Source organism: Saccostrea echinata, unplaced genomic scaffold, assembly GCF_033153115.1.
Source record: "Saccostrea echinata isolate AGI-Se365-2 ecotype Australia unplaced genomic scaffold, CSIRO_AGI_Sech_v1 ptg000028l, whole genome shotgun sequence".
NCBI classification, from domain to species: domain Eukaryota; kingdom Metazoa; phylum Mollusca; class Bivalvia; order Ostreida; family Ostreidae; genus Saccostrea; species Saccostrea echinata.
Window position 1 is genome coordinate 9,394,913 of NW_026889777.1, and position 144,179 is coordinate 9,539,091.

General features: G+C 33.0%; 3 protein-coding genes and 1 long non-coding RNA gene across 10 annotated transcripts; 3 read left to right on the top strand and 1 right to left on the bottom strand.

Moving 5' to 3' along the window:
* The first annotated feature begins 1,687 nt into the window (after positions 1–1,687).
* LOC133194103 (tyrosine-protein phosphatase non-receptor type 4-like) lies at positions 1,688–80,063 on the top strand. Of its 4 annotated transcripts, none has more exons than XM_061330073.1 (26): positions 1,688–1,830; positions 19,006–19,157; positions 19,470–19,622; positions 22,163–22,205; positions 23,438–23,513; positions 23,791–23,888; positions 25,068–25,188; positions 26,596–26,683; positions 27,115–27,156; positions 29,138–29,226; positions 29,640–29,703; positions 29,998–30,158; positions 31,651–31,719; positions 36,288–36,563; positions 60,374–60,515; positions 71,613–71,702; positions 72,085–72,228; positions 72,414–72,483; positions 72,614–72,777; positions 74,120–74,210; positions 74,958–75,031; positions 75,633–75,908; positions 76,428–76,576; positions 76,858–76,993; positions 77,371–77,416; positions 77,832–80,063. In XM_061330073.1, exons 2-26 carry the CDS (start codon positions 19,017–19,019, stop codon positions 77,867–77,869), a joined length of 2,841 nt encoding a protein of 946 aa, XP_061186057.1. In that variant the 5' UTR covers positions 1,688–1,830; positions 19,006–19,016; the 3' UTR covers positions 77,870–80,063. The 4 variants fall into 4 exon arrangements, with proteins under 4 accessions (XP_061186057.1, XP_061186056.1, XP_061186059.1 ...); XM_061330072.1 differs by lacking the exon at positions 27,115–27,156 and adding an exon at positions 28,017–28,061; XM_061330075.1 differs by lacking the exons at positions 27,115–27,156; positions 31,651–31,719 and adding an exon at positions 28,017–28,061.
* Positions 80,064–84,803: 4,740 nt separating this feature from the next.
* Positions 84,804–94,743, bottom strand: LOC133193722 (isopentenyl-diphosphate Delta-isomerase 1-like). 3 transcript variants are annotated; one of them, XM_061329669.1, is made up of 6 exons: positions 94,685–94,743; positions 92,027–92,196; positions 91,574–91,666; positions 90,780–90,910; positions 86,116–86,308; positions 84,804–85,021 (listed from the first exon to the last, which is right to left on the bottom strand). In XM_061329669.1, the coding sequence occupies exons 2-6, from the start codon at positions 92,118–92,120 to the stop codon at positions 84,882–84,884; spliced, it is 651 nt and encodes a 216-aa protein (XP_061185653.1). In that variant the 5' UTR covers positions 92,121–92,196; positions 94,685–94,743; the 3' UTR covers positions 84,804–84,881. The 3 variants fall into 3 exon arrangements, with proteins under 3 accessions (XP_061185653.1, XP_061185651.1, XP_061185652.1); XM_061329667.1 differs by lacking the exon at positions 94,685–94,743 and adding an exon at positions 93,398–93,458; XM_061329668.1 differs by lacking the exons at positions 91,574–91,666; positions 94,685–94,743 and adding an exon at positions 93,398–93,458.
* A 32,508-nt stretch (positions 94,744–127,251) lies between these two features.
* Positions 127,252–130,064, top strand: LOC133193987 (scavenger receptor class F member 1-like). Its single transcript, XM_061329898.1, has 7 exons — positions 127,252–127,358; positions 128,207–128,256; positions 128,855–128,980; positions 129,149–129,247; positions 129,488–129,613; positions 129,765–129,842; positions 130,030–130,064. Exons 1-7 carry the CDS (start codon positions 127,252–127,254, stop codon positions 130,062–130,064), a joined length of 621 nt encoding a protein of 206 aa, XP_061185882.1.
* Positions 130,065–131,876: 1,812 nt separating this feature from the next.
* Positions 131,877–134,160, top strand: LOC133193724 (uncharacterized). 2 transcript variants are annotated; one of them, XR_009721984.1, is made up of 4 exons: positions 131,877–132,072; positions 132,464–132,558; positions 132,848–132,939; positions 133,301–134,160. It is a non-coding gene; the product is annotated as an uncharacterized LOC133193724 (long non-coding RNA). The 2 variants fall into 2 exon arrangements; XR_009721985.1 differs by lacking the exon at positions 132,848–132,939 and having other exon boundaries at positions 131,899–132,072.
* Positions 134,161–144,179: the final 10,019 nt, after the last annotated feature.

Sequence of the window (144,179 nt, forward strand, 5' to 3'; positions counted from 1 at the left end):
ATATTTCATCGTGGCATTTTATTAAAAAAGAATGATAAGAGTCGTGTTCAGAAATGCTAATAATTAGAATGTGAGGTTTAAATTCTGTTGTAAGGGGATGGAGTGGGTGAGTTCTATTTAAAGTCATTCTCATTACGTTTTTATGAAATTCTTCTGCCCGTAACGTCTGATTGTTTGGAGCTAGGGCTTCCATATTTCAGATGTGATTTTCTTGTGACAAAAACTCTCTTTGGGTACCAACATATTTGATCTCTTGACCTTTCAGTTTGACCTACTTTAGCAAAATTTTGCCAAACTTTAAACACATAAGCCATAACTTTTAACGGAAAAGTGCTAGGGCTTTCATATTTCACATATGTGTCTTCCGTATGTCAAAACTTTCCCTTGGGTACCAACAATTTTGGCTTTTGGTCTTGACCCTGAAATTTAAACTATCGTGAGATGTTGAAAATCTTGAACCTTGGCCATGTTGGCCATAACTCAGTTTCGAACAGTGGCTGTTAGGACTTTCATATTTTACATTTATATTTCTTGTTACAAGACAATGCCGGCAATGAGCTGTCATGCGGGGGCATCAGTGATTCACCAACACACATTTTAATTATAATTCATCCACAAAATTTGTGTCTTACATGTACATTGGCGGATCCAGAGGGGGGTGGGGGGTCCGGAGGTTGGAACCCTCCCTTATTTTTTCAGACAAAGAGGGTGAGAGATGTTTGTTCCGTAATAGATAGTTTTACGTCAAATACATTTGTACGTTTGAATAAGACAATTAAGTATAGTTCTCTGTCCTTTTTGCTCATTAGATAGAGCATCGCATATTTACTTTTCTCCTTGTACCTTCACTACCCCAGTCCAGGGTTCCAACCACTCACACCCTAAAGCTTAAAATGGACAAGATCAGAGACGGCCAAGCAGCCAAATTCGGCGCCTACGAAAATTTAAGCATTTGAACGTAAAAATGTACCGAAAAGTTAAAGGAAGACCCAATCCCCTCCCACCACGAAATATGATTTTAGCTTCCCTTCGAAAACCGTTGCTTAGGGGCCTGAAGTGTCTGTGGTGTTCTTCTATGTATAAGGGGGAACCGACCTAGCTGGAACCCCCCTTTCAAAAATTGATGGATCCGCCCCTGATGTAATATTCGAATTAAGTGAACGGTTCCCTGCTACTCCCCTCCCCCACGGGCCGTGATATATATGTTTAAAAAGAAATACAGGAGATTCTTTTACATTACATACCAAATATAGAATGAACACATGTAATATCCAATGTCCACACTCATAATATATTAATGAAAACATTTATGAATTAAAATTTAAAAAGGATATAATCTACATGTAAAATTCATTTGTTAAAAAAATAAATGTACCAGTCTTTCGAATCTTTTGTTGTCTGTAAAATCTATGAATTCTCTCTTTTTACAGTTCAATAAAACATGATAAAATGTAATAATTCAATAAAAAGAAACCTTACTGAAATTAATGATATAATACTACTCTGCTTTTCAGCTTCGACTTTTGTGTAACAAAATACAACAGAGATAAAATCCTCAGTTATGAAAATATATTTGATCTATTTGAAGTATTTGAGACCACATTCTTTTTACAGGTGCGTGGTCATGCCATCTAGTGGATAACAATTGGAAATGAAGTCACGTGACTTTGTTATTAATAATCAATCCGCCATCTTGGATAGAACGGAGAAATGAACTTCCGATTCAGACCGAAAATCATGTTTAAAAAATTGCAACCAAGTTAGAAAAGATGGATTGACTAGCACGAGGGAGACTTGTTGATAGACAGCAGCAAGTCATACCACACAAAGGTTTGTTTTGATATAAAATTATGTCGGAAGTGCAACGGGCACCTGTGACGGGGGGACACTTTGTCGAGTGTTCAATAAACACTGTGCATACCTTTAGACACACGTGTAAAATTTTGTGCATTTATTACGAATATAAAATTTGTCGATTTTGTAAAGGGAATCAAAGAACATTTAGAAAAACGACTCTTATTAAGAAGTAGAACCTTAAATTTACAAATTTAAGGACAGAAAAGTGTCCCATTGGCAAAGCATCATAATTCCACATGAAAATTTATATTATATTCTTAAATATGACATTAACTTGATTAAACATATGTTATCAAGTAAATCTAAGATACAGTGGGTTAATTTCTCAACCTTAAAATTATTTATTTAACGATCTAAGTGTCCAGAATCGTACAAGCTAATCTGGTCACCTCCAGATGCATTTGTAGTGAGTCATATTTCCCAGGTATGAATTTCCTCCCTTTTGAATGAATGTAAACAATAAAAGATGGCATGTTGACAAATAGTTCCTGATGGAACATAATAATAAAGGCATGTTTGGTGGAAAATGGATTTAAATATATTGCCACTGAATTTGTAGAGAGAGATTGATAGTGATTGAAGTGTATAGCTTGTATGTGTTCTTGACTGACAGCAAGTCTGTTAGTGTAAATGCACCAAATCCCATAGAACCTCTAGGTATGACTATGGATTTAGGGGTCTCAAAATTATTTTTGATAATAGATTCCTTGGTGAATTTAGCTAACAAACTTGTAAAATATTAATGTTTTGATAATTAGTTCATTGTTGACCATATCAGATGACAAGCATTGAGAGATCTTGCTTGTTTTAAAACCCTGGCTCTGTCCCCATTGGTTTGGGCCATCAGGTGTTGGACTAAGTGAACAAGTATTGTGACAAAGAATAAGGTTTGGGGAGGGGGGGGGGGGGGGATAAAATGAAAGAACTCTTTTAGAAAATGGATGAAATGGAGAATTTTCAACACCCAAAATTGATATAGTCTTAATTGTAGAATCCCATTTCTAGCAAATTTCTAATTTTAACAAAATTTCTGAAAAAAGGTAGTTGATTTAAGCATAAAACCATACACAGTTCACTGGTATAAGATCAATATGTTAGGTTGATTTGGTACACATGGTGTTAGCTTGACTATAATTAGGACTGACTTGAAACTTTCTATGTGGAAATTGATACACAAAGGTGCACTGATGCGAATTATTGTTTTCCAATATAATTTCCCCAAGTTTTTGTCCACCACTCGTTAGAGCTCGTGTGTTTCATCCATTGGATCTAATAATGGTCTAGACTATTAGTTTTTTTTCCAAGCTTTGCTCATTTTGTTAATGTGTGGGTCTATGCAATTACTAATACTGACATGACGCAAGTGCATAGCACATGCACAGTCATAATATCCCAGTGCATATGACCATACAGTATAATTATTTATATTCACAGTATGATATGGACCACATTTTGATGAGTGTATATCTTAATGTATGGTGCTGATTACATAGGAACAACTGATTTGACGTTTATATGTATTTGATTATGCAGTATATATTGCAGGGGTTGAAATTTTCCTGGAAATCCCACTAGCCCAGGGGCTACCGATCAGTAAAAATTTACTAGCCCAAACCTCAAACTAACTAGCCAGGGCTCGACATTAACTTTTTTTCCTACTTGTCCATTCAGACAAGTGACCAAGACATTTACTTGTCCGAACTTCAACTTCGCTTGTCAGAAAATGTTTCAATAAAGATCTAATACCGTCAACTTCAAAACTAAAATAAAGTCCATTACACATGACATGTGCTTGATTGATTCATGATGTTATTGATAAATACAACAAACACATAAAACGAAATTTTATCTAGGCTTTCTGTTCTGACAACAACAAAAATGTCCACAAGTGAACCTGTTAACATCAAACAGAATCCAAACTTCATTAAGTTCGTAAGTTCCATGCCTTTTCAGTAGTATGCAATTAGCGAACTTCGATCCCGATCGAATGTGAACTCAATTAATAGCGATCCCTATCGGGATCGAGGTCCGGTTTTTATGTACAGCTTCCTGAAACTACTGATTAACTTTCAACAGTCGTTCTTTTTATTATTTAGAGACTCCATTACATTAAAATGCACTTGTCCAATATTCACTTGTCCGTAATTTTTTTTCAGTGGTAGCGGACAAGCGTTAATGTTGAGCCCTGCTAGCCCAACAATTTTTTTTAATGCAAAATGAAAACATAACAAGTTAAAGTTTCAAACGCTTTGGTGACAGAAACAAATTAAACTAGTTCTCGAAACCAGTCTACATAGAAAAGAGAAAGTGAACTGATGAGAATTTTTTTTATTCTGCTAGTCCGACGGACTATCGTTACATTTAAATTAGCTAGCCCGAGTCTTAAAATGACTAGGCCCGGGCATCGGGCTACCGTATATTTCAACCCCTGTATTGATGTGACATTTTGCTGATGCAAAGGATAATTATATTTAATTCTACACTAGAGGACATGAATTATAAGGAACTGTTCAATAGTTCAAAGAACTTCAAAATATCAGCTATTATTATTTAATGATAACTGTCTGGCTTTTTAAACAACATCTATAATATGAAATAGATGAAAATACCAAACAGTGATCAACCACAAAAAAAAAAAACAAAATAAAAAAACAAAAAAAGTATACAAATGATCTGTGATCAGGGTATATTTAAGACACGGACCCCTGGAAATTTCCAGAGGTGGGATCAGGTGCTTAGGAGGAGTAAGCATCACTTGTTGACTGGACACACACCATTAGCCCTATGTATTGATCGGGTAGACAGAGTAATATGTAGTCAAATTAAGTATAAAAACAAAGGCCTTGCAATTGGTATGATATATGTCATTCAAATTAATCAAAATACAAACCAGTGATAGGTTGTGTTTGCTAAGAAGGTCAGTAGAACAGGGGGCATCGCTCATAGAATTTGCGAAATGCTGACTTTAAAAGAGGCCATTGAAATCCCTTTAATATAAACTTATATGTCAGTAGCCTGCTTCAGTTTACTGTAAACCAACTATTTTTCGTGTCATCTTTTATTCGCAATTCGTAAGTTTAAATCAATCCCCGACAATTAATTTTCATGATTGAGGAAACATTCTCTACAAATACAAGCAAAATAAATGGTTCACGGCGATTAATATCTGCAAGTTAAAGAAGGCCGCGAAACTCATGGATATTTCTCACACACCAATAAAAGTTGGTTTACAGTAAATACTGACTGTCATTTCTTGATTCTTCACTAATGAAACCTTACAAATAATTAACATCATTATAAAATATAACTAAATAAAATTTTTATTTATTTAATTGATTTCCCCTTGAATGAATTGACGAAAATAAAAAAAAAATTGATCATACTCGGAGCATGCTCTTGAGTATCAAATAAGTTTGGAGACATTTACACAATTATGTAGGTGATATTGGAAAATAACTACATAAATAAAGTAAGTTGACAATGGAAAAGCAGAAGTCATCTCTTTTGTCATACAATTTAGTTGTTAAATTGCCTTTATCATCTATAGTCAGTAAAATATCCATCTATCTGACAGTGTATGTTTTTAGGATTTTGATTAATATCTGTATTGTTTATATACACTGTAGTACATTAATTTATTCGTCTTTTCTATCTTAATTTGCCCATGATTAGATTTTTCAGTTACAGATAGTTTTTTCATTAAATTTTTGTGTTCTGAGTAGTGTTGTGAAATTGGACGATTTTCAGTAACCGGTTACTCGCTTACTTTTCCGATCGAGTAACCGGTTACTCGGATGGTATTTCTTTAGATCTCAAATCATCATTTTTCGTGGTATATATGTTCAGTGGTAACTGAAATACATTTTGTATATGTAATGTTGTTAACATTTCTATATAAATCTTAATATCATTTGTATACCGGTATACTAGATAAAATACAACTGCACTGCTTATGAACTTTATTCTTAATTACAAACTCACATCATTAAATATCTTCTAAATATTTTTTTCTCGAACACCCGTAATAGTTTGCTGTTTTGTGGGATGTCCTTTATAATATATCGCTTGTTTCAGAGTTAAATTTCAATCTTAGGTGGTTTAGCATATGTGTTGTCCCACCCATATATGTTAAATCCATTTCAAATATTTTACACCTTACGGATTTAAATTCAGTCAAATTTAAAATTATTTGATGCATATGGTGGTGTCCTCTTTAATCTTGTACTACACACTAGCGCATATTTGTGTGAAGTAATTATAATTAACACAAGGCTTTAAAATTTGAAAGCCACCAATAAGATAAACTGTGAAATACTTATCAAAACAAATTGATCGTATTTGTAAAACGCTAGGTCGAGCCTATCGTTAAATATTGGTAAATAAAATAAGGAAATTTAAAAACAAAATAACATTTTTCCTGCTTATTTAAAAATGTAAAATTTTATATATCTGAGTAGCAGTTTTACTAACCGATACTCGCATCGTTCGATGGTTACCCGGTTAACCGGGTACTTGTTGACAACACTAGTTCTGAGAGATTGTGACAAATGAATAATGACTTACAGTACTGTAGATCACCATTTTTTCGTGAGATGGTCATTTGGTATTTATATGTGATACGTAATTTTTTCAAAATTCGGATAATGGTCTTGTATAATCTTTAGTAAATACAAATAAATGTGAAAAATTAAATTTTCACGAGCAGGCAGTCTCGCGTAATTACCCAGAAATTTAAAGTAAAATGTATTGACTCTCTATATTTACTGCAATGGTTGGAAAAGACATTGAGAAAATGACCATTGCATTATTTGTGCTAAAACATGTATATTTTTTTCGTGAAGTAATGTACATTCTAGTAGATATGTACTTACTGACTCTATACAATGATTAGCCGTACAGTCATTAGTACTTATTACTGGAGATTAATGCAGAAATAGGTGTGGTAGATAACTTTCGTCTTATGAGACAATTATCTTTGTTTATATAGAGGTTGTTTATATAGAGGTTTAGTGGTGCAGGGTTTGTACAGTACATATTTTTCATTACACAAGAATTAAGGCAAGGATAAAAATACAGCTGAGAGGAAAAGGATGTTGCAGTTAATCCGCCACATGTGGGCCAGAATTTCAGGTTATTTATACATTACTGTGTCAAAATACACATTGAATTTTATCAAATTTAATTAAAATACAATTGAATTAGAATACAATTGCTGAGTTTGTTCATAAAGAAAAAAATATTTAATTGCCATGATTTGGGATCATAATGATGAAAGAGAGTCAGAAAATTTGGGCTGTAATCTTCTGTTTTAAGATGCTGTGAGTTAAAATAAATTACCGATAAATGATGGATCCCGATGTTCAATACCATAGCCTAAGTTCCACCGAGAAGTGAGCTTTATTGTCAGAGTTATTTCCCTTTTGTAGACTGATCTGTTCAGACTAAGATGTTAAAACAGAGTCCATAATTTGAAGTGAGAGGTGATAGATAATAACCAAAGATTTATGAAGCTATTTTTGGCCTGCTATTTTTGTTGCTTGTGTGGAAACACCATATTATATCTATGCAGATAGATTTATTTAGGGGTTGGGGAGGGGTGCATTTTTTTGGGGGGGGGATATTTGGGGGTTGGGGAGGGGTGCATCTCCTGAATATGATAACTTGGTAAACTTTATGGCCCATAAACCTTTGCTTCAATATCAAGGATATGCTGGTCCAAAGCTTTGATTCTCAGGTTTGATGAAGGGGTAGATGGCAGTACTAATTAGGAGCAAAAAAATGTATTAAACCAACTGCTGAAGTCAGTAAGATTACATCCCCAGTGTAACCAAGAATTTTAAATTAAGAAACAAGGGTTCATATTTTTTGTTTAGAGCTACAAGGTACATATTGTAAATGAGACCAAAACAATATTTTTTATGTAAAAAGAGGAAAATATTGAATTTTCTTGGAGCAGGAAATGTTACTCCTACATCAACATTATAATACATTAAGACATGCTTATAGTAAAGTGCCAGGGAGGAACAGGTTTACTTCATTATAAATATATTAAAATCCTTTTTTATAAACTTAATTTGTTATATTCGTTAATTTCACAATGTGTTTTAAATCCTCAGGGAATGAAAAATCACTTCACTGTATGTGTGAATTTGTTTCAAGTGTGTTCATTATAAGCATTTTTTACTGTAACTCCAGGTCTATGTTCCAAGCAGATAATGTTTACTATGTAAAATAAAATGTTGCATTTAGGGGCATCAAAACCCTCAACAATTGATTTCGGATATTTTTTGAAGTTTGAGCTTCTTTTTAAAAGCAAATGCTGCAATAGTATGCTATCTTTATATAACCATTAAGTCTTTAAAGTGCACAAAAAATATCTCCCCCATAAATATATATGGGTGTTTCCTGATCTTGGTCGCTGATGGTTATCCGAGAGAAGATAATCCTGGTTGATGAACATCACGTAACATTAGTGATGACAGGTGTGACCCCGTTACCACAGAAACAGGGTTAGCCTAAAGGGGAGATAACTCCCTAATGTGAAGTTTGATGAATGATGGAGTAGAACAAATGTAGCAGTGTCCTCAGGAAAATAGGGCAGTGACTTGGGGTTTTTGTTTATTTTACAAAAAAAATGTGTGAATGGAAAGATGTGTTGTTTGTGATATTTTATATTCCTGGTGTTGGGAGTTGCTGAATTCAAGGTTTTGGCCTCACTTAGATGAATAGTGAACAATTCTTGAATATACATGTACATGGATTTGAAATGTGTGATGTTTTAAATACTGATCGATTCATGTCTTTTGTTGGATATCTAGTACTGATTCAAAAAAAATTGATTGCGTCTTTTTTTTTAAAAAATGATAGCTGCAGCTTAAAAAAGATTTTGAGATAAAATACGTGTGGGAGTCAGATTTTGAATGAAAATCCTGTAGTATATAGAAACAGGAGATGCCTGAAATCAGTGAAACATGGGGGAAAGTATAAGTTGACCTTAAGGCAGAACTTAAAACATCTCTGGCAAAATTCCTTGATTTGGTACAGAAGGATTGGGTAGTGGAGACACCGTGAATTGAAATGATTTTGGCAGATTAATGACAGAGATAAGCAAGGCCTGATGGATGTTACTAGTGATCATACAGATTGAAGAATAAAGATTTCCTCAGTCAGACATTGGGATTTTCACTTCATTGATGTTGCCTGGCATTGTCTGATGAGGGATAGGATAACCTTATTGTTTGTCATTGCGGCAGTGGCTGTCATCAAATTAAGTCTCGAAAAGAAGAGAGAGAATTAAAGTTTTTCTTTTTTTGTCATCTTTCGTGTTTGTCATATGGTAGTTGTAATCATCAAAAAGTAAAGTTTTTAAATGTTTTTTTTTTCTTTAAATCACATTTTGTCACAACCAATCATTCTATGGCATACATTCTGCATTGTATTATGACCTGTGAACTGTAAATGTTAACATTGGAGTGCAGCAAAATTTGTTAACACTGACAATGTGCAAGATTTACTTGTCATAAGTTGAGAGAAAAGGTTTGTTTCTGAAGTTAATGAAAACCTTCTGTTTGTCTCTTTGAAGCAGAGATGGTGTTTATTGGGAGATGTTTTGTGGTTGATGATGCTAGATGATGTACTTCTTTATTTCAAGACAGTGTATGCATCCACCAATTACATTACATGTTAGAGTGCGTCTTGACCACATGTAGATTGATTTACCAATATGATTGCGATTGTTGAAGAGGAAGGAATTGTTTGTGAAAAATAAGATTTTATTTTCGGATTGCACTTAGTGCTCCTTACTGTTTTTTGATGTTTTTGGATTTTTTTTTATTGTGCATATGTATTCATTTCAAGGATATTTGTGCCTATAAAGTTTGGGAAAATTGATGAGTTATGCAGATGTATGTTGAAGATAAGTAATTTTTTTATTTGGCAAAGTTAGTACAGCGCAAAAGCAGATGGCAGATATGTTTTCTGTTTTGTAACAGTTCGCGGATTTATTATCACACGTTTATCAGAATTTTGGGTGATTAGCAGGTCACTATACTTTCACATTTACAATATTTTATTAGTCTTGGAACAAGATTTTACTTTTTTGAGTGCTCTGTGACATTGAAGTCCATCCAGGATTTTATGAGTTGTGTGTTAATTTGTGCTAATTGGAATTAAACCAAAATGAGATTGAAGTAGCAGTGGTATATTTGGAAGGTGTTTATATTGTGACAGAATATGAACACTTTGGATAAATCAAACTTTTGAAACTCTGTGAGCACCAGGAACACTTGGAGTGATTATGTTGGTTTATAATTTTTATTTACCCCCCAAAAATCAGATTCGAGATTGTAATTGAAAAATTCAGGAACATTGTGTTGTTGTGAGCAATTTACCCAATTTGAATGGTTGGGTTGATGAAAATAGGAAGTGAAAAATTGTCAAATCAATTGGTTAAGACCGGCACAAATTATGGCCACTTGGTCGACTTCCCCGTCATCATGGAGGGAATTATGGGATAGATTTGTTGCCCACTTGGATAAAAAATTAGAATCTCTCCGAGAAGCAAGATGGAATCCCCCAAGACTCTCCGTGAGGTTTCCAGGTAACTTGCAGCTTATTGATAGGTGCAATACTAAATTTAGATAATATCTTCACGAAGTCAGCAGTATGCTTAATATGCTTAACTTTAATCTCATTTCTATCATTACTGATTAATATTAATATACATGTCTGGTGTTGTAAGATGGATCTATTTCCTTGGGTAGCAGCCTTAGACTGCTGTGATAACTCAGATTCTACTGTGTACTATATTTTTGGGTCTCATAGACCCTGGACTCACAGACACCATGGACATAGTGAATTACTCTGAAGCTGTGTTTTCCTATTGCAGTTTTCCTTACATCTAAATATTTTCATTAATTCTTTGAAAGAGCACAAAACCTTGCCTACATGTAAGGAGCTATTAGTTAATATATTTGGTTATCCAAAGCAGTTTTCTAGTTTTGAGCACTTGCTAAGATGCTTTACACCATTATAACCCCTTACGACCACTAGTTCCCCCTACAAACCACTACTGTAGATCCCTGTATACACCACTCTAGTTCCCCATATCCACCATTTTAGTTCCTCCTATCCACCACTGTAGTTCCCCACATCAACCATGGTAGTTCCCCTATCAACCACTGTACGTTCCCTGTATCCACCACTCTAGTTCACCATACTCCCCATGATAGTTCCCCTATCCACAATGGTAGTTCCCCTATCTACCTCTGTAGTTCCCCTATCCACCACTGTAGTTCCTCCCTTCACTCTCCTATGTATCCCCCATGCCCAACACTAGTTCCCCCTACCCACTGCTGTAGTTCTCCCCTTTATTTATTTCCGTATCCCCCCTATACCCCTTCTATATCCCACCACTAGTTCTTATTACCAACCAATCTTATTCTCCTACTCGCCATTTTAGTTCCCCCCCCCCTCCACCCCCACCATCCACTTTAGTTCCCCCTTCCACGAATTTTAGTCCTTCCTACCCAACTCTCCAATTTCACCTTCCAACCACTTTAGTTCAATTTCATGAGTGTTAACTCAAACCAATTATCTTTGCACAGATTTAACATCAATTAAGTCATTTGAAAGAAGAATTTTCTATCACTGTCCTTGCTACTCTTAAGGCCCATATTCTATGGAAATCTGTCCCCTGACTTTCTGTCAATCTCTCAATCAAGTGCATAAAGCGTGCTTCTGAATAATGGTGTGTTGCTGACATCCATTGTAGGAGATGGCAGACTGCTGACATTTAAAACTAGAACATGCCACAATGTAAACTCTGTGCTTTGATTAATTCTGAAAATGATGTAATGTTTCACTTTGAATGGTTACATTGTATTTGGACTCCAAAAGACCTTATAGAAATGTTTCTCCCAAATGGTTTGAAAAATGAAGAGATATGAAATGTTTCAGATCAGACATTGATTATTTCTTCATTTAATGTATTTTTTTTTTTAAATTTTCAATATAGAAATGATTTTCAAGGCATAGAGACCTAGGCAGAATGATGGGATGTTTACTGGGTCTGTATTAATATTTACAGGACAAAGGTCAAGGTCATACCTAAATTTAATGAGAATTGACTAGTATAACAGTTTAAGGATACAATTCTTCCTAATTAATGCATTTATATTGTACATTCTAATTGTAAAGGTTATTTATTTAAAAAAATAAATAAAAATAATAATTGAATATATAAATAAAATAAATTGGTCTGCATGGAGAAAGAATGTCAAGCTCACGTATTTCTGAAATATTTTAGAATGTACATACTTTCTAGATTTTCCATATGTGTACTTATAGTGACATTCAACCACTATATGTAATCCTAAATGTTGAAGCATTATTTCGTATTGTATTAATTTAACATGTTTAATTAAATATGAATGTTAAAATGAAATATTTTCATTATCATATGATGAACCTTTTTTAACTTTTGTTCTTAATTATTTTATTCCCCCCTCCCCCCCATAAGATTACACAACTGCCAAAAAACAAGACGAAGTTTGTTAATAGCATTGATTCAATGAAAAACATGTGAAAATGCTTTAGCCTGGAAAGATATATTGTTTACGTTAAAAAAAAAAAGTTCAGAATTGTTCAGAGTGTAAAAGCGAGAGTTTTAATTGAATCTATTAGCTGGCATAGGTAACTAACTGTACAGAGCTAGCGCTGGAGTTGAGGCTGTAAGCATTGAAGGGAAGGCAGTGAAGAAATGTTATTCAGTTAGTGGAATATTTCAGATGTTAAATTTGTGCATCTGATTTCTATGTGAAGAAGGGCATTAAGGAATTGCAATTCATTTAGCAGCAGATTTTGAATGTTCAATTTGTGCATCTGAATTCTGCATGAAAAATGGAGTTTAATTCTGAGATGGACTGGAATTTTATTCTTATACTGTAAGTAAATGGGTAGAAAACTAAGCTTACATTAAAGAGGAAGTTGATTTTACTTAAGGAGAAAAAAAATCACTATCTCGTTCAGTTTAGAAATTTAAAGAATTGACATTGGTTCTGTAATGTGATTGCAATATCAAATTGAGAATATCTCGAGTATTTTCAAAAAAAAAAAAACACTAGAACGGAAACATGACATGAATCATCTTAATTGTTTTCTTAATTATTGTTGTGAAGCTTGCACATCTACATACTGCGCAATATATCTTTGATAGGCTGTAAATATCCTGGTGTCCTACAAATGCTGTTAATGAAATCTGAACATATATATATTAAACTGTTTTCCATTATGTGTCTGTTCTATTAAATGTAGAGCCCAATGTCCGTCGGTGTAGCCTGCTTGGTATGGACATATAATATTTCATTTTATTCCAATGAACTACTTTTTTTTCCTCCATTCTGGAGGTATTAATTGTTGTGAACTGTCATTGGGGATCTTTTCCAAGGAAGTTCTGCTGCTACTGCTAAGTTCAAAGCCATTGATGTTGTTTTTTTTCAGGAGAAATCAATTTTTTAAAGAGAGATTTCATAGCCATGCAATCTCGCATGATAAAGATGAAATCGAGCTGAATTGAGAGAAGGGAATTGAAAGGACATTTGAAAATTTTTTGGTCCATTCTGCGTTAAGGATGATAATAGAGGAATTTTTCTCTTTGCTGACGTATGATTTGGATCTATTTATCGTACAATATTTTTAATACTTGGAGTACAATATCTGTGAGTTTCCTTGGAATTTAAGTCATTTTTTTGCAAGTAGGTGTTTGCTTTCTGGTGGGATATGATTTGAATATCAGCAGAGAAGCCAGAATTCCTAAATGAGATTCCTTTGTGTTTTTCTTTTACATACAATGCTTTTGACCATAATTAGACATGTAAACATGATTCTTATTGGGGAAGGAAACGCTGTTCAGTCTATGGAGGCTCAATTTACATTCTAATTCTAGGATTAATTTAAAGTTAAGGGGGAGATGAATGGCGGAAGCTCAGACTATCTGTATGAACAATCACAGGAAGCGGTCCTCGAGGAGGAAGAAGATGGTATGTCTGAGAGAAGTTCTAGGTCATGGAATTTATACTGGAGTCCAGTTATGTCAATTGATGTTACAAATTCTAAGTAGACATGACTCCCAACTGCCTGTAAATGATTTTATGTTTCATTTATATATATCTTAATTCTGTGGTCTGTAGAAACAATCTTATAGGTAAAAATATCCATGGATATTGGAATTCAACTCTGCCAACTCAAAAGGATGAAACACAGATAAAAAAAAAAAAATGGAAATGGGGGAGAACAAAGGAAGTTTGGGGAATATACATTCGGATGACACGTTCCTCAGTAAGATATAATTTTTTCTCAAGAAATTTGTTGAAGAATTGCTACAAGAAGGTTCTTCACAAAAATGGTTCAGAAATGGTCCAAAATAAGGTACATAACCAGATATTGGTGCAAAATACCAGATGATGTTGTTTCTTATATAATCCTATTGGAAATCACGTAAAATGCTAATATCTCATTTTTATTACTGTATATTTTTTTCTAAGCACTTTTACAACAGTTTAGAATTTACAAGAATGAAGATAATTCTAGAAATTTTTGGTATGTTACAAAAAGATACAAAAACAGATATTTGAGGAACATGTTGTCAAACCTTTAACAGTACTTCCAGTTGACATTGGAAGTAAGTATATCGTTCAACAAAAAATGATGTCAGACATCTTTAGTGAAGATGATTATTCAAATTCGTGCTGATATCTGCAGAAATGAGTACTTCTGGTTAAAGTTTAGAGTCTATGATACAGGTGAAGAGAGGAATAAATGGATGGGGGTTGGTAGGATTAACATAGCTTTGTAATTGTTTAGATTGTTCAGGGCATGCAATAACTGTTTACTCTTGACACCTGGGGATAAGATATTCACAGAATGTTTTGCATTTTTTGACTCATTTGAAGAATTTCTCTGTAGTTCTTTTCTCTTATGATGGTACCAATAACCTCGGCTCTTATTGTAATGGGGAACACACTGACACCACACAAATGAAGTGGAATCAAAAGAATCAGACTAAATTATCTCCCTCTGTTGGGAAATTACTCCCAAGATCTTTGTAATTTCTCTAAAGCACTGGAAATTACACAAAAGTGTTGTACACTTCTATAAACATTGTACATGTTGTGTAAGTAATTCAGATGTTAGGCGAACTCTGTTGTACACTTCTATGACTTTTGTAATGTAAATAATTCAGGTGTTCCAAACTCTGTTTAGAATTGGAGCAGTCAGACATTACATGCAAGTCATTCTTTTCTTAGAATTTTAAAGTAGCTCATTGTGGCCCCACCTCAGATAAAGGGGCCATATTTTCACGGGGATACCCGTATTATCAATATAGTACAAGATTATCTAAATCCACTTCTCTTTTTCTCCTTCGTGCTTTATGCTTTTGAGAACATTTTCTTAAATGTATGGATTTCTTTGTAAACACAAGTTTTTGAAACAGATAACGGGAAACCTGATTTTATAGTTAAAGCTCAGAAGGTAAAAGCATGATGGTAAAAATACCCAGTAGTGCAGTAGTTGAGAATGCTGCTATGACTTTTTGTGATTTCTTCTGTTTTCTTTTAAGAAGAATGAGTGAATGAACATTGCTTTTGTAAGATAAACCCTACAAGCTGAACTATATGTCTCAGCCATCAAATTAGCTTGCTGTAGGGTAGGAGGTGCTAGGCCGATTAATTAAGAACCAATTATAATTCTGGCACCGAATCAGCATTCTGATCTGTGAGACCATGCCCCAGCAAGTTTTTTTTGGCCATTGATAAATAGGGGAAAATTTTACCTTCCCGTCAAAATATCATACAAACAGCAAGTGTCTGCAAACAGTTTATTTTAATTAGGTACAGCATGTGCAGGTGGAAGACTATTACAGACTGAATATAATCAATAGATCTTTTGTTTATCCATCTGCTTTTCCTGGAGATGTAGACGAAATGCAGTTCAGTAAATTTCCTTGCATCATGCGTGTTAGAGATGCACAGATAATCAATTGTCAACGTATAAGTAAATGGTTGATACTATATATACATATATTACATAGACTTCTACAGGAAATTGGACAATTTTTTTCTTGGGTAGTTTATTTTGTTGTTTTTTTTTAGAAAAGTCAATGAACCTACTTGCTTTGCTAAATCTCCGACGAAAAAAAAATTTCTTTAGTTGTACTGACTTGAATAATGATTTCAGTTTTGTGTTTTCCGTGTCTGTCAATCTTGTAAATTTAACTGAGGAAATTTGAACACTTCAACAGCAATAGTTCTCTGCTGTTAGGAATTGACTCTATGATAATAATTTAACAAAAGAAATAACTTCTCTTTGTTGACTCATATTGATTACATCCATCTGAACTTGCAATAAGACCATTCCCTACTGCATTTTAAGCTTATTTCAGCAGGAAGCTCCTGTATACTGTATATAAGGATATACATGTACTGTATATCTACGCGGTATTTTTTCTCGGTTTGATACACGGTCCAAAATCTCCACTTTATGTTCAGTTCATTTTTCGGTCGGGATCGTTATTCAGTCAGGTTTAGCATAGGTAAAAACATGTTACTCGGCATAATTAAGTATCAAAAACATAAATTTGTGAGGACTGATAGTTTGTAAAATAATCTTTAACAGTCAAATCATTCTAATCAATTTTTTCTAGTCAATTTGCATGTAAATTAAGTGACTAGATTTAGTAAAAGAAACGTAAAACTACGTTGAATTTGTTTGTTTTATCAAAATGAATTGTATCGAAAATAACTGTACCGAGACAAAATTATACGGTACGTACCGTACCGTGAAGGAGGCATATCGTTTCACCCCTACTGTATATAGGGAAATTTTAGCCCCAATTTTATTTTTGCACCATCAGTGGGTGAAATCAAAACAAGCAAATGTACAAGAAAAGGTTATTTCTGGTTTCTTTTAACACAATTGTGTCTAGATGGCTTTGCAAATTTATTAAATAATCCCCCCCCCCCCCCCAACAATTGGTCAAAAATAACACAGTGCAAAAATAATCCTGTATAGTATTAGAGTATTATTGTCAACATTGCTAAAATTTTAGGACCTTGACCTTTTTCTTTTGACCTTGACCTTGATTTTTTAAATTTTCCGTAGACATGATGTAGCAAATTTTATGCAACTTGGCTAATGCAGATTCATATTTTTCATATGTTGATTAAAATTGTTGCTTTAGGAACTGTTCCATTGTAATGGGATTCACAGCAACATACAGACCTGACTAGACACTACAAGATTTTGATAAATGCCTTCCAGAGTATTTTGGTTGCAAGAGAATCTCTATATGATGTATTACTAAAAAGTCTAGTGGATATGGTGTTTTCTGAAATAATAGCTGCTGGGACTAAACTGGGCGATTAATGTGTTAGGGGACTGAAGCATGGCAGATGAGAAGCCAGCATTGATTTCTGTGTATTTTATGACACTATTGAATTTTCTTACATTAGCCACAGAAACACATTATATAACAGTGCTTTGGCATCAGTTAATTTACAGGGGCTGCATTTAAAGAGGACATTATAATGTACAGGGTTGACACTTTATTGTTGGGCTGTGCAGTGGAGGAAACATATTATCAGGATTTAGGGGAGCCCTAGTAATTTTGCTTTTTGGGAGAAAGTGATATTTTATATGCTTAGCTCTGAAGGGAAAAAAACATTTGTGGAGCAAAAGCTTATCTCCCCCCAACCACCCTAATCCTGTGTAGAAGAGCAAAAACCTAGTTTGCTAGTTCATCGATTAATTTCTTGAAAATTTGACAATTCTTTCATGCAATAATAGCCCCCCCTTCTCACCCTCATCAATAGTAACCATGGTAACAGTGCTAAACCTTAGGCTTTAAATAAGTCCACTTTTATATTATACCAGGTTTGTTGTTTTAAAGTGAAAAGCCGAAGTATAAATGAAACAAGCTAGTATACATGTACATGTAGACTTTTCAGTCAAAGAATTCTTAAGAAATTAATGGTTAAAACTCTCGGTCTTTTTTCCATTTGGGAGGGGTGGAATCCCTAATTTCAGAGATTTCACTCGAATAATCTTTTGAATACCTAATATAAGATGCTTTTCCTGAATACTGGCATGTCCTCATTTCAATGCATAGCTTCAATATAAATTGAAATATTAATTATGACTACAGCTTGCAAGTATTACCCATAAGCACATAGGTGAAGGGTTCAAGAAATGAAACCTCAGTCAAGACAGCTTCCTTGAAGATTCAAGGAGCCATTGTAAAACAGCAGATTTCCTGAATGTGTCCTTATTGAAGTCCCTTGTTAAGCATCCAGTTTGTGGTTATGAAGTAAGAATGATTGGCATTTCCTAATGGCCTCTTGTTACAACTTCTTGTGCCATTGAGGTGAAACTTATGATAAGATGTCTGTTCAGCGTTGGATCTTTGATGGAATTTAAGGGTTGGAGAAAATTACCCAAATGATTGAAAAAATAGTTTATTGCTCACAGGGGTTAATGATAGGAGTTGATCTTGTCTGTTTGTTTGTCTATCTTATGTTATAGAAAAACTTTATTTTTTGTCAAGGTCAAAGTTACTGCTGCCTTATAAGGTCAAAGTTGTAAGGTCAAGTAAGAATTTGCTGTCACCAGAGACAAAATCCGCAAACCTACCCTGTTTATTAGGCTTGTAGGGGAAGCGGAAGAAGCCAATAGATGACAAGATTAAAAATACAAAAAAAATGGGAGAAATTAATTTTAGGCAAAATGGGATAAAAATATTGATGATTACACATGTATTTGTTTCATTGAATTTGATAAGTTTGACTAGAAATCAAACTAAACATTAATCATATTATTAGGTGGAACATATGCACAGTTTATTTATGTTTACCATACACATGATACTTGTGGAAAGATAGTTTTGTTTATGAAATGAACATTAGAATCAGAAGTGTATATGATAAGCCAGCTGCTAGGTTGAAGAATGAATATAAACTCATCTTAAAACTCATTAAATTAAAAAAAATATTCTGTAACCATGTCAATGATTAAACTTTTTTTTATCTTGCACAGCTTTTCTAATAGTACACTTGAGTAACGAGTCCTCTAATGAAAAGAATTTATTTTTTGTAGAGCTGCACAGCATGTCCATGAGGCTTGTGTCCGGTGGAACGTATAATGTCCGAGCCTCGGAAATGTCCTCTCATCTGCAGGATAGACAGCCCAAGATGGTCACCTGTATCGTCCACTTCCTTGACGACAGCCAACAAGACTTTGAAGTTGATGTAAGGAAAACTTCTGATTGGTCAATAATTAAACTGACAAACCATTTGCATGATTACATGTACATTGATAATTGAACAGTAAGTCCCTACAGAAATATAATGCCCCCCCCCCCCTTCAAGCCTGGAATGAATAATTTAGATTTGTGATGAGGCGATCTTCTATTGAACATGCAGTTAACCTTTCAATGGTATTTCCTGTTTTCCTTTACTCCCTTACATTTAACTGTGACACTTTGGAGAACAAAATGTCCTCCTTACTTAATGAGTTCTTAGACAGATGTGTGGTATGGAACCTATGTTTCACTTTTACAGAAGAAGGCCAAGTCCCAGGTGTTGCTAGACAAGGTATTTGGTCACTTGGAGCTAGTGGAGAAGGATTATTTTGGGTTACAGTTTGTGGACCTCTCCCCTGCCCCCGATGGAATGGTCAGTCATGCTCACCTCCCAGTTGGACCCTACGCAATGGTACGTGGTATAGTACAACCAACAGAAGTGGTGCTAACTTACACATGTATACAGTATAACACGCCTATAGCGAACATGGTTAAAATGAATTGATGCATACAGCGAATTGATTTTCATGCCCCATGGTTTTAAAGTATACTGTGGAATCATTTTAATTCGTGGGTGTCAATGTTCGTGGGGAAGCAAAATTTTAGTTGTTCATGGGGACGAAATTTCGTGGGTTACTTATCTATATGGTAGATTCAGTGAATCAATATGTTAACAAAATAAAAGCTCGTGGGGATGTTAATTCGTGGGTCGGGGCGACCCATGAAATCCATACTTGCCAACCTCCAACATGTAAAAATCTGGTCATGACCAGATTTGGAAAGTAAAAAATCTGGTCATAACGCGTAACGACGTTCACGACATATTTACCTTGATTAAATTATATATATGTAAGTACTTGTGTATTGAGAATTCTTTTATTAAAAAAAGGCTTTAACTTACAATGACAAAAAATTAATATATATTGATTAAATTTACATGAAAAAAAGAGCATTGAAGGTTTCTTTATTCAGTATTGACCTGAATTAAGAGTGCATTTTCTTTTTTAAAAAGAAAGCCTTTTCAGTTTTTGCTAAATTTGAAAGTATTTCAATTTTGGTTTTGAAATTATTTTTCCTCTCTCTTAATTAATTTAATTAACAAGTGCAATATGTATTAAATGTACAGTTAGGCCTACACTATCTTCGATCAATTTATTTTATCTAATGAAAGTTGTTTTCCAAGATTCCTTGATATGTACATGATGTTTCACTTTTTCTCGTTGTTCCTGTTGGCCCTGATAACGATCTAGTTCTATTGGAAGCCATTTTAAATTGACTTCAAACTTTGATTTGTCAAAACAACTCCTAGGTAATTGTTTACACCTGCACTGATAATTTACTGGTACACAGCCTACTGGACATAGCCATGGGCATTGTTTACGTAGATCCAAGCTTGGGTTGTAACTGGAAGTTAAAAGTGCAACCTAATTTACGAACCAAATCCGGAAATTGGGAGATTTTCGAGTTGTTCGGCAAAAATCGGGTGAAAAGCATGACCCGCTGTGTCATAAAAAATAATCGGGTTAAGGGTAAAAAAATCAGGTGTAATCCGACGAAAGCGGGTGAGTTGGCAACTATGATGAAATCCACGAACATTGGTCCCCCACGAACAATGATGATTCCACAGTATTATGAACTTAATGTATATAACAAAGTACATTTATAATCATGATAATGAAGCAAAATCTTTATTCCTGGCACTTTGTTATAAGCGTGTTTAACTGTGTATACATGTTCTGATAAGTCGTACGTGTACTACCAACACAGTCTATAAAGGTAAAATGGTGCAACCTACACATGTATGTATGGTACTTAATATAATGGTAAGTGCCACTAAGTGGTATGACCTACATTAAGTTTGAATGGTACTAACTACATGTATACTGATAAATGGTATGAACTACACAAGTGTATGTGGTACTTTAATAGTGAGCAGGGGTCTATCGACAACTTGTACAAATGGAGGAAATCTGGGTTGAAATCCACGCGTTAATGTTCAATGAAATTTTAATGGGAATGCGGGAAAATTCTAAATTCCTAGTAATTCTTTGTGGTGCATAGCAACTTTAAGGTTTAAGGATTGCAACAACTTTCTTGAAAAAAAAATGCAAACAAAGATTTATTGCAATTTCCATGCCACAGAACTATCTTTTGGATCTCACTAAACATGACTTTGAATCTGACATCATATTTTCAATGCTTAAATGGCTCAGGTATTTTCTATTTTGTCGGAAAAATCCAAGAGGTTCGGAATCTCGATCCTGATGCATAAGAAGTTTACAAAGTTTGAGAATATTTCTATTTGTCATAAATATCGTTTGAATAAAAAAGGATTGTACAATACGCAGTAAACATAGGCTAAAAGAGTTTACTAAAAATTGATCGTCATAAGCAGAATGCAAAACAGCATTTGAGAGGTGTATAGAGTTGTAGAATAATTCTTATAAAAATGAAAATACGCTCACCCTAATGGTTTCACAGTCAGACATATTAAGTTGTATGAGCTAATGCTGTGTTTATTATAATGGCAAATTGATCTACCTACCTATTTTTTGCTTCTTTAAAGCACTCTGCAAGAACTAAATCTTCACAATAACTGCAAGCCTGTTATATTTGCCATTATCCCATGGCATTGTGGGAGCATAAGAATTCTGGGAAGGTTTCACACAAAAATTTGCTTAATGAATATATACATTTCAGATTGAATTTCCTCTGGTCTTACATGTTAGTCTATAGAGCTCACTTTCCAAATGTCATGAAGCGCTGCTATATGTGTTGCTAGCTGCACTCACTATTAAGTCAAACTACAGAAAAAACTCTAAGCAACTTATATGTCAAAAACATTATGCAGTGTTAAACCACATTGCATATTTAGTTATACATTACATATACTTGATTGGGATGTTGGTATCTTTTAGGAGCTTTCTGTTTAATTCTGATTTTTTCTTACAGAGATGGCTTGATCCTCTAAAGACAATAAAGAAGCAGTGTAGAGGTAGGTACTGTATTTAATCAGTAGTTCACTTGAGTGAAAGGCTCAGGTGAGCTTTACTGAACTGAGGGTTTCTTCTAGTCTGTCTGTAATCTGTTTAAACGTCAATTTGTTAGCGCATCTGAGCTGAAAGGCTCAAGTGAGCTTTTCTGATCATATTTTTTCTGGCATCTGTCAGTTTGTCGGTCGTAAATTTTTACACTTTGATCTTGTTCTCCAGACCCAATTCAAGTTTGTTCAAATCATGACCCCTGGGGGTTGGGTCGGGCCACATTATGCAATCAAAGTTTTACATAGGAATATTTAAGGAAAAATCAGTAAAAATCTTCTCAAGAACAGCAAAGCCATCATTAGCAAACTTGTTCAAATCCTCACCCTGGGGGTGGGTGGGGACCATTTATACATTTAATCTTTTCAGTACTTATCAGATTTCTGCTTTTTTGCTAACTGAAGTGCTCAGATGAGCAATGTTGCCCATGGGCTTCTAGTTAAGAAAAGTTCATTTAAATGATAGTAAACATTGCATGTAAAAATATCTTTATCTAGTTAAGAAAAGTTCATTTAAATGATAGTAAACATTGCATGTAAAAATATCTTTATATCATCCTGATATTTTTTAAAAAAAAATCTTGATATACATCCCAATTCAAAAGTGTTTGCAATACCGATCCATAATATATATAGGAAAAAGATTTTAAAATCTGAAAGGTTGATATTTATGTGAAAGCTTTCTAATAATTAAAATTTGATTCTAAATTGTTCAAGTCATGGCTCCGGGGATATTGTGGATCTGTAGTAGGGGTAGTTTTACAATGGAATATGTAAGAAAACATTCTAAAAATTAATTCATGAATACAGGAAAAAATTTTCTTCTCCATTATTAAAAGGCCATGTTAGTCATATTCATATTGAAGAATTCCCATATTGTGTGGAATCAAAGACCCCTTAGAAAGTAGGGTCATATTATGGGGTCATTAAAATCATTATAATCTTGAGAACAGCAGGGCTTAAGTTATTCAGGTGAGCATTGTGGCCGATGGGCCTCTTGTTAATTTCAACTTTTATGAGAAATACTTGAGATTGCCTGTGTTTAAGTGATTTGAGAAACTTTCCAAATATTTAATCCATAAATTACAGAAATTCAAACAACCACTGGTTGAAATTGAAATGGAACATTTTACAGTGTTTTATAAAAATGGAATGTATATTTAATGTTGTGTACCCTTACTTTGCAGGTCCTCCATATGAGTTTTATTTTAGAGTGAAGTTTTATGTTTCTGATCCCAGTAAATTAGAAGAGGAATACACAAGGTAAAGCTGCTGGCAAGATGTGTTATTTTCTGTGGGGAAGTTTATTATAATTATAAGCCAAAGGTGAAATACTAATTCATGTCAAAAGTTGTATAACTGTGGGGTAATAATAGAATTATTAAGGTATCAAAATGTACATTTCAAATGTCATGCTTTATAAAGTTATATAAAATATGCCCCATTTGCTGTGAATTAATCAGTAAATTATCTTTCAAAAAATTTTTATTTGACATTCAGTGACTCCCAGACTTGTGATTATGTGGTCCATTTTTTTCAGGTATCACTTCTTTCTGCAAGTGAAAAGAGACATCTTAGAAGGTCGACTAGTCACTCCGCCCAGTACTTCTGCCCTACTGGCCAGTTTTGCCATACAATGTAAGAAAGACCACTTTGTACTTTAAAGATCTATAAAAAAGAAAAAATACGTTTTTATAACCAGACGTGATATTTTGAGCAAGAGAGTTAATATTTGAATTAAAAGGACATTTTTAAATATCATGCCCTATTGGCTAGTTTTGCCATGTAGTGTTAGGGAGGCTACTCAGTACTTCTTAGATCTAAAGAAATATAATAAAAACATTGAGGTGATATTTCCAGAAAAAAAAAAAACAACTAATTTTTGATTTAAAAGGACATTTTTGAAATGTCCTGCCTTATTGTCCAGTTCAGTGCATTGTTAGGGATGTGCGATTTTATTGGTGTACCGGTATATCATAATTTTTAATTGCATGATATGTATCATGATACGGGGTCGGAAATACCAGTATTTAGGTACATAATTATAAATTCCGGAAATTATTCATTTCAAATTACAATTACAGAAAGTGTAAAAAGTGCTGAAAACGGTAAAAGAACGGCATCCAAGCATCCAAACATATTTGATATTATGTAAATAAAAAATTGAAAAAAAAGTGAAGTTATGTTTTTCCAGCATATTTTTAGGAAAAATTATGAATATTCATTTAAAATCATTATAAAAATTGCTTGTGAAAAATATGATATTATCATGATATTTGGAAAAAAATCGTGATATATCGAAATACAAAATATTTTTTGGCGATACTCATCCCTAGTGCATGGAACACCAGTGTGTTAGTTCATGTTATGAAAGGGAAGATGATATTTCCAGCAAGAACGCTAACAATTAAAAGAAGACAATTCTGAAATGTTAAATTTTCTGTAACACCCACAGTTTTTGCATATAGTTTGGGATACTGAATACAGGGAAATATTTGCCCTCATTTTTGCTCATTTCACCCTTCATTCAAAAATGGGGCTGTTCAGTAGAGGCAGATTGAACACAACTATGTCTTGTTTGCAATTGTTGCAAAGTCATTTGCAAGTGTGATAGGGTGAAAATAACATGGTACATAAATAACCCTGCATTCATATTTATTATCTTTCTGTCCATCATTTTTCTTGTTATTACATCCCTCTTGTGTTTAATGGTAACCCATATATTTCTTGACCTTTGCTGTATATTTATGTAATATGAATACAACGATAGTAAATTAAAACATCAACATAACTTCATTGTTTGAATAATTTTGACAGCTGAACTTGGAGACTATAACCCAGACGAACACAAGGGGAATTATATATCGGACTACAGGTTCATACCTCACCAAACAGAAGATTTTGAGAAACAAGTCTCCGAACTTCATAAACAACACAGGTTTGCAAGAGAGAGAGAGGGAGAGAGAGAGATAAAATATGGTGAATTGATTGCTGTTATAAATGCCCAATTTTAAGTAAAGAGATATAAGTTCAGACTTCAATTAAAACCTCTTAGCACTTAGTTTAGTTTTTAGCTCACCTGAGCTGAAAGCTCAAGTGAGCTTTTCTGATCACCTGTTGTCCGTCATCCGTTCGTCTGTCTGTCTAGCTGTCTGTCTGTTCATCTGTAAACTTTTCACATTTTCAACTTCTTCTCAAGAACCACTGGGCAAATTTTACCCAAAGTTGCTACAGAGCATCCTTGGGTGAAGGGGAGTTTAAATTGTTGAAATGAAGGGCCAAACCCCCTCACAAGGGGAGATAATCAAGAAAAGACAAAAATAGGGTAGGTTGTTAAAAAATCTTTTTCTCAAGAACCACTGGGCTGGAAGAGCTGAAACTGAAGTGGAAGCTTTCTGGGGTAGTGTAGATTCTAAATTGTTCAAATCATTTGCCCCAGGGGTAGGGTGGGGCCACAATAGGGAATCAAAGTTTTACATTGAAATATATAGAAAAAATCTTTTTAAAATCTTCTTCTCAAGAACCACAAGATCAGAAAAGCTGAAACTTACGTGGAAGCTTCCTGGGGTAGTGTAGATTCTAAATTGTTCAAATCACAACCCCTGGGGGTAGGGTGGGGCACAATAGAAAATCAAAGTTTTACATTGAAATATATATATGAAAAATCTTTAAAAATCTTCTCAAGAACCACTGGATCAAAAAAGCTGAAACTTATGGGGAAGCTTCCTGGGGTAGTGTAGATTCTAAATTGTTCAAATCACAACCCTCGGGGGTATGGTGGGGCACAATAGAAAATCAAAGTTTTACATTGAAATATATAGGAAAAATCTTTAAAAATCTTCTTCTCAAGAACCACTAGGCCAGAAAAGCTGAAACTTATATGGAAGCATCCTGGGGTAGTGTAGAATCTAAATTGTTCAAATCATTTGCCCCAGGGGTAGGGTGGGGCCACAATAGGGAATCAAATTTTTATGAAATATATGGAAAAAATCTTTAAAAATCTTCTTCTCAAAAACCACTGGGGCCAGAAAAGCTGAAACTTATGTGGAAGCATCCTGGCATAGTTTAGATTCTAATTTGTTCAAATCATGGCCCCCATAGGTAGGGTTGGGCCACAGTAAGTTTTACAAGGGGGGGGGGGGATCTGGTGAAGAACAGCAGGTCCAAAGTAAATCAGATTAGTGTTGTGGCCCATGGGCCTCTTGTTTGCTGATTCACATCATGTGAAGTATAAGTGATATATATATTTAAGTATATTAGAAACAGAACTTTAAATATTTTATTGCATGTGTCTGGAAAAGTTTTTGAGGGTCTGATGTTACAGAACGTTGTGTTATAATTCCAGGGGACAGACACCTGCTGATGCTGAGTACCATTATCTAGACAAGGCCAAGCGGTTAGAAATGTACGGGGTGGATCTCCATAATGCTAGGGTAAGGGCAGTAACTCCAGCACCTTTCTTACCAGTACTTATATATACACTAGAAAGCTACTGGTGGTATATTTCTTTGCAAAATCATCCTGTGGAATTTTTCTGTAAAAGTTTTTATATTTGGGCACATTTCATTTTCCATGTCCCCCTTCCAATGTCTTATTTGACTTTGTTTCACTTAAGTTTTCTGTTTTTTTGTCACTGAACTTATTAAATATACAGTTTTCTCTCTGCAAGCAGAAAAAATATTTATACCTCCAAAAAATATTACTTTGTAAAACATTTTTATTTCTCAATAGATTTGCTTAGACAATGAATTATTTTAAAGAAGCAATTTATAGGGGGACAAATTTCATGATGAATTATGTGTTTTTACTGGTGTTTTGGTGGAGGATTGAGCACGATTTTTGAGTCAGCGTGATATCTTTCTAGGTGTCCTATGATCGAGAGATCCCTGTTAGCTCCCCTTTCTATGTAAGTTATGAACACTGAATAGGGTGCTGCTATTTACCAGGTTCGACCTGTACTTGGCTTCCATTGCATTGATTTCATCTTGATTTGTTTTAAAAAAAACTTTTTTTTAAAAAAAAAAAAAAATAACAGGAATGAATTGCATTTTCTCCAGTAAAATTTCTTTTATTTTTGACACTTTCTCTTTAAAGTAAACATTTTTTTTTAAAGAGAAAAAAGTAAAGTACATGCATTTGCTAGACTTTTGATGACTGTTTTTAGTCTCTCTTTATAATTTTAAATTTTTTAAACTGGAAATTGCAGTTTAAAGTTTTATAAGCTTCGGAATGCTGTGATTTCTTTTTTCTGTTGTCAATAATGTCAAGTTCACTATCACTGCTCTGTGAACATATTAACTTTATTGGGTTTTTTTAATATTAACACTGAATGATGTCTTGACCACAGATACTTGTTAGAAGAATGCATTTTGAAGTTGAATTGTTGATATTTACTTAAAGGAACTGAGGTTTTTTCTTCTATTGAAGTTACCGTTAAAGTTATTTTCTGCAAGAGTTGTTTTCCCCCCTAGCTTAACATTATGCTTGCCTTTAAGCCTAGTTTAGATTCTGAAAGCCTTTGCAGTCTATAAGAAGATATTATATAACCATGTTACTCTCTGTGTAAGAGCTTTCCCATGCTTGTTTACCCTAAGTAAGTATTGCAAAGTGTTCAATACTGGTCAGTATGCAATATATATATTTCATCAAGAGCTGAAACCATGTTGAGTTTTTTTGGAAATGAACGAAAAAGTGTTTATGCATATATTTCCGTAAACCATTGATCCATGTTAGAAAACTGATACTCAAGGACCTATGTTTTTGTAGGGCATGTTTATTGATGCAAACGAACAGGGACTGTGCAATATACTAGTTAGTATGTTTTCTCTCATGTTAACACTGGTAGAGGGGTCTTCATCAACAGTTGATCATTTGTATTAACCCCTAACAAATGTATAACCAATCACAAAGCACAAAACCTCAAAACAGCAGCCAACCACAGACTGTGGAGAGATCTGATTGGTTGATGATTTTAGTGATATCTGATTGGTCAGAATCTGATGTTACTTATGTAGCCAATGTTTGCTGTCATTACTAGACACTCTTAAACTTCTGTTATGTCCCAAAGATTGATTGGGATTTTAGAAAAATTTCCAAGTCAGTGGTTACATGATATTTAGTTTTTGAAAAGATTTTCAAGGAAAATTTGATGTTTCAAAATTCCCAACCTCAGAAATTTTCTCATTGATATAAAGTATGTAGTATTGAAAGGAAAGTCATTTACAAAGAAGCAAAATGCATTTTCTTTTGCATTCAACTCCTGCATTTATTTTTATTTTCTCAGATTACTTATAAACTCATACTTTAGTCTTGATAAAAGCCCCTCCCCCAAAATATGGGAGTTCCATTAAACATTTAACTTATTAACTGAGATTTTAACACCAGTTTGCACAATGTTTTTAGGAATGGTGCATGTCAAATATTTATGAAATTGCATTTTGAGTAATACAAAAATAAAAAAAAGAATCTTAGGTGAGATTGCTACATGTGTCTGATCCAGAGTGTTTTTCAGGCTTGAGAACATTGAGCAAGTTAAAATATGTACACTGCATCAAGGTGTTAGTGGTTTTATAGTAGTTATCTCCCTTTGACTTTATGTAATCAATTTTTTTTCTTACCCTTTACTAACAAATCTGAATTTTTTTTGTTTTCTTTTTTACTTTTCTGAATTTATCTGTTGGAAAGTAAGAAAAAAAAATTCATTCATTGTTAAAAAAATGAGATGTTTGAGTGAAATTTGATTTACCTCATAAGAGCAAAAAAGAGATTTGTTTTTTTTAAATAATAAATGTTTTGTAAATGACATAGAAAGTTTAAAAGTAATATTGACAGAGTGGAACAAAATAACAGATCTGAAGTTAACACGATTATTTTATTTTTTTTTGTAGGATCAGAATAATATAGATATCCAGCTAGGCGTCACGTCTGTGGGGCTCGTAGTCTTTCAAAACAATGTCAAAATTAATACATTCCCATGGTAAGTAGGAAAATGTAAATGAGGAATTCATGGAGGTGACTTTCTTATTTCTTTTCTATATAAATATTGAAAAGAATATATGTCCTCGGCTTCCTGTCTCTATTTGAATGCATGAGACAGTGCTTCAAACACAAGTTTATATACTGTATATCAGGAAATTTTCGTGACAGCTTATTTTCGCAAAATAGGAAATTGAAATTTTTAAGCGAGACAAAATTTTCATGAATGCTAGTTATTACTATATATATCTTACGCTAAAAAATATATGGGAGAATGAAATATTTGCGAGCTGATCGTCTTGCGTAATTATGCGAAAATAAAGTTATCGCAAATAAAAAGTAATTAACAGTACTTTCAGTTCCTGTCAATTCATTAAACATCTGTAATTGTTGATTATGTATTTATTTCTTCAGGGCAAAGATTGTAAAAATCTCATTTAAAAGGAAGCAGTTCTTCATTCAGCTGCGAAGAGAAGTGGTGAGTATACAGTGTTATTTTTTAGTCATTTTTTACGTATTTTAAATTTTTTTAATTTTTACGTTTAATTCAGATAGAGTTTCTCATTATTGTTCAACCACTCAAACATAAAATCTTTTAATGTCCTAGGATTTGAGGGGAAATTTTTTTTTTATCCAAACAATCATTAATGATTAATGACAAGATCAAATCTTCTGAGCTCTTTATTTTAAATTCATTACTAAAAAGAAAGACGAGAAAAAAGAGTTCTGGTCACTCATACTCTTTACACAATGCAAGTTTTCCCTGTTTCAGAATGATTCTGTAGAGAACCTGATTGGGTTTAACATGATCAGCTACCGATCTTGTAAGAATCTCTGGAAATCCTGCGTGGAACATCACACCTTTTTCCGTCTGTACGTTCCTAATCCACCCTCCAAGAAAATCTTCTCAATGGGCTCCAAGTTCCGTTACAGGTAAGCTAGTTTTCAGTCGTACATAATGTGGACAGGTGTAAGGTATGGTGTTGTGTGCATTTATAGATTGTAAATAAGTCTCAGAAATATTCTTTCTTTCCTTCTTGTTTTAAAAAATTGGATTCCATTACAATTAAAAACATCATTTTTCATAGTCTAGAAGAACATTTGCCCCACCTATCTCAAGCTCTTTTGTGAATTTTCAATTGTCTTATTATCAATTAAATAACTTCTCATTATAGAAAATATGAACTGGATAATTGATAGAAATTTTTAATTGAAAGAGAAGAGGGATGTATTTTATTTTTACTGATATGGGATGATGGTTATATCTTCACAGTTAACATAATTATTAATGCTAGTAACTAAATATTAATGGACATAGGTTATGATTTTTCCCACTAATATTATTGGTAATGAGTACTAAATGGGAGATGGACTAGATATTGTAAGAAGAGATTGCTATAAAATTGTACCTCTGTTAATTTAGTGTTCAAAATAGTGAAGCTTCAGTCGTCTTTGAGCTGGTTTCGGAGTTATGTCCCTTTGCCCATTTTACTGATGACAAGAAGACTAACAAATGACTTACGAATATACCTCACATCTCCACCTTCACATCATATTCTGAAAAATATTTTCAGCTTCTTTGTGAATTTTTTATTACTGTTAATTTTTTTCCTTACGAAAATTAATATTCCTGAAAAAATTCTTTTACCAAACTGGTTTGATTTGTAGTGTCGAACATATGCATGACTTATGTCCTATTGTTTCGAACATTTCATGGATTTTTGTTTTTCCTTAATCATGGTTGCCACACCTGAGTTGTTTTTTATCCCATACTATGTAATATCACACATAACCTCACAGTAATAGACTTCAGATGAAGAAAGAATGTCGAATTTTGAAATTGCAGTAATCAAGATAAAACTGATTAATTTCTACTCAGTCAAAGTATGTAGAGCTAGAGGAGTGATTTTCTTTTAGGATTTCCTTCTTTTTCTCTGGAAAATAGAAGCTTAGAGACCCTCCAGGCATCTATATGATCTTGATTGTCTCCATAAACATTAGACATAAATCAGTGTTTCTGATCAAAGATTTGTCTGTCGCTGTTTGAGGTGCTTAGTCTTTTCCCTTTCATTTGAGTGGAAACATGAAATGGCAGTCAAGTCCTGAATATTTATATATAATGCAGCACAGGATTAACACAGAAAGTCACCAATTTGTTCAGTTTGAAACAAATTCGCCATCATGGATATTCAGGGGACTTATAACTTTTAAAGAAGACATCACAAATTGTACATGTACAATATATGTGCACATTACATATAGTTGTATATAACATTTCATTATTTCACACACATTAAACATTCTAGTAGGCTAGTCCTAGCAGGCGGTTGTAGAATTTTGTAAATTATTATAAAACTAGATACACTAATACATTAAGTAGACATACCACTGATTGTAGTTACAGTAGTTGCTATTGTAATTACAGTGGTAGAACTGAATTCCAAACTTTGGAAGAGAACAAGAGGCGAGCTAAAATTGAGCGGACATTTTCCAGGTGAGCTACTCCTTTGTCTTCAAGGAACGTCCTATTGTGACAATTCTACAGCATTTTTTTTTCTAAAACTAGATCTTACATGTAAGCAATTAGAAGCTCTCAACCCACTGCAGATTCTTGAATGCTTAGGGGTTTTTTTTTTTTCAATGATGAAAAATGCAGAAAAGTACACTGGGACATTTCCTTGTACTTGCCATACGAGAATTATGTGACTAGCATTCCTGAATCTGCCTTAAAATCATGCATTTTGTGTATAATTTTTTTTGTCGCACTAATCCATAGAAAGCCTGTTTATTTTTTTTTAGTTTTCCTTAACATGGTTTTTGCATGCCTACCTCCCCTCCCATTCTCCCCATTATTTTAGTTTTTCCCTGTACATTTACTTATGGATGCCTGGGCTAAACCTTTTTTTCAACTTAAATCTTCACTGCTTTCTTACACCTCTATACTAACAAGCACTTAATGGCTGATGATGACGTCATTGATTTATTCTGCTAGAATCTATTAATGAGGAGCTTTATTTATATTAGTATTTGAAAAACGTTGTGTCAACCACTTCAACTGAAAAAAGCTGGGACTGCATAAAAAAATATGTTGAAAGAAAGGGTTCATGATATCCAAAGCAGAAACTCAACTACTGTGGAATCGTCATTGTTTGTGGGGAACCAAAGTCTATATGAGTTATCCATGAATTTGCATCCTAGTATATTTGTTAAAGCCAGGATCTTCAAATCACTTCAACATGTCCATCGTTTTTCTATAGATCAGTGTTTGAGATATACTCTGCTCTGCAGAGGATTTGTCTTTTGACCAGTCAAAAGTTGTAATTCAAATGGAAATGAATTCTGACCAATCAAAAGTTATAATTCTAATGGAAATGAATTCTGAACAATTTATTCTAACCTGTGATCTGTCTGTTTAAAACATTTGTTTATTTTTCCATATGAAAATATTTTTTGATTTTTTTTTTTGAAAATATTAAATTTTTTATTTAAAGGTACTGTGATTATAATGAAAATGCCCTATAGATATTTATTCTTGTTTTAATCAGCCTATACAAAATACTTAATATTACATATTTTGTATTACATAAAAACAGAATGATGTATTATATGCTACCAACATTGTAAAGTATTTTTACCCTTTGACATCTAGGAACTTTTTCTTTTCTTTACAACTTTGTCCTGGATTAAGATGGAAAAAGCAACTTTCAGGCATATCAATTCATCAATCTGTATCATATAGAAAAAGATCAAATGCCAAAGCAGATTTTATTACCACTAGGGGGCATTGTGTTTCACAAACTTGTTTTATTTACAGGTTATGGATATTTTCCAGCTACTTTTGAAATATTGTATGGAACTAGTTGAATGTTTGTCTTCATAGTTTAAACTGCTAGTTTTCCACAGCATTTGAAACAAGTTATTTATTTATAACACATATTTGACAGCATGTATGATGCTGAAGGATTGTGATTAGATAAAGCATAAGTCCATGGAAAATCTCAAACTGTGACCTGTTATTCAAGTTTCACCATCATGGGCTTTTAAGAAATTAAAGCTGAAATGTTAAAATCTTAAAAATTATATCATAAAATGGTGTTATATTTACTGTAACCCAACTTTTATTTGCATGCGAGAAAAATCCGCAAGTTTCGCGACCTACTTTAACTCATGAATAATAATCACCACAAACCACTTATTTTGCTTTGTACAGAATGTTTCCTCAGTCATGAAAATTAACCATCCCGGATTGATTTTTAAACTGTTGAATCGCGAATAAAAGATGACGGGAATAATAGTTGGTTTACAGTAATTCTTCTTTATTTTATCATTGCAAACCATGGTTTTGAGTCCACAAGCTCTCAAAGAGAGAATGAGTACAGTCCCTGAAACGTTCTACTTTCCCACTTGAACGGTGAACGAACGCTGAACGAACGCAGAGCGAACGGTGAGTGAACGATGTCTGAACGCAACTTGATGAACGATGTGTGAACGGTGAGCGAACGCAGAACGCGAACGGAGCGCAAACGCGAACGCAAAGTGAACGGTGAACGAACGGTGAACGCAAGATGAACGATATATTCGGAATGCCTCTGATCTTTTCCTTGCATTGAAACTATTTTATTGTTTTATAATGTCAGGTGCCAAAATAAATAAATAAATATATAAATCAATAATAAATAAGTAAACCAATAAATGAATGAATAAATTAGTCAATAAAATACCGGTAATTTCTCCAAAATTGTCCTGAGAAAGACGATGCATGCAAGTTTTTAATCACATGATTTTTATCGCATTAAAACATTGCAATTGTTGCCGAACGCTGAAGTATAAGAGATATTTTTTTTAGTTGGAAAATAAAAATGTTTATTCTTATTTGATAACAAATCAGAGAAAACTTCTGACTTACAGAATGAAATAAAGTGGTTGTAACATCCATTCATATATCTCCGTGTTAAGGCGATTTCGTGTAAAGTAATGAAAAAAAAATTAATTACAAATGTCAGTGGACGTTTTGCATTTATACGCTCGTATTTTAAATTTTTAATACAATAATATATTATGTGTCATTTCTATTTTTCATGATGATTTATTCAGGCCCGTAGGAAGCAAATTCGGTTGGGGGGGAGGGCACAGCCATACATTTTCAGTTGATAGTTGAGGGGGCACTACCAAAAATTTCCTGACAAGCAAAAAAAGAAAAAAAAAGGTCATCAGACTTTTAATTGCGGGGGGCACAAGCATATAGTATCTATGTTTACTATAGTAATCTATATTATTGGGGGGGGGGGGGCACAGCCCCCTCTTGCCCCCCCCGGTTCCTACGGCCATGTTTACTGAGCAGACTTCTACATTTATCTGTAGATGGCCGTGATTATACTCGGACAAGATAATACAAAGATACACATTCATATTACTTGTTATAATTTCAATTTTCAGAACTTGATATTCAAGTAATATGCTGTTATAGTTTTTATTAAACAGACAAATGAGAGAGAGAGAGAGAGAGAGAGAGAGATATTCCATTTTAGCCCCCCCCCCCCATTTCAGGCTTCACTAAATGTTTGTACCTATATCAAACAAAAACTCTGATTTTTTTTCTAAATATATCGGACAGTGAAAGTAACTTTTTTGTTATCAACAAATCATATCCATTTGTTTGACAGTCATACTCGTTTTTATTTTCCTGCTTCAAGTTCACACAAAGTCCACGTGCTTGTCCTGTCAATCAAAATCATTCGACACTGTGCAGGTGTGAAACTTTCGTCACATCGAAGACGAAGTGCGAGTATTTCCAACAAGTTATAACATTTATTTTTATCATTTCTAGATTTGATTCCAACATTTGAATAATAATTGAATAAAATACATTGGGCATTAACACTTGAATTTGAAACATAATCTCTGCCAATTCCAAATACCACCGCCAACACGTGTACATTTTGAACTACTATTGTTTTGTGACTTTTGAGATGCATGTTTGTTTTGAGACTGAAATTTTTGTTCTAAAAAAGACCTTAACTTTTTTTTAAAATGTTAATTAAAATATTCTGGAAATACAATACTGGTTACGTAACCGATTTAGGGGGGGGTATTAATCATATCGAATGGCAAACATATAAAGTTACGGTGAAGAAAGTTTTTTTTTCTCTATAACTATAGACTTTACATATTATAGTAGAGAAAATTCTTTAGTGCATTATATTTTAAATAAATATTTCCTTTAACCACACTACCAATTTAATTCGGTCCAAAGATAATAAATTAACACGATATCCGCAGTACTATGTATAACTCTCAGAACTACATTTGTAGTTCTATCATATTTTCTGTAGTAATTGAAAAAAAACGTGTTAGAAATAAATATTTTCGTAATTTTGCTGCGTAATTATTTGACTTGGATAATTATATCTCCACTAACGATTTGTCGTCTTTAACAAAACAACAAAATGTCGCAGTGCTTGAAGTATTTGCACATTGCCCTTAGTTGAAGTTAATATTTCAGCATTGTTCTACATAGGTACAGAATGTGCTTATAACGACATTTATTTTCCAAAGTAATTTAATAAATAACCTAACAGCTAAGTTAGAATAATAAAAATATATATCGTAGATATTTTTCCCAATGAAATAATGATTCTTCAAACACGATATGTTAGTTATTAAATTAAAAAACCTGTAACTCCTGATCTACAAAAAGATAAGTCCTTTCACTTCGGAGTTCCGAATGACAATGAAAACTGAACGATAGGTGAACGCTGAACGCAAGGTGAACACTTTGTGAACACAACGAAGAGCCAACGCTGAACGCTATGTGAACGGTGAACGCGAGCGCACGGTGAACGGTGAACGCAAAACTGTGAATGGAGAGCGAACGGTGAACGCACGGTGAACGAACGGTGGACGCACGCTGAACGAACGGTGAACGAACGGTGAGCGAACGGAAAAATGGGAAAGTAGAACGATTCAGGGACTGTATGAATCACCTGTGGGTTACCAATGGTGTTTTTACTGAAAAATTAAAATTAGCAAGATTAGAGAAGTTCAATTAATTTCTATTTTTAGGTCACCCAGTAAAAAATTTGCCCGTCGGACGGTCAGTGGCCACACTCGGGATCAGATTATCCAAGAACGCAACTTCATCGATGGTCATCGCAATCTTCCCAAGTCTCATACTTTTGGAGGAACCCCTTCAACCGCTAGACCAAAGAGCAGTAACTGTGTCAATCACTCGTTTAATCGCTATGAGAGCGTCAGTAATCAGAAACGAGCTACGCTTCCTCATGACTACAAGATCGGATCTCCTGCTCGCTCGTCCATACATTCTTCCAAGTCTGATGAGTAAGTTCTGAGCTGTGTTTCTGTGCATTGTATTTCAGGGACCATCTTCTTAAAAAAATAAGCATATACTGTAAAAAGGGAAATTTTTTTCCACTATTTAATTTCGGCATTATAATTGACAGCCTCGGCAATGCTAAAAAAAATTCAAGGTTGCTTATAATAAAATTACAAATATTGTCTAAGAAAATAAATTGAGTTATTCTTGAAAATCACTAAAAATTAATTTAAATCATAATAAATGCTCACTTTTAGGATAAATTGCTTAATTTGCCTGTCACTAAGTAACCTGTAGTATGGTATATTGTACAACTAAAGCACAAATAAAGCACTTTGTACCTAAGTGCTATTGACATAGTAAATTGAGTAAGCACAGTTTCTTAGATCTATGTATTAGATTTAATTTTTAATGATGTGGTGAGTCTTAACCAGAGAATAGCAACAGAGTTTGAAGGTTGAAGTTTTCAATAATGACCTGATCTATTGTGAATATTGATCAGGTTTGTTGTTACAAACTTAAAAGTTACTGTTAGTACAGGATGATTGTATTGAATTACTTTATTGAAACTCACTTTAATTGATAGCCATCCAAGCATACTTTGATTCCTCCACTACAATGAAGTCTCTAATCTAGGACCACAACTACTCAAATTATCTGAAATTACAGTATATCATGTTCAGTGTCAATTGAGAAATACTGTAGGTCTATATCATTGTAGGGTTTAATCAGAACATGTCAACATTGATGTTTTTGTTTTATTCCTAGCTGAATTTCATCTTTTAAGTCAGAAAAGAGCAATATTGACTTGAGACATTAATATTGAACTGATAACTATTTTGTCATATCTACCCAGGGCTGAGCACTGGAAAAATGGTATATTTAAATGTCCTCTAGGATCTCGATGTTTGTCCTGTGGTTAAGTAAAATGACAGTTATTCGTCAAGTGCTTTTATCACAAAGTTTCGTCTTTATCACACATATATGTAAACAAGACCTGAAGAGAGCTTGTCTAAATCCTGATAAGAATGTCCATTTCGTGTCCATTATGCCGATTGTGAATTATCTCCCCTTTGAAGTTTACGTCCCAGTTCAGGTTCTATTTGAATATTAGCGTATGAATATAATTTAATTAAATGATAACATTTGTGCATTCTACTATTGACATTTGAATTTTACTCGATCAGTGTGAATTGTAAAGTCTTAATTCACAGATGGGTGAGGAATTGGGTCCAATACTAAGGAGTTAGAAGTGCATATAGGTCAATTTACAAGCATATTGTACAGAAAATAACATTCTTTTGAGGTCTTGCCTGTTCTGTTTTGAACTCACCAAATTTAAATTATTAATGCATCTCATTGATGTACAGTTCCTTTCAAAAGAATTTTTAATTACATTATTAACATAACCTATTCTATTTGTCGCAAGGAGATAAAACCAAAACTGAATTTTTATACATGAGCAGGGTTGTTTCAAATAGACTGTCAACAAATAATTTAATCTTAAACATGACCTAAGGTACAAAACACAAGTATTGAACCAAGTTTAAGGTGCCAAGTCAAGTACGAATTGTATGGGGTCAAAGTTCAAGTAAGAAGTTTGAGGAGTATCTGAAATGCAAACACATCTTGCTAAACCATTGTGGGTCTTGTTGAAACAGGTATATGATGGGGTGCACTGAGTTAACTTTCAATATTTTATGGTATAATTTGCCCATAAGATAACTGAATGGATTTAATTTTTATTGTAAATCATATTGAAAGAGATCATTTAAACACTTTAATCATGGATGATTACCCCCTCTGAAGAAATACTGCTGTTGACATATGGTCTAATCTGAAGAAACAACTTCATCAGTTATATGAAATATTTCCTACAATGACAATTTTTCACTTGTTGTGATATTTTTAAAAAGTTACTCTGTCATTTAAGAATTAATAAGAATAATTCCAGTCTAGGGTTTCAAAAAAAAAAACTAAATGCCCTGAATGAAATAGAAGGTCTCTTGCTGCGTGGGTCATATAAATTTCAGAGTGATGATTTTGCACTTTTAAACTTCTTACTTGGATGATTTGGAGCTCTTTAAGACATGACACTCTCTAGGTGTTTTTATCAACTCATGTACTTTATGATTTATGGTAGAACAAAGATTTCTTGTGTATGTGCTGAGGAATGGTGGAATGCTAAAAATCAGCTCACCATGGTAACTTCACGGCTAACTGCATTCCCATGACATTTAACTGTACATAAAATTGATTTTTGAATAATTTTTAATCTGATATTTTTTTTTAAAGAAAAAAAATTAATAGATGTAAATGGTGAAAGCTGTTAGAAGCTCAAAGGATTGATGAGTTATGTTGCTATAACACGTAAACTTTGATGTTTGGTTATTGTTAACGAACACAAGAACCATGGTTATTACATGTATAATACTATTAACTAACACAAAGAAAATTTATGTAATTTAAGTCTTTGTGAGCCTGTAACATTACAATTTATGGAATGTTTTATTACAAGACGTAAAATTGACAAACCCCCACCCCTACGCTTTAACAAGTAAATTAATGTTTCCATTTCTGTGGTGACAGTGCTTATGTCCATATGGACATTAAGTAGAATGTTTGTGTAAAGAAACTAAATCAAGAGTGGATTTTCTTTGGAAGTTATGTAAACATGGAAATCTTAAGTTTTAAAATTTTAAAATTACTTAAACTAAAATGACAACATCGTTATTGTTAGAACTTTTCAAACAGAACTTTTTTAAAGAGACTTGGTTTTATTGCTGACAAGCTACAAACGGTGGTGATAAGAATTTTTATGAAAGTGATATTAGCTGTCAAGAGTTTTCATGATCTTGATCAGAAATTGAAAGAAAACTATCTATAGTCGAGATTAATTAATGTAATATGATATTTCTGAAAAACAGGTTTTCTAAAGACATTAAAATAATTAAATTTGCTTTCTTTCATGACAGGTATTGTTAAGCTTATAAGCTTAAAAAAAGGAAAAATTATTATTGAGAGGACAAAGTAATTTGATAGATGTCATGATAGGAGAAGATTGGGGCATTAAAACTGCCGGATAGGACAGGACAGGAAAAATGACAATCATCATTATAGAAGGTGTTATTTAATTACCGTTAATGTGTGAAATCAATTTGAAAACGATTACTGATTTACATTCTGTGCAATGCACTGACTAGCTCTTTTAAAAAAGAAGATAATTTAAGTGATACCACTTAAGTAACTGTAAGTTAATGGGAAAAAAGCTCTAATTTTCTGCTCTGTTTCCTTTCAATTAGTACAAAAGTTTATCAAAGGATTTAAGAATTAAGTACTCTTTTCGATTTTTTCATTGGAATTCCAAGTAATGAAAACTACATTGAAATTTTTTAAATTTACACAGCATCAGAGTGCTATTTTAGGAATTCTACCCTGATGGAATTAATGAACAACGTCTTCTCAGCAGGGGTACGGAGATTTTTCCCGTAAAGTCGGGCAATACACAGGAAAATTGAATAAAATTTCACATAGCTTGATCATACAAAGCATTAAAGTCCCCTTAACCAATAAAATTGGGATTAAGTTTTTGTAGGGTCACTTAATATCAATTATAGAAGTTTTTATCTGTGGTAAGCTGAGGGTATATTCTGATATGGGATGTGAGGGGACTGTTTAGATAGGGAGTTAGCCGAGATAAGAAGTCTGTTGTTATTTGGAATCAATAAGGAAAGAGATCCGTGATCATATGACGGTCCATATACGATGGTCTTGATACCAGAAAGCCGTATTATGTAAATATGGTCGATAAAACCTATCTTTGAGAAGGAACAAAAATTCAAAATTGAAACTAAAATATTTATATCAGGAAGACGGACAAAGATAAAATATCATTTGATTCGTTACATTTGTGTAAACCTTACAGTAGCTTAAAGCATTAAAATGTTAAAATTAATTTGATAAATACATTTATAAATAAAAACAAGAACTGTTGGAAGAAAGACCATTATTGTTAACAAGAATTTTACAAAAAAAAATTTTCTTTCTTTTTTTCCTAGTGATGTTTGTTAGTTGGTTGGGGATGGGTGAGTGGGTGGATGTTGCTTTGGAGAAGGGGGGGGGGGGTTTATAAATAAAATCAGAGTCACCTGGACTGATTTATGAACTACACTGAAGATCCAGTACAGATTAGGGGATCTGTTTTTTGGTTTATAAAGCTACAAAGGGTTGAGAGTCCTTGGATGATAAATAGTTCTATGTCAAATTACAGAGACTACAGCTAGGGTTTCTCGGCATATTGCGTCTCTAGCTTGGCTGACGATTACTGAAAGCTTTGGAAGGAGAACTTTTGTTGCAGTTAGTGTATTAATACCTCGTAAATACTGACAACAGAAATATCCCAGAGAAAAAGCCCCATTTTTAATGAATATTGTGATAGATAGAATACCATATTTACACTTCTTTATGAATTTGCCTTAATGATTTTCTTTTTTGTTGATATTGTTCCAAACATCAGCGCTGTGAATGGATGTGTTGAACCTTCTATAGAGATGACTCGGTCTCCACAGAAAGATTATTAGCTCTGGTTGTCAGGTTGTGTGAATATAAAAATTCCAATATTAGTCGGGGCCGTCGGAGGTTTTTGTGTGATAAAAAGTCCATTATTAAACGTGATTTCAATGATTTTCTGGATGCTATAAATGAGGACTTTTACATTGTTGGTGAAGATTATAGTCAAAACATGAAAAAAAAAAAAACATTGAAGTCGCTGCAACTGAGAACAGAGAAAATATTTTATTAATAAGATCATTTGCCAACTGAATTGAATTGGGTGTCATAAAAATCTTAATATCAGATACTAGATTTTTTTTTCATTTTTGTAAGGTTACTCTATAATTACTAATTAACCTAATACATTGTAGTCCATCAGAAAACACCTGAATAATTTACCTTGTAAAAGTAGTAGGGTAGTTTTATAAATTGAAGGAAAATTGATTTATTTTTTAGTGATTTAGAAGAATAAATCTATTGAAGAGCTTATTGATCTGCAAAAAAAAGTGACTTCTAGCCTGAATGTAATGATAGAATGTTTCCCCTTTCTTTACAGAGTAGAAATATTTTCGTACAGAGATCGAATCCTTTTATCAAGGTATTTCATAGTTAGATGAACTAGGATTGATTAATGAATGCTCCCTAGTATTTTCCTCATCTAGACCTGGGCACTTTGATCAACAAATTTACCAATAATATGCAGCAGGGAGAAAAAAATTCAGAAAAAGGTATTGATTTTGAAAAAAATGGAGGAAAAGATGTATGTCTATAGTTAGTTCTGTTCATAAATATTGCATGAAGTCAAGTTTGATGTTGGGGAAAATACAGAGAAGGTTTGAGCGTGACATTGGTGACGTGAAGCTTGGAAGAGATTTTTTGGAACTGCATATAGATTCCATCCATTAGAGCAATCTTGTACATAAAAGGGATATTGGTCTTGTTTATCAGAAAACTGAAAAGCAACACTTTCTGGTGAAATATAAAGCAGAATACTTGATCTATGCAATGCCAACACAGTAATAAAATACCATGTCTGGCTGGAAATGCTAAAGAAAAAAATTGTAAATTGGAAAAAAAAGTCTTGGGTGCCAAAGTGTCTTGCTTTTATCAAAGTTTTTCCTCATTATGAAGCCTCAGTATCAGCAACTTTGTTTATTGATGAGGGACAAGAGAAAGACACAGTGATTTGAAATCTGTATCATGAACGATTCTGTGTGCAGTGTTTCATGGGTAATGATGAAATAGGAAATTTCTCCGAGTTAATTCATGACTTTGTTTTATTTCTTGTCAGCCAATTTTCTTCTCTCTTTTGTCATATGACATACTACACAGGGGAGGAATTGCTCAGCTTTTCATGGAGAGAGTGTAACAATACCGTTATGAGAGAAATATTGACTATTGGCGACCCATGAAAGGGGGACGTTTAAAATTCCATCTATATACCTGAGCACCCCTAGCTGTTAAACAACTGTGGTGTTCAGAAACAGAGTACTTCATTACAACGTTAAATAGATTAGTCCAAGGCAAGGGAATTTAAAAATGTCCACGTTCAATATGCAGTTATTAATACAAACAGGCGAGTTTTTCCTATTGAGTAAGCCCGATCATGTAGATAATCCGGTCGTCTTTTGTTCCTGAGTTACAAGTGAAATTTTTTTTATTTTACCGTTATTATCTACAAGACTTGTAAAACATGCGTCTATGTGAAATAGTCATGGATGATTATTTATGACTATCAAGAACTCTTAGGTTTTTAAATTTTTTATTTAGTTTTCTCTTCCTTTTGATTTTTCGGTCTCGTTGATTGACAACCGAGAGAAAACAATTCCGATACACAAGAAGAAGTGTGTTTTGTTACAGTGTGTTGGTGATATTGTGTAAATCGTTTTGCAAGCCAATTCTTCTGTCAGATTTGAATGTGTCACTTTTCACTCTATATCGTATGTATGGCTGTTAGTGGACAATTAGCTGGTGACAAGACTTTAGATTTTCACTTTGGATATTAATGGGGAAAGCGCCAAGTCTCATTTGTGGAAGGTAATTATAGCTAATTATGATCTAATTAATAAATTGCCATAGAAACCTGTGTCTACAATAGCATATGCTTATCAATTCACATTAAAGCCAATCTGTACCAAAAATGAGGTGTAATTCAATATTTTTGGGAACTCTTAAATTTTTATAAGTAATTTACATTGTTGAATTAAGAATTAAAACCAAGTATTAAGAAAACTCTAGCTGCTCTTTACTAAACTAATTAACATAGAAGATTCATTCAGGTATTGAATTTTTACACAAGTCCGATCCCATTAAGAAAAAGAAACCTGATCACACAGTTAACTGAACAAGTGTGGGGGACAAATGAGAAAGCATCTAATCCTCATAAAGCAGAGTATTGTCCAAAATTTGACGATTCAGTTAGCTCAATAAAAGTCAGAGAAATTAAAAGTCAGTTTTTATTATGACAAGTTTCATCTTGATCGCATTAAATGTTGTAGAGCCTCTAGAGGAAGATGGAATAAAATTAGAAAGAGATAATAAAGAAATGCTGACATTGATTTTATGCTTTAATGGGATAGATGTAATGGAATTATTCCTTTTGTGTTTTCTGCCTGGTTGCCTTTGAGAGTAAGAAATCTAGATCTTGATTTTATGGAATAAGCATAAAATGTGTATCCTAATTACACACGTCAAACAAAAGTCCTATCCTTACTTTTTGTCACAGAGTTCTTTAAATTCAGATTTAAGTCACAATTAGATGAGATTACACAATAATGTTATGAATATAAGTCTTATAATAGATTAATATCTTAAGCATTTAAGGACATGATTTGTACATGTAAAGTGTATTGAAATGTTTTAGAATTCAATAAGATTTGTGTCGCAGGATAGAAATAAAAATTATAAAAAAAAAAAGCAAAAAACAAAAAAAACAGTCCCTTTTATGGGAAGAATTTTTTCCAATCAATTCTTTCATGATATAACTCTGATTATTTCAAATAGAATTTAATATGAACACTCTATCTAATACCTCAGGAAAAGTTTGAGATAAATATTTGAGTTTCATTTGGTTGCTAAATGTTATTGAAGTCTGCAGTGTATACTTAGTCACCTGGTGTTTTTTGTGTCAATTTCATGAGAATCTATTTTTTGTTTTAAAAACAGTAGCGATATTAATTAAATGCATCATTTCCAGTGTTGTGGAATATTGACTGAATTAAATAGTTATCGGAGACCGATTTCTGGATTTTGATCTTATCTCGTATACTAGAACTGTCAGCTATCAAAGGGCTATCAAATGATAGGTTAAGATTAAACAATGATTTAAGTAGGGACCCTCGTTAAATTTTGATAAAACAGATGATTGTTAACAAACGTTATCTCAAAGAGGAAATTTTCTACTAGAGTGCGTTTTGGTATATTTTATGGTAAAGTAATGAAAAATAATGATGAGTAAGGATTAATTAATAAATGCAGTTAAATTGTGTCAACTTTTATATTATACATAAGATGCAGAGGGTTTTAAAGGTTTTTTTCTTCCAATTTTCTCATTTAAATGAGTTGAGACTTGGTATGTGCATTCCAATGCAAATGAAGTGATTTAAGTCAGAAATTGTTTCAATAAGGTAGTACACATTTTGCTCAGTAGAGCAGCAACCCCTCCTAAATATTTGGTTGACTGTTAAAGAAAAGTTCTGTAAGATTTAGCGATTGATTGTTGTTTTATGTTTCTTGACAGAATTATTCACTCACGTGAGACAATCCCATTTAGATGCAGCTGAAGGCCTTCAAATTTAGTCAGCACTCAGGGCCACTGAGCAGTAGTGAGGGATCTATATCTAGCCAGTGCCTGCCTTGACACAGGGCCTCAGTTCTTAAGGTCCCCAAACTTTCACTTCAGTAGTACCTAGTACTATGTGGAGAAACTTTTGCTACCTACTGTATATACTTACCTATAAGTCAGTTTTTTTGGAGTAAGATTTTGGTCCAAATCTCTATGTCCGACTTACAGGCAAGTCCTATAAATAATGGAATTTTTCTGGATGGCGAAACTTTGTGTATTGTTTTAACAACTCTGACTATTATCATATGAAATTGATTTCATGAAAATTAAGATCAGATTCATTTCCTTGAACACATGTAAATGCATTTTAGATACTGATATGAATTGGTTTGTTGAGAATTAAAGATTAATTCCAAAATAGTATTGAAAACACCTGTAAAAAGTTAAAGAAATGGTCTTTAATTATCATCTGAATCTGAGAAAATGTTGTACCGACTTATAGGCGGGTCAGTCAGAGCTGTGGAAAACTTTTTCAGATAGCCAGTCATTCGGTCCGGCAAGAAGACAAAATAAGCCGGTCCGATGTGATTTTTGATGGTCCGAAATATTAAGTCGCAAAATTTTAAAAAAAGCATAACATTTATTTACTTCATTACACATCTCTTTACTTAATAATAATATAACATTCAGTCTCCATTTCCAAGTCCTCTTCCGTTTTCGTTTTTTTGCATGTATAACGATACTAGATTTCACCGCTTTTGGGCAGGTGACAATGCTAATTCAGCATAGTAAACATATTTTTTTTGAAACTTTTATGCATTTGGGAATTATTTTAACTCAGAAAATGAGTCTAAAAAATTGAAGAAATTCTTTGCATCGATAATAAAGATATCAACAGGATCAATGAAAAAAAGTGAAATCCGGGACAGTCGGAAGTACTACATGTACATTTACTGCTTTCCCCAACTGTGTTTGAATTCTTTCTGTCGAATTTTTCCTTATTTAGTTTGTCTTTATCTTTTCCTGTATGTTTTCTACCTAATTCCACCCCAGTTGTAAATTTAATAGGTCACAAGAACCATGCTAGTTTCGCTTTCATTTACAGAAAAAGTGTTACGCAATCACATATAAGGTATGAAAATTAAACTGGGAAGTGCACCGATGATAAATGGAAAAACAAAAAAACTTTAACAAAAAAGGGGCCGTTCATTTGGACCGACATAGATAGCATTTTTACTGGTCACATGCATTTTTTGTTGGTTTTGCCGGCATGACCAGCAGTTTTCCACATCTCTGGTCTATGGCAAATTCCTCCAAAATAACTTTTAAAAATACATCGACTTATAAGCGGACCGACATGTAGGCGAGTATATATGTGGTATTTCTATTTGACTTAAGTTTGTCGTGGCCTGGGGGCAAACCCACAACATTCTGACTATAGAGTGACTTAATTTACAAATATTTTTCATTTGAACAGATTTTTTAAAAAAAAAAAAAATTGAAGTTGTCAAACTTATAGAAAAAAATTACTTAGCTTTAGTTTTATGGAAAGATTACCATGATTTCTTTAATGCAAATTAAATTTAAGTATACCCTATAGAGCTGCAACTGCATGTGTTTCACATACACCCATAAAACCTTATGTCTTTGTTTTGTATCATACTCTATACAGGTAATTATGTTCCCCAAACGAAGTTTTGGAACATATTGTTTTTACTCTTTTTCTTACTATTATTATTATTTTTCTTCCCGGGTACTTTTTTGTCCGCGAGTGTTCTAGAAAACTGCTCATCCAATTGGGTTTAAACCTTTATAGGGTTAAAAGGCATGTTATGTAGATTTGCAGAACGAATGTCGTTTTGCGCGCACGTGCATGCATGTGCGTACGTGTGTAATGCGTAAAATGACCAAAATACTTGATATAGCCGTAGCTTTTATATTTATTGATGAAATGTTTTGATACTCAGAATATACAGATATATGAAAAGTGTAGACAAGATGACATGGTCACCATGCACATACATGCACATGCGCACGCGCGCAATGCTTAAAATGACTAATATATTTGATATAGTTGTTAACTTTTATATTTTTTGATGAAATGCTTTGATACTCAAAATATTTAGATATAATAAAAGTGTAGACAAGATGACATGGTCATCATGCACATGCACGTAATGCGTAAAACGACCAAAATACTTGATTGCCTTATATATTACATGTAATAAAACTCACAGGGAATAAGACTTTTAAAGGGAGTTGGGGAGCGTTTGGGGAACATCTGTAACGGTCCCCATAACAATTAAAACTAGTTTTTTTTAATTCATGGGTAGGATTCTGAGTTTTCTGATTTCAAGTATATGTTCAGTTAGTTTAATTATTCAGCCTCTTCAGGTTGTCCATTCTCTTACATCTATTTCCATTTGACATCATCATGTGTATGTAAACGTGTTACCATTTCTAGTCAGATTTCAAGGAGAGAGAAAAAAAGTCTCATTGATTTTTTGTGATATTTACTTTGTCGAGGATTCTTTTTGTTTTGTGATGGTTGATTTAATTAAAAAGTCTACATCCACTCACTAATTACAGCCTTCAGGCAAGGGTAGCTTTCTGAGTGAATGGAAAAGATAGGGAAAAAAGAGGAATTTTACACGAAGCCTGATGGGATATTTAATCATCGTTATGCTGGCAATTAATTAATGTGGTGTTTATCCTTGAGTTTTTCGCCTTGTTTTAAGGTCTCTGATAAATGATTAGTTATTGACTTTTGAAGGTGGTTGCCATTGGTATCAGGATTCAGCAAATATTGCAAAACAGCATAATCACGAAAAATTTAAACCAATTGCTAGTATCCATTGTTAATTTCAAGGAAGACTCATGTGTTTTTTTTTTTAATCTTAAATTTTATGATCTCTTCAAGTTTAATTCCAACAAATGACCTGAGAAAGCATTAATAAGTTATACATATATTTAAACTAGAAATTTATTATATGGCTAAAACACGTTCACCAAGGGTATGTGAAATTTTACTTATATTGAAAGTAAAAAGAAAATCATTAAAGGGTAAATATGATTAATTTAAGTACGTTTGTCAGAAGAGGGGAAAGTTTACAAGCTCGGGAGGTATTCCTGGAGGTTAAATGAAAATCTGTGTATAGAATTTTTTTACCCGTTAATCTTGATATTTAAAGATCTACAACACTTAGGTTTATTTAAGGGTTCCTAATTTTAACCATTCTTTATGCTAACTTATAAATAAATTTAAAATTATTAAATGATTTGCACTGGCGTATGCTCATATCAGAATTTCGTTTTCTTTCTTTTATTTTCTTTTTTGGGGGTCTATTTAATGGATTTGCATGCAGAGATAACCACTAATAATTATGGGATGTTTAAGACAAATTGTATTACATTATTATGAGTAATTGCAGAAATTTACATAAAAAAGTAACTATTGATGTTTCAGAGAGGAAATGGAGACTTAATGTACAAGTGCCGCAACATGTGTCACAATGTTACAAAACATCAGAAATACCCATATAAATTCGTATGACAAACATAATAAGTCACGCTTCATGCACCGCTGGGGGAAAAATATTCCTGAATTTAAAATTCATTGGAATTGATTTTTCAGAACCTATGAATTATGAAGATAAATATTTTATGCTACCTATCTGGTGTATTGGCCATCTTTATGTTTTTCTCCCTAATAGTGATTCTATATTGAATTTCTTATTTTTTGCTCCTGACTGAAAATTGTATCATGAAATCTTTGATTTAAATAAATGCTTATGTTGAAGTATGGTATTAGAGGACTCTACAGATATTCATCCAAGTTAAAGTCATGCATGTAAAACTTGGCTGTTCTGCTGATTTAACAGTAAATAGATTTCTTATTCTTCATTTTATTTTAATTTTCAACTTAAAAATGACCTAAATTTAAAAAAAATAATAATTCTAAAATGTATAGAATTTTACAATTTTGACACCAATGTGTTGTACATATAAGACTAACTCTTTCGTGAAATATGTAGTATTTAAACATATTAAAATGTTGTTTTTTTACCATTTCTTTATTTTTAAAGTTGTAAATGAGTTAAAATGAGCATGCAAATTCATGTTTTCTTCAAATTTGATTGTATTTTGAGTAGCTGGTAAATTTACCTCATAATTATGATGGTGCAGTCAAAAGGAAATCTGCATTTTGGTGAATAAATTTGTTTGCTATTTCCATAAATTACCTTTTAAAAGAAAATGTCAAATCATCTTGTAATTAAAAGAAGACAAAATCAACATTCAATTTGATTTTTTGTCGAACAGAGCTTGAAAGCCATATTAAGGAGCATCCCATCTGATTGCCCACAGAAATTTAAGCAACCAAAGGTGCTAGTCCATGCACCACAAAAGAAAATACCAACAGGCGATAGCAATTTATCAATTTCTTTGAAACAGTGAATAATAACTTGAAAATAAGATTGCATCAATTATATCTATGAAAATAAAATTGCAGCAATTATATCTACATTTAATGATAGCTGTTGTGGTGCGTCAAATAACACGAATAACTTTTTGGAAAGAAAAAACATGTAAAAGAAAATAAACCATCAGGGGATTAAAGGTTAAAGTTTTTGCGGACAAACTGACAGACAGACAGGGCAAAAACTAACCCTGGACACTTCGATTATGGGGGTATAAAAACAAATTGGATTTATTGATGTATGTGAAAAACTGAATAGACTTTCTTACATTTCATTGTTTTCACAATGAATGGTGTATGGACATTCCTACATTTTGTTGTATTTATAATGAATGGTGTAGGGACATGACAGAATTCTCCAACCTACTTTTTTTAAAACCAAGTTCAATAATCAGGGACAAAATGAATTGCAACTTGGATTGTGTTTGATCCTCAATGGCAGATTGATTTGGATGCATTACTTTACAGTCTTAATTAAATTCGCTCTTGGTGGTGTCGTATTTCAGCATTACGTAATCTGAGCAGGTGCTTTAGAGGCTGTGGCCATACCTAAAAGTAATATCCTCAATATGAAGATTTATAGTACATTATTCAGACCATATGTTTAAGTACAAACTTCTTGCAGAATAATATCTTAAAGATTAGAAGAATTATAGTGACAAGCTATTGTTTTGTAGGTCATGAATCAAGGATCAAGGTCATTGGGTAACGAGACAGAGAAATGGTGTCAAGGTTATAACTTTTGATTTGGATTGAATTCAGAGTTTAAGTTGTCTTTAGGTCATTTGATAGGTCATATGATAGGTCATGTGATGGTATTGCTATCTCATGGTTACTATTCTTCTTTGTGCAATGTGTTTGTTGGATGTAAAACTTTGATTTGAACATTTTCAGTTTTATAGCTAGGCCATTGAACCACACCTAAAGAAATAAATAGTTAATTACCTAAATACCAGGAATGCACTGCTTTAAAAGGCACATAATGATGCAATGGAATAATAGTTCCAAAAAATTTATCAACATATAGCAGAAAAAAAGCTGGTAGGACAGACATTTGAATGACTTTATCAACATCAATTGACAAAATCTTCAAAAACTTTTTTTATGTTATTCCAGAGAAGCTGTGAAAAAAATTGGTCATTTTTGAAAGTACAATACACAGAACATTTAATTTATCCATAAACATCTAGCATGTAAACAGTTAGTATGATAACAATGATCAGTTAGCCCTCTCCCAAAATTTTGAAATGTCCCCTGAGTTGATCATGAGGTCCCAGAGTGGGGTAAGTTTGTCATATATTGAAAATTTATTATACAATGTACCTTTGAAAATTTCTATTATTCCTGGTTATTTAGTAAGAAAACTAGTAATTTATGATTGGGATAAGCTAGGGGCCTTTTACCAAATTGTGACCCCCTGGTGCTTCTATGTTGTTCAAATTAATATTTGAAATTTATACATTGCATCTTTATAGTTATTATACTTTCATGTTAAATACTAAAATCTGATTGGTTTAGACGCATTTAACAATCCGTAATATTACCCTCAGCGTTAGCAACACAGTTGGCAACGGGTAACATTACGAAAATGTCACATGCGTTCAAATCATGCGCGTACGGTTCAGCGTAGAATTCTCAAAACGTCAGTTGTGCGTTTGAAAGAAGCCAAATAAACGACGTCAATAAAAGCTTGCGTCCGATGTAGCTTACTTGAAAACAACAAACGACAGACGAAACATCCTTGCGAGGACTTTTTGAGTAGCAAACAAACAATAGAGAGGTTGGTATATCTTTTCCGAAGCTTTCTTATTGAGAAAATAGAAGCGGTGAGTTTGAAAGCTTTCTAACCGTTTGAAAGCTTTCTAAGCGTGAACTTAACGACGATCTCCGAATTTTTTTTTTATGAGATCCGAAATCAATAAGACATTCAGTATAATAAAATAAATAGTGCACGTTTTTTGAGGGTAACAGTTGAAATTGACACCACTCGGAAAACCATTGTCAACCTCCGCTGACGCGTCGGTTGACAGTGGTTTTCCTTGGGGTGTCAATTTTAACTGTTACCCTCAAAAACGTGCACTATTTATATAATACCATCTTTACTCCTTCTACAATTTTCAGGCAATGTAAAAAATGATCAGAGTCCTCTTCAAAATGTAGGCTTTTATCATGTCACAAGAGTCCAAGTTCTAGGGTGTGTTGAGTTGGTCATAGGTTGAGAAAATGTGTGATACTCTGGTGACTGTAATAACCCATGAGCCTTTAGTTACGAGTAGGATGAATCTAATGTCTGGGGTGTATAAATTCTGCGTGACAGCCAATTGAGCAGGTTTCTACTGTTAATAAGTCCTCTGTTGTCAGGCAGTGGGCGTTTATGTCTGACGACTGCGTAGGAAGCTCGGAGAACAAGTCTTTGTAGTTTTCATTAACTACATGCTCACTTTTAGGAGTGTACATTACATTTTTGTTATAATCTAATTGTTGAAATAAACCACCATTTAGTTCTTTCAAATATGTTAAAACTTAATTAAACCTACATTTATTGATAAATTTCTGCGAAATCACAAAAGACTTCTGGAAATCAGCAGTTAATGTTATTAAAGATTTACAACTCTGCATGCATGCAATTAATTATAATTATCATGGGTATTATTATTATTAGAATAGAATTTCTGCATAGTCAAGAAAATGAAATCTTATACGCAGCTAGGTTAAGGACGCCCATGAAATATACGCCTTAATATATTCAGGGAAAATGAATACAATTTTAATATTTTTTTTTTAACAGCATTAGTTTTGATAAAGGTGATATGTGGTGTTTGCACTTGTATATATCGGGTCTCTGCTGAGTTCGGCCAAAACGACATCGCTTACATCAGCTGTTTGTCACGTGACAATTTTAAAATTAGAACATATATGTACTACTACAAAGATCGTAAAAGTTCAACGATATTCGGGCATTTTTACGCTATAAAATTTATTCTGTTTTCTTTGAGACAAATTCCTTAACACGAAAAGTGCTGGGAGCAACTTCCTCATGCTCGGGAATTGTTTGAAATTTAGCCGTCTTTCTAAAAACTCCAGTCAAAAATGTAATTCGCATTGGAATAATGTTACATTACGGAATAAATCAACAAAGCACAACCAGCTCCCAGCACTTTTCAGAATAGTAGGGATAATAGCTACATGTGTTTAAAAATTTAGAATTTATAGTGAAGCGGATATCGTTGAACTTTTGATATTTTCGAGGGGCTGGACCTGTCATTCTAGCATGTTACTGTACAAATGTGCTCCCTACGGCCTAATATAAAGTCTACACATTATCAATTTAGTTTGACAATAAAATGTGGATTAATATATTTCAGAATATTTCTCTCTTTTGGTCCGACTACGCGTGTTTCGTATATATTTTTATTTTTACAAGCTACGATAAAAGCTTGATCCACGCCTCAAGTACAGAGAAACTGCGTGTCAAACTAAGAAATGACGTCATCTCAGTAAGTACAGCGAGATCAAGCTGGCTTTCATTCTACATACGCTAAGTGCTATTATGGCAAGATAAGTTGCACATCCATTTATCTTTATAATATTAATGATAAACGAAAGTATTTAATGTGTTTTAAAAAGAACATATAGTATTTATTCATCGAGATTCATTTGTATTGTTTTAACGTGACGTCATAATAGCATTACCGAACCTCTGCATAGGCTGACGTATATATGGGAGTCCTTAACCTAGCTGCGTATTCTTTTTTTTTTTTTTTTTTTTTTGAGAAATTAAGATATAACCCCCCCCCCCCCCTTTCTTTCAATTTTCCTTTCACCACACCAGTTCCTACAATGCAAATTTAATATTCTTTTAGTTTCAGCGTATCATGCAGGAAAAAGTAAAAAAATATGAAGATAAGAATTGAATTTTCTTTCATGTACGACTTACCCATAAATTTAAATTACATTCCCACAAATGAGTAAATATTTTGTTGCCCACAAAGGATTCCACAGTTTCTAGTTTTATGTTAGGGTTGTCTTTCTTGACAGAGTTGAACTTTCTGTAACATCCCTTGTTACATGGGAAATTCTGAATATTTATGGTTCACCATATAAGTTTAAACAATTTCTGAAAACTTATGCTTAGTGTTTGCAGCAGTACTAAGAATAAAAAGTTTGACAAAAATTTATAGAAAACAACTGGTTATCAATATACAGTAAAAATTAAAATGTGTTTGTTTAGTGATTTAAGCATGTAAGTAACTTTCAGTAGCTGTTTATATATGAACTTGGAAAATGATTGTGTATCCCAGGGTTTAAATAGGCATGATAAGCGGGTCCTTTGTTGGGGAGTGTTGACTTTTGGTGCTGGCGTGTTGACGTGACCTTGGTTGTGATTGTCCATCTTGTCTCTGGAGTAGACATATTTTGTGTTTTAGGGCAGGACAAATATTGACTTTATCAACCTGTCAGGGACTACCTTATTGTTGCTGTGAGGTAAAGCCACTGTTGCTTAGATTTAAAACACTTTAAGGTGGTGTATATATGAAGAGGATGATGCAGAAATAAAGTTGTTGATTTATACAGAAGAAAGTTGATAATTATAAGTATTTATACAGAGGTGGGAGGTACAGTTTATATTGCAAGGAATGAAGTCTGGCTTCAAGTTTGAAAATATACAAAAAGCTGTAGAAGAATGGATATGGAAATAGACTGACTGAAATCACGAATTGTGGTGCCACCTTTGATTAACAAGATGGGCGGGGGTGGACAAAATTCTCTCTGTGTGGTGTATATGTTCCCCCACCTGAAACCCCCTCAACTGGTCGTTTTTCAAAATCTCTGTGGATTCTTAGAAAATAATCACATATTAAGCAACAATATATAACAAATGCTTCTAAATATTTCTATGGGTGAAGTTATATTAGACAGCTGTCATAATATTTAAACATCCACTACTTAAAAACCATAGTGTCATGTTTGTTCAAATATGTGCTTTTGTCAGCACCATAGGATATTGTAGAAAAGTAAAGAAACGTATTTGACAGGGAAATAACAACTGTAGGTATAAAGGTTTCATTGATTGGTTGGAGGTGGTGTTTTTGTTATTATGCTGTGGGATGAATGGAGTCCAGCAAAGTCTTTTTATATGGAATTCAGATCAGTAGAAGAAACCTATCACTTAGAACTTGTGATAAAATTTATTTGAGGAAAATCATGCAATTAAAAAAAGCTAAAGATTATATTTTAAAAAAATTATCAGGAAAGGTCACATAAAACAAAAGTAACTTTAGTATGTTCACACACAGACAAACACACATTTTATTAGATGGGAATAGTCCAGAGTAGACTTTGTATTTCTTTAATCATGACAGAATATCCTGTGCATCTAAGATTCCAATCCTGTATTGTCCATAACATAAAACTGACTTCTTCCAAAACATGACATTTGTTCAAACTCAGTGGACACAACTAATTCTTAAAATATTAAGTCGCAAATTCTTTTTACTAAGGATTTTTTGATAGATCAATAATGCTGTTAGTATATTTCAGAAAATAAATTCTTTTTTGTTACATTTAAGTGTACAATATATGACATATCTGGAAGGCAAGAAGAGTTATCTTCCTTGTCCAAATGGGATGATGTAAATAGCTCTATCAACTGTTGTTTATAGCTAAAATGGGTCTTTTTTGGAAAAGGGGGGGGGGGTGAGGTGGGGGGGGGGCAGGGACAGGACATTAAGAGGAAAGTTGATTGTAATGGGGGATTCAAGTGTGCCTATATTTCAGTCAGTTGCTTTCTAACATTCATGTATTTACTTTTGATAATATTTCTTCTTGTATGATAATATTTCTTCTAGTATGATAATATTTCTTCTTGTATGATACTTCAAGCTTCAAAATTGATTGAGAAAAGCATGCATATTAAATTGTAAAATATGAAACAATTTTTGCCAGAAACTTGGAATTCAGGATTCAGAATGAGAGAAGTTATTTGACATTAGATAAAGATATCAAAGCTTCATCAAGGGAAGACAACTCCTCAAGAAATTCAATCCATACTTATGCATATATGTTAACTTTTCACATGCTGTAATTTGTATTGTGCAATTGATATTGGTGTAATGCAATTTTTTCCATATTCTCTCCTAAAGTAAGAGGAAATTATTTGAGTTTGGCTGCATATAAGAATTAAAGTATAATTGTGTACTGGTGTCTGAGTCATCTCTAGTATTGCAGGAATCCAACATAGCAAGGAGTCAAGAAGAATCCTGTATGACTTTCATGGCCCTAGCTTGCATATATTTCAGTGACAATTGAAGGGATCAAGAAAAAAAATACCATGGCTTTGTGATGGGGTAATACCCAGAAAAGCCCCGAAAGAAAAGAAAACCCCATACATTTTTGAAGAAAAAGTGCATTCACCAATTTTAAAAAAAAAAAAAAGACTAAGGTAGCATTTTGAAGTTTTTTTAATCAGCATAATTGCCCTTAAATTTACACCTTAGCTTCTTACAGTTGTAAAAATAAATACATGGAACTATCAGATCTGAATTTTTACAGACTTTTATATATAATGGTTTATTATGGAGACTTCTGCTGTTCAGTGGTTTGACTAAATACAGGATCAATATCAATTAGTCAGAATCTCTAATATCCTGTTCCAGAATTTTGTTACTTATTGATTTTTATATTGGTATGTAAATCTAGGTTTTCAGGATGCTTTAGCTGTGGTAAATGGATTTGACAGGCCTGAAAACAGGATATATTTGGATTAATTAGAATACAGGGGTATAAATCAAGCAGAAGAGAAATTGGACTTGGTATTTTCAAGAATGAAAATAAGGCAGTCAACTTTTCATGAATTAACTCTGTTTTGATTGTCTGGAGAAGAGATTTAGATTTCATTGTGCACCATTGGCAACGTGTAGCTGTTTCTCAAAGTTGATCATTATAATGATGTAAAATGCATTAGTAAGATTTAAGAGTCTTTTTATCATTCACATCTAAGTGTGGTCTTCATTATACAGTCAAACCTTGTTATCTCGAATATGATGTGACTGAGAAAAAACTTCAAGATATCCAGATAGTAGAGTTCAAGATATTGAGGGTAAAATACTAAATAAATACATGATAAGGACTTCCAAATCACTTCTACATATCTAGGGTATTCGAGATATCTGTGTTTAAGATACTGAGGTTCAACTGTATAATTATATATTTTTAAGTTTCATTTTTCTCAATGATCATCAGTGGGAAGCTGAATTCGTCAGATATTGAGTCCACTCCCTCCAACAGACGTTTGTCACTGAGTGAAGTTGAAGCATGGAGGCAGTCTTTTGGGGTCTACTCTAGCTTAGTATGAGAACTGTTCATTCTATGCACTCCTAAGCGAATCTGTATTGATTTTGTGGAAGTTCCTATCAGAGTTAAGGGGTAAAAAGTTTCTCTAATAAGTCATGTTTTGTGTAATAAAGTTTTAAAAAAAGGAGTTTTCAGCTGAGTTACTAGGAGGGGTAATAAATTTTTTTCGAAGTTATGTTTTGGGCCTATGAAGGCAGGGTTCTCACTAGGATTTTGTTAACACAAGTCCCAGGACTCAAGGTTTTTAAGAAGGTTGAGTTCCAGCTAAATTTGGTGTACATATATCCCGTTATAGTAATGTTGATCAAGTCCCAACTGAATTATTGCACTATACTTCCACCCAAACAACAATACAAACCTTTAATTTAATGGTTATTTTATGCAATAAATAAAATATAGTGTTAATGTCTCCAAGCTATATAACCAATTCCCAAATAATTTTGCTTCATCTATTTTGCAGATTCTTGTGTTAACAAGGACTCTGGAAGGCTATATGATATTTATTAAAAACAAAATGATTTCTCACCTGAGTTTTGTAATTATTGGTCACCCTGTATGTTCTGTACCGGCTATAACCCACAAAGAATCATTTCTATAGATTTTTCTCAATAAATACGCAATAATATATTAAATAACACCCAGACTGTATTTTTTTTGTTTATTAATACTGTCTGTGTTTACCAGCAAGAACATGTCAAATGAGTTACAAACATCCATTCTTTTTGTCATGTTTCTACATCTCTCTTTTTTTTTATGCATTTCTTTTTTCTGATTTTTTCTATAATCTTGAAGATTTTGAATGACTTGTACCACATTAAGTGAATGTTTTGTACAAAAACATGACTCTTATTGTTAGAAAAAGCATATATGATCTTTTGGTGAAAGTACAAATATTTCCTTTTCTATTTGTTTTCTCTGTGATAACTCTTTGACAGTTAGGAGAGTTGATTTCTTGATCATTCTAACGGAATGCAAATTTCGCCAAGCGAAAGGTCAGGAGCTAAGAAGGCCTAATATGCATTTAACTCTCGTTCGGCTGTCTTTGTGTTTGACGTCAGTGGGCGGGGACTATTGAAATTGACATGTGAGGCCTCGTGTAATTTAAATCTATTAGTCTACATTTTTAAAATCTAAATTTTCAATTTTATTTCACAATGAAATGGAAATATAAGAAATCACTGTCTAGTTAGTAGAGTATGCCAGGGACATCAACGTTATGCAAATTATCCCACGTTTCCAACTATCGTTGATACCTTGGCATACTCTACTAACTAGACAGTGATTCCTTAAAACAGTGCTGTATGCGGAAAAAAAAAAATCAAAACAGTTATAATATAACCAATGTAAATTAAAATTTTGTTTTATAGAGAGCAATTTAATCATTGCAATGAATTTAAATTATGGGATAATTTATTCTTTGAACCTGACTGATTTGAAGTTAATTGCTTTAAATTCTTTCTCATTCAATTTAGAGAAAAAAACTCAATACAAGTAGTTGACTTACAAGCAATAAGCTCACCACTCCTAAGAAAGAACGTGCAAATCATTAAATTAAACAACACTGAGGAGGTGTTGAAGTTTCATGTTCATCCCTAGTTTATGTTGTCTCTGTGCTTAATTTAATAAAATGTGTAAGCACACACTGAAGTCGGATTCATTAAGGGATTAGTTTACAAGACACAGTGGGAGTCTAATTATGGTGACAGACAATCAGCTCCACAAAGCCATATCAAACAGGGGGAAAAAAACTCAGGAAAATTTGTGATCTGGAGAAACATTGGTTTGGTTCCCCAGTGGATAGTTCTGTATATCTGGTCAGAAATGACTTAGTCTCTACAATATTGGATTTAGGACTGAGCAGGCTTAGAAGTAATAGTTTAGTCCTCCTTGAGTTTGGTTTATTATCTTTGGCAAAAATTGGGGCATTGTATTAACTTGAGAACCCTAGAATATGATGCAGAGGACATGATTGTTTGAAGTTTGTTTGCTTCCTTTGAATTTCATGTCTGTCTGCCATTTAGCAGTGAGCTTGGAATATCAATAGGGTACATCTGCACTTCTTTTCCGTCAAACGGCAGAAAAAAGGGAATACTCATGTTTCCAGCTTTTCTATGTACTGGAATACAATCAATTGAAAAATCAGAGTGTTCTCTTGGTTTGTGGAAATATTGGAGGTATTTTATTATCCTGAAAATTGATGTACTTTGAGATATGTGTGGCTAATGACCAGAATTGTGTTCCAGTCCTATAGTCCACATCATCAATAGGATAGACGATCAATGTTTAGTCCAAACTGAAAAATCCAGATTTTGGAATATCAAAATTTATATAACAGGGTACTGTTAATTTCAGCTTGTCAACAGTGGGAGCTTTATAACTGATATGACAGAGATTCCTGGATTATAATGGATTGTGTGATTCATTCATAGCCATTTTGACGGGATGTCCCTGGAATATAAATATATAAGAAAATCTTGATACTTTAACTTGCAATTCTTTCTATGGAATAGAATGAAATTTTTAAGCTGAACATTCCTTCTTCTTCCACCGTAATTGGACTGTTTCAGAGTCAGTTTTTCTTTTTATGTGACAAAAAATGGATGGTTCTTAATTTGTTTTCTGGTGTATTCATGGCGTTTCAGAATCCACGTTTTGATGTCTTCAAACTCTTTACGAGTTGCATGAAATGTTTGTTTCGAGGAAATTCTGCTGAAAGGTAACCCGCTTTTCTGTGGAGAGATTTTTAGCTAGATGTTAGCGTAAATTGATTGTTATTTTATATTTAGAGATGGTAAAGACTCTCGGAACACTAACACATTGATTTTGTAAGTTCTGACTGCGAGTACACCGGGAATATGTAACTGAGAATAGGTTGACTCAAATTCAGGATCATAGTTACAAACAGTCAACTGATCAAGATGGTTTTATTTCAAATTTTTCTCAGTCATGCTAAATAATTAATTTGTGTCTATAAAGATTTCAAAACATGGATATTTTTGAGAATTACAGACTGATAAACCTTTGCAAAGAAAATCAATTAGTATGTATTATAAAGACTAAAAATACTACAGTTTTCTGCTTAGAAGCAATGTGTTTAGTTTGCCATACTGTTGTCACTTCAGAAATGAAAAGAAATTAAGGAAATTTTAGTTCTAATGCATCTTCACATCGTCAGGAGTCCTGAGTCCCTTCTCTGATCGTGGGACCCCTGAAAAACTTCATATGTTTTTTAATGGACTTGCTTCCCTTATTGAGAGGCACCAATCAAACAGGGGCTTTCATAAGTTGACATAAAATGTAAATAAAAAGTATATAAGCAGTCTACACTTCAATGCACATTCTACAGGTTGCTTGTCACTAAAAGGCTTAATGTGATTGGTCGAGAGATAAGAAAAACAATCACAATATGCAATTTCCTGGAAAAAAATGTCACTGCAGTCAGCCAGTAAAATAATTTAATGTAGTTTGTCAGGGGTCCCATGACCATGAGTGGACTCTGAACCCCTAATGTTGTGAGGACAATTCTAATGAGGTGATACATCCATTAAATCATTTCAGAAGTTGTTGAACAACTTGAATGCAGCTGTAACAATTTTTTATCTTTTTTTTATATATATATTGACTACAGTTGTATACTCTCTGTTTTGTAGTGATGGCGGCTTCATTTCACACAAGATCCCAGCTAACACCTATCCTCAACCTGTTCCTATCAAGGTCGTCGATGTCAACATCCCAGACAAGGACAACCATACTGATACCAATAGCGAACTTCCTGCGTACGATGAGTACCTGGTATGTAACCATGACAACCATTGACCTTGACCTGCTATGATCGAATGAGAATTTTGTCACGATCTCTATGTTTTGCATATCATGAAGATAATGCTCAGAGATTTTGTATTTTCTCCAAGTTTATTGACTAATGACCTATGACATTGCTAAGAATAAACCATGTACAACTGATACATCCACAATATACATTTCAATTAAGTTAAACTACATGGCTTAGGATTAAAAAATAATTGCACAAATTTTTGTAATTTGATAAATTTATCAAGGGAGGTAACCTCTGTAACCTTAACTAATTCATGATCTTTTAACCCTGTGAGAAATAATACATATATATTTTAAAAACTTGATTGTATGATGAAAAATATGTGTAAATGTCCTGATTATAGCCACAAATTAGAAATGGCATTGTACAAACCTGTGTGTTTGTTTCATCAGTCTGTTCTCAGTCATACTTCACTTGGTACATGTACAATAATTGTAAGTATAAACATGTAGGCAGATCTAGGTGTATCTAGAGGGGATTCAGTTCATATTGTATCAGTGACGTCAAAGTCTGTGTCTGTCAAGATGAAAGCTGGTACAGGGGAATAAAAGGGTTAGTAAGATGGAGACCGGTTTGTGTAGGAGGAGAAATGCATTATTTTCTTTACTACATGTACAGTATTGTTATGCGTAGGTGTTGAAACGAGAGGCTGTTTTCATTTTATCAAGAAAAAAATATTGTGTATTCTTGATAGCTGTTGATCTATAAATCCAAATTGGATTGCTCAGGTGCAGAAGATAAATTTGTTTTATAATGTACCTGAATATATGCTGTCTTGTTTAAGCTGACATAGGTGACAATCATTTGCATACATTAGAAATTCCATTGTTTCGTTTCCACAAAATGTCACCATTGCTGATTAAATGGACTACCTTTCACTTAAGTATTTCTGAGAGAGAGAGGAGAGGAGAGAAAGAGAGATTAAATCTCAGTAACTAATACATTACTTAACTGTCATTTTATCCTAGCCCTGGGCCATACATTATCACAATTGTCCAATAAGAAGTTCACTCACCCTAGCCCTATTGTTAACACATGGGATAAAGCTACCAAATAAAGCTCATCTAGACAACAACTCTCTTTACCCTAACAACTAAAATGGAGGAAAGATGTCTGCTTCACACAGTTGACACAGGATGTTTGTCTGATTTAGAAGAAGAAGAAAATATTCTGTACTTGTTACAGGGAGAGGAACATGGGGGAAATTGGAAGTGGGAGTTTCAGATGAGAGACAAATACAAAGCAGGGGGAACTCTGTGTATCCCTGAATTTCTACTACAGGCCCACCTCTGTGATCAGGGCTGGCATCATTGGGGTCAAGGCCACAGGTCAAGGTCAATCACAGACCAAATGTTATCAAGCCTCTCTTGGGTTTTTGTCATTTCTTGGTTAATCAGTAGATCAGATGGTGTTTTTCTATTAATCAGTGTATTCAAATATCCATTTAGAAGATTTCCATATGCAATCTCTATGTCTTGCAATGAATCATTAAATCATCCATTAGAATTTCTGTTGGCTTTCCCAATGGCTGATTGATATAAAATCCACTTCTACTGGCCTTATTATAGAGAATTCATTGACAACAACTCGGAGAGAGAGAGAGAAAAAAAATAAGGATAAGTCAGGGTTCTTTTCTTTGTTTGAATGCCATAAGTTTTTACCTTAGTTTGCAGAAAGGAACATTATTGTTTGAAAACATGAAACTTTGCTGAATAGTTAAAAAATTTCAAGCAAGTTTTACCTGGTGGCAGAGCTGAAAAAAGGGGTTGAAGGAAAGGAGAAGAAGAAAAAAACCAGCCCAGTTTTAAATTACACTTAATAAAATTATACAGCAAATCAGGGGTAGACACATGGATATGTAAACACTATGCGGAATCACAGTGGATAGGTAGAAGTATGTGGAGTATGGGAGACTTGATAGATATGTAAATACCGTATAACACCCTTGTGAATAGAGGAATTTGAAGAGCTAGGGGAAATAGATCATATAGCTAGACTGCAAAGAATTCAGATAAAGGGTATTTTATCATGGACTAAGCCATTGGAGTTTTATTTTTGTGGTATTTTTTTTTTGCTCAACATCAGGTGTAACACCCCCCTCCCCCCAAATTGTTTTCCAGTTTTCAGGTTGTCTATAACTGCTAATTGAATTTTCACAAAGATTTTTTTTTTTACATGTTTATACTAAAAAAAAAAGTAGAATTTCATGGAAGTGTGTCATTCAAGGAGGTCTGAAGTGGAAGCGATACATTGATGATTTCTAGAGATAAAATTCATGCTGATAGATTTACAGCTAAAATTCATGAAACACTGATTAATTTTTTATAGCTAAAATGTTTTGGAGAATGAAGTTGTTAAACTTGTTTTTTCACCTTTATTCCAAGGAATGCTACAAAATGAGCCCCGAAATTTACAATGGGCTGGAAATGAAGGGTGGCTTTCATTTTAACTACATAACTAGCCTTTAATTTAAATTCTTGGGATGCTTATAAATGTGACATTTCATTAAATATGCAGGATTCTCTAAACGCAAGGCAGTAACATGGAGGTATATATAATAAAATGATGGAATATTGTTTCCTCCTAAGAAGAAGAAAAAGTAGAATTCTTGAACACCTCAGCCAGGTGTGTTTTATCAATTTAAATTCATGGAGATCATACTTTTAAGAAATGTCTGTGTATTTTTTTTTTTAATCCATGAATCTGTCTGCAGATAGGTGCACGTAGGAAAAAATCATTATTGTTCGTAGGTGAAAATTCCATTTAACATTTCTTTCACTTGCAGTCTGATCGTCTTTCACAGAGAGATAGACGATATCTATTGAGGAATTGTGGGAGATTTAAATAAGAGTGTAAGGTTGAATTCAGATGCACGATTTTAATATCGGGGGATTTAAAAAGACATTAAAGGTAAAGGTACATGTGCCAAGAATTATGCTGACAGAGATTTCTAAAATGGGGGCCCGTTGACACTTTATCAGAAAGGAAAAAAAAAAGGAAGATTTAAAAAATTCAGAAACTAGTTTTCAACCATGTGAGTCACACACACACACACTTTGGATATTAAAAAAAAAACACTTCCCAATGTTCATTGCAAATCTGCAGGGCTAGAAAGGAATGCAGTACGAATGTTTAACAAACCTTAGGTTGTTAATCAATGAGGGACAATGAGTGAAACCCTGGGTTTCTGATCATGTATTGAGGCCTGTGGAAAAAATAACAATCACAGAAAATGACAATTTAGAAATAACCTCTCCGAAATTATGTTGTGACGTGAATACTTCGTTGAGTGATATATTTCTGAATATAGATCCAGAGAGAGAAAAAAATATATCATCAGGATCGTTAAATAATTTTAACAGAATTACAGCCATAGGGAGAACATAGAGACATTTCTTTGACATGGTGAAAAAGGAATATATTTGAATACATACTATGGCCACATTAGGAATTCCTGACGTATTCGTTAAGAACTTGCTGCTTTAATTTCTATACAGCAGTGCCCCTCTCTACCTGAGCTGTCTGGGAGAGGATTCGTCATTAATTTTTCTTTCAACACCATGTCATATTTCATACGCATGACGCTAAAGTGTGGAATTTTAACCCTAGCTGGAATATTAAAGGATCGCCCTTTATAGTGCACACTGATAGAGAGAGGTACATTTTTTGGTGATACCCCAAACACGGATCTTATGTCTTATGTTGTAGCGGGGTGTTTGTCATCAACAGAAGTTGGGAATTTAAGACCATGACATGGAGTTTATTTTGGAGGGATAGGTTTTTTAGTGATTCTGTCGAAAAAGGATAATTAAGGTGGATCAACTTGTGCAAGTTTGAAATTCTTTTTTTTCTCTTGGGTTTCATACTTCTTAATTTCTTTCAGAGATGTTGGATTAATAGACATGACAAAATGTGAGGGAATAAGATCATAATTTTGTGATTATGAAATTTTTGTGTAATGCCTTGGTTGGGAGATTTTTCATAGGACAGAGGAAAGAATTCTTGAATTATTTTTCATTTGACAGGAAACTTTTGATTGGATTATAATGCATTGTCACACTTCAGGGAGCAGTGAATGTATTATGAAAATGAGATCAAGTTTTAAAAGATGTCAAAATTCATACTGCATTTTGGAGCTATTCTGAATAATATATTGATTCTATTTCTGTTTGGAATTTACCGGTAATGAAATGCTGTCTGGTACATTATGACTGTGTGTGAACTTCCACCTTGTCAATTTTTTTTAAGGAAAGATTTTTTTTTATGATTATATTGAATAATTAATTGTGTAATAGCTTTAGAATTTCTTATGCAGTCAGACTGTCATGGTTGTCTGCATGGCTGCGCCTATTTCACCTCGACTTCGGAGAAATAGGGACAAGCCAGTTAGCGGACTTGAACCTCACAGTAAAATTCGTCGTCGTAGAGTCACCAGAAGTGAAAGCCTGGAAACTCGCCCCACCAAGAAAATACCAAAAGAACTTGCTCTTGCTATGGGACATGGAATGACAGGAAATGAAGAGCCAGCAGTCCCACTGGAAGAAAGAATCAAAGCCATTGTTAATGAAAACCGCAAAGAGGTTCCAAATAATTCAGTTGTAAACCAGGAAATGAAAAACTTAATGTATTCTTCTGTGGATTTAGAGGAGTGGTTATGTAAATCTTTTATGGATAAAGCTACAGTGAGGGAAAGTAACTCTTTAAGTAGAGATTCAAAGTTAGAAGGTGTGACATTAACAAAGGGAGCTAATCCTGGAAAAGGAGAGAAATCTGTTCCAAAAACATCTGATAGAGAGAGAAGGAGATCAACTCCCAAAGCAGATACGGAAATTAAATACAGACAATCAACACATGAACAGCTACTATACAATAGATCTCAATCAAGTTTGTCCAAAAGTGAAAGTACCCAACAAAGTATATGTAAAAGTGAAAGTAGGCATATAGGAAGACAAAGTTCTAGTCACGCTAAAACCACTGCTCAAACTAGTGCCAATTCTTACCAAAGGAGGTCCTTAGATACTGCTGGGCTTGCTACTAACTCTAGTGTTAAAGGCATGGCCAGAGCAAAGACATTTTCTAATGACAGATTGCAAAGCAGCACTAATATCACAGACTCGGAAAAGATTTTACACAAATTGAGAACTTCAAGCATTGTTAGACACAAGAGTTTGTATAGTCCTCCATGTAATAATGCTATGTTGCTCCCACACCCTCATTCTGAGAGGGGCCGTTCTGATGATGTCTTAATTAGGTCACCGAGGAGCAAATCTGAAACACGGATGTTGGAGAAAAATTTGTCTGGTCCTCAGGAAAGTTTAAATTTTGATGAAGATCAAGTTGGTTTGAATGGATCAACATACAATAGAAAATCTGGTTCAACTATGAATAATGATGAACAAAACGGTGAGAAAACTAAGAAACCCCAATCTCCAGGGTCCCCAAACAAAATTGTCAGGAAAAAGTCAACTCTAAGTAGAAATAAAACTGACCTTTTCCGAACTGCAAAAGAGCATCCAAGTAGCATAAGCAGACTAAAAGAAAAGTTTGCCAAGTTTTCTGCGGCTGCTTACCAACGCAAGTTGAGCAATCAGTTATCTGTGATGAGAAAAAAGAAAAAGGAAGTTTCTGAACCCTCAGTCAGACATAGTCAAATGTTACCACAACACAAAGATGAAAACTCTATGTTACAAAGTGCCAAAGAACTGAAATCTTTTAGCGTAGCTGAATGTCCTAGGGACACTAAAACTTATCATTCAAAAACCCCATGTGACTTAAAATCAAATCATTTACAAAGTCCAAGTGGAGAAATTCAAAGTGCCATAGATTATCAACAATCACACAAAGTAACTGAAAGTCTCAAAGACATCAGATCTAATCAGTCTAGAGCCTCAAGTAGAGAGGAACCTCACCACTCAAGATCCTCAAGTAGAGGGGAACCTCACCACTCAAGATCCTCAAGTAAAGGGGAATCTCATCACTCAAGATCCTCAAGTAAAGGGGAACCTCATCACTCAAGATCCTCAAGTAAAGGGGAGACAACTTCTCAGGCTCACAGAAAAACTAGTCAAACATCATCAGAGCCAGGGGTTTCTGGTCCCCTGGTTGTTAGACAGTGTTTGATAGGGAGTGACCTTGCATTTGGATTGGTGCAACTCAATGCTGGTGTAAGTAAAGTTAGGAGTATTTCTTTTCAATAAACTTATGCAAAATTGTCAACCTCATAACTATTTTATAGTATAATGTTCAGCTTGCGGGCAGACCTTACTCGAAGACAGTTTTAACTTTGATCATATTGAAATCCTAAGTGCCTTTAGAATTGCAAATATACATATATTTTCTTTTTAATGTCATTTTTCCATTCAAGTGCACTGCACATGCAGGATTAATAAATTCACAGTAATCTTTAAATCTGATTAATTGTGCAAGGCAACAAATGTATATCTGCAGAGGTTATAAGGAATAGCTCATAATTCAGACCTTTCTCTGTGATTTCCAAAAAAAGGTTTAATGAGGAAGGATGCATACAAAATAAAGGTTTGTATCTTATGTAAGGAGTGGCTTCTGATGAAGTAAACGGTCAGCATTTAGTATCTTTATGTATAATACCAGGGATCTTAAAGTGAGGCGGTCAGCTTCCTGCAGCAATTATAAGGAATCTCAAATCTCTTGAAGATCTATGAGTTTTTTTTGTTTTCTTGTTTTTGGAGGCTTTTTTTGTGAGTACTTCCAAGTTTGCAGGACTGTTTTATTGCAGAGTTTTATAATAGTTGTAATATATGTTAATTCATGACATTTCATTGGAGAATCATCAAAAAAAAAAAAAAAAAAAAAAACAATCAGAAAGATAATTTTGATGTGGTGAAATCAAGAAATTGCCTGTTTTGATTGTCAAGTAGTATTTTAATATACTCTAGCTGCCATTTTTCCATCCACGTGAATCCCTAATGACAAGTGTGTTGCTATGACATATTACCCTGATGGTGCAGTGTAATGGTATGTAGGAGAGGGCAGTGTTTTGACGAGATTCTGCATAATATTGAATTCCATTGTAACAGTAACATAAAAATAAACGACATACCATCTATGTCTCATGCATATGAACACCTGATGCATACACTTTTTTACCTCCATTAGTGGAGAGTTATCTTTCCTCTCAAAATGCATGTGTGTTAAACTAAGAAAATTCTTTGCTTTAAGCAATAAGCCAAGTTAAAAATGAAGAATTTTTCTAGGTGACAGGAAGGTCTCTGGTCATATTTAATTAACTTTGAATTTCAAAAAAGCATCCGAGTTATTGATGAAAAGACATACCTAGCATATACATGTATCTTCAAAAGTATTATAGTGAGAAAAATGACAAATAACTTTTTTTTAATAGTTTTTAAGACTTGAAAGAAAAAAATGATTTGTGTGCTTTGAGAAAACTCCAGTGTGGCATTTGAAAGGTTTTAAGTAAATACCTGTAAAATTTAGTTACAATGTGTAACACATTTAGGACAAGAGTGATAAAGGTATCTATAGAGGAACCAGGTACCTGTCGTAAATTTTATAAAGTGTAATAAGAATCCCCTCTCCCCAAATGAATAGAAATTGCAAGAAATGGAAAAAATGGAATAATGCAAAACTTTGAATGCTACCTTTCAAGAGAAGTTTTAAATGTCAATTTACATGATGAACTAAATTACCCATCAAATAGTATGTGTTATCATATATATATCTATATTTACCCCTCCCCTTCACCCCACCTAAATAAAAAATGTGCTATATAATAGCACTCGTGGCCTTCTTTTTATTTACCTGCCATTAAAAAGTCCCTACTTTTAAGAGTAGCAATTGTCTTTATAGTGCGACTTTCTTAAGGGCAATATTTTGATTATTGGGTGTGTTTATACATACTCTAGGTTTATTCTTCTAGCTACCTTGTATATTTGGGGCCATCATTGTTGTGATTTTCTCTGCATAATGTGTTTCTGTATTCAAAAGGAGAATATTTTACTTTTAATTTACTTGTTATTAAGAGAAACTCCTTAAAGACAAATTTACCAGACACAATTTACTGAAAAAAAAAATAAGGACATGAAATCCAAATGGCATAGATAACGCTTCTTTTTAGAACTGTTGTAAACATGGTAAAGATGCACTCTTAATCAAGAATTACGATTTTTATTGACATATAAAATTTCATCCCACACCTACTTAACACTTGTTATTTCATAACCTTCCTTGGATGGAATTGTTTTACCAAAGATCAACACTCATTTGAAGAGTCCCCTCCACCCACCCCCAAATGATAAAACTTGTTCAGGTGTGTAGATATATGCCATATATATTAACACACCTGTCTTTTGACCTACATCCTCTCACCTTTACTACAATGTGTTTGACCCTGTGTTTAATGTCATTAGGCCGGTGATTATTGGCACTTGTTTATGTACTCATTTCCTGTGCATAAAAACCAGGGACTCAATATCATGCACATGTCAAAACATCGTAGCTGGCAAAGCCTTGACGGACGTCTTTGGTGGATCAGGGATTGATGTTGAACTGTTGTTGTTAGTTAATACTGGAACTACCTTGTCTCATTCTGTAGCTGATGATGAGTGAAGAAAAATAGTAAATAGTGACCTTTCTGTAGCTATATGTCCCTTCCATTCTGTGAAAAATGATGTTATTGACTCCAAGTAAAGATTAGCTGGATATGTGACAGGAAGATTTAAGAAGAGGGATTGATAGAAGATGTCAGGGAATGCATGTTGGAGGGATCGGGGAGAAGGCATGTTTACTATGTACAGAAATAAATTGTCTGGTGATTTGCGTGGGCTCGGAAACCTGCATCTTGTTCTTCTTCTCTGATCTGTGACATTAATTAGTGTGGGATATAATCGCATCACTGTTTTACTGATTGGATTAACTACACAACTAGATTTTTTGATCCTTAAAGAGAAAAAAATCTTCTTTAGAATGTCATTCCGATTCATAAGAAATCTTGGTGTTCATGGATGACATACTGACATTCAGTCATGAGAGTTTGTGGTGGGATTATTTGAGTGAACATTTTATAATGATTCTGGGGATGTTTTCCAGTGGATACTAATCATTAAGGGTAACACAGTTTTGTGATAAGTATAACTCAACTTCCAAAGACATCAGCCATATTCTATGCGATTATTTCTGGTATATCTTGATTACCTGTTCATCTTTACAGAAATGTTTTACACGGTCTACTCCTCAGTAGGTGTCATAATTCTGTGGTGATTGGAGTATTTTTGTTGTTGAAAATGCTACATATATATGACCAAAAAAAATTAAGAGATTTTATCTTGTATTGGAGAGAAAAATGAGTGACGCAGCCTTCCATCTGTCTGAATTTCTAAGAAATCCCTCGAAATGACAGTGTGGTGATCACTTCTTGGAAAAATCATTGTATTCCACACATGGATTTGCGTCATAGTCAGGAATAGCACATTTAAAAGTATATGCAGACTGAAAAAGTTAATTTCTGTAGAAAACCATTCAATTTGATGAAAAGATGTGCTAATTAGATGATATAAGCTCACTTTATTTTTCTGGAATTCCCATTATTGGAACACGTGCATTTTTTTTAAAATGCCAAATATATGTAAAGTACTTTTTTTTCGCTAAAATAATCTTGGTTGGAATACTAAAAAAGACCATTGAAGTGTTGATAAAAGATGATTGAAGAAAATATCAAATCAGAGGTGACATCCTCAGATGGTGTGCATCAATCCAATGAAGTAAAATCAGATCTGAAGCTAGAAGACATGGGCACAATGATTAATTATGAAGATATTTTATTCACTGCCTTTAATGAACTGGACTTGCCCTCTAATCAGGTAATGTTGCCGTTTCTGGGTTCTCTATTGGAGATGTCATGTTTTGAAATCAGGATGTAGGAAAATATAAACAAAGGTCAAATAATCCACACAATTTTCTGGCTAGGGACATCTAAGTGTTGTCTGTCTGTTTGAATGTGACTCTTGTTTGTTTTATCACTCTGTCTTGTCTGTGCAGAGTTTTATAAAAAACATTTCTAAATTAATTGAAATATAAAAAAGTGAATAGAACATTCTCTCATTTGGTAGATTCAAAGGGCTTTTAAAATGTGCACTCAGGAGGCTAAATTTATTAATATTGGTAAATATAGAGGTTAAATTTTCTATTTCTGCAATTTTGGAAGACAACACTATTTGTGTGAGAGAGAGAGAGAGTTGAGAGAGAAGATCCTGCCAGCATCACTTAATTTGGAGATTATCGGTTCTCCTATTATAATACACTTTCTGTGTTTTGGTTTGCCAATTCTATAATAAGATCTATGTACTGGCTTCTGTCTGTACTATAAGCTTGAGGTTTCATGCTGAGAAAAAAATGACATCTGTTCTCACAGAGAAGGTTATTAATACCAGACAGATCTGTGTATATATGCTGATTGGTTAATGAATTATTCCATGGGTAATTACTCCTTGCTGTATAATTATATGTATGAGTTCATGTAGTTACAGTATATAAACAGCTGATGTTTGAGAAGAAAGCATTACTGAAACATAGTTTTACTTGTAGGATTATATAAATTGTATGTGTATTTGTAATACATGTATATGTGTGGTAATTATTTTTTTTAATTCTCTATCTCTCATTTAATTCTTTTTTGTGGTATATTGGTGTACAAATTGATTTATGAAAAAAAAAAGGGGGGGGGGGGTTCTCAGACATTCTTGAAAGTTAAACTCGTGTACTTCAAATGACCTAGGACTGACCTTGACTGAAATTTTAGGCTGAATGCTAGTGTGTAGCTCATACTGTGAATCACTTTCTTTATTTTTGCTTAATTTTGGTGGCAAAAATTTCATCCTCATGTATATTTGTATAACTTAAGGATTATATATAACAAAAATCATTTGAAATTTTGTTTTGCTCATAAATACCACTGACAATAGCTATCAAAAATAAGATGTAACAATAATATATAGCCATCTACAAGTTGAGTATCTTGATTAATTTGTTTCGGACTAATTTGTCTCTGTTACTATTTTTAGCCTAACGGCAATAGTCACTCTGAAGGACATGGTCTGGTTACCATCAGGATGAGGCCCGACGACCAAGGAAGGTTTGGATTCAATGTCAAGGTTAGTGTCTATAAATAATTATTTTATGCTTATGTAGTTAGAATCTGAAAAAAATGGAAAAAAGCAAAGTATGTATCATTAATTATTGTATATTTAAAAAAAAAAAAAAGAAAAGAAAAATGACAAAGGAATTAGAAAAAAAAAAGAAGTGATTCCTGAGGTTGTTCAATTTCTTGGCAATATTTTGATTGGATAAAAACTTTATTTTCGTATAATTACACATGACTCTGTGTTCCAGAATTTCACTCTTACTTCTGATTATACAACAATAACTGAAATTTGTGAATTTTTTTCTTGCTGATCGATAAAAACCAAAGTAAGGTATCCGGAAAATTTGGTGATCTACAGTGCACAAATAATTACTGTGTTGCTATGTTTGCAGGGAGGAGCTGACCAGGGCATGCCTATCATTGTATCTAGGGTAGCCCCGGGCACTCCTGCTGACCTGGCCATTCCCCGCCTCAATGAGGGAGACCAAGTGCTATTTATAAATGGACGTGATGTGTCCCAGCATACACATGAACAGGTACAGCACTTTGAGTAGCCTACACATGTGCAAAAAAAAATTAATGTTGGGGGGAAGGGTTTGATGACTGTGATATTTTTTAAAATAATAAAAAAAATTAAAATTATTCTTGATTGAATAAGCATGTCACAAAACTCTGTAGTCAAAATAAATTTTTCTGTTAACTTTGCATGTTTCACTTGCAGGTTGTGATGTTTATTCGTGCTTCACGAGAAACTCATTCTGGAGAACTAGTGCTCATAGTTAGGCCCAATGGTAAGGTTTCTGAAACAACAGCAACACTATCGCAATGGAAATCTTTATTTGATTCCAAAAATTCAAGAGTTTTTGATGCCTTTTATTATATACAGTAAAACACGTATTATCAGTTTGTCTCTTGTTATAGTTTATGTTGGTGAGGAGGCACAGGAGGAACCAAATTTGGAATATTTACCAGAGAACTACCAGATCATAGCACCTGGAGCCGGAACTGGAACCAACGCACTGGAGGCATCTCTGATGTTATTACAGGAGAGTCTGGACAGTGGGGCTGCACTGGCACAATTTGAGGTACAGTAAAACGAATGGATAGGGTAAATCTAGTGTAGGCAGTGGAGCAGCACTGGCACAATTTAAAGGCACGAAAAGACAAAGGATAGGGTAAAGCTATTGTAGGCAATGTGTATGTGGGGGGGGGGGGGGGGGGTCACTGGCTCAGTTTGAGGTACAGTGTTAAAGAAAGGATAGGGTAAATATAGTGTAGGCAGTGGGGTTGACACTGGCTCAGTTTGAGGTACAGTGAAAAACAAAAAAAACAAAGGATAGGGTAAAACTAGTGTAGACAGGGGGTGGCAGTTGGTCTATTTGAGATATGGTAAAAAGCATGGATAGGGAAAATCTAGTGTAGACATTGGGGTAGTAGAGGGTCAATTTGAGGTACAGTAAAAACTATTCTATATGAAGAAATGGATAGGGTAAATCTAGTGTAGACAATGGGATGGCAATGGGTCATAAAATATATGGGTCATGAAATGTAGGTTAGTGGGTCATGAAATAGTGTAGGCAGTTGGGCATCACTTGGTTACTTTTTACTTTTAGGTAGGGTAAGTAATGTTTTATGTGAAGGGGTGGTGAGTTAATATGAATATAGATTGTGTGTGGTGGGGTGGGGGAGGGGTGTGTGGCACTGGATTAATTTGGCATTGAGTGAAAATAATTTATTTGAATGAAGGGAAAGTGAACAGTGGAGTTGCACTTGCTTGCTCAGTTTGAGGTATGGTTAGAAATATTTTACTGTATACAGGGAAATCGCCCTGCTTACAGGTGGTTGAATTTAAAATGGGGCGAATTCAAAGAACACAGTATAATTTCTTAAGCAAAACTGTGACTGGGCGAATTTGAAATGGGGCAAAATTGTTTACAAATGTGAAAGGGCGAAAATAACACAGGGCGAAAATAACCCAGTATACAGCATTTAAATGAAGAGATAAGATACATGTAGTGTAGGCAATGGGATGTTGTCTATTCTACAGAGGAATTGACAGCAATTTTGTATATAAAGTTGGGATTCTTGGAGAAACTGAAGCTGCACTGGTTCAGTTTCAAGCAGAGTGCATTGGAATTTAGTCGGAAGGGATGGGTACAAATGGTAAACAATAAAATAGTCTCAACAAAACACTAGGTCTGAAAATAAAGAGAAAATCTAGCAAAGGAAAAGGCAATGTTATTCATTTAAATGATTATAGTTTAAAGTTGTGCTAAATAAATTAATTTGTTATTCACTTGTCAGAAAGTTGAGCTTGTACATGCCAGATGTTTCTTAGAGTTTAATATCTCAGCACGTATGTTCATGAAGTAGGGGAAAAATGACTCCGTACCATCCTGTACTTATCTGTAATATTTGTTTTTGCAGCAATTGTACAGAAAGAAGCCTGGTATGACAATGAATGCAGCTCGACTGGATGTCAACATTGCCAAGAATCGCTACAGGGATATTTCACCATGTAAGGCTCTCTGTTATTATCAGCTTATGCAGTCATCACTTGAAAAGTAAAAATAGTCAATGAAAAGTTCAATAAAATTTAAAAATTTTAATAAGCTTGTAAATACTGTCAAGTCAGTTAAATTAAAGATTGAATCAAGGTATTGCAATGGCAAGTAATCTTAACCTAGAAAGCAAACAGTGGCTCTGCATATTAAAACAACCTCTTGTTAAAGAACTTGATGCTTGCAAAAACATCTTCACAATTAAGAGATATAGGTACCCACCAACTTTGTGATATGCTTATAACCAGTGCTACCAGTGTCAGTGTAAAAGTTAATTTATTCTGCATTGTTGTGAGGATATACTGTAAATGGACTTTTATTCATCTGGGAGAAAAATCTGCCAATTTCATGGCCTTCAAGTAATATTTGCCAATATCATGGCCCTTGAGTAATATCTGCTTATTTCACGGCCCTCATTTACTCATGAACATTTCTTTCTGAGAACCATTTACGGTATTTAATTGTAGTAGGTATGGAGAATGTATCTTCTGTTGTGAAAATTAGTTGTCTCAGTAGATAAATTTCAAACTGACGAATGGAGAATAAAAGTTGTTGTGAATAATAGTTGGTTTACATTATTAGACATAGAGCTTTCTCCATTTATTGAAAAATCTTTGAATCAAGGAAGCTTTTGACTGGTAAGACACTAATTAGAGATCTCTTTGTTAATTAGTCATATAATTAATTGCTGTGGTTTTGTACAGATGACCAGACCAGAGTTATACTGAAGGAACAAAATGTGTCAGGAGGGGACTACATTAACGCCAACTATGTGAATGTACGTCACTACAAATATTCAGTAAATTGTGTTTATGTTTAATGTAGGTTACTACCGATACACAGTAAAACGTGTTTACATGTAATGTAGGTCACTACAACATTTAATCGTTCACCACTATGTGAATGTAAGTCACCACAAATATATAGCAAATTCATACATTTAATGATTTTTATTCTATCAACATGTGCTAGAAAATAATAAATATCCAATTGCAATAAATTATTGATATAATAAAACTAACTGTAGCTGTCCCTATAGCTGTATTTGCTTGTGCATTATGATCATGATGATGGCAAAGTTTGTGTAAATCATGGCAAAAATGATGGAAAAGTTTGTAAAAATCACATGAAGATTTCAGTATTATTGACGAGAGGGAGGGGGTGGGGAGATAAGGCACAGAGATTTTTTTGTTACTTGTTTATCTAATTATATGGGAAATCCTGTTCCAGGTATCTTAATTAAAAATTGATTTATGGTGAATGACATTAAAAATAATTTTCTAGAGTATATCATTAATGGCATACAAATTTTTTTGGCAGTATTTTCAAATTTAATTTTAATGAGGTTTGTTCAACTGAAGTTTTGCCTCTGTTTTTAGATGGAAATACCTGGCAGTGGAATCGTGAATCGATACATCGCTGCCCAGGGGCCGCTACCCAAAACTTGTACAGATTTTTGGCAGATGGTATGGGAACAGCACTCGTCTTTAGTTGTGATGTTGACAACGAAAGTGGAAAAAGGTCGAGTGAAATGTCACCAGTACTGGCCAGAAATGTATGAAACAATGGACTATGGGTTGTTACAAATCACATGTGTCAAAGAAGAGGAAACGCCATCATTTGCATTTAGGGAATTTAATTTAACCCACGCAGAGGTCAGTGTACAGATTGGACTTAATTGATTTGTTGTATAGATCATACAATGCAATTTTTTCAAAAAATATACCAAAACACTGTAATTCTTAACTTAATTTTTGCAATTATCCCTGTGGTTTAATAGCTATCTATGTAATCTATATGGTACATGGTGACAATTTTATGTGTCTGAATTTATTTTTTTGTGATCTAAAATTGCTTGCAAAGCAAAAATTGGATGATCAGGGAAAAATACAGTATTATGGTATTTTTTATATATGAGGGATCCATCCTAATAAATGTCAATACAAAAAGCTTTCAAATGCAGATAGTATGCATGTAGTTTGATCTTTAAGAAATACCCTATGTTCTTTTATGAAATTTGCTGTTTGATATACTGCAAGTCAAGAGTTTTCCAAAGAGGGTTTTTGTATGATAGGTTTTCCCACTTTTAGATTTAGTAAAATTAATGTGGTATTCTCATTCTCTACCATCTGTTACCGCACTTATATTTAAATGATTAAATCTTTTAAATTTAGACAAATGAAGAACGTCACATATCACACATGCAGTATATAGCCTGGCCAGACCATAACGTTCCCGACGACCCGGCCGATTTCTTAGAATTTGTTCTCAGAGTTCGACAGCGGAGAATGGGTATGGTAGAGCCCACGGTAGTCCATTGTAGGTAGGTATACAAATCAAGCCTCACTACAGGCAAAAACGTACATACAACTCAGCACTGACATAAATACCCTCGTATCATTATGGTCAGTGTCTTAGATCTGTAAGAATGCATAATTTTATTTTTTAATTGAGAAATAGATTTCCTGTTTCATATTTTGATATCCATTCTGTTTTCCTTGAATGTTTTTGTTAATCCATAAAATAATAAATGACGATTACTGAATTTGTGAGTTTGAATTAGGAATTTTTTTTAGGACAAATTTTGTAACATTTTTTTTTCAGTGCGGGTATTGGAAGAACAGGAGTATTAATCACCATGGAGACAGCTATGTGTCTAATCGAGGCAAACCAACCTGTTTATCCACTCTCTATAGTACGCCAAATGAGAGATCAGCGAGCCATGCTCATACAGACGGCGGTAAGAACAGACATGATTCTTTGCTCATTGCTCAAGCTCAAACAATTTTAATAGACACTTTAATTGAAAAGTTTCAGAAATTTTTAATGTTTCTTTGAATTTCAAATTTTATTAAGGCAAATTTCCCTTTGAAAACTACTGTAAAATCACTTATTTTTTATTGGGGTTTAATTTTCCTTGTCTTTGTGGTATGAAGAGACCCATGAAATCATGTCCCCCCACAAAATGTTAAAAATTCATACTGCAGTAAGAGGTTTCTCTTTTAACCATGAAATCAAATCCCCTCAAAACGTGTAAATTTGACCTCATGAAAATAAGTGATTTTACAAAATCATATATATATTTTAAATTGATTTGATATTTTCCTTGTTTTACAGACACAATACAAATTTGTATGTGAAGCTATTCTTAAGGTTTATAATGGTAAGTTGATGCCTTTATCTTAAAGTTCATACTTGTATCAAATGAATAACATCACAAAGAGGTTTTCATCCATTCAGGTTGAAACCTAGATAATGTACATTATTTCACTAAGTTCGAGTGTAATTAAGATAAATAGATATGAAAGAAATGTAATTTCTTGGGAGAGTCCTATTGAAAGATACAGTTGATTTTCGGTATCTCAAACATGGATATCTTGAATACCATGGATATGTCGAAGTGACTGGAAAGTCCTAACTGCTTATTCCTTTAGTATTTTACTCTGGTCATCTCAAATCCTCAGTTATCTCGGAAGTATTTTCTCAGTCCTTTTCGAGTTCAAAATAACAAGGTTTGACTGTATATGTGTTATAATTACATTTTATTCCACATTAATGCATGTGATTTCTCTCCTTAGAAGAACTCGTGAAACCTTTAGAAGACTATCAAAGGTGAAATTTGGAAATGGATGTTTCTAGAAAACCTGAGTAAAAACTTAAATCCACTACAACAAAGAAAATGGAAAAGTCCCTCCTCAGCCCAAGAGATTTATTGTCTGTTAAGAGAGAAATCCAATACCAGCTTGGGATATTCCATTTTCAACTCTGTTAGGAGAGAAAAATCCATTTTCATCTTTAAAACCTAGGTGAAATAAGACGTAAACATACGAGTGATCCAAGAGTGAGTAAGGCTGGTCCTCTGGGAAGCTGTCTAGGTGTCCGTAGCCTGTGGATGATTAAAATCTGTGAATTGTGATTGTTTCAGTGGAGCGTGGATAATTTGTGGAACGATGATAACGATGTTTGTGGAGCAATTCCACCTGCCCTTTGTAAGGACATGAAAAAGATAGTGACTTTTTCAGCCTTCAAAGGGAGAGAAGTGGATTTATTTGATTGCATATCTTGTGTAAATGTTAAGTTATTACATTAATTTTTCGTCATTGTTAAATCCATTGGTTTTTACCTAAAGCATTTTAAAGTATTTTTTTTCTTTGTTGTTGTATGAGAGGAACAGTTATATTTCTGTATTTTGATTGGTTTGTTTGTCCTCCACTGTTATAATAGCTGGCATTTCATTGGTTATTTTAAGTTCTCAATCATATGGATGCATTTGAAATTTTATTTCTTACATTTATGGAATGGCTGAAAGGCTATGCTTTCATCTGTTGTACTGCTATGGTTGTGTAATTTCATTGATTTTTTTTTTAAATTCTGGTATGAAAGTCACATGTAAATTCTGTCAGATCTATTAAATAAGAATATGCTCCAATTTCTCTTCAGTACTTTAGTACTTTCTTGTATTATTTGAAGAGAAGCTAATATGAAATGGATATGAATTGATACCAAATAATTTCTCAATTCTATAACAATATACAACAATTACTTTAACAAATCTGATTTTCCAAAGAACTACCTCATACAGTGGAGTAGCCATTAGGTATAGAATATTAGATTATCAATGACGTTCACCTAAACTGTAATTTTTGGCAGAAAACAAAACACACCAATGTATTAAGATTTTTAAGAAAGTGTGACAAATTCATTCTAAAATTTGAATGCTCCTCTATTTACTAAATTCTATGACAATCAATTGCATCTCAATTTGAAATAGTGAATTTATAATATATTTAGTTGTCCTTTCAAATTATTTCATAAATTGTTTATTCTGCTGGCTTGAATGGTTACTATGGTAACAGTAAATAACCTGTTACTATGGTAACCTTAACCATGTAAACAGTGTTGTTTGAAAACACAAAAAAATGATTGTTTCCCTTTTCATGTTTATTTATCAGTTTTAAATTTTGTTTATTTTACATTCCATGTGCTTTTGTGATTTTATTTTTTAATTTATTTTTCTTTATATTGTATTTTTATGTTGTAATCATGCAGTTAAGAGAAACAAACATGTTTAACATAAAGCAGCATCAAGAAGATGCAGATAACAGAGCATATAAACGATTTATCTCCCTTTGTACTCCTGAATGTTAATTGACAGATCTTAAGATGCATTTATTTAAAAAGCATATTATGGTTGGAATATTCAACTCTTAACCAGATTTAGAAATTTCAATGTCAGTTAAACAAAGAGCTTCAATATTTTCACAAAATTATTATATTTGGATTCAATAAGGCTTTTACTTCGCATTTGAACTCTCTAACCTTTATCTAGATACAAAAGTGTAAAGAAAATTAACCAGATGAATTGATCATGTTTATCATGGTCATGTATTTATCTTGTAATGGGACAACATTACAAACTTAAAAATCATTCTCAATTCTAGAAACTAATGCAATTATACATAAAAAGTGGATCTTGAACAATTTGATGTATTCCAGATAAATAGTGCAGCTATTGTACTCTGACCCGTGGGATCTGATATTACCCTGCTATAACAAACATTGCTGTGAATGTTAATTGGGATTTTATAAGAATAGAATTCATTCAGAGTGTTTGTATGCGTGTTCTGTGCGTGTATGTGTGTGTGTTTTGGGAAGATCGACAGGAAATGTGCTAACATTATTTCCTTCTGTTTTGCATGATGAAATGCTAATATGTAAATAAATGTGTACCATTGTCCAAAGCAAAGTGTACTGCATAGAAAATTTTCTGGGCAATACATAATAAAAAATCTTTTTTTTTCTAAGGACAATTTTGTGTTATTTTTTTTTTTTATAAAACAAAGATACCGGTACCTTGAAAGAAAAAAGCCAACATAAATTATTGCCACTGAGGAATACATATACAGTTGAACTTAGGTATCTTGAATACCATGGATATGTCGAAGTGATTTGGAAGTCCCAACCCTTTTTTCTTTAAGGATTTTATGTCTTATGTTAGAAATGATGTCAGAATGATGATGTAAATTCAAATTTTCAATTGTGTATTTAATGAGATATTTTGATTAAAAGTCATTGAGTGCAGATCTGCCCCAGCTGTATCTTTAGATATAATGTGTAGTATTATAATATCAATCAAATCTGTGAATATTGTTCTGGAGCAAGCTTGCATTTGGAAAATTCTGTACTCAAAATTGAACTAAGTTTGTCCATTTTGTCCTTTATCTTGAAAATAACAGAATATTCAATTAGAAACAAGCAGTGACAATAATATACTTCCAAACTACATGTATAATAATTTTTGTTAGTTAAAAAATTTAATACAATATTTACAATTTTGTGCATTTCTAGAAATTTTCAAAATTTACCTTTTTATGGGGCAAAAATATGCATTTACCGCATATAGTTCTTTATAGGTAAAATCTTAACAAAAATTGTAGTCAAGGCAAGCGTATATATAAAGAAATGACATTTATCCCAATGAGAGTTATCTCTCTTGCCAGAGGGTCAATGAACCTTAATCTTTGCCATTGTTTACCCTGGGAGTTCTTTCTCCTGTTTTGACCTCATCCTGTAACGAAGATATGAATATCTCTCCTTGAAAAGTAACCAGTTTACAATGGGATTCTCGACTCTCTGTTGTACCATTAGACAAATGAAATATTAATATTCAACGGATATCCAATCGGACACAGCCAAAAAATATGAAATATGATTTCTCTAATCAAAGAAAAGATAAAAAATTCATATTCCAGCATGGACGTCTATACCAGTACATGTATATAAGTCCCTAGTTCCAGCTGTAATATTAATTTCCTACATTTTCGTACAGAGCATTTCTTTTCCAAGAGTTATAGGTCATGACCACGAACCCTAATATTGTGTATATCACTGAGCAATTTTTAATTCAAAATGATAACTATTATACACTTACCTGCTTATTCAATGGCTGTGAGTGGGATTACTCTTTCAATAAACCTGAGACAGGAACTATTCCCCTCGGGTATAAGTACCTCTCATGGGTTTGATAAAAGAGCATTCCCACTCACAGCCAGTGGATAGCATTGTATTATACTGATATCTATAATAATTTATGAGGGTTGGATAGCAAATGCATTTTATATGGCTTTGGAGAAGTCGCCAACCAGTCATATATTTTGCAGAAAATCAGAGTCAAAATTGGCGTCAAAAGTTGAATGAAAATTTTCTGAGGGGTGTATAGTTTCGTAATACGTGAACATTTTTTTCAGATTATATAATAATAGTTATTTTACCGTCTTGAAGTATAATTATAATCATTAGAAATATAATAATATGTAATATACACAATTCTAATCGAATTGTAAATGAATCGTCACCTGAAGTGGCGGATCAACGGGCCTAGGACCCCCCATAAAATTAAGAAAGTCTTGATAGTATTGGGCATTTTATGTTATTTTCAACAAATTTTAAAACCATCAATGTTTCCTTGTATGATATTCACAAAGTTTGAGTACTGATCCGATGAATTTTACTGCATTGCACACAACACAAAAAAGTAGAAGGCGCTCAGAAGTCTAATTTAAGGAATACAAAATGCCTTTTCTCTTTGGAAAAAGTCATAAATCTTTGCAAGAATGCAGGATTACGTGCACGGGTAGTAGAAGTCGACAAAAGTTCGGAAAGGGGGGGGGTCAGTGTTTTATATTGAGAGTACTTATCCTAGAGCACTATACCTCGATATCTTTTGTAGATAAAGAAAAAAAACGTTTTTCTTTTTACCAAAAGACTCAAATTCGGAGCACGTAAAGTCTGTGTACACTCGTAAAATAAAATGTTCGAAAAACGTGACCTAAAGAGCTAGGTTCACTTTATCCATAAAATGGTCCTGCCTATATACAAGACCAAATGTTCCACTTCAAACATCAGTATAAAAAAGAGACTTGGTGCTTTCATTTCATGTAGAAAAAAGTTTCCCCTGGTAGTCCAGGTTTTTTTTTTAAAAAAAAAAGGCTTTATGAAATTGCAATGTTCTAGAATTTTGAAGAAAATAAGTATTTGAGTACCTTCAGCAAAGAATTAAAATATGAGCCCCCCCCCCCCCCTCGATCCAAAAAATAAAACATGGATTATAAGGTTCAGAAATAGTTCTTTCATTATATAACGACACATTTTGGATCAGAAGTTGGACTCTATGCAATATGTTAATTAAAAAAATAGTTTGATCTTTTGGCCATTTTTGAAGAAATTGTCAGGATTTTATGATAATGACGCAATTTATTTTATTTTATCTTTAGAGTGTCTAGCTGTTTCACATTTCATCATATAAACATATGTACAAGTAGCTAACAGATAAAAGATAACAATTAAAAAAAGAGTTGCTGTATTATATCGATACCAACACAAAAATAACATAAATTCAGAACAAATCAATAACATGGAAATGAAGAGAAGACATAGTGCACCTTTAATTTATCGTAGAATGATATAAACTCCACATTAGCCAATCAGATTTCAGCGCACGAGCATGCTTATGTTTTTTTCTTCTTTTTAATAGATATTTCACATACTCGCGTTGTTCGTCCGCGTTCGAGCAACGTTAGATAACTCAATATGCCCTTTAAAAGTTGATTTGATATGTTTAAATCAATTAAATAAAAATCAATTGTCCTTATTGATAAATTATTTTTTAACAAGATTTTTTATTATTTTGTTTTATTTAAAAAAAAAAATAAAGTATAGAAGTTTCAAACGAAATTAAACTAAAAAGACATCTAAGAAAATTAATCACTAATAATGTTTAAAGCATTTTTACATTAAAATTCCGTTTCATACGCGCACGAATCATAGACGACAGACAAACTTTGATCAGAATATAACACATTCGCTCACCTGACGTTAGTCAGATTTTTATTCTGAAATTTTGAAGCCTGCACAGCAGGTAACAAATTAAAATAGTAGAAGACCAGATGTACAGGAAAACGAAAGATTGAGAGTATATTGCTTTTCAGCGTTTAAAAATATATATTATAGGAAGCCTTTACAGTATGGAAGAGAGCTGAATATAATTTACCACCCTCATAAGCGATTGACCCCTCTCAAAATGAAAAACTAATGGTATTGGTATTAAACAAAATAAAATACCAGTGAACTGAAGCTGATTCCAAATGCCAACTTAATTTAATATATGTATAGTTTATGAAATTACAGGGATTTTATGTTAGGGTAACAGTTGTGACCAACAGCCTGATTAATGCTGTCTTTTTTTAACATTGAACCCAATTCCCCCAACAGCAACAAAAAACTAACTGTATGTGTATTGTATATGTGAAGTGCCTATACAACTTTCTGTCCAATACTCATTAATTGTGTCTCGTATAAATATAGCTGTTAAGCGTTAAGGATCCACTCTACACTGCACCCTAATTACAGGGTACTTTTGTGTAGTTAGGCTGACCCACCATCTGACATAAAATAAAATAGCTAAATTGTATCTGACATAAAATAAAATAAATTGTATTGTGCACTGAAAGATAGAATTTGAAATAAATCCAAATATTCTAAACATTACATTACATTTGACCAAGATATTGGAGCTGAAAACATTATCTGCATGTATTTTCTTCAATGTCTGAGTACATGTATAAAGCAAAAGCTATTTTTCTTTATCATTACTTCATTGTCTTTAAAGATTTAAAGATTTTTCCAGGAAAAAAAGGCATACTCCCTAGATAAAAAAATAATTAGTTAATTTCAAAATATCCTCCTTTACATGTGCACTATACAATTTTCTCAAAGTCCAAAAAACATTTTTCACCAGTGTATAAAGGATCCTTAATTAATAAAAATCCTGAATCTGTTTTTAATCAGATCCCTCTCATACCGATATATACCATTGTTTCTTACTCCAGGTTACATGTACAATCTAAACATTATCATCCATTCAAACTTCAGTGGGGGGGGGGGGGGATTCTGAAGTTCTTGATGTAGGAGTGTGCCATGGGGACTTTACATCCATCACTTTTCATGTAATTTTATATCTATTCTCAACTCGTATTTGCAAGAAAATATCCAAATCAAAAAATCTTGGTTTATATAGAGCCATATTTTCCATAATTTTAATTGATATTTTTGATAAAGAAAATAAAATCTTTAAAAATATGCTTGAATTGAAATACTATTAAACTCTGGTAAGGATGTCTAAATAAAAATATCTTAACATTTTAACCAACAGATGGAATACTTGTAGGTATTTTTTTATTATTTAAATGAGTAACTACATATATACAGTCAAACCTCATAATCTCAAACTCAATAGGACGAAGAAAAAAAATCCGAGATGACCAAGAATTCGTGATATCAGGGGTAAAATACTTAAAGAATAAGTGGTTGGGACTTCCAAATCACTTCAACATATCCACTGTATTCGAAATATCAGCGTTCAAGATTCCGAAGTTCAACTGTATATATATATAACTACCGGTATTTGTGCAAACATTTACTGGGTGTATGCACAACAATTTTTTAAACAGTCAGAAGACAAGATCAAAGATTTTAAGATGTAGAAAAAAAAATAATTTCACAGACATTTTTATTGCACATTTATATAACATCAATGAATGAACAATAATCATTCCTATGATCCTATTTTGTTATTTATCACACAGTCTATGTATATGGTTGTCTTTATGTTGTTCAATGTCAGGTAAATTATCCCACCAGTTCATCAGAAATTTGTCCACAATCAACCTAAACCATGGAGTAATTAAAATATCACCTGTCCTGGATTTATCTGGAAAATAATTAAAAAAAAAAAAAAAAATCATGAAATGTGTTAGAGGACATTACATTCTATATCTCCACTGTTCATGAGCTTTTCATATAAATGTAATGATGGTTGCATTTGTATAATTCAGGAAAAATATATACTGGCCAGCTGGTATATCAAATCTAAAATTTGGAATGAAATTAATTTTAGAAATAATTCAGGTATCAACAGTTGGATTTAGTTGTTACACATTGAAGGTCCTTCCTTTTCATCAACTCAATAGTGATGAATAATTTTCATCAATAAGAAGAAGCTTTCAATCAATCAAAGATTGAAATAATACACATATCATTATTTTTTTTTCACTCTGCTCTTTGTATGTTTGGGGAAAATTTCAGGTATAAACTAAGTCTTGTTTATCATTTGCTGCCATCTTAATTTGGGTATGCAAGAATAAGACTTTTACAGACATATAATTTGTTACTCCTAAATTGATAAGCAATTGATTCACTTAAAAAAGAATAAAATAAAAGTAAATTCTTTTAAGCATCTTTTAATTTAAATGATTTGAGGACTGATTCACTGTGTGGGGGATATTTTAGGCTACACAAATATACCCTTTTGATGAGGTCAATCCCTAGATATATAGACCTAAGAGAAAGCATATTGACTGAGCATGAAGTGCAAGGTCGATATGCTTTCTCTAAGGTCGATATATCAAGGGATTGTACCGAATCAAAAGACTGTATTTGTTTTGTAATTTTTTCTTATCAGTTAATAAGAAACGTCTTAAAATCCATGGTTCTTAAACTCAGTACTTTCTCATATAAGGCATTATTATGTCATATGCATTATGACGTCACATTTATGAATAGCAGCTACAGTATCTGTTTTTGGAACCATCCAGTTTATAAAGAATATTGTGACATCAACATATTGTTGCTTCATGGAAGAACGTTTCCAATTTTAGAAACAGCAGGTTTATAAGCTTTTTTAGAAGCTTAAAATAGAAACATCCAGTTTATAAGACTTTTTATACTTGATCATGTGATCTAGTTTGAGCCAATCAGATAGCTGGCAACAATGAAGAAAAGTAATAAACTCTTTTATTTACATACCCATCATCTGCAGTAATTGCTGCCTGTTTACGTATACATGACTTTTGACCTCATTAGGATTAGCAGTAATAGCCACGTCTTTCTGGGCTATTAGTATGTAGTCAATCTCGTGTTCGCCCCACACTCCAGGGTCCGGGGCATTTTCTGCTAGGTAATGGACCCGGGTCAAGAACTTGAGGTCTTCTGTTGAAAGCTTTGTTACAAAGAAACAAAAAATATATGTTTATTTTAAAATCTGCAAATACATGTACCATATGAAATTAAAAAAAAATGCATGTGATCTGTAAATGTTTAATAATATATATAGCAAGACTTCCTCTACACCTTGAAAAATTTTATTGGAACAGAAAAAAGTATATTCTAGGCAAAAATTATCATCTGATGCCAGATTTACTAAATCATGACTTTTAGCTACAGATTATACACAAAAATATAGTTAGGCATGATAAAAGTTTTCCATTGCATTCATATTTTATAAGGAATCTTATCTATCATGAAAGAATCAATCTGTTTTTTAAAAGTGTATTTATCCAGTAGTACCCCCCCCCCCACCCCAACCCAAAGAAATGATACATGTGTAGCTCTGTCTGCAACAAAATTTATGAAGGTCAACTCTTGGTGTAATTTTCTGTGTATTCCAGTGTCTACAATATCTGATTCAGAATCTCTGAAGTCACAATAAGAACTTCCTGGGTAAACAAACTATAGCCAAAAATTGTTTCAAGAAAATGACATTTCTTTGTATAGATGGTTTGAGGAACAAAATGGGATTGAACACAGCTAAGAAGTCATGAAATATTAAGCCAAATATTAAAAAATGAATTACTACATTGTAATTAAATCTAAACCAATTAAAGTCTCCCTTTGATCAATAGATGACTTTCACATTCCTAAAAGTTATTTTACTTTGTCTACATAATACATACATCTCTGAATACTATCTTTTGTAACTTTAATATCTGTAAATATTTTAAAACTTTAAATGCTTTTGGACTATTCTATATTATTCTTATATTGGCATAGCATGAGGCTACAAAAAACTAGAATGTACATGTCATACAGTTTTCATTTGTAAGACATTTCTGAATAAACTTTGTAATGTTAAAGAAAACAGCCGGTTAACCTTAGATTGACTGTGCAAAAGGGAAATAACTCTTGAAAATGTGACAGTTGACTTTAAACACCCAATTTTATGTTAACGCCCCCAAAATTTACCTTATTCCAGATCAATAATATACCGCCTGTCAATCATTGAAAAAACAATAGCTACTGATTTAATTGACAGGCCAGCTATCTGTACTACCTGATAATCTGAGTTTGCATGTTTTCAAAACAATTCCTGGTCACGCGTAAAATGCTTTCATGTACCAAATGAATAGTTGCTTTATATGTATAGGCCTACACTCTGGTAAAAAAAAAAATCAAATCACTATAATATTGTTTGGTAATTATATTTCAAAAAATAATTAAACATTGACTTTATGATTTATTTTTTCAATCTCCATTTGGTTTGGTACTTGTAAGCGATATGACGTCCAAGATAACTCAACTGTAGAACTTTCCGAAGAAAAACTATAGCGGATCATATTCGGGGTTTTGTTTTAAATTACAGTTTGGAAGTGTCGTTCTATTTTTTAGCAAAAATTGTTATTAAAGACAAACAGATTATAAAATACAAATCATCTAAACCATTCGGTGGAAGAAATGTCACAATCATTGTTCGAATTTCCTCTAACGTATATATTCGTAATATTAAAGGATGAAGATAACGAACAGTGATCAATCTTTTTTTTTTAAAAAAAGTGATCAATCTGTTTTTTTAAAAAAAAAAAGTCTACACACAATACAAATCTGTGAACAGGGCATAAAAACACGGACCCCGGAAATTGCAGTTGTGAATACTTTGGACACAATTGTTGTCCAGAAAAATAAATATTATTCTGGCTATGGTACATCAGGGTTCTCCACATTTCAAAATTTAACCATGGAGGAAGCTGCGCGAAGGAAATATGACCGAAAACACGAATGCATGTTAGACTTCCTAACCTTCATTAATTAATGATTTATTTCACAAAACTTAACCACTGCAACACAAAAAGTTGAAATAACCAATAATTTTTTTAAGTTAAAAAAATATAAATAAAAATTAAAATGATTATTTATCTTACTTTACAAATACACCAAAATTGGCCCAAAACTATAGGAACATTTTGAAGGAATTTCAAAAAAATATTTTGATAGAGTAACCATGGCAACATTATTCAAAAACTGATATACAGAATTGATGTTGCCTGTTGTATGAAACGTTTTATTAAATATGACTAAAACTGATGAATGGGTAGTAATTTGGAAAAAAAAGTTAACAGACGCACAAATGAACAGACGAACGAACATCAACATCCTAGCTGCCTATAAAGTTTTAACTGCATGGTCTATGAAAACTTACTGATGGCATGCATGGTAAAGTAACTTAATTATTAAGTTTATATAACCAGGGGCATAAATTTTATTGACATAACTGTAATATTGCTTTCTCTGTTCTGCTTTTTTTTTCTAAACGTTCTTTTTTTCTACATATTGCATTTTCGCCGAGTTTCCTCCATTGTTTACTTCTCCACGTGCCCCAGTGCTAAAAATAGTGCCACGCGACGTTTCATAAAGACGGGAGGTAACTCTAAAACTAAGATGGCGATTGGCACTTGCATACATTTCATCAAAAAGATAAAAAAAAAGTTAATACTTAAAAACAAGGCATGAGGAATTGATTAGATACAAAGAACAGGGAATTTTGAAAGGGTTAACTTTGTTTGGACAGAGAAACTTGAATCGGACGCTTGTCATTGCTCGTTATGTCATCTTTTGTAAATCTGTTGTCTTATAGTGAACACGTTGGAATTCCCCGAAGTTACATGTGTAAAGGATAATTAACTCTCAAGATATTAATCATCAGCTGATTGACTCTCCATTGTCACGCTTCACTGCACTGTCGCCGATCAACGACCTTGTTTGTTTAGCACAGTCCACTTTCTATCGAGGCATGCGAGGTGCACGGCTAGGCTGTCGTAGTATAAACACAATTAACTACTCAAGTCATTTAGAAGTTGGTGTCAATACTGAAATGCAATAAAAATTTAACCATGGCGGCCGCCGATTTTGACCATGGCGCAGCTCGTTTAACCATGGCGCACATAAATTTAACCATGGCGGGCCGCCATGGTAAAACCCCTTGTGGAGAACCCTGGTACATGTCGGATTGTCCACATGATAAATGAAATCTCTTTAATTCAATATTTACACTTATAGAATGATGATTTCTTTTACTGACGATTAAAAAATATTGATATGATTGCTTTGTAGTTTTCATTCGTGATTTTATTTTTATTTACTTTTTTTCTTAAAAGAAGAAGAAGATATTTCTATAATTTTTTTTCCTTCAAAAGATATCGATGAAAACGTTAAGTTAACCAATTTTATATTAAAATATAAAAATTATTTACAATAGTTTCTCTCAAAATTAGACAAAAACGTATAATGTTGATCCTGATTACCAAAGACAGACTTCCTGTGTACTACAATGTAAGAGGGGTGATCATAAAGTTCGCCAACTAATTGAATTACTTCCATAAAAGAAATGACATTAGATTTCAGTGATCATTATTTTTTAACGCAGTCCTCTCCGATTTAAATGCACATCTGCCACTGTTCTGCCCACGCGCGAATCACAAGATACAGGTGGTAACGTGACATGCTCCGTAGCGTTCTGTTCACAGAAGCTAAAAGATTTTTCCGAGTCATATATTTCTTACAGTGCAAGCTATTTTTATAACAAGAACAGTTCATTTGTCAGAAATGGCCAAATCTCGGCAATAGGATGGGTGAATAAGGATATCCTTTCCAAGAATGAGTATGGTGACCATCACAACCCGAGTCCTCTGTCTTGGGAGTGTCGTTTATTTAATGTGAATAAAGTATGGGCGCCTTCTTTTTATCATATCTGATATGTTTGAAGTCTAAAATAAATGATATTTTAGGGATTTAATAATTATATTATTGTTCAGACATTCAACTATTTTTCTAACTGTAACTTGGCGATCTTTCATAACAAATTGCTCAACTAAGGACATATCCCTTCCCCAGCTTGCTTTCACTGGGCACCAGAACAAACATTATTTTTAACCATCTCCCTTCCTTCACTAAAACAATCAATCCAATTAATGATTGAACTTCTGGCAAGTCTTTCGTCTATATAAACCTTGTACAAATTATTATATACTACTGCAAAGGAATATCCAAGAAACACGTTAAACTTTATAGGCGTTCGTTGCTCGAGTACGACTGAGTCAATCATTCTTTGTCACAAGTCACCTGCATATTGAAGTCATTTTCACATTGTGACGTCACAAACATGGAGCAAAACATTACATAACATCTGCTATTTATAGAATATGTGTTTGACTATATGTGTGCCAAATTTCATTTTGATATGAATTGTGGTTTTGTAAATATAGAGATAGTTCGCAAACTTTTTGATCACCCCTCATACATAGGGATTTTTGACATCTTGAGTATTGGGGCCCTCCAGATGAATAACACCAGTACTACCAAGACCACTCCCTCTCCTCAGGTAACCGTACGGTAAAAAAAATGTGTCTTTAAGGACTCACCTTATTTGGATCAATGCCAAGTTCATGTTGGAGTTTTCTTTGAGCTGCTCTTTTAACTCCCAACGCATCATGGCCTTCTAGTTCTGTAGGTGTGTGTAAAGGATGGCTACAGCAGGTGTTTGTAAAATGACCTAAAATTGTTACGCACATTGTACATGCATGTATACAATTCATTCTTCACTTAAGAAAAATATTAAAGATCATATAAAAAGATTCCAATATTAATATGATTTTCATATTTCTCTTAATTTTAATGGCAAGACAAACAATATCACTTTAACCATAAAATCAGGGAGAATCACAGAGCAATTGTGTAACATACACCTGCATATTCTCTAGCAGAATTACTTCAATTTAGCAAGAAGCTGATAGTCATATAAGGGGTACAGTAGCGTTTAAAGGATTTTTTTCGTAAATGTAAGGCACCGAAGAAAATAGGTCAAAGTTCAGAATTTGTATACAGCAACTAGCACTGTTTTTTCTCCTTATGATTCTTAAAAGAAACAACATTGATAGTAATTTTCACATGAACAATCACCAATAAGCAAAGATATAAAAGTTTGATGCAATTTAATTCCTGATAACATTTAAATGAAAATAAACTTAATATTCAAGTTAATTTTAGGGAAATAAAACAAAATCATTTGAATTAAATATTTGAAAGAGGCTGTTTGAATGTGAATCTTTTACACTTTAAAGATGCTTTATGAAATATTTCTGTATGAACGAGTACAGCTAAGTCATATTCTCTTAATTTCTGAAATTCAAATAGATTTCTCAGACAATATGGTTACCTGGAAACGTAATTTTGGCATCAGATCTTTGTTGTAAGAGCAGATTACCATGCGAGTTAAAGAGGAACACACTAAAAGCCCGATGCAGCATACCTAACACAAAAAAAAACAAAAAACAATCATACCTAACAACAAAAAAAACCAATCACACCTAACAAACAAAAAAAACCAATCACACCATACAAATGTAACAGGAGAGGTGAATTATGCGACCGACCAGACCAGGATTTGAACCCAGGCACCCTCGAATCTCCAAACAAGTGCTTTACTAAATGAGCTATCTGGCCATCCGCATTCAAACCTGTCTGACTGCCACACAAAGATATCTCATGCTCGGCTTCTAATGTCTGATATGACCTTGAGAGTCTGATATGACCTTGAGAAGATAATTAATTTATTCATCTGTATGTACACCACTTTTAAAACCCTGTTAGATTTCCCCCATTTTTTCACCTTTGTTTATGTTCTGCATTAAGTGGCAGGTTTTTTTGGAGGCTTTTCCCATAACTTTGTCATCCCTGTCTGTAAGAATGCACTCCTCCTCCATCAGAGCAGCCTGGGTTTTATCGTACCCCTCCAGAACAGACCGATGTGTGGTGGACAGCGCCCTCTTTAAAGTACTCCTACAAACATGGGAAAAAACATCAACAAATTCTGATGTATAAGAGAACAGATTTACAAGTGTAATACATGAGTTAACTCTTTACTATGCAGGTATTCTTTTTGGACATTTTTAAACACTGTTTAATATATAAGACTTTCAGTACAATCTGAATTACATCACAGAAAAAGGGAAAATATTAATTGCTGATTTTCTTATAGCCAGTGCAGCGACAATGTAGTTGAATGGAGGTGATTCGAGTCTGAATCCAAATATTGCTCAATTAAAATCTTATGAGTCCATGGGAAACAATTTAAAACTCCTATTATAAATCCCCATTTTGTGGCTTAATCAATGACTAGTCTAGTGCCCTCCCAACAATTCCGTTCATTGCAATATCTCAATGTAGAGAATAGAATTGTAAGAGGGTTAGCAGATTAATCAATAACGTACTTTAAAAAATTTACAAACAAGAATTTAATGCAATTTTCAAGCCACAAACTATTGTTTTTATCCTCACTAAATATGTCTTTACTTATGACATCATATTAGCTCAGGTATTTCCAAATTTGTAGGAAATATCTGAGAAGTTTGGAATCTTGATCCCCACATACTGGGAGTCCTTAAAGTTTTTGAAAATTTCTATTACTCATAATAGTTGTTTGGGAAAAAATACTATGTTACGAAGCAGTAAATGCTGGCTACAGAAGATAACTGTCAATATGCAAAACAACATCTTAGAGGTGTAGAATTCAATCATCAATTCATGTTTTAAGGTTTGACAATTTGGGCTAGTGCAGATGTATTTACATATACAGCCAGATACCATAAAAAACTTTACTAATAGCTTTGATGTGCCTCATTAAAATGCATACTTTTAAGTTTGATCCACCTCATCAAAATGCATGAGACTTCATACTTTTATGTTATAATATGAACAGTTTGTAACTGTGACAATGTACTGCATGTGAAAAATGCCAAACTGAATTTAGCTTGCGACCATGTAGCTTTCCATTTGATTTTACAAATGGATAAATTCACAAAACAGAGTTACTGAATATAATTCGTTTTTGCATTGAAGACTCTCATCTTCATTTTATTCCCTCTGTTCTAGGCCTATAATCCCATTTGTAAACAGACTTCTGATGGCGAAATTCACAGTAAAATAGTTAACCTTTTAAAGACAATTTTAACGTGGCGATTTATAGCAAAATTTAACAAACCATGTTAACTGTTGCTTCCAACAAAACACTCCCGATTTCCCAGTCATGTCTATTTTCACTTTCCAATATCTTGGATATCGATCCCGATGCTGAGGAGCCTATCTAGTCAAAGTTCGATAATTCAAAAGATAAAAGAAATAATAAAAATATTTTTTTCGACCTTATTCTGTTAATGATTATAAAAATAATAATACAAGATTATTACTTTTTCGTAATAATTAATAAAAATATCAACAAAATTGTATTATGAACTTATAAGAATAATTATTACTTATTTTATTTTTCTTTCACTATTTTTTATATAATACTAATGTCAAAGACAAGGCCTTTTCCCGCAATATTAAATCATAGACGACGGACAAATTTTGATCAGAATATAACACATTCGCTCACCTGACGTTAGTCAGAATTTATTCAAAAAATTTTGAAACCTGCACTGCAGGTAAATAATAACTAATAATGGAAGAGACTTAGAAAATTAAATAAAGCCTGTTGAGAAATATTTATAACTGTTAATTCCTACTTATTGATGATATAAATTTAGAGCAGTAATTTTTTATGTTAAATACATCGTTTAATGTTTATTTCTTGTACACCTAACTTCTCAAAAAAATCACGGTTGGGTGCCTCTGGGTAAGGTAACTTTTAGATAGAACGTTCTATCGTTAAAATGATATAATTGTTCTACGGACCCGGTTTAACCCGGCTTGTGGTGAGGGCTTGTCCAGAGAAACAGTTAGATTATTCTTTGAGAGCCAATGCGCAGTACTGACGACCAACTATAGAAATCAGTCTGTAATAATTGCATTATTCACACAATGATGTTTATCTGTCTTTTTTTCTGCTGTTTTCAAATATATTATGGAAATATTCAATAATTTATAAACGAAATAAATTACCAATCCAGGGAGTTCCTGGTACCCCAGCTCAGGTGAGGTATCTACGGAGGGCTTCTTCCCTCAAAAATATGTTGTATGTCATTAAAAATAAAAATATTTAAAAAAAAACAAACAAACTATAGAAATCAGGGCCTTTTCAGGCATCGCAAACAACAAGCATGGTTCATACAATTACAAACAGCACAGACAAATTATGTGTATATATACAAAATAATCTAAAGTACATGTAACATTGTTGTTGTATAGGCCTATAATGAAGTTTAAACTTATTACATTTTCAACAGTGAAATACTGTAATTTATTTACTGAATAAAAGTGATATTCTGACACAGTGTGAAAGCATGGTATTCTCACAGTGTGAGATTATCAGAAGTGCGGCAAAACTTACGATTGTCGTTCCCTTCACGAAGAGTATTTTTAAATAAATCCATGGCCTGTTATAAGATAAAGTTAATGAGCCATCCTGGCAGAGACTAATAGTTATTCTGCCAAAGTTTTTTTTCCCCAAATATGTCGTTAAAAATCCATGTTTACAACGTTTTTCAATCTCGCAATCGCTTAGCTATGACGTCTCAACCGCTCAACTATGACGTCACAGCCTATGACAGTACTGTGTTACGAAAAGACAGAGGGAAAGGGAAAATCCAGAGGCGGATCCAGCAATTTTTGAAAGGGGGGTTCCAGGGTGGTGACCTTCAACCCCCCCCCCCCTCACACACACACCAACACACCCTCAAACATAGATTCACACACACACACGGAGGTTGACAAAACACGGATAAGTCACGGAATACGGATGCACGGAAATACGGAAATAAGTTTACAAAATACGGAGAAATTACGGATAGAGTTTTTATGTACGGAATACGGAAAATTAAAATCACGGATAATATATTTTTGTGTTATTTGGTAGTAGCTATTATTATTTTACATTTGAGTTTACGGAAATCCGTATAGCTTTACTGTATACGTAACAATGGTATCCACAGTGACGTCACAAATAGAGCTAGAATTTGGCGCGAGATGGATGACGATAAATCTACAAAAGTTGAACCTATAATTTCAAATAGGCACTCTAGTCTTAGTGTTAGAGATGTCGAACATTTAATCCTATATAAAGAACACAATTCACAAATGCCATTTCGTCCAAGAGGCGGCGAAGTTTATGTCTTTCATCCAAAAAACGAAATGGAAGATAGAGATTGGGTTGCTGATGGACATAGGTATATTGCAAAGATTTATTGTTAATAAATATAGCTCACGGAAATTGTACAAAACAGACAAAAATATCCGTGAGAATTAAACCCTCCGTGGTAAAAAAAAATTGAAGAAAACATAAGTCCAATGACAAAAGTGCACACAAAATTTATAAAGAATCCGTTGTTACGGAAAAAAATGATGAAATCGCGGACATGCCAAGAAATGTTCGTCAAATTCATTACGGTACCGTAGATAACGGATGGCTCGATGACATCGTAATCGATGCTGCTCAAAGTATTCTTAAAAAACAATTCCCCTTCATTGCCGGCTTTCAGCCTTGTGTCTATGCTGAAAAACCGTGCTTCCGTCCAGTTGTTGACAATTTTATTCAGATCGTAAATACACACATGGATTCATGTTTAATTGTACCAAGTGCCGCCAGTGGTTTTATCCACGATGTCAAAATACGACACTTAATGAAAAACAAATTAGAAAGTCTAAAACAATCAAATGTATGGATTGTAAGAGTTCATAAATGATGTTTATCCTATAAATCTTTGTTATTAAATTTTGTAACATTTTCTCCGGACAAATAAATTCCGTGCATTGTTTTATTGTTTTATTTTTAATTACAGAACTCACGGAATAATATTCATAATGATAGTTTTAAATGTACGGAGATGTACGGACGAATTTATCATCCGTGCAAAAACAATCCGTGATTTGTACTATTTTCTATATTTCCGTACATCCGTGATTCCGTGACCTGTCCGTGTTTTGTAAATGGCGCACACACACACACGGAGATTCTTAGGTTTGGTAAATAATATCTTTGATTTACGTTGAAAAGCCCCCATGCCCCACCCTCCCCCCGCAGTCCGAATAAAAAAGGGCGGGTTCCAACCCCCGGAACCCCCCCCCCCCTCTGGATCCGCCAATGAAATTTAAGAAAATGTAATAAACAGAAAATTCAATATTTTGTAGATGAATATGGAATTTATTTCACTCGTGAGACATGATTTTTTGATATTTTCACTCGTGCTTTGCACCCGTGAAAATATAAAAAAAAAATCATGTCTCACGAGTGAAATAAATTCCATATATATTCATCTACAAAACATTAGATATCCTCTATGTATATGTAAATAATACTGATAATAGTACTAGCGTGTACCCTAATGCAAAGTGGGGAGGTTCTCGCATTGCAAAAGATACGACGTGGCGATGCAAAAGTATTAACTATTACAATACATAGTGTTTTTTTTTTCACATATTACATGTACTTAATGTTTAAAGAAATGTTGTAATGTGACTTTTTCTCACTAACATATGCATAATATTTAAATGGCTTGTTTTACGGGATGAATTGTCCGTCAATTTCTAATTCTGGGCCAACCGTGAGTTTTCCTCTTACTGTTGAACCCAGATTCATAAAACCTCCAATAAGCCAACACGCGTTATAGTTTTAGTACTTTTATATAGAATCAGCATGGAATATACTTTTACATGAGTTTGGATTGTATCAGCACCGAAGGTCTGATTCCAACTGACTATAATTTTTCAGAACAAAACATACATATTAAATAATGATAGAACAAAATAAATGGATTAACAATAAGTATTAAGAAATCAAGTATTAAACAATTATTGAGCGAATGGTGACATTTTAGCGACATGTATATAATAGAATTAAAGTAGATGAAAGATTATGAACAGAAGTCAATTAAGGGATTAAGTGTTCATCTCTGACTGTGCCTTGGCTAGGATTAAGGATATGTAGAATTTGTCACATTTGCCGAAATATACGAAAAGTTTTTATAACAATTTACACGAAGTCCGAAAAGTTAATTTTCACAGTAATTTATAATAAGTCTGAAAAGTCGTGTTTTACACCGTAACACAGAAGGCGGAGCATGTGTTACGGTGTAAAATACGACTTTTCGGACTTAGTGTATATTACTGTGTTAATTAACTTTTCGGACTTTGCATAAATTGTTATATAAACTTTTCGTATATTTCGGCAAATGTGACAAATTCTATAAATTCCGCACAGCCCTAATCCTACCTGAGGCACAGTCAGAGATGGACAGTTAATCTCCTAATTGACTTCTATTTATAATTATTGACACTTAATCTTTCATCTACTTTTATTCTATTATATACATGCCGCTAAAATGTCACCATTCTCTCAATTATTGTTTGATACTTGATTTCTTTAAACTTTTTGTTAATTCTATTATTTTACTCTTTCTTTGTTCAGTATGTATGTTTTATTATTGAAAATATATAGTCAGTTGGAATCAGATCTTCGGTGCTGATACATCCCAAACTCATGTAAAAGTATATTCCATGCTGATTCTATATAAAAGTACTAAAACTATAACGCGTGTTGGCTTATTGGAGGTGTTATGAATCTGGGTTCAACAATAAGAGGAAAACTCACGGTTGGGCCAGAATTAGAATTTGACGGACAAACCTCCCGTAATACTTGTCTAGCCAGTTCACAAACAGCAGAAAGCACTTAATATTTTCTCAGTTTAGAACCCACAACAACTTATTTTCATTATTTAAATGAGCAAAATTGATACAGTGTTTCTGTATAATATTCACCATTTTCTCTCTATCTGTAACATAATTCAAACATTCAAAAAGTGTTTTTCGTCTTCAATAACATTTACTGAGCATTTAATACAAAGTCTTTGATTTCTAGGAATGTGCAAATAACGACCTCTTTCTATTTGTAAAATTAGACGTACGAAAATTACGTAAATACGTTCCTTTGTTCAAATGGTAGGAAAAGTAAAAGTTTTGATCTTAACATAGATATCCAGTTTACCTTCTTGTGACAATCTTAATAATAACGTCTGATGACCCCCCCTTTTTTTTTTTGCTTGTCAAGGAATTTTGGTACTTGATAGTGCCCCCCCCCCCCCAACTGAAAATGTATGGTTGTGCCTCCTCAATGTGAAATTGCTTCCTACGGGACCACTCATTCATGTAATATGCAACTAAATTTTTCTTTTGCATTTTGTCTTGAAAGTTTGCAATTTGTTAGGAAAAAATACCCTTATTTAAAATTTAACCTTCCTGCAATTTTACTAAATGTTCCATACCAGGATGGTATATTGTTACTCCAATTAATCTTACTTTGAGAGTATACTTTTTTTTATAATATCAAAATGTAGAGGGAACTACCAAGCTCAGATTACGAAGAGAAGTTGCCTCTTTTTCTATGCAGTCCTTATATATTCTTTCAAAATTTTAAGTGTAGATTCTCACACTTTAACTTATTAAAAATGTCATACAACGAGAGTTTGCAGGTTGTAAGGAAAATCGATTGATTTCCCCCTTAATTCACATCCATAACACAAGATGGGTTTTATAAATATTGTATGATCAAATACATGAAGGGATGTTTTAACACTTGGCTTCAAGGACAAAAAGTCTTTTTGAGGTTTAAAAAATGCTTTCAAAGCTTTTTTTATATAGGTCTTCCTGAGCATATGAGAAAGTTCCAGAGGTACTAAAGAGTACCCCAAATATCTATAAGAAGACACAGATTCTAATATCTGTCAGATAGCTTAATTTCTCTTTATTCACACGACCTGCTTTATCAAATATGAGAATTTTGGTTTTTATACATTCATTTCCAGACACCAGTCATTACAAGAAGACTGTAGTTTATATGTAATTAAGGTTGAATACTTACAGCTGTCTGAGATAACAATATATATCACATCATCAGCATAGATAAGACAGTTAACTACCTTATCATTAAGTAAGATAGGATTAGGGGTGTCAAATCATTGATAAAAAAATTAGATATAGTAGGGTTTAGATTATCTGTTTTACCCCTAGTTTAACGTCAAAGAATTCTGTGTGAGAATTTTCATTTTATACAAAATTTGCTTTGTCTATCCATAGTTTTCATAAGATTGTAAAACTTTGTTCCAATTTATAATCTTCATAGTTTGTATTTTAAGCCAGAATGACTTACAGTATCAAAAGCTTTACGAAAGTCAACAAAACATGCACATATCCTTCCTTCCTTGGTATGACAATAAGTCTCAATTATATTTCTCAATATAAACATATGATCTGAAGTTCTTCTAAATGGACATAAAAATACAAAACACTTGATAAAATATTTTCTGATACACTTTCATACTCAACATAACAACACTGACACCATTTGGTTTAACACATGTGTAGCTTCCAAAACAATCACCAAACTTCCTATACCATTTAAAATTCTTATCTGACTTCCTACACATACATACTGGTATATCAAATAAAATTTTGCCTCTGGCATCCACTATGCCATCTTGACTCAATCTTTAATAAGAATTGCTTTATCTGTTCCATAATCTGCATTTATAGCTATAAACATGTGACTTTCATTTAAAATAAAATCTAGTTCACCAGAAAGTCGTGCATTGAAATCCCCACACAACATAATATCTCCAATTTTAGAGTACCTCATAATGTCATTCTCAATGTATTCCTATATATCTTTGTATAGATTTTTAGATGTTATAGGTGGAATATAAGCTATACCCCCCACCCGAAAAAAAATCATTCCTGAAACCAAAAAAAAAAAAAAATCCTGAAAAAAAATTATAAAAAGTTATAATTAAAAAAAAATTAAAAAAAAAAAATCTTTTTCTGATTTTACCCACACTGTAAAAAATGTGATTAGATGACAGACACATTTCTAAACACATTCTTGTCACACTTTTTTTAATGCGTTTAAATTTTAAACATGTTGAATTTCAATACGCGTAATGGAAAGTGTTTTAAACCTAAATACATACATGTTTAGAGTTTAAACACAATTATAAATACTTAGATTCGCGTTTAGAAGCTAAACACTTCAATGTTTTAAACAAGGATCTGTAAGAAAACCAAAAATATAACGGGTGTGTCCGTTTTAAGTTTTATTTACTTCTAAACATCATATTAAAATGATAAAAAAAAAAGGCCTAACACACAGTAAAGTGTTCTAACGCAGTCACTGAATCATTGTTCGGTGGAATTCCTTTTACTTGTGAATGGTTTCAATTGTTTGTTTTACAAAGTCTTTTAGAAGTTTTGACATATAAAACTAACTGGCATCTAAAGAGTTAGTAACATCCAAGTTGTTGAATTGTGTTGAATTGTCTGCATTTTGTACCAGTAGCACAATACAAAGTAAATATACATGTAAAAGACTCCAGCTATGGTGTGCCTCTTGCAGTGTGATGCAATACGGATCACTATTTCAAATCCGTCGTGATGTAAACAAAGCAGCAGAGTATCTGGATAATCTTGAAGGTATTTTCTACGGCAGTGTAACTCACATCCATTATCAGAAATGAATTTTGTCCTTTCTCTCGGCTATCCAATTAAGTTAACCTGTAAGAAAGGACGTACGTTGCATTTAAGTAAAAGTATGCACTGGTAGTCTTTGTTAGTATTAGTCAGAATGTTAATATGAGGTCTCACATTTATGTTACAAAAAAAAAAAAAAAAAACAAAAACAAAAAAACAAAAAAAAAACAAGCCCACCAAAATATCTGTTGTTAGTTGATTTTGGTCTACAAAAAGAAAAGCAATTAAAGGGTCCAAAACCTGGAAATTGAAAATCATATCCAATATGTGTTTCAACTAAGAATATGTGTATCCAATATGCGTTTCAACTAAGAAAAAATATCAAATTTCCGAAGGAGAGGGGGATAAACTGTTTTACCCTTGTGCATCTGTCTTTCTGTCAGTTGTCTAGCTGTGTGTCTGTCCGTACAAATTTTCGTCGCAGTCTTTAAGCAACAATATATGTGGGGCGACAATATGTACAGTGGGGGTGAGGCACATAATGTCGCCAGCGACAATATGTACATGTACATGTAACTTTTCAGTCGGCGACAATATGTGCCGATGGACGACTATATGTGCAATAAGGATAGGTACATATTGTAATATGTACAAAACGACCATCTCGTACCATTCTCGTACAATCACAAGAAGTCGTCTCTTGCTGAGGCCCCCATTTCGACATTAAGATATATCGATGACGTTTTATCAATGAACAATTATGATTTCATTCATATGTTGATTCAATATATCGAAATTGAACTCTTTGCTAGAGAAAGAATTGATGGCTAACTATCAGCATGTTCTATGTACGAACAAATAAATTGATGAAATAAGGGTATCGATGATCTAATGTACAATCAACATTCTCCAAATTCTATGGTCGATGCAATGACCTTGTTTACAAAAACAATCTGTCGATAGGTTAGTTGACTGACGTCTTTCATACAAAATGACGGTAACTCAGTCGGTAGAGCGCTCGCTCCGTGATCGGGAGGTCGTGAGTTCGAATCTCGGCCGCGACTGACCTAAGTCGATAAAAAATGGCTAGCAACTGTTCCTTCGCCATGAGCTCGGCACTTTGAAGTGAAAGTTGCAGATGAGACCTTAAAAACCGAGGCCTCGTGTCACAGCAGGCATTGGCACGATAAAGATCCCTTACTGCTCAATGGCCCTGAGTGCCGAGTAAAGGTCAATTTGAAACCCTTCACCGGTATATGGTGACGTCTCTATATGAGTGAAAAATTCTCGAACGGGACGTAAAACAACATACAATCAATCAATCATACAAAATGATGTGCCATTTTCTCATACTGAATTGACTGAGTATACCGATCATGAAAAAGGGCACGTGGCGGGTGTGACCACTTGACAGGGAAAGCTTACTCCTCCATGGCATCTGATCCCACCGCTGATGTTTTAAAAGTTTGCTCTGCTCACAGTTTGTATTGTTTATTGGACTTTTCAACATGACTATTGTTCGTTGTCTTCAATTTTCATGGAAAAGTTGAAGTTATCTCATTTGTCATACAGTTAATATCTTAGTTAGCCATTATTGATTAAAAAAATTGATTATATATTTTGAGACATGTATTTTATTTGTATACTCAGTACTCAGGATTATATCAGGATTATATCGAGATTAAACCATGGAGAGGACATACTAGTATAAGGGTGCCGTGTTGCAGTAGGTGCTGGCACGAAAAAGATCCCTCACTGCTCAATGGACGTAAGTGCCTAGTATACGACAAAAATTTGCAGCTCTCCACCGGCAAGTGGTGGCGTCTCCATATGAGTGAAAAATTCTCGAGAGGGACGTTAAACAACATACAAAGAAACAAACAAACACAGCAGGATTTTTTCTTGTTCTCATGTAGAAGCATTTGGATAAAGTCTGCTTCATAGGATTATAAAAACAGGTCTGCCAATAAAGGAGCACAATTAAGTCATAGAACATTTGCTGGAATTAACCTGCATTTATCTTGTTTGTAAGGACTTTCCCGAAGTTTAAGAACCCAGCATAGATAAATCGAATTCAGTCTTCGTTGACTGGAATGTTAAGACCATTTAAAGATTGAAGCGTGTTTCTGAGGAATTTCATCCTTAGAGAGTGAATCTTGGAGTTTAAGTTAGATTTCTGAAAAAAAAGAATTAAATCCAAGTTCTTCTAGCAGATCGCAAGATCGTAGGTAAATTAAAGTTATGCGTGGATATGAATTCTGCTTTTTTACAGATCTATATCGCAATCAATTCCAATAAATACAGGTAAATACAGTTAATACTGGTTATTTTTGAGGTACAATTTTACTGTTCAATGTCTTATTTACATGTGTAAACTAGTATACAGCTGTATAATCGACACAGAAAAAAAAATTCTACCATATCATAAATTGTCCCAATTTTGGAAGAAACTAAGCTCATGCATTTTTATCCTAGGCTGCAACTAACAGTGAGCTGTATACATCATAATAGACACCTAAAGGAGGAGGGGGGTGGGGGGGGGGTAGAGGTCCTTAAGATTGTCATTCTAGTACAATATGTAGTTTATCTTTAATAACTTTTGTAGAAGACCATGAAATAAGATATAAGGTGTACTGAACAAAAATTGTATTTTTTGGGATGCTATAGGCTTCCTGATTTCAGTTCGATCTTATTTTTATACTAGAGGAAATTCAAATTCTGAAACTTATATAAATATATTAGTAGTTATATGTACATATAAATCATGTATAAAACCTTCCAGATCGAACAAAGGGCAAATTGCTTTAGTTGGGGTCAGTATTCAACAGAGTCAATTTTCAACGCGTTTATTTCATAAGTGCAAAAAAAAAAAAAAAAAAAAAAAAAACTATGATGTTGAAAAATGACCCCGGGTATATATTATTCCACGACATTTGGTCTCTTTTGAACGTTAAAAGTCACCCTTGGTTCAATATTCAACGTTGAAAAATGAAACCCGGGTCAATTTTTAACCTGGGTCAAAATTCCACTTTACACTGTCTTATACTAGGGTGGGGGTGGGGTGGGGGGCTTGATCGAGAGCAAGTATCTCAACCAAACTGTCACTTAGAGGAAGACAAGTATAAATAAGGTTCAATTGTACTGTGTTTTGAAGATGTCAGAGGCACAATTAAGACGGGCATTTATAGTTTGTGAAGGATTTACCAAGTGGTTGATATTTCCCTGAAATCTTCTTGTAAAATTATTTCACACCAAGGCTGTTGCAGAAATTATTTATTATAGCCTAAAGGCCTATATACATGGTATGATTTGTAAGATAGGACTCGCCATATCTAACAAATCAGACTGTGTAAAAAGGAAAATAAAGTCAGATGGAGTCAAATGGATGGAGACATGCTTTATTCTGTCTAGCAAGTCAGATTGTTTCGACCAATATAATCACAGTCAGAAAGGTTGATCTAAATAAAACACCATTAACACGTGGATTTTTTTTTCACAAACTTTTGCTTCAGATTAATTTTTAAGATCAATATGATATATTACCTGGCCAATCTTGGGGAGAGGTTTTCGTTCAATTGCTTGAATTGAAAATGGCAGGAAAGTAACAATCAAACTAATTATACAAACCGACTGGTTAAAGAATTGTAGTAGGGTAATTTTTTACTTAACATGACTGCTATCATTAGAAATGGTCAGGTAGTATGTTATTGTCATTTTCATTGTTAAATTGTAAACAATAAGAAATTTGGAGGGAAATATTAATGAACTATATATCTGACAAAACTTACAGTGAAAATGAAACACTGGAGTCGGATGTGAAATCACACATCAAAAGTGTTTCTAAAACGAGGAAAACTATTGACAAATAAGTTGATGAGACAAGAAATCAACAGTCGTTTTAAGACCGCGGAACATTAAGTGGCAAAATTGGAAATATGCAGCTTACGTCATTTTCATCTGTTACAGTCAAAATGTTTAATGATACACAATGAAATGAGCGGGTACAGTTCGACACGGACGTCCGAGAAAACATTTGATTGAAAGTCTAGCTTGAAATTCATTTTCAATCCACCTCAGCTACTCTTGAACGTACGGTGTTACTGAATGACTCAGAAGACAAATAATTACAATTTCGGAATAGTTTGATATTTATATAAATCAGAATTTTCTGTCCAGTGTTTTTAAAGAAATATGAATGTTTGGTATGTGTATGTGTGTGCTGGGGAGGGGGGGGGGGCGAACGATCTTAGAAATAAATAAGAAAGTTTTCTTTTAGTTTGGACAAACCCTCCCTGTATTTTTGTTTGTCAAAAAATTTTCAGTGAAGACAAAACTGAAAAAGAGTCTTGTCATCCTAGAAATATATATACTCTGTCATGTGAAGGCATGATCTGACTTCACAAATTTTGACAGCCCCCCCTCCCCCCCCCCCCTTCTAAAATGAAATGGCCGTCCTCTGAAAAAATAATCTCTGCCTTCTATTACTTTTACGTGTCCTTAAAATTATAGGCCAAAACGCATATAAATATGAATTTCAAAGAAAATGTATTCGGGAATTGAAATTATTTGTCTTTTGGATCATACATTCACACTTTAGGTTTGAAAACAGCTCGAGTGGATTGAAAATGAATTTCAAACTAGAATTTCAATCCAATGTTTTCTTTGACGTCCGTATCGAATTGTACCCGCCCATTTCATTGTCGATCATTAAATGTTTTGACTGTAACAGATGGAAATGACGTAAGCTGCATATTTCCAATTTTGCCAGTTAATGTTCTGCGGTCTTAAAGACAGCAATTTGCAAATTCTATGGTGGTCGATACAATGACCTTATCAGCAAATACAACGTATCATTAAGTCGAATGCATGTTGACTGACGTTTTTCATACAAATTGTCAGGCTACTATTTTCACGCTGAATTGTCTTCGGATTTATCCGTTTGCCCGGTCATGACAAGGAGCACACGGCAGGTGTGACCGGTGAGAGGGGATGCTTACTTCTCTATGGCATCTGATCTCACCTCTGTTGTTTTTGGGGTCATTGTTTGCTTCGTCTAAATTTGCATTGTTTCAATGGACTTTTTAGCTTGGTTACTGATCGTTATATGTATCTTCATATTTCATATATAAGATTTTACAGGTCAGACCCTGTAAATAGGCCTTAAATTATTAAACTGAATCATCACTAATTATTTCTAAACTAAATTATTCTTTTCCTTATTTCTTATTCGTAATTGTAAATAGTTTTTTAATTTTTAAAAATACTGCAAATAATGGTAAAATAGCATTGGTTTTATTTCTTGAAGAAAAGAAAAAGATTTATCTATTTAAAGCAAGGATTATTAAAATCAAATTATTGGGATTCATATCTTGGGAGCTTCCAATTGTTACCTTCTGTGATCCTGTGTGGAGTATTTAATTGATATTTTTGGCTTAAGAAACAAGTTCCTTAAAACTTGTTATTTTGCTATTTTTTATCAGAAGAAAAAATTATTTATCTCAATGAAAATTTTGACCCCGTGTTGTGATCCTATCCTAGCTCCGAAAGGTCTTATGACTAAAGAAAACTGGAATCCACATGAGATGTAGAAGAAGAGAAGGTTTCAGATTCTTTGGTCTAATCAGATTCTAGGGAATATGAGATGGAATCAGCACTTTAAAAAAAATACCTGTACTTTATGAATAGTCTCTAAAAAATGAATGCGAGAAATTCTTAAAACTTTGTGTTAGACATGATGTAATACTTCATGCATTCACAAACAATCATCTTTCCAAGAAACTCAGGAAAGGTGATCATTATTTCAAATCTTTTAGATGGGCATGTATAAAAAAGATCATTATTTAAATTGGTAAGTATTTAAAATTAATTAAAATTAAAATTAATTAATGCACAATATCAATTTCTTGCAAAATGGATACCTGTAAAAGAATCTTATACTTTTAGCTATATTACTTTGTTCAATTACTAGTGATATGGAATATGGTATATCGTCAAAAGATTTTAAGTAAATGTTCGACTTAAATATTCGATGAAATAATGATAAGAAAATTTTGGTAGCAATAAAAATTTGTTGCCTGAAAATTTTAAAAGTTTATTGTAGAATATATCAACATTTAAGTGTAAACACAATGTCATTTATCTTCTTATTCGACCACTCAATAAAATTAAGGATCACTGTCCCTCTAATAAGAGAGATAACTCTAACTGGGATAAATGACTATTATTCCTCTAAAATAACGTCACCTTAAAAGGTAATTTTTGTCAAAATTTCCCTCAAATGGTATGCAGAACCATTTTCATTTTAACTATGAATAAGATTTATTTCGGTTAAATTATCAACTTTAAAATAAAATTGTAAATGAACAGGGGAACAATGAACTTAAGGTGTCAATGTTCGATCGAGAACGGACAGGTTAAATAGGGATTTAGTAATGGGTGTGTATTGTATTGCACGATAAAACAAAAAAAAAATCTTATTGCAACGTCATGAAGATTTTTGTGAAGAAACATTTTTGCATTTCTAGCTGTAAATTATTTGCTAGAAAAGATGTGTCATTTTCGAAAAATGGAGTGCAGGTTGTGTTTAGGACAAATCATAAGGAGTTTTCATTTGTAAACAAATACATGTATGTGTCTAGCTATTGGCATTATAACTTTTACTTTTTGTAACTGACTTTCAGATTACTTGAAGCATATAAGGAGAGATCATGTATCAATTCATTTCAAAACTGGTTTTTATGTTTTCACTGTCAACAACTTGTACATCTTCAAAATTAAACCTTACAAGACTTATGAATATATACATTAATGCTTGTGGAGAACACGGTGTTTGTAAAGACTGGCCGGGATTGACAGGATACCAGAGGAATTCAATACAGTCACGGTGTCCACCTTGTTCTTGTGAAGATAACTGTGTTCGTGAGAAAAATTGTTGTCCTGACAAATTTTTTGAAGGGAAGCTTACAAGATTCCATGATGCAGTTTTTCAAGAGCCATCGTTGGGAAACAAACGTCAAAACTTTCCGAAATACCATGTAGTTGATTCGTGTCCTGAATTTGCAGAGAAGCCTGAAAAATGTCAAAGCCCTGTCAACCAAATAAAAGACAGAAATTTTGTCACCTCAATAGTGAGTAATTTTACGTACTACAACATTTATTGTGCTTTGTGTAACGGTGAAAAGGAATCGGACACCGTAGAATGGGACATATCTATTGATGGTGAAACCAATTTCATCAACTTCATAGAATCTACTGAAGAAATGCAAAGAATAATGAAAGAACAGAAAAGTTTGGTCTTATTTTCCCCTTCGCCCAGACTTACCAACATTGTTTTTGATACATATTTGAAGAAAAATCAATATTTCACGGAAGTATCTTGTTCCGACGATGAAGATTTACAAACTGCATGTTCCTCGTCTTATGTAAACATGTTTAGACTTTATAAAAACGTATTTTGTTACATGTGCAAACTAAAGAACATGGGAAGATCTCAACATTCCATTAATACTTGTCTCCAATTACTTCCAAACAGAATTCAACAATTGTGTACAGACAATCCGGTGTCAGATACGACATATCCATACCGAAATTTTTATTGTTTTCTCTGCAATATTCCTACTATAAATGATACAAGAAATTCTTCCGATCTAAAAGACATCGATAAAAAGTATGTTTTTATTGACTTTTCTAGTTATGTATCTGAAAGCGTTGAAGAAAGAGGTGAAATGTTAAGTCGTCGACGTTTAACTTTCTACAACAGTGTTTTCAATGACATATCAATTATCAACAAGATCTTGAATACCAAACTAATGAAAAATCAACTCATAAGTCCTACTAACCAATCTAAAACCACCATGGATCAGTTGAAGCCTTTTCTATCAATGATGGCCTCTGTCTATCCCCATCGTATTTGTAATAAAGCCATCTTGTCCAATATTACACAAAACACCCCCATCAGAAACTGCGATTGTTCCTTTTCATGCATGTTCAAAAATCCCTGTAGTTGTTGTTTAGACACAGCGTTAATTCATCCCATCAAGTGCGTCAGTAATGCGAGGATATTCTTTTCCGACGAAAATACTGTGCTCAAACAAAATGAAGTAAAAGAAATACAAGTCGTGAACGTCTGTTATGAGAGAATGGATATAGCGAGCATGGTGCTACACCAAACGATAAAGCAACTATGTGAGGGAGAATTGAAAGACTTGGACATTCCCGTATTATCAAACAGAGTTACTTACAAAAATATATTTTGTTTCCTTTGCAACACCAACTATACAATTGAAAATAATTCTCTTTCCTCGGATGCATATTCAATTTTAGATATCAATGTATTTTGTGAGGACATGTTACAATTTGATTTTTTAATACACTTTAGAGAAGTTCTTGCACATGCCATAAAGAACAAATGTGACATTACATACAATTTCAACGACGTAGTCTTATGTCCTATGGATGCATTGTGGACAATCAAAACTAAAAATGATTGTAAAACAAATGTCAATCAAGTTCACCTCGATCAAGTTGAAAATTGGACGGACGAAAGACACCAGTCCTTCTTCTCTACGTGCAGATATAAAAATGACTTTTGTCAGTTATGCAGTTGGTCTAATACGTTGGAAGTTAAAAAGAAAGTAGAGATATGTAAGGAGTCTAACATCCAGCACGTTATTTACAGGAATGCATGTTTACCATTGTCAATTGAACATCACAATGATCTTGTTCACCCTAATAGAAACATATTCTGTTCTTACTGTATGGAAGAGTATAATGAATCAAATCAATCCTACTCTTCCAAAGGCTGTAAACCTGTACTTGGATATAAACTGCCATCGGAAATACCCCTGATGAGAGATTTATTCGTTCCGACGATGGCGCTGAGAGCTTCTACATTCCAAGTTAAGTCCGAGGCAAGTAATCAGGCATGAAACAATTACACAGTAAATTATTTGGTAATATTGGAAAGATTCATTTAATAAAACTATTGTCTCTACCTGAGAAAGTTATGTTTCAATATGAATATCATAAAAAAAAATTAACTGTGTCCGATGTAAAGGAAAATATCAAAGAATATTTTACACGCTGTGATCTATTACATGTATAGATTTTCATTTCTTTAGAGTATATTATGGACATAATATTACTTCTTATAGCAATGTGCACTTCATCTTCACATGAAAAAAGTGAAGATAATATGAAGCAATTTGTTGATGTCTACTTAATTTTGTAGTCGTCAGGACATGCATGCTTTCCAGGTCGTGTATTGATTGATGGAAGCTGCAAGCCAATCATCGCTTCTCCTAGCACCATGAAGTATGATATACATATTCGGTGCAGTCTTAAAGTAACTTCCCTAACGAACGATACAGAACTGTTACACGTCTTATCCGAAGTGAAGTCTGCTGTTGTAGAAGTTTTATCGAATTCCAACTATATTAGTGACTGCAAAGTTCAACAATTGTTTCTTCTAGCTAATCCACGTGATGTCATGGTTTATCAGCAAGAGTTATTTTACCTTGAATTGCAAATCACTCTACATTATGTGTTGCTATGTAGCAAGTATTTTAAGCCATTTGTTAGAGACAATGTAGAAAACGACCTGCTGCAAACTCCTCATATGTTAAAGATAAACCATACTATTGATGGCCCTAAAAAAATATCTTTTGTCTTAAAAGGTATCAGCTTTTGCAATTTGAGTAGAACACTAGCACAGTCGAGTTTAATACCAGAAAATGAATACAAGTTATTTAAAACATATTTTCAATTCATTGTATTACATAGACCTCATGATGGAATAATTGTTAGCCAATTACTCATATGTCGTCAACGCGTTATTGATTTCAATGATTTATTTTTTGACTTCAAATACTACCGTATCATTGTCAAAGACTCCAATGAAGTTTTTTATCTTGGAGAATACGTCAAGGATTACAATGGGAACATCAGAGTGTGCGCAAAGAATCAATCTGTTCATTCTGTGGAAACAGGTATATCCGAGATACTGGAAATCTTGACAAATGTTCTTAACGCAATTAGTATCTTCTGTATTATTCTCCTATACGTCATTTATCTAAAATTCCCAGCTTTGCGAACAGTTCCTGGAATGAATGTGATGAGCACATCATTTTCGCTCATGTGTATGCAGCTCACATATACCATAGCCAATGTTTTACAGAAAGACACCTTGCCCTGTCAGATCACTGGGGTTTTATTGCATTACTTTTGGTTGTGTTTGTGTTGTTGCCTGTTTATATGCTGTTTTCACATGTTCCTAACTTTTAGGGGAGTTAGTAATTTTATGCATGGTCACGGATTCCACAAGCAGTTTGTGAAATATGTTTTGTTTTGTTATACTTTTCCATTTATTATCGTGTTTGCAAATTTAGTGCTGTCTTACTATATTAATGGAAGCATTGGTTATGGGACCAAAGTATGTTTTGTTGAATACGACATTCAAAACATCATCACGTTTATAGCCCCTCTTCTTTTGACATGTGTTTGTAACGCTATCATGTTTATTCTTACCATCATCAATATAGATCTAGACAAAAACCTTCAAAAGTCAAAGGAAAACATGTCTGAATTGGTTATTTTTACCAAGCTTTTTTGTCTAACGGGATCAGTCTGGATATTGCAGGTTATAGATAGTTTCTTGCAAATTTCATTTTTCTCCTTTGTTGTAACTATTTTAACTTCTTCTCAAGGTATTTTCATTTTCCTGAGTTTTTCTTCATCTTCCCATATCAAGAAATTTTTCAAATCTAGGTAAAGGCTCCAGACATACAGAGACAGTGCCTTCTGTGTCACGAAAATAGAAAAAATACAAGATGATAGTTTATAAATACGCTAAAAATACGACTGAAATAAATTGTGATATCAGTAATAAAGTGAACATTCATATTACCAAAGCTAATGTTCAACCCGTAACTTTTGTGGTGATAGGTACATTTTGGATACTAGATAAATTGACAAATATTATTAATACGATCAGCGCAGCAATGTTAAGGCTTTCCCGAAGTCTTAAATGCGTCAAAAACCAAACACTGCATTGCAAGTTTGTTTTTATTTTAATTTGTTAGTTATATACTTAGGTACGGTCAACTTACATAAAAAATTCTCTCAGCTACTAGTATATACAATCATATTTGTTATCATATTACATGACTTCGTTGATCACGTGACGGTCATTTTTAATTTTTTATTTACACAAATCGCTTCGGCGCAGCCGGTTAACAAAATTATTATTAACTTTTTGTCATAGAAATAAACTCGCCGTATCCTTGTGTACCCAAAATGTGCTTAGGAAAAGTTATACTATAATTCGGGTACAAAATATTTCACAATAAAGTCAACTTACCGACAAATTTGAGGTATTTTCCACACAATATCGTCATCTGTATTAAAACAAAGCTATCACAAATGTTTCCCAAGCAAGATTCAGTTCTAGGGAAAACTCATCCTCCAGATTCCCATACAAGATCTCAAATAAATCCTCATTAATCATTTGCGCCAGGCTCTTTTATACACATATTATGAATTCTACCTCTAACCACGGATATAAAACAGGGTAAATGTCAAACGTATATTTTTATGCCCCCGGATCGAAAGATCCCGGGGGTATATTGTTTTTGTCCTGTCTGTCTGTTTGTCTGTTTATCTGTTTGCCTGTTTATCTGTTTGTCTGTTTATTTGTTTGTCTGATGTCAACTTTAACCTTGCCCATAACTTTTGATTGGTTGGAGCTATGACTTTCATGTTTCACATGTTTATTCCTTGTGACAAGACCTTTCTTTCGGTACCATCATATTTGACCTTTTGACCTTGACCTTGGAGTTTGACCCACTTTTGCAAAATTTTATGAGACTTTAACCTTGGCCATAACTTCTGAACAGTTGGTGCTTGGGGTTTCAAACTTCACATGTGTATTCTTTGTGACAAGGCCTTCCTTTTAGTACCAACAACTTTGACCTTTTGACCTTGACCTTGGAGTTTGACCTACTTTTGAAAAACTTTAACCTTGGCCATAACTTTTGAACAGTTGGTGCTTGGGGTTTCAAACTTCACATGTGTATTCCTTCTGACAAGACCTTCCTCTGGATATCAACCTCTTTGATCCTATGACCTTCACCTAGGAGTTTGACCTACTTTTGAAAAACTTTAACCTTGGCCAAAACCTTTTGAATGGTTAGAGCTAGAGCTTTCATACTTCACATATGTAATCCTTCTGACAAAACCTTCCTTTGGATACCAACCACTTTGACCTTTTGACCTTGACCTAGGAGTTTGACTTACTTTTGAAAAACTTTAACCTTGGCCATTACTTTTGAATGGTTGGTGCTAGGGCTTTCATACTTTACATATGTAATCCTTGTGACAAGACCTTCCTTTGGATACCAACAACTTTGACCTTGACCTTGATGTTTTACTTACTTTTAAAAAACTTTAAACTTCGCCATAACTTTTGAACAGTTGCTGCTAGGGCTTTCAAATTTAACATTTTTTATCTTTTGGCCTGGATTTTGACTTGCATTTGAGAAACTTTAACCTTCGCCATAAGCTGCCATACGGGGGCATCAGTGTTTCACAAACACATCTTGTTCGTATATATTTTGAACACGCTGAATATTAAACACGAGTAATAAAGCAAAGTTTCTGAAAATATTCTGACATATAAAGTTTAAAAATACGATTAAAACACGTTTATTTTACAGTTGTTTTCTGACATTTTATATGCAGATTAAAAATAAGGTGTAAGGTTTATGACACTCTCTCGATCATAACAGCTCAAGTTTGACATTGACTTGACGTCATTTTCAATTATGAGGTCATGCATTTGTAGTTCAGAGAAGTGAAGGCACAGAGTACACTGCGATATTTTGTGGGAAGCTTTAACGTACCTGCGAGTATCTTTTATGTTAGTCTCCTGTTTATCATCTGAAATTACTGCTTTGTGTAGAATTTTTGAAATGAATTTGATGACCTAGCCGATATGAAAGAATGCTGCTTAACATCTCTTGTTTGACCAGTTCAGTCCCAATTTTGAAGATTTTTGACGGCTTTTGGCAAACTTACATTTAGAAAAGTTTGAAATCATAAAATTTTACCAAAATCACCAACATCAAGACTTATTAACACTTTATACAACCATTCCCCACGATAAATTAAAGTCATCAAAGTCCATTTTTTGACATCACAGACAATTGTTTTCCAATAAAAATGGAACTCGTAATTTTACTTACATTGTCATTTACAAAATTATTTTAAGAACATTCTGATTGTACACATGACGCACAAATACTCCGAAGTTCATGTTAAAATGATGCTTGAGTTTCTGATTTATGATATCTTTGTAGTTTTTGGAAATAAAGTCTTATAACAATCTGCCGGAATTGCGAAGGGTACTAATTCCTCCCCGTTATAAGCAGACCTATTTTTGTATTCCTATGAAGTAGAATTTATCAAAAAAAAAGAAGTCTCTTGTTGTCGCCATCAATTCAAAGATTAGATATATCGACGACGTTTCATCAATTAACATTTTTCACTTTCATTCGTTTTCATTTAATTTTTATAATTTATAACGAAAGAAAACTCGGTTATAAGAAAGTCACTTTCTCCTGTAAAATCACTTCGCTATATCAGTACATGTAATTCGTTATTTCTCAAAAAATCATAGAGGATTATAGCAGGGGATTCAAGAAAACTTCGCTATTTCAGCGAATTTGCAAAATCCTGTTAATAATAAACGGTGTTCACATACATCCTTTTTGACTTTCATTTAAAAACCTATTTTTCCCGATATCTGTGAGGTTTTGTTTGTTGAACCTGTTTGTTCTTATGTTTGTTTTTGGTGATTGAGTACACATTTGCAACTACTTGGACGTAGATTAGATGTATACATGTTATTTTTCATTTTGTTGTTTGTAAACTTATTGTTTTAGAATAACCACTGAAAGAGTTTCAGCTATTTTCATTTTCTCATCAGCTTCATTGTACATGCAAAGTTTCGGGAAAATCTATCGTCCAGATGTTTTAGGGACCATCTCAAAACACAAATACATTAACTATAGGGTTGTATGAGGAAATATCTTTTTAATTTCAAAGTTATAAAATATTACAAGGCCATTTAAAAAAATGTTTGTTTTCCCTCTCCAGACTCAGGAGAAAAAAAATTGGGAAGATAGGTAGATGAGATTGTCTTTTTATAAAAAAAGTACGAATATGAATCTAAAATAGTTATTAATGGAATGAGAAAAATTAAGAATGAATAAATAAAAAGAGTTTCCTGGAGGTTAAAAAGTTTTAAATCCGGCCATTTTTAGTCAGTCAGTCGGGAGAGGGAAAAGAAACATTTTTCAAAGATCGCTTAATATACCATATACATTTTGCTCAAATTGTAATATGTGATGAAAAAACTATATCGTACAATGTATGCAAGAAAAAGAATTCTACAGTCTGGTTTCCAGAGGAAATATACGATTTCTTCCTGTGTTTATAGAATACTAAAAATACGACTAAGGATTTACGCGGAACATAAAACAGAAAATATTTTTTGAAATTTTTAGGATACTGTGTTTAAAATTTCAAGAGCATTGTTCTGACCGCCTCTTAAAGAACTTCAGTTTATCATAACGTCACAAACACACTATACTGAAGTCCTTCTACCTAAAGTTGAAAAATCGTTTAAAAAATCAATTTCCAAAGTTCAAATAATTTTTTTACCCGAGATTTCCTTAATTTTTTAAATTTGTTGAAATAATTGATTTAAAAGTGTAAATACACTTTATTTCCCTATTCCGTTCAATGTATTTTGCAATGAAAACCGCAGTTGACCCCCTTAAATTAAACATGCACACATCCAACATTTTATTATATATCAACACTGTGAAATGTTTTAATCACATTTTAATTTTGTGCATTGTATACTCTACTGCATTCATGATATTGTGATTGTAAAATTGTGAAAGAATTAAATAGAAGCTTAATTGACTCTTGTTTGATATCATATGAATAAGCAGCAAATGATATTGAAATATTCTTCATAAAAACCATCTAAGTCAAGAATCGGTATAACCTTAGCAAAAGCATACAATAGTTAACTAATATCAATCTTTTATTGTAATGACTTACTATGAAACTTAACTAGGAGATGTCTGGCTGTACTTCTCCTGAATGAAATATGTGGAGATAACGAACAGTAGTCAAAAGTCCATTAAACATTACAAAATAGGAGAAGAATAAACACGGACCTCTAAGACATTAGAGGTGGGATCAAGTGCCATGGAGGAGTGAGCATCCCCTGCCGACCGGTCACACCCGTCATGTGCTCCTTGTCATGATCGGTGAATTACGGAAATTCCGTTGACAAATCTGTGTGTAAATAATGGCCTAACAATTAGTATGAAGAAAGTCAGTCAGCATTTGACTTAATGAAAGACTGTATTTACTGACAAGGTCATTGTGTCGACCATAGAACTTACGAAATGATGACTTTAAACGAGACTGATGATATTCTTGTTTCATCAACTTGTTTGTCAATAAATTACCTCGTTTTAGAAATTGTTCATACGTAGAGCATGCTCTTACGTATCGAATCAACTGAGAGATATAAACCCCGTATGCAGGTGATAAGGGTATATTGCTGCATAAATAAGGGAAGTTGACGATTGAAAAGTTAAAGTCATCACGTTTATCATAAAGCTTTGTTGTTAAATTACCATTAACGTCTTTTTCAAGTAAAATATCCAAATATGAAACAGATGTGTCAGACTCTGTGGTATCTTTTATCTAAAGCTCACTGGGATATATCGTGTCGACATAAGAATAGAATGACCATTGTTAATTGACAATACGTCGTCGATATATCTAAATGTCGAGTTGAAGACCACAGCAAGTGTTTTCTTCTATTCACGTAAAAGATTTTGAACAAATTCTGCTTCATATGAATATAAAAATAGGTCTGCTAATAACGGGGCGCAATTGGTACCGATGGGAATTCTAATAGATTGTTGGAAGACCTGGTCTCCAAAAACCACATAGATATTGTCAATTAGAAACTCGAGCATCTTTTTAATGTCAACTTCAGAGTACTTGTGTGTGCAATCAGATTGTTTTTTAACAAAGTAATTTTGCAAATGACCAAATGACAAGGTTATAGTAAATTAACGAGTTCCATTTTTATTGAAAAAGCAGCCGTCAACGATGTCAGAAAGTCTGGACTTTAATTTATCCTGGGGAATAGTTGTATATAAAGTTGAAAAGTCGTAAGTTTTTATGTTGTTGATTTTGGTAAAATTTTGTGATTTTAAATGTTCCAAAAGTTTCTTGGAATTTTTTAGTATCCACATCTGATTTACACCACTTCTAGAATATATTGTTGCACAGTACTCTTGAAGTTTCTCCTTCACTACTGTTAATATCTTAGTGAGGAGTACAGAAAGAGGCTTGGTAGAACATTTACTGGAACCCCTATGTATCTTTGTTTGTAAGGATTTTTATGAAGTTTCGGAATCCAACATACATGTAGATATGGTAATTCAAATTCATTTTGGTTGTTGGGAATATTAGAAATATTCAATATTCAATTCAAGAATTCACTGCTTAAGTGATGTAAAGGTTGTGCCAGTGGAACTAAGTAAAGGTGTCAAGAGGAAATGATATTTGAAAATGAAATAAATAATGTCCTAGAAAAATTATATGTAAAATTTTGAAGAAAATAAAACAAATTAAAAATAAGTAACAGCTACTTTGATATTTTTCACGGAAGTCTTTTCTCCATGAAAAATTATCACTTTTTTCAATGGATAAATCACAGCACTAATATTTAATTCTTGAAAATACAGAAAAAAATAAGCTAATCTTGAAATAGATTGTAATATTGAATTAAATTAAGTAAAAACTGTGGATTTTATTTTGATTACGAAAGAATAAAGTTAAGTACCGCAAATACGACAATCTATTTCAAGAGTTTTCGTTCCTTTCGCTAATACACAGCTTATTTTTAGCAGGCAATTGATATTGTCAGTATCCAGACACCATGGATTTTACAGAGACAAGTTTCTCGAATACCAAGTGCGGGATATCTGTTTGTATTTTAACAGCTTCAAGTATCTACAATGGGAAAGTACACTTTGAACAACCGATCAAGCAACAATGCTGGACAGACTTTAAAGAAAAACATGTCATCAAAAGTGCATTACTTTTATGAAAGTTTTTTAATCACATAATCGAGAATAAACAGATCAAAAAATGTCTTTTCATATTTTACAAGAGAACAAGAATTCAAATAGATTTATATAAAATCAAAGATTACCTAATTTTGACTACAGATTTCTCCATTTACCTGATAATACATAGAGATAACGGCGGTTGTAACCAGTCAACAGGCTCCTAGGACCATTGCATGTACCTTTAATTTTGTATTTCCGGTGGTCCGCCTTTCACCCTGATCATGTGTACTACTGGATACAGGATTTTTGTCTCTTCACAGTTTGTTACCATCACCTCTTTTCGTAAAGCCATCATTTCAGAGTTTTATGCATATTTGTTAGAATTAATGTAGTATAATCTTAAATGCTAAGCTGTTTAAATTCTAGATTCGTTAATATGCAACTTAAGTCAGTTTTGCACTTTCGAAAGTACATCGTCAAAAGATTTGTTTTTATATTTTGTATTCATGGCCAGTTTTCTTTACAGTTTACGTTTCTGCTAATTTTATCTATAACTTCCAAATTGCAAAATTTTATTCATAGGAGAAAAAAACTACATGTAAAAATAAACCCATAACAATATCAATTTATCTTCACATTCTTACCGTTCACGGTAGCTCAGTCGGTAGAGCGCTCGCTCCGTGATCGGGAGCTCGAGGTCCATGAGTTCGAATCTCGGCCGCGACTGACCTAAGTCGATAAAAAATGGGTAGCAACTGTTCCTTAGCCATGCGCTCGGCACTTTGAAGTGAAAGTTGCGGGTCCTTCGGATGAGACCTTAAAAACGGAGGCCCCGTGTCACGGCAGGCGTTGGCACGATAAAGATCCCCCACTGCTCAATGGCCCTGAGTGCCGAGTAAAGGTCAAAATTTGAAGCCCTTCAACGGTATATGGTGACGTCTCTATATGAGTGAAATATTCTCGAATGGGACGTAAAACAACATACAATCAATCAATCAATCTTCACATTCTTTTCATTATGAGTTCATCTTGCCTTGTATTTTTGGTCATTCAATAAATAATGTCATCGCTGTTAAAAAAATACGCAAGAAAACTATTTTTGTGAAGTTTTTATGATACCTTTAAAATACTCTCTTCTGACCGACACATATAATTTCAATCGTTTTATCCATACTTTGAATACATTCATTTAATGTTTCTTGGATATATATTCATAAAATTATATATGACAGAACCCAAAGCATTCCTTGAACCATATCTTCTTCTTGACAAGTGTTTTTTTTAATTTGGGGGGGGGGATCACAGGGAGACAGATCTAGTAAATAGGGAGGGTGGGGTGAAACATGAACCTTTTCTTTTTCCAGAAATGATCTCAAAATCTGGGATTTATGTGATCGAGCGTTGTCTTGAAGAAATCAATGTTGCGGATTCCAGACTTTGATCTCTTCGTTCCGTAGTGTTTCTTAACTATCTTCAGCACATAATTTTTATATACGTGTTCAGTGATTGGTCAATTTAAGTAATTTCTTATACATTTTCAACATGATATCATATTTGTAGGGGTATTCATCAAGCACTAACCTTTCGGAGGCCAAGGTGTTTCGTTAGAATAAAAAAAAATGTCCACAATGAATACCCTAACACTTGTTCTCTGTTTAATGGTCAGTAAACTATCATTAGTACAAATATTGGTTATTTTATCAAGTACATGTAATATCATCAGTCGAAGCCGCTCGAAGTGGTCCAAGACGATGTTTATCCCTAAGGTCTGTTAGGCCTTTTTTGCTTTTTTTCGCACTTCAAAACAAATTATATAAATACTAAAATATACTTTTTTGCTCAAATTATAATATATGATAAAAAATTATATAGTACAATACATGTATATGCAAGAACGCAAAATGCTACAGATGTGAAACTTAACGAAAATTTCTGTTTATATTGAGTACTACGACAGATACTAGTAATAAACACAGACAATAACAAAAAGTAATTGTGAGATTTTCAAATTAAAATTTTATAACACTTTTTATGACGCCCTCTTAAAGAACTTCCGTTTATCATAAAGTTATAAACACATTATAACAACATCCATCTAGCTATCAGTTGAAAAATAGAGAGAAAAAAGCAAATTCTTGAAAGACGTAATTAAAGTTTTTTTTTAATCTGTGCTTTCTTAATTTTGTTTATTTTGATAATTTTTGTTAAAATAATTGCTTTAAAAGTGCAAATAAACCCTGTCGACCCCCCCCCCCCCCAAAAAAAAAATATTGTTTATATTTATTAGATAAATACTTCAGCAAATAAGTCTTTATTAAATTATTGTTTTTACATCTAAAAGGATATCTATAAATGTATATGGTATCTGAAATAGTTATTATATAATATATTTATTGTATGAAAATTGTCAACATTTGCAATAAAAGATGTATAGCTAACCTACCTGTAGATGAATATTTGAGAGTATTGATCCATTAACTTTCGGAAACTCACTAGGTGTTGTGTTGATGAAATAAACATATCACAGGCACCTAAAGTTTTTTATTTTAAAGATAACCCCTTCTTAAAATTCACAATATGGGTGAAATATTGCCGACTCGGCGTTAAACAATAACAATCAATCAATCAAGATTTTTGAAAATCAAGCTAAAGGAATTGAAATATATTTAATTACATTATTTAAAGTTATTTAGGGTAATTAATTACATTTGTAAAAATCAATATAATTGTAATTGCAAGTAATTGACCCTGGATTCAACACTTGATATTTAAACAATCTTTAATCAAAGGAATCTTCCAAATATTTCTGTTCTAATGATAATGAGTCGGTAGAGCGCTTGCTCCGTGATCGGAAGGTCGTGTGTTCGAATCACGGCCGCGACTGACCTATGTCGATAAAAAAAGGTAGCAACTGTTCCTTCGCCAAGCGCTCGGCACTTTGAAGTGAAAGTTGCGGGTCATTCGTATGACACCTTAAAAACCGAGGTCCCGTGTCACGGTAGGCGTAGACACGATAAAGAACCCTCACTGCTCAATGGCCCTGAGTGAAGAGTAAAGGTCTAAATTTGAAGCCCTTCACCGGTATATGGTGACGTCTCTATATGAGTGAAAGATTCTCGAACGAGACGTAAAACAACATACAATCAATCAATCAACTAATGATAATGTTGCTGTCTTTTGAAATTTTGGAATGTTTGCATTTTTTTTTTTTTTTTTTTTTTTACATTTTTTTCTTCAAATAAAAGCAATTATGCTTATTTCTTTCTTAAATCTTTTAATTCTTTTTCTCTGCTCCCGATTTGTATCATTTGTTTAATTGACTTTTGTGTTTGATTACTCTTCGTTATCTCAATATTTTATAGATTAATAAAACTTGTATTATGAGAGAGAACGGTAAAAAGTCATATAGAAAAAAATTCTGTATATCAAAGGATGAATCTACTCCATTCAGTCAACTGAATGGTCACTGAAAGGTCTGGAAATGTCACTGAATGACAGAGCTCTGCTATTCAGTCACCTTTCAGTAAACTTTCAGTCACCTTTCGGTTAACTGAATGGCAGAGTTTCACCCCGTGTATCAAGAAATTCAGTGTTTTGATCCAGAATTTTGACATATACACAAAATCTCCAAGAGGAAAATTTTATTGCACTAAAAATATTCTAGAATAAGAGTAATTCACGATCACTTCTCAAAGTTCGCTATCGTTCGACACTTTGGGCTCAGTCACAACCCATCAGATAGCGCTAAGATATCTATTCGAAAAGTCGATATCACCTTTTCAACTTGAAAAGGTGATAACACCTATTCAAATAGGTGATATCATCTATTCATATTGGTGATATCAACTATTTGCATTTCTTACAAAATTAAATAATAAATGATCCCTTCCTCAAGAAAATTAGCTTCGGTACAAAGCATAGGATAAAAGAGCAATTCTATTTTTAAGCATAGATTCATATTGACTTCGTTACTCTCCAACAAACTTTTTAAAAAAGATTATAAAAGTTTGATCTTAATTTAAGCCACGTCCTCTACTATTTTGGCATTTCATTTATCAAATGAATTGAAGATTCGCTTTAATTTTGACTGTCATATTTCCCTCCAACTGGATCAGATCGAGGTTTTGACCTGTTCATGACTCTTATTCTTTAGAGGATTTATAAGATTGATCACTGTTTGTTATCTTCACTTTATTTCATAAACGTTTTTATATAAGATATAAGCCTAGTTTTATTTTTTTCACTTACAAGTCAGATATATGTTTTCAGTCCCAATTATCGACCAAAAACAACTGGTTGCATACTTGTCATTATATATTGATTTTGACATTTTAGATTTATGTTTATTCACTGCTTAACGTTTACAATAGTTCAGGCAAGAGATGGTATCCAATCTTCAAATCTAATGTTAATTTAGCAAATATTTTTCAATTATGAAGATACAGAATATTAAAATGCCAAGTTCTAAGAGAAATTTCATATTCAATTCTTATCAAACATGGAGAAAAAAAAAATTTCTTAAAAAATCAGATAGATATCTAAAAGTAATTTTTCCAGAAAAATACTTCTAACAAATAACCTTCATTAGATATACATGTACTTACTTTTTTGGTAGGCTTGGGTCTCAAAAAACATAATCACATAAATGGGTTCCAATTTGAAATGTTCAACTTTTATAATCTTTCAAAGAATAATCAAATGCCTGAGTATCACGAAAAGGTGATATTCTACTTATTAATGCTTAACCTATAGTACATGTATCATGCTAATATTTTTTCAGAGAATTTTAATCGGATTGTTAGAACTTTCTGAGAAGGATTTTTCTTTCTCATATGACAGTTATTAAAAGAGTCTTTTCTATCATGCGTAAGTGAAAAACTCTAAGTGCTCTCTCTCTAAAGGGATGGAATTTTTACAATCCGCTTTACTATCTTAGCGCTATCTGATGGGTTGTGACTGAGCCCAAAGTGTCGAACGATAGCGAACTTTGAGAAGTGATCGTGAATTACTCTTATTCTAGAATATTTTTGGTGCAATAAAATATTCCTCTTGGAGATTTTGTGTATTACAATCAACTTCAGAGCACTTCTCTGTAGAATCAGAAGGATTTTTAACAAAGCTATTTTGTAGTTGACCAATCAGAAGATAGGAAAATTCTGAAGTCACTTTTATTAAAGAAGGCACATAAAACTTTAAAACCACATGAACGAGTTTATGCATGAATTCTTTTTTTTTCGAAACATTTTCCCCGGTTTTACTTTTTTCCACCTTTAAAAAATATTAAGAAGCATCCGCAGCATTATAAAATCAAAACGGACACCTGAGTTATAAAATGAGATGCACAAATCCTTCATTATAATGCCGAAAGCACGTTTTACTGCATCGATTTGTAAATTTTTACATGTGTGAACCCTACTAGTTGTTTGCAGTAAAACATATGTAATTTGCATTGCACTTAAGTCTGTCACATTGTTGCTAAATCAGAGCTTTATAAAGAAGGCATTTGCAATTGCTGGTACTGAAAGCTGTTGATAAGCTTGACATTCAACAGATATCCTAAACTTGATATTTGAGAACCTTATCCCTGTATAAATCATGGTGTCTAGAACTAGGAAACTGACGCTGTTGAGAAATCATACTGTATTATGTAAGCTTCCTCTATGAGTTTTGTTATTACCTATAATGTTTGAGGTTTGTTAAATGAAAATCCTTCTGCGACGTCGGGCTTTTGATATAATCACAGAGGTAAACATTTTTTATCATAAGGATTTATTGCAGACTAACGCATCTTAAATTGACATTTTGTCAATGCATAAAAACTGTATTATTTTTATGTACAGGTTTTGTCCTCATATCTCATTTACTTTGGATATTCTAATGAGAGGTCGGACTATTTTAGTATAATCAGTAGAATTGAGTCTTTTCTTTCTGCGATTTATTTAATCATGTCAGCCACTAACTGTTCTGATCTTATATATCATCTTACAATCTGATATGATGTCCAAATATCTCGTTTGTCTATCATTTTATAAAATTGTCAGTGAAATGTTTTACTGGCTTTGGCGTATGCTGCAGCTGGAAGACTTTATTTTGACGGTATTATTTTGTTTCTTACATATAATGCACAATATAGTTATGTATTATTTATTTAAAATTGCAATTTGAGAGAAAGATCTTTTGAAGTATTATTATAATTCACCTCAAGAGCAACAAATAACTCTTCTCTATATCACCCTGTGGTAAATGTTATGTATTCTGAGAAGGTTCTTTAAAAATTCCCAGACGGTAAATTTCTCCTAAGACATGTACATTGGAGGCAACTTCGATTTTACATTAAATAAAAAAAACTTTTTTTTTTATATTTATTATACAATAAACTAAAATCGCCTCTCTGAATTCGCAAAATTCGATATCAAAGATCAATTTTTTTTTATAAAGGTCTTTCTATGCTATCTTTTGATTGGTAAAAGCTATGATAAATTTATTTCTTCTATATCAATAAGCTTTCGATGGAATAGAATAAGAGACATCTAAATACTTAAAACCTTTTTCAAGGATGAGACCTTTTCACGAGAAAAAAAATTACGTGTATTATATCAAATTAAACTCAAAGAAACAAGCTATGACAAAAAATGCGATCAAATTCTCAATTTAAATTTCTTACAATGAAAACGAAGAGTGACCGAAATTCTAAGAAAAAACATACAAATAATACAAATCTGTAAACAGGGCATAAAGCACAGATCCTTGGAAATTGCAGAGGTGGTATCAGGTGGCTAGGCGGGGTAAGCATACCCTGTTGAAGGTAACACTCGTACTGAGCCCTTAGAACTGATCTGGTAGATCGAGCATTCCGATGACAAAATTAGTATAAACAAAGGCCTAACAACTGATTGAAAAATTTCAGCCAGAATAGGACAAATGATAAATCATATTTGATAACAAGGTCTTTATAACCACCTAGAATTTATGAAATACTGACTTTAAAGAAGGTTGTTGAAATCCCTGTAACATCAACTTACTTGACAGTAACCTACCCGGTTTAAAATTGATCGTGCTCAGAACATGCTCTTGAGTATCGAATAAATTTAGAGACGTAAACCCCGTATACAGGTGAAGGCGGAATATTACAACAAACACAAGGAAAGTTGACGATGGAAAAGCTAAAGTCATCTCGTTTGTCATACAATATAGTTATTAGTTGGCCCTTATAGTCTATAGTCAGTAAAACATCCAAATATGAACAGATGTTGCAGAATCTATAGTGTCGTTTTTCGAGTTCACTGGGATATATCGAGTCGATATATGAATGGAAGTAACTATTGTTAATTAATAAAATGTCAAGTTGAAGGCTACAGCAAGTGCAAGCATTTTCTTTTCATTTTGAAGTTTTTTAAAAATAAATTCTGCTTCCTAGGAATATAATAGCAAGTGGGCTGATAAAGGACACTTATTGCCCATCGAAATTTCAAGAGTTTTTGGAAGACCTGGTCTCCGAAAACATCAGTGTTGTCAATGAGAAACTCCAACATCCTTTTGAATCAACTTCAGACTACTTGTGTTAGAATCAGAGTGATTTTAGCAAAGTAATTCTATTGATGACCAATCAAAAGATAATTAAAATTTCCGAGTAACATTTTATTAAAGAAGCAGTTGTCTATGATATTAAAAAGCATAGATTTTAATTTATCACGAGGAATGCTTGTATAAAGTGTAGAAAAGTAGTATGTTTTAATGTTACTGACTTTTGAAAAAAATGGTGATTTTGAATTTTCTAAAAGTTATTAGAATCCACATCTGATTTTTATCACTTCTAGAATATGCAGTAGCACAGCAAGCCTTAAGCTTCTCCTTTACAGCTGTTCATATTTTGTGAGGTGAGGTTTGCTAGAGCATTTGTTGAACCCGGCAATATACATGTATCTTCGAAAAATTAAATTTCTGTTCACTCGTTGCAAAAAGCCATAAAATAATGATTCAGAGCTGTCATAAAAAAAACTGTTAAGGATTATAATTTGTGAACGAATGCTATTTAGAATAATAAATCATGTCTAATTAATCCTTACATGTCTGGCAAATATTCGTTAGAGAATTTTATTGGAATTACAACTAAAGGATAAATGTATTTACAATAAGCGAGATTGAACCTTACAAATAAAAAGTGTTACTATCACTTTGTTCAGTAAATCCGTACCTTAACCATAGAGCCAGAAAAGTCATAAGTTCATATAAAAGGTTAACATAACATAAAGTGATCAATCTCATAAATCTATTAAAAAATACAAATCGTGAAAAGGTAGATAACACGGACCTCGATGCATTTAAAATGTGGTTTTGTGAATCTGGTATAAAAAGACTTAATTTCTAGGATAGGAATATTTCACAATTGAAAAATGGTACTTTTAATGTATTGTAGCACTCGCTTCCAGTTTTTTTACTGTACATCCACAGTTTATTGGGCAAGGTCAGCTCATGCTAAAAAATTGTGTTAAAGTGCATTCAAATGCTCAATTTTTATCATTAAATGATAAAATTAAAATAAAAAATATATAAATAAACTTTTGATGTATGATGTTATTACTCAGATGAAATCTTCCAAAAATATTTTGAAAATTTGATGGTTTATAGTTTACAACAATTTCATAGTGTCTGATACACCAAAAGAATTTCTAAAAGATAAAATTTTAATATTTAATTCTTAATTTTTTAATTGTCTAATCACATGTATTTTCTGAACTTATCCGCCTTTCATGAATTTAAGGTTGTGTGCATATAAATCTCAGAAATTATTTATTACTCCTTTGGAATCCAATATTGCGGCTTCAGTGTGTACAAAGCTTTCAAATTTATTTCAGAAATTTAAAAAAAAAAGCTTTCAAATTTATTTGCAGCTAAGGGTCCTTCTTCCCATCAATAAAAATAAACAATCTTTTTTCGTGTACAATTTATCTAACGTTTCATAAAAAGGGAAGAAGCATTTTTAATCCAACGCGTTTACAGACAATATCAACAGGTGTGAACAACAACATTTGTTACACTTACTTTCAAGTGTCGTTTAAAGCGGATATTTGAACTTTATAGTTTTAATCGTTCTAAGTTTTTCGTAATACTTCCCCATTAAAAATTTGGCAGTATTCGTTCACTCTTGAAAAATGGATTTTGATTTTTTCTACATATCTGCAACTTCCTTGTTGACAAGTGTCGGATGGAGATCATCTGAATTCAACATGTATTAAATATAAGGGGATCGTGATCCTCAGGGTTTGGTAACTTTACAAAAATGAAAACGAAGTATACAAAAATATTAATTATTTCGTTCGGTAGGATTGACATCATTTTGACAATATTACTCCTGTTAATCTTCACCAAGACAGACAGTTGTGGAAAGTAAGTACAGTATCTTAATTCAAATATTTGAATATATAAATATTACAAAAAGGTTGTCTTCTAATAGCAAGAGTTATACATTTTCAAAGTAGTAAATCTTGAATGATTTCATTTGAAACGTATATTTTTTTTTTCATTTGCAAACAGAAATACTTGTATAACCACATTTCTATTATACACTGCATATTTTTGATCATTACAGATGTATAAATTGTGAAAGCAATATGAGCTGCATTTTTGAAAATTTTATTTTGTTGTGTTATTATGATAAATGTGTATGTAATTTAAACCTTATGTTCAATAAGACTAAAAAAAAGTATTAAAATGTTTCAGAAGAAAGGCTTCTGTACAATCAAATTTAAAGTGTTATATAAAAAATCAATATTGTACAGGGCGACAATAATGTAATTTTGCTTCAATCAAAACTTATAAATAGTTTTTCCATCGCAAATATGAACAACAGAAGTTTATAAATGTTCTTTTTCTCTGCCCTTGAAATAGTTAATTACAATTTTGCAACAAAAATTTCTAACATCACATTTTCAGCTCATATTGCTTTGAAATTATAGGTTTAAGTGCAGGTTAACTGGACATCCATAAATTATTGAAAAAAAAAAAAACAAAAAAAACAAAACAAAAAAACTAAGTGACGACTGCATTGAAATAATACAAGTAAATATTTCAGTTGACCTTAGCTAATTTATTAAAAAAAGAAAACATTTGTCTTTCCAGTTATTTAATTAATTGATGACAACGTGTTGAATCTTTGTAATGGTATAATAACCCCTTTTTAAAATAAGCTTGAATAACAGATAAATGAGATAGTTATAATCATTCTTCTTTTTTAGTGACTGTTGTAATGGTTTAGTGTGGAATCAGGAACTTAAAAGCTGTATAAGTATGTTTTCAAGATTGATTAAATGTGTTAGTCCTGATTTGTTTGTGATATTTATAATATTCATTTAGTCTTTTCATATTCAAATAATATCATTGAGATAAGAATTCGTCTTTTTTTTTTTTTAAATTCAGTTGAAGGTTTGAGTATTTCAAAAAAAAAAAGTTGATTAAAATATTAAACAAATGTTGTTTTCGATCAAACATGCGTTGATTGTTGAATAACTAATACGTTTAAGAAAATTACAATAATGGTATCAAAAATGAATAATTAAAACTGTATAGTTGTTTATAGATATAGTAAGCTCCCCATGAGCATTTATAGATTTATTTTTAATTATTATTATTTACTGGTTTTTACGTGTAGGTATGGATATTATGAGAAAAAATGTACCTCCACATGCTTTTACCCATATTTTGGGAAAAAAATGTCAACAAATTTGTAATTATTCTCAAGGTGATTGCAACCATGAACATGGCTTCAGAGTGCTATAACTGAACTATATATATTTTTTAATGAAAACTACTGCGCATATTTTTTTTCAGAAAAATGATTGGATATTGCTTGTTTTTTTAAATCAATATTGACCGTCTACTTTTAGACTGTGAAATTGGATTTACGGGTACCTACTGTGACATTCCATGTCGCTATCCTGCATATGGATATTTATGTCAAAAATCATGCAATTGCAAAGAAATATTTTGCAATTTCTCAACTGGATGTGAAGGTAAAATTTGTTCATCTGCAGAGGAAAAGCAAAATTCCACAATAATGTATTACGTTTCACGACATTACATATATCATTAACACTGTAACTATTCCACTGGGCCTAAGATTAATTTTATTTGTTTTCCGAATTCAAAGAAAACATTTATCTGAATTTTCTTTCATGCAGTTGGATCACCGACTTTTGAACCACCATCCCCATCAACAACCAAGAAATCAACAAAAACAATGTTGTCATCAACTACAAGTATACAGCTCAAAACTATTTGCTAACATACGTAATGTATATTTGCGAATATTGTATGGGCATATTTCCCTTGACTTGTGGACATCGACAAAATTGTATTTTATACTGCTTTTTGCTCATGTATCCATGATTATTTCAATGCTCTGAATATGATTGCAATTGTAAACGTTATAAATAAAATTATGTAGGATATTCATTATGTTCTTGTCAGCGTGCAATGCTAAAATTTTCTTTTTTTAACATGGCTACATCTACTTCTAGATTGTGACATTGGTTTTATTGGTCTCTACTGTAACATCTCATGTCGCTATCCATCCTATGGGTATTCATGTCAGAAGTCATGTAATTGTGAACAGAAGTTTTGTAATTTCTCCATTGGATGTGAAGGTAAAATGCATCAGAAGGGGGAGAATAAGCCTCAGCAACAATTCATTACATCTGAAAATTATTAAAGAATTTTCTTTATTTTTTACCCTGTATTTTATTGATAAGTTTTTCCTAGTACAAGAAATTGTTATATACATAATCTTTGACGCAGCTGGGTCTCCAACTATTGAACAACCATCCCCATCACCAACAGAGAAATCAACGTCTACAATGCTGTCATCTGCTTCAGGTATACTTACCTTAATGTAAGCAGTTCTAAACACAAAAAACATTTACTTTTCAATTGCGGGAAAATAAAACAAATTTTTTCCAGACTTTTCTATCGTTCTCTTAGCAATAAGCGTCAAATCATTTGTTTTCGGTGGGGCAAATTTTCATGGTTTGAGAACAATACTGACTTGATTTTGTGGTTAAAGGAGAGTCATCATACAGCAGTAGTATGGAATTTTAACACTTCGTGGATAAATGGATTAGAATACAACGAAGACATTAAAATTAAACCCCTTGAAAATTAATGATATCTCAGATCTATTATCATTGCTTTAAAAAATATATCCTACGCGTCTAGAATTAGGCTGTCCGTAAACTATCACAGTACATTTGCAGTAGTTACTTTTCTGAACTACCTGTATGACGTAATTATAGTATATTATGTCAAGTTACTGCAAACTTGAGCTGGCATCAGCCGTATGCTTATCCTGATAGGGAAAAACGGAAACATCCATAGACGATTCAGTGTGTAAATAATGGTCTAACAATTAGTATGAAAATGTCAATCAACAAATGACTTACTGATGAATTGTATTTTCTGACGAGGTCATTTTATCGATCATAGAACTTGCAAAATGATGACTTTAAACCTAACTGTTGATATTCTTGTTTTAGAGTGTATCAACTTGTTTGTCAATTGCTTTCCTTGTTTTAGAAATTGTTCGTTTGTAGAGTTTGCTCTTGCGTGTCGAATCAACTGAGAGACATGAACCCCATATGCAGGTAATAAGGGTATATTACTACATAAGTAAGGGGAGTTGACGATTGAAAAGTTGAAGCCATCACGTTTATCATAAAGCTTTGTTGTTAGGTTACCATTAGCATATTTTTCTAATAAAATCTCAAAATATAAAAACAGAATATCAGACTCCGTGGTACCTTTTATTTCAAGGTCACTGGGATATATCGAGTCGATATATGAATGGAAATGACTATTAATATTGTTTGTCGATAATACGTCTTCGATATAAAAATGCAGAGTAGAAGGCCAGAGCAAGTGTTTTCTTCTTCTCTTGTAAAAGATTTTGAATAAATTCTGCTTCATATGAATACAAAATTAGGTCTGCTTATTACAGTCTGCAATTGGTACCCATGGAAATTCCAACAGATTGTAGGAAGACCTGATTTCCAAAAAACTACATAGATATTGTCAATCAGAAACTTAAGCATCATTCACCTTTGTAAAAAAAGCCTGCACTTTAAAAATGGAAAGTTATTGTAAAATATATAAAATCTAAGCACCCGTTATTTTTATCTCTTGTCTTTAAATCATTTTCAATTATTTACTATTTTACTATAATACACAGATCTAAAGTATATGGCACCTATTTGGTAAATGAATACTACATTATATCGACAATATTTATGATATGCTAAATGTATATATTGAAATCTATCCCCTAGATATCAGCTAAGCCATACTCCTTTTTAATCAGTTTTTCCATTAAAAATGAGGTTTTTGAAGGGGAAAATGATAATTTACGCGAAAAATACCAGTTGCTGAACTTAATTAAATGCAACTTAGGTTTAAAAGGTACATTAATGTAGTCGGGTTGTCACCTCCAACAGTTTTCAGTATAGAAAATTTTAAAATTCATTTGAGACAAAAAACAAGTACCGCTTTGTTATCTTATTGAAAGCCTGCCTTCTCTTTGAAGGGTCTAGATTTTGGTAATAATAAATCATTGGAATAAAATAGTAGAATCTTATTCGGAGAAGCAGGGCTAAAATGATCTATTTTAAGCGTTGTGGTATTTGGTCCACTTTTTGGTATAGAACTGCATACTGCTCAGACTTCATAAGTTATCTAGATGGACTCAAATGCATAAAAACAAAACAAAAACAGAAACAAACAAGAGGCCCAAGAGCCTTAACGGTCACCTGAGTATAATACAACAATTTAGAGGATCCATAGAGTATAAAATGAACTGAAAAGTGAAGCTTTGCTGCCCAAAAGCAAGAAAAATTCACGCTTCCACGTCGTCACGGGTGACGCAGTTGCCATCTCCGCACAGCCAATCAGAATCGCGGAAACTTTGTCCGCCATTACCTCCGACAACACACAGATGTCGGAGGTGCGAGATGACATCGTTTAATGCAACATATCCGCTGTGCAACGAAAAATTGTGAGGTCCTATGCATGGGATAGATGTAATAATTATACGAGGTACCCGGAAAGAATACACAAGGTGAGATTTATTCATTTTCTAAGTCCAAAACACGGAAAAGCAAGTGTTTACGTTGCATAAACAGCTGATAAAGGCATGTCATGGAAGACCGAAACACAACTGTCTGTTAAAAAATAAGATATTCGGGTATATTAATGTCAAAGTTAGTGATAATATAATTGGCAATTTAAGAGAGCAATGTTTAGATTATGTTATATGACGTACAATAGTGATTTACAAACGTGCTCAGACGATGACTCAACCGTTCAAAGCTATAAATCTCGGTGAACTGAATATAATTCTCGATATTAAATGAGAATGCTGCAAACATTTTTGTGGGTAATTTTACAATGCTTTATCTTTGAAACATTTTGTGATTGTATATAGCTTTAGGAATCTAAATTAATTGTAGCATTTATGGGCCATGAAATACTGACTGTATACCCCATGCCCCCAGATGGGTCACAGTCATCAAGAAAGGCTTTTTTGGAATTATCGAGAAGAGTGGTAAGTTTACTGATATTATGTTGAGAAAAGTATCTGTTATAAAGAAACTTAGTTACAAAGCCAGAATGTTTTTATTCAAGTGAAGATATCATTATACCATGAAAACTCGACATAGTAAAATCACAGATGAATAGTCATTTCTGTACTATACCTTATCGATTGATATTTAGTCTTGGTGAAATTGCTGAGGATAGTTAACAACAAATTTGTTTATGAGATCAAAATTTTAAAAGCATTTAAAAAATTCCAAGTCAAATGCATTATTTATAATAAAATATTGCATGTTCAGGATCAGTGATGGAGCACACAAGGAGACATAAAAAAAAATCTTCACCCGTGTGTCATAACAGAATGTCCAAATAAATTGTCAACAGGCTACATGTATGTATATACAAAAGGAACATCAACACCCTAGTTTTCCAGTTAGTTATGAAATGTACAAATGATCATGGAGAAAGGGAATTGCAAAAGAAAAGTAACTGTTTCCACAATGCGTCAAAATCTCTTAAGCCACTTATTCTTGACATCGATGTTTTTTATGCAGTTAAATACCAAGTAAATCAATACTTGAAGTAATATTTGAAGTATATCAATACTTCTAAAATCTCTTTCTAATTTAATCAGAAAGCACATTTTAGATAATGTTATATTTTACTTTAATTTATTTGTGTTATATGCATAGATCTTTAGAATTTTATTTTTCATTTTAAGGAATCTTTAGATTAATTTTACCATGTTTTAGAACTACAACAAAAACAGAGAGAACCTACAGAACAGACTAAGTAATCGTCTACAACTCAACATAGCAGCAGGAGAAAAACAAGGCCAACTTGCCATGAAGAAAACAGTAAAAAAAATGTATATGTCAGTGATGTGTGTATTATTTATACCAACATGAAACATTATTGAAAATTTATTAGATTTTTTGACATCAAAACAATGCAACTGTATGTAGAAAAAAAGGGGCAATACAAATGACAAAAGAATTGTCTCGGTCACTTTAGGTATTTTTGTGTAAATAGTCCATAATTGTATATCAACACTGATTAGGCTAAGGCACAATTTGGGAATAAAGGTGTAGCATCAAAGTTTGGTGTGTCAGTGATTGACTATGTGCATGTGTTGACCTTATGCATGTTACACGTATGTTAGATTTAAAGATGAGTGATTGACTTTCATTGACTTCACTGATTTCAGGAGAAGCAGACTTTTCACTTATCTAATGAACTCCATTAGCATAATACATGTTTGTTATGTAATCTTATGGTATCCACAATGTGCTGAATTGCATAAGCAAGGGTATAGTTCATAAAGGTGATGAATAACATGAAATGTGTTGCACTGTCATATATGTAGATGAAATTCCCAAAAATATATGTCATACTGATATAAGTAAATGATTTATACAGTGAAGTGATCATACAATGAGAAACAACTGATAAAAATTAAATATTCAAACATCTGACCCTATAAATGTATATCACTGCCTGGGGAAATTTGATAGAAGAAAAATAATACTTTTTTTTTGAATTTGACATAAACGATTTTATTATTACTTATATATGAAATGTACAACATCATTAAACTTTCTGTATACCTGAACCTTGTCTTTATTTTTTGAACATCTTGTATCTTTTCATGGGTATCTTTGGATTGACATCTACGATATCAATACAGAATTGATTTCTGATTCCTCTTGGAATATGCAATGCTGAGGAAGACTTATGTTTGTTCTTCAAACCTAGCAATCTGAACTGTTGAATGCAATTTATTTGTACAACAATATGTGAACATTTTCCTTAACCCCTGAAGTTTGTGTGTACTAGTGAAGTACACTGACTGTTTTTATCATTAAACAGTCTTTTACATTGTAATTTCTACTTATGATACCCTAAAACTTCTAAGGATTTATGAAATATATATCAAAGTCCATGCCTAGAACCATAAACTGAGAACAGACCGGGGCCTGCATTGGATTTAGAATGAATATCTTTGTTTATTTTAAACATGACTAAAATCTTGAAAATTTATTTTGTACTAATGTACAAACACAGGAAGATTTTTTCCCTTCAAATTTATGTGAAATAATACCTGAATTTTTAACTCAAGTTTGTATCCCATTTATATTTTTAAGGACCCTTTATAAACTTAAGCAGGTTATTTTTAGACATTAAGAAAAATTGTATGAAGGTGTAAATTTTGAGCATGCCCAATGCATTTTCAACAAGGGTACCTTGCATTTACCCCCAGGAAAAATGGTTAATAAAAGATAATATTGACAAAAATTTCTATTGTTCACTTCATAACAATTGAGAAAAATACATCCAGTTGAAGAATCATAAAGTATTCAATTAATTTATCTTGGCCTATTAAAATATTAAGAAATTTATTACAAATTGTAGTATTCAAATTCTTTTATTTATAGATCTAGGGACAGAATGTTCTAATTGCATAAAAATACCACAGAATCAGAACTCTTAAGTGTGCTGTGCAGAGAGGACAAAAAAATGAAAGAAATAAAAATATAATGATAAGCTATAATCAGTTTGTCCAATTCAAAACGATTGAGGGATCTGGGAGAGAGGGGTGGTGATGAATGAGTTGCTACATATTTCAGAATTCTTAGACAAAAAATTATATCCAAACAGGGGGATGTGGTCCAAATATATGACAGTTCTGAAAATATCAAGGGGTCCCTTCCGGATCAGCGCTAGCAAAAGCAACCTTTCAAAATCGAGGAACACATATACACTGCATATCACTTTCTTGATTAGATCTAGTCAGTAGCGATGAAGATACACGGAATATATTGGGGGGGGGGGTCTCTCGGCGGTTGAGGTTTTAATGCTAAATAAAAAAACAAAAATGTTGTCAATTTTATTGTAAACATTGAAAATTAATAACTTTCCCTGATCTACTATCCAATACGTATCAGAACAGTAAATAGGCCTATTTCGGAGACAGCTGAACTGATCTTCAAGTCGGATGCAGTACCGATCTAGATCGGTAAAGGTTAAAATTATACTTCTACTTACTAAAATTTTGTGATTGAAATCTCTCTGAAACATATTTTACATTTTGACAAACGTTTCTGTATAAATTCGTGAGCAAACAGGCCGATTGAAAAGTTTTTCCGTGCGATTTCTGTGACTCGCATCCATGTTGTTTACGTTAGTTTGTCGGAGTCTGCAACCACGTGACTTTCGTTGCCATCGGTGGGCGGAGCGTGGATGCGTGAATAGGGTGATCAGGATCAACAAAATAATTAGTCTAGCAATCATTAAAAGTTCATAAATTAGGTTCTAATCTGTTCCCTATTTATCACCATCACCATACAGTATATTAACAAACTATTAGTGCTTCTGTGCTATTTTAATTCCTTGTTGAAAACTCTTACATTGGCCTCTCTTGGTCTTTGATGAACATTTAATAAGACAAGTTATTTTTGTCTCAGTTTTATTTATCTATTACTTACAAGTCTAGCTGATCATTAAAACTATGAAAGTACTTTTTGTATTATACACCGAGAAACACCAGAGCCTCTGACCCTGGGACCAGAAGTTTGCTCATTATACATGTAAGTAATCACTTTGTTTATCTGCTTAACACTAAGGAGCAGACAGGATTATTTAATAGAATTAATGCATTTTCACTATATTATCAAGAGCCCCACCCTTACGCCAGCACATCTGACCATTGCTCATTGCACATTGCTCATGCAATTCACTACTCTGCAAGAAGCACTCTTGCTCATCATAACTATACACATAACTTCTTTTCTTTTTAACCAGAAGCAAAAAGGAATATTTTCAAAGAAATTTTGCTTTTTCATTATATAATCAATAGAGCCCTCCCCTTTTCACTAGAGCCCTTGACCCTGGGGCCATGAAATTCACAACTTTGGAAGAAGCATCCTTGCGTATCATAACAATGTACTTAGTTTGTTTAAATAATACCCAGGGGCAGAGAAGAAGATTTTCAAAGAAATAAATCACCTTCACTATAAGATCTATATAGCCCCGCCCTAGCACCAGAACCCCTGTCCCTGGGGTCATGAATTTTCCAATTTTGGAAAAGGCATCCTTGCTTATCATAACAATGTACTTAGTTTGTTTAAATAATACATAGGAGCAGAGAAGAAGATTTTCAAAGAAATAATGCATTTTCACTATATATTACATAGAGCCCCACCCTAACACCAGAACCCCTGACCCTGGGGCCATTAATTTCACAATTTTGGAAGAGGCAGCATTGCTTATCATAACTATGTATTTAGTTTGTTTAAATAATACCCAGGAGTAGAGAAGAAGATTTTCAAAGAAATAATGCACTTTCACTATATGATCTATGTAGCCCCGCCCTAGCACCAGAACCCCTGACCTTGGGGCTATAAATTTCATAATTTTGGTAGTCACTCTTGCTTATAATAACTATGTATAAAATTTGTTTAAACAATACCCAGGAGTAGATGTTAGGCAAGGACCATGAAATTCATAATTTTTGTACCCCTTCACCTATAGATGCTATATACCAAATTTGGTTGAAATTGGTTGAGCGGTTCCAGAGAGAAGCTGAAAATGTTCAAATGTTAACGCACATCGCACGACGACAGACAAAAAATGGATAGCAATAAGTCACCTGAGTGACTCGGGTGACCTAAAACAAAACACACACACACACACACACACACACACACACAAAATTAGCATGAATATTGGCTATCTCTATCAAAACATCTATTCTTGCGGTACACTTTGAATATTTTGTACTTAACCTAGGTTTAGAAATCAATATAAAAAAATCACCATTGGTAAAGATTAAGCTACGAAAGATACAGATGTTGGCTTTTGGACTCCTCTATGTGTGTTTCATATACAAGTCATAATTATCTACGTCAAATTATAATGTCCTTTACAATTGTGGGGAACATCGGATTTTATGGTAATATTGCAAATTAAATAACATCGTATGTAAAAATTCAGGATGACGACTTCCAAAGTTCAGAAATTGAATATCGAACAACATAAGTTTGACTAGGAAAACAATTTTCTCTTAAATGAAAGGGATGTTCCCGAAGACAAAAATATGACTTCAACAGACTTTTTTGTCTTTTTTTTCTTTTAGAAGAAATGTGCAACATTATATATATATATATAGTCGATTATTCAGTTGCATTATTCGAACGATAGTCGAATATTCGGAACATTTTCTGAAAATAAAATTTTATTTTAAACTTCACGGGTATATGACGTATTTGTAACTTAAAAATCGTTTTACATAAATCTATTTAAAAAGTAACCTCAAAATTAATGCAACGTTACGTGTGGATAGCATGATTATATGAAATAAATTTAGACACCTAATTCTCCAAAATGTATAATTTTCTCATCAATCGAATTCATAAATCGGTCTAAACAGTCAATTTATGTTTAGTAAGCATTAATTAAAAATTGCCAGCCGATATTTTAAAAAAAAATATTTATGAAATAAATAAAAATCAGGTGCTCGTGATATTGTTAAACAGTAAGATGCTATTCAATTGATTGCCCGGCTATCAAAATGTCCTTAAAATGTAAGCGGATTGTTTTAATAATTATCGAAGTGTCAAAACTTGTCACGGCTATGGTGTTCCTTCAATTTGAGTAATCCTAAAATAATATATAATTGGTACAGGGTATAAGATGAAGCCCATTTAATAGTTTTCCAAACAAAGTCCAGTAATTTGATGGGTAATTTATTACAAAAACAACACAGGCAGTATCTGACATATAATTCCGGTGGTAGTAAAACACTTACAATTACTATACTTTCTATAAGTACATGGAAATTCAATCCTTTTTTATTAAGGAAAATTTTCGACTGCCTCTGAAGAAAAACGGTTTCTCAATTTTAAGATGAGAATTCCATCTCGCTATATCACTTTTTTGTTGCATTTATATAATAATAATAATATTCGAATGTCGTTTCATTATTCGATCGTCGGTCCATTGGACTGATAGTCGAATAGTCGACTATTCGTTGACATCCCTAATATATATATATATATATATATATATATATATATATATATATATATATATATATATATATATATATATATATATATATATATATATATATATATATATATATATATATATATATATATATATATATAATCTTTGTTCTTTTCGAAATGAGTGTGTTATTAACATTAATTTTGAAATATAAACAGCGATTTTTTTTTCTTGATGTCTCTTGATTCAAATTTCAGAAATCGTATACCTTAACTACAACACATTGTCATAATATGCATTATTATGAGAAAAAGGTCACTTATATTTTTTTATAATTTGAAGTACAAAAAATAATGTATATCAATAAACCCATACAATTTCGTATAATTTTCATTTTAGTTTTAGATGCCTCAGAAGACGGTCAGCATTGGTGCCATAATAACACTAGTTTTCATTATTGGATCACACAAAAGAAGAGAAATTTGCTGATTTTTGGAATAACATTTCTATTGTCATTATCAGCTTTGATGATGTATGTATACCTTTTCATACACATAAAAGGATCAAGAAACGGATTATACACTGCTATATAAATGGAAAGATTATAAAAATGGATGCAAATACAAATAGGTTATTCAGATTCAGATATATATCTTCTAAAAAAAACTGTGTACAGTAAATAAAAATCAATTATCAGTGATTTTTATAAATACCTAATAAATATTGGCAAGTATTTAGTTCTTAACCTCACGTCAATATGATAAATGATTCTTGCTTAATGGTTCATGATAAGTGATTGATCATAATCAGGTACAAACAGTATCAAAGTACTGATACGAGAGGGAATTTATTTCTATGCTATGTTTTCCTTAGATACCAGTTTTCTCCCTACTTTACATAAAACAACATACAAAAAGTCTCGTGACTTTTTTCAGTTAAGTCAACTCCAATATAAACCAGTTGTTAAGAAATAAAGAAATAAATTTTATGATCTATATTAGATCATTGAACAAACTACACATTAGCTCTGGGATAAAATCCTTTTGAAAGCAGAGATTTTTTAAAAAAAATAATGTGGAAAATTTCTCTCCTTTCTTTTTCTTATACCTGTAGGAGGATAACGAATTTTCAGCGAAATCATTCCAACAAGACATTTTACATGTAAGTTTGGTATGAGTGTTACCCCTCATTTGTCAAGAAACCACACCTTGTTTTTTTATGAACGAGTAGAGATGTGTTTTGTTAGAAACTTTGTACACCATTAGTTCAAGTTCAAATTCTTCTTTTAAGTGTAGTTATTAAAATGTTCAAACCGTCTCTTTATTTTTTTTTAATTCTGCTGTCTTGACCTTACCATATTTGCCATATTATATCACAAACTGCAGCTACAACAAAGTTCCTTCAGTGTTGATAAGAAGCAGACCTGCGTTCTTCAAATACAAGGGTTGATCCTAAAGTGATGTCACAACTGCTATCAAATATTTAATAATCGATAGTTTTCAACAAAACTTTATACACCAATACCTTTTTTTATTTGATTTTGTCCTATTTTTTTTAATAGATATATGCAATACTTTATAAAATATAAGAATAAACACACAACGTTGGATCACGTCTAATTCCGCACGCCAAGAATGTAGGTCAAATATGATGCTGGTAGTTAAGAAAGGTCTTATCACAATAAATACACATGTAAAGTTTGAAAGCCCAAGCACCAATTGTTCAAAAGTTATGGATATAAAGGTTAAAGTCTCGTAAAATTTTGCAAAAGTGGGTCAAACTCCAAGGTCAAATATGATGTTGGTAGTTAAGAAAGGTCTTGTCACAAGGAATACACATGTGAAATATGAAAGCCATAGCTTTAACCAATCAAAAGTTATCGGCAAGGTCACAATTTTTCAAAATTAAAGTAGGTGAAACTCCAAGGTCAAGGTCAAAAGGTCAGAGTTGTTGGTATCCAAAGAAAGGCCTTGTCACAAGGAATACACACGTGAAGTATGAAAGGCCAAGCACCAACTGGTCAAAAGTTATGGCAAGGTTGAAGTTTTTACAATAGTAGGTCAAACTCCAAGGTCAAGGTCAATGGGTTAAAGGTGTTGGTATTCAAAGAAAGATCTTGTCACAAGGATTACACATGTGAAGTTTGAAAGCCCAAGCACCAATTGTTCAAAAGTTATGGTCAAGGTTAAAGTCTCATAAAATTTTGCAAAAGTGGGTCAAACTCCAAGGTCAAAAGGTCAAATGTGATGGTACCCAAAGAAAGGTCTTGATACAAGGAATACACCTGTGAAATATGAAAGCCATAGCTTCAACCAATCAAAAGTTATGGGCAAGGTTAAAGTTTTTGTGGACAACCAGACAGACAGACGGACAGGGCAAAAACTATATGCCCCCGAATTTTCGATTACGGGGGCATAATAATTTTGTTTACATAAGGTAAATTAAACGGTGTTCATTAAAGGACAGAGGAAATTCTGGTAAGTCACACAATCACGCTTACATCTGTATATATTTGCAATTATCGGTCTGAAGACTGAAATATCTTAAAACTTATGAATTAAAAAAATACTTATTTAAAGCAGTTTAGTGACAAAATATAATATTTCGGTGGATCTGTTGTTAATTTTTCAACATTACAAAAATAAATGATTACGCTACACGTCCGATGATTGACTAGCTATGTAAATGCAATTTTGGAGACGTGGTTATCTGTAGAACTATTTAAGCATGAATTAGTTAATAATAAAAAATTCATTTGCAATTATCGTGAAGTATGGAAAAATGGCTTGTCTCTTTTCATTCAAGTGTCCAGCGAGGTCTAGAAGATAAGTGCTTGCGCAAGCCAAACAATGGGCTCTCATTAGAGTAAATTAACGGTTAAGCATTAGAAACTGGAAAACGGTACATAATTTGGAGGTTCATTTGGTTTATAAATTTATCTTACTGACGACGAGATCTTATCGTGGCGCTAATATTTTAACCCTGGCGGAACAATGGCTCTTATTTTTTAACTGCCCTCGGGCTGATATGGGGCCACTCGGGCTGATATGAGATATGATATGGATTTTAGTATGTATTATTCTCTATTTATTACATACTTAGTAATAAATACAGAATTTTTGCATATGTGATATGCCCCACGTCACAATATCTGATCAGTCCTTCAGGGCTGATATGGATCTGTGGGACTGATACGGACAAATATCACACCCCTAGTAAATTAATTAAACCTAAAAAACAGTACTTGTGATAATACACATATTCTTTTTGGTTCACATTCTCATAATGTTGAATTAGGGTTCTTTGATACAATAAACTACATACATGTCACTGGATAGTGCATGATTATCTATTTGTTTTTTTCCCTCAAATTAATGTGTACTGTATTTTATTACTACAGTCCCTGAAGCGTTCTACTTTCCCATTTTTCCGTTCGCTCACCGTTCGTTCAGCGTGCGTTCACCGTTCGCTCTCCGTTCACAGTTTTGCGTTCTGCGTTCATCGTGCGCTCGCTTTCACCGTTCACAAAACGTTCACCGTTCGCTCTCCGTTCGTTCACTTTGCGTTCACCTTGCGTTCAGCGTTCACTTATCGTTCAGTCTTCACTGTCATTCGGAACTCCAAAGTGAAAGGACTAATCTTTTTTGTTAGTAGGGATTTACAGGATTTGAAATTTAATAATTAAAATATCGTGTTTAAAGGATCATTATTTCATTGGAAAAATTACCTACAATATGATTTATTAATATTCTAACTTAGCTGTTAGGCTATTTATTAAATTAATCAGGAAAATAAATTTTGTTTTAAGTATGTACCTATGTAGAACGATGCTGATAAATTAAATTTAAATACGGGCAATAAACGGGTACCTCAAGCACTGCAGCATTTTGTTGTTATGTTAAAGACGACAAATCGTTAATGGAGAGATAATAATCCATGTCAATTAATTTACCAACTCCAGCAAAATTACGAAAGTATTTATTACTAACACTTTTTTTTCAATTACTGTAGAAATACATTATTAGAACTAGTTCTGAGAATTATAAATAGTACTGCGGATATCCCGTCAATTAATTATCTTTGGAGCGGATTAAATTGATAGTGTGTTTAGAAAATATTTATTTAAATGTAATACACTACAATTCATAAATAAAGTCTAATGTAGGAGAGAAAAAAAATTCCTTTATTCACAATAACTTTATATTCATTCGATATGATTAAGACCCCTCCCCCTTTTTCCACCTACATGTAAATCGGTAACTTAGTCAGCATTTCCAGTATATTTTAATTAATATTTAAAAAGAAGTTAATGCACAGAAATTTCAGTCTCAAAACAAACATGCATCTAAAAAAAGTCATTAAATAATAGTAGTTCAAAATATACACGTGCCGACGGTGGTATTTTAAATTGGCCAGGTAGTATGATTCAAATTCATTCCAAGTGTTTTTGTCCAATGTATTTTATTTATTTATTTATTTTTTTGGAAAAGTTGGAATCTGATCTAGAAATGATAAAAAATGTTTAAACGTCTTTGAAATACTACAGTGTAGCACTTCGCCTTTATTGTGACGAGACTTTCACACCTGCACAGTGTCGAATGATTTTGATTGACAGGACAAACACGTGGACTTCGTGTGACCTTGAAGCGGGAAAATAAAGGACCGATTATGACTGTCAAACAAAATGAATTTGTTGATTAAACAAAAAGGTTACTTTCACTGCCTGATATATTTAGATAAAAATTAAGAATTTTTGTTTATACAGGTACATGTACATGCATTTGTGGAAAGGAGGGGGGCTAAAACTGAATCTCTCTCGCTCTCTCTCTCTCTCATTTGTCCGTTTAATCAAAACTATGACATGTATTACTTAAATATCAAGTTCTGAAATTTTAATCTATAACAAATAATATGAATGCTTCTTTGTATCATCTTGCCCGAGTATAATCAAGGGAAATTGTTTACAGATACGTGTAGAAGTCTGCTAAATAAATCATCATAAAAAAATGAGAAGACTCATAAATAAATTATTGCATTATTTTTTTCAAATACGAGTGTATACATGCAATACGTCCACAGACCGTAGGAAAATATTTTAATTTTTTTCTCATTATTTTACACGGAAATGCCTTGACACGGAAATACATGTATGGTTGTTACAACCGTTGTATATTTATTTTACAACTAGAATAATTTTATTTTTTAAACTACAGCGTTCGGTAACAATGACAATGTTTTACAGGGATAAAAATCGTGTGATTAAAAAGCTGAATTTAAACATCATACATATGTTTAGAAAATATTGTAAGAAACTTAATTAATAGTTTTACTTAATGTGCATGTTTCATCTTTCTTAGGACAATTTTTGAATATTTCTTTATTAATTAATTTATTTATTTTGCGCCTGACATTAGAATACAATTGATTAGATACAATGCATGGAAACGATCAGAGGCATTCCGAATAAATCGTTCATCTTGCGTTCACCGTTCGTTCACCGTTCACTTTGCGCTCGCGTTCGCGCTCCGTTCGCGTTTTGCGTTCGCTCACCGTTCAACGTTCACCTACCGTTCACCAAGTTGCGTTCACCGTTCACACATCGTTCACTAACCGTTCGCTCTGCGT

Bases quoted from the DNA above. Each gene is read 5' to 3' on its own strand.
- LOC133194103 (XM_061330072.1), top strand. From the start codon at position 19,017: ATGTCCATGAGGCTTGTGTCCGGTGGAACGTATAATGTCCGAGCCTCG. The intron at 28,062-29,137 runs GTTAGTATGTTT...TTTTTTTTGTAG, and splicing joins AGGGACTGTGCAATATACTA to GATCAGAATAATATAGATAT. The intron at 75,909-76,427 runs GTCAGTGTACAG...TTTTAAATTTAG, and splicing joins TTAATTTAACCCACGCAGAG to ACAAATGAAGAACGTCACAT.
- LOC133193722 (XM_061329667.1), bottom strand. From the start codon at position 93,444: ATGACTGGGAAATCGGGAGTGTTTTGTTGGAAGCAACAGTTAACATG. The intron at 92,197-93,397 runs GTTTGTTAAATT...CCATGTTTGTAG, and splicing joins TGGAAGCAACAGTTAACATG to GAGTACTTTAAAGAGGGCGC. The intron at 91,667-92,026 runs GTGAAAAAATGG...TTTTTGTGTTAG, and splicing joins AATGCAGAACATAAACAAAG to GTATGCTGCATCGGGCTTTT.
- LOC133193987 (XM_061329898.1), top strand. From the start codon at position 127,252: ATGAAAACGAAGTATACAAAAATATTAATTATTTCGTTCGGTAGGATT. The intron at 128,257-128,854 runs GTATGTTTTCAA...GTCTACTTTTAG, and splicing joins GGAACTTAAAAGCTGTATAA to ACTGTGAAATTGGATTTACG. The intron at 129,843-130,029 runs GTATACTTACCT...TTGTGGTTAAAG, and splicing joins AATGCTGTCATCTGCTTCAG to GAGAGTCATCATACAGCAGT.